The sequence below is a fragment of the Delphinapterus leucas genome, chromosome 4, assembly GCF_059928025.1.
Source record: "Delphinapterus leucas isolate spDelLeu-1000000601 "Yukka" chromosome 4, BTC_Dleu_Yukka2, whole genome shotgun sequence".
Classification (NCBI taxonomy): domain Eukaryota; kingdom Metazoa; phylum Chordata; class Mammalia; order Artiodactyla; family Monodontidae; genus Delphinapterus; species Delphinapterus leucas.
Window position 1 is genome coordinate 123,863,468 of NC_143132.1, and position 144,179 is coordinate 124,007,646.

General features: G+C 37.4%; 1 protein-coding gene across 2 annotated transcripts; it reads left to right on the forward strand.

Moving 5' to 3' along the window:
• The first annotated feature begins 9,240 nt into the window (after positions 1 to 9,240).
• PLOD2 (procollagen-lysine,2-oxoglutarate 5-dioxygenase 2) lies at positions 9,241 to 116,931 on the forward strand. 2 transcript variants are annotated; one of them, XM_022582700.3, is made up of 20 exons: positions 9,241 to 9,526; positions 50,447 to 50,538; positions 53,410 to 53,546; positions 64,532 to 64,695; positions 68,016 to 68,128; positions 69,680 to 69,743; positions 70,972 to 71,069; positions 92,663 to 92,764; positions 96,638 to 96,763; positions 98,429 to 98,550; positions 101,836 to 101,940; positions 104,321 to 104,446; positions 106,646 to 106,787; positions 107,965 to 108,027; positions 109,026 to 109,139; positions 111,692 to 111,757; positions 112,858 to 112,962; positions 114,127 to 114,273; positions 114,383 to 114,508; positions 114,673 to 116,931. In XM_022582700.3, exons 1-20 carry the CDS (start codon positions 9,412 to 9,414, stop codon positions 114,826 to 114,828), a joined length of 2,283 nt encoding a protein of 760 aa, XP_022438408.1. In that variant the 5' UTR covers positions 9,241 to 9,411; the 3' UTR covers positions 114,829 to 116,931. The 2 variants fall into 2 exon arrangements, with proteins under 2 accessions (XP_022438408.1, XP_022438409.1); XM_022582701.3 differs by lacking the exon at positions 107,965 to 108,027.
• Positions 116,932 to 144,179: the final 27,248 nt, after the last annotated feature.

The following is a 144,179-nucleotide window of genomic DNA, read 5'->3' on the forward strand; positions in this document are numbered from 1 at the left end:
GCAACGGGAGAGGCCACAACAGTGAGAGGCCCGCGCACCACAAAAAAAAAAAAAAAAAGTAAAATCAATTTTGTGACAGAGAAAGAAATGAAGGCATATGAAATTTAAGTGACATGCCCTATTGATCAAAAGTAAAAACTACATTAAAACCCTAATAACTTTCATTGCTTTATTTTTTGCAATAAAAAGGGCATTTTTTTTGGTAACTGACGTATCTAAATTAATTATTTCCTTGGTCTACATTATATCAATATTTCCCAAAAAGACTGATACTGAGAATTGACATGGCCAAAAAAAAAAAAAGACCTGAAAGTACATAATATTTCATACTTCTATTATTCAACTATATACCAAAATCAATATACCTTATCCTTAAAAACAACAAATGACAAAAATATATTATCTTTAGAGGATAATTCAAATTATTGTTTTATCTGGGACACTAAGATATACAAAATAACGTAATATCCAAAAAAAAAGATGGTTAATATTTTTTCTTTAATAAAATTTAATTTAGGTATATTATAGACTACAGAAATGCATAATATGATTTAGTTTACTATTTAGCACAATGATTTACACATGCATGAATAGCTGAACAACTGTGAACCTACTTTAAGGAAATCATGGGTAAGGAAGAAAAGGGATTTTTGCCTTTGTGATGGATTTGGGGCAATTTTTCTGTGTGGATGCTAGTTGTAACATTAATTTGTTTAAACATTAATTTGTTCATACAATAAATTATAATTACTGAAAAACTGTAGAATTCAAAAGGAAATATTAGAGTAATTAGAGTAATTGCTAATATTTCTCAATTTGAGAGATTTTTAAATGTTTAAGAAAAGAAACCAATTCTTGTTTAAAAATCAATTGATTCGATAATATTTCTCATTTTGAGAGACTTTTAAATTTTTAAGGAAAAAAACCCAATTCTTGTTTAAAAACTTGTTCTTTTTATTTTTTTGCGGTACGCGGGCGTCTCACTGTTGTGGCCTCTCCCGTTGCGGAGCACAGGCTCCGGATGCGCAGGCTCAGCGGCCATGGCTCACGGGCCTAGCTGCTCCACGGCATGTGGAATCTTCCCGGACCGGGGCATGAACCCATATCTTCTGCATCGGCAGGCGGACTCTCAACCACTGCGCCACCAGGGAAGCCCAAAACTTCTTCTTTAAATGATTATTTGCCTTTTATAGTCTATACCTAAAACTAAAAAATACCCATAATCCTGTGCACCTAAATAGTGTTTTCAATTTGGGCTAAAATTGGCCAAATAGTTATCTTTAAATTGTGATTTTTAGGAATCATATTAACTGTTGGGGAAAAAAGTAATACTAGAGCAGCAATTAAGAAAAACACTGTGATTGAAGTAAAATATAAATTAGAAGGCAGTCACCAAATGGCTACCTGCAGGGAGTTCACTGAACATTTCACATACAATATGAAGACGCTCAGAAGCAGTCAGCAAATGGGCTACATGATCATTATGGCTAGCTTCAAAAAGTATGAAGGGGCTCTGTGAATTATGATCTGTGTCTATAGTACAGAAAATTATATCTGAAGCAAACCATCCCTTTTGGAAACCTGTAATGGAAAATGCTCTAAAGAAGACAATAGTTATAACCCTGGGTGTTGCATTCAGACTGGGCACGGCATGCTCTTCCCTATTGCTACACCCTTTACAGTAAATTCTCCTTCAGTTCCATTGCCAAAATATTTCCTTAGCGTATGTCACAAAATTCATTTTCCAGATTTTAGGAATGATGGATTAAAAATAATACTAGCACTTTTATGACAGATTTCTAAATAATATCCATTTATAATAACCTTTATGATTTTCTATTATTTTTATCCTTTATGATTTTCTATTATTTTATCCTCTCTGTTCTTTTTATGATATCTAATATTAGAGTTACTTACATCTGTTTTATTGTGTGATGGATCTGTATATTTTCTTAATTAGGCTCTGCTTCATTTCAAATAAGCATTCTTGGAGTTCTCACCAAGTGACATTATAATTCAGTTATTTAACTCATAGTATTCTGTTAAATCAGACACTTGTAATCAACATATGTTAAGTTCAATTCTATCAAAATCAGCTCTGCCAGGACAGAGATGACCAGAATAAGCAGACCAGCCAGTAATGGGGCAGGGGACATAAGGAAGCATCCAATAGCAGGTGGTAAGGTAGTACCAGCAGGAGGCCTGGAGGGGGTTCAGAGGTGGGAGGCAGTTACAGAACTCTGTTCTCCAGAGATTTACGAGATGACAAGGAAAGATCTCGGTCTGAGATGAAGTAGGCTATCAGACAGTGATCCAAGATAAGGACTAAGATGCTTGAGCTAAGGTGCATAAAGGGGACTTCCCTGGTGGCACAGTGGTTAAGAATCTGCTTGCCAATGCAGGGGACACTGGTTCGAGCCCTGGTTCGGAAGATCCCCCATCCTGTGGAACAACTGAGCCTGTGCGCCACAACTACTGAAACCCGTGCGCCTAGAGCTCGTGCTCTGCAACAAGAGAAGCCACTGGAATGAGAAGCCCGAGCACTGCAACGAAGACCAAATGCAGCCAAAAATAAATAAATTAAAAAAAAAATAACAGGTGTGTAAGGAAGAGCTCAGTCACAGAGGAATAAGGTAACAATTTCATTATAGGAAACTGGGCAGAGTGTAGGATCCTAGTTGACTAAGGAAGACCCATCTCGGTGCTGAGCCCAGAAATAGTTGATTGTAGACTCCTTATATTCGCAATACTTATGGAAAGGATTGGGTCTAGATTCTAGGGATAGGACAAGGAGCGAATCAAAGTTTAATGAGGCCTAAGGTTTATATCATTTTAGGGATCGTTAAGAAAAAAAAAGACGATAGAGTTACAAATATAAAATAAGGTAAAGAAGTGAGTACTTATTTAGGATAAGAAAAGAAAATCTAACCACTTAAAAATTTATGGGATTCTTGGGCTCGAGTCTTTTTTTCCTAAGATCTCCTTGGATAGTTTCTGAGAAATGCTTTCTTAGTAATTGTTCCTGATAACAAACTGGCTTCCTTCCCAACCCAGGATACTGTACAATCCCCAGCCACTCCCAACACTCACAGAGACCTTTGCAAGTGAGGGACACTGACACTTAAACTTTATTAGCTTCATGACAAATCTGCCTCTGGACAGAGATGATTCCAGAGAAAGGAGTTCAATGGTCCTGGGAAGCAGGAGAATGAGGGACCATAAGAGCAGAGAGCCATAAAAAAACATGAGAAACTACAGCTGAACAAGAAATTTTTGACACGAGGCTATGTAATTATGTTAATCATAATTAATGTTATTCTGGAGTTACCTGTCAATAAATATGTCATAGCTTAAAACTTTGGTAAAATATGTTTGGAAGACTGAATGCAGAAGCCACAAATGTCTGCTGGTGACTCATGGCCTAGATAGTTCTATCCCAATCAGTGTGACTAGTCAGAAAACATCTGCTAGGATCATCTTCGGAACACTTGTATACTCTCTGGCTCTCTTTACTATCCTGGCCTCCTCTTCTAACTCTGAATCTGGCTGCGTATAGTTTTACATCTGACATCATTCTGCTAGTTACAAGGGTTTCACAATTCCTATCTGCAGAGGGAAGATTCTATATAATCATTTCAGATGACTAAAACATATAATGGAGGTTAAAAAAAAATGGTGCTTTGGCTAGATGTGCTGAATGAGAACCAGGGTTCATAAATAAAGGGTTCTTGAAACCAGAGGGAGGAGTAAAAACCTTCAGAAGATAACCAAGGCACATTTCCCCTGTGATAAATAATTGTTTTTGTTGGCTGAAGAAATCTATTTTGCTTACCATCTGTTAAGCAGTTGACTTTCTTTTCTCACACTCGTTTTGTTTGGATTTCCAACTCTTGAAAAAGTCACTTTGGAAATTGTTCTCTTCAAGTTGCAACTTAAAGAATTTAAAAAGAAAACAGCTGGGGCCACAAGCCTCTCATATATAGAGGGTACCTTCAGACTGATGGCAATTTTCTCACCCTACAATTAGAAAGGTGGTCCCCTGACATGGGCAGGAGAGGTCTGATTTAGTTGAAGAGTCACAGAATGAAAGCTCTGTCTCACGGGACCCTCCACTCCCTCATCTCCAGTTTGGACCTTACATTCACTGTCCTTTCTGCTTCCATCTAAAGTTTGATATGAAACTCGTGTCCCCAGTGCTAAAAATCAATGACCTTTTCTCAGGCTTCCTCTTCCCATTTCCCAAGTCTCTCTTCAGCAGATGTTTTCCTGTTTGTCTGACTTTATCAGTCTCCTTTGCTGACTTCTCTCCTCCTCTACCCCCTATTGGGTCTGGCTTCTCAGAGTTTCAGCTCTTGGCTGTCTGGTTGTTTTTCCTTCTCATCTACTGCATTTAACCCCTCCCTCCTTCTCCACCCCCAGGGCTTTTATATGTGTTTTCAAGGCTTTACCTTTCATTCATTCAACAAATATTCATTGAATAAATATCTTGACTCCTTTTTTTCCCTCTTAACACCCACAGTCAAACCATTAAGTTTTGTTGGCCCTACAATCAAAAATCTATTTCGAACCTGACTTGCTTTTACTGTTACCAACCAAGCTGAAACCACCATCATCTCCTGGACCACTGCCTTAGACTCCAAATTGGCCTCCAGACTTTGCGGTTCATTTTCCCACCCACCTCCCTTGGTTTAGTCTCACTCAGCATCTGTGATCCTTTTCAAAACCTACGTTGAATCATGTCACTGCTCAGCTTGCAACCATCCAAATGGTGCTCTCTCTCTTTTCCAATTGCAGTAAGAACACTAAACATGAAATCTACCCTCTTAACAGATTTTTTTAAGTGTACAATAGAGTAGTGTTATCTACAGGGACAATGCTGTGCAGCAGATCTTTGGAACTTATTCATTTTGAGAAACTGAAATTTCACCCCTGTTGGTTAGTAGTTCCGCTTCCCCCCTCCCCCTAGCCCCTGGCAACCACCATTCTATTCTTTGCTTCTAAGAAGTTGATTACTTTAGATATAAGTGGAATCCTGCAGTATTTGTCCTTCTGTGAGTGGCTTCTTTCACTTAGCATAATGTCCTCAGGTCAAAGTTGATATCAGGCTCCACACAATCACACTGTGATTATCTGTTTACCTTTTCCATCCCTTGCTTGTTACCACCCAGGCTTCATATCCTACTAATCTTACAGTCACTGAACTCCTTTCCAACACTTCAGACATGTTCTGGCCCCAGGGTCTTCGCACTTCCTGTTTTTCTTCCTGGACATAGTTCCCCCATAGAGAATGACTACCCCTCTCCCTCACCACTTTCAGGTCTTTGCTCAAGGATCATCTTCTCAGTGACGGCTTCTCAGGACAGCCCATTTCAAAATTTCAGCATACCCTCTCCTTCTTAGTTAGCTTTCCTAATTTATTTTCTCTCTACAACTTATCACCATTGTGTGTTTATTATCTCTTTCTTTACACAAGAGTAAAAGCTACATAAGGGAGGGACTTTGTTTTTTTCACTGATATATCTGTCTTACCAGCATCTAGAACAGTGCCTAGAACGTAGTAGGCACACAGTGGGTGCATTTTGAATGAACAATTGAATGAATGAATACACGCTATTATGTGCCAGTACTGAGTATAATGATGAAGAAAAATTGGATCCTGCCCTTGATAAACAAACTGTCTAGTAAAAGACTGTCAAAAATGAAAGAGTTTTGTTTAAACAGTTAGAAAGCATGGAGCAGGGATACTTAATCTATCTGGAGATAGGATGAGGCACTCAAGTTGGGCTTCCTGTAGGAGGTGGCACCTGAGCCTGACAGAAGTTGGCCCAATGAAAGGAAGAGGAGAGATTTGGAGAAGAGTTTTTTTGTTTTTTTTCCATGAGAACATTTACCTTTAATTCTTTTTGTTAATTAACTTTTATTGGAGTATAGTTCCTTTACAAGTTGTGTTAGTTTGTGCTGCACAGCAAAGTGAATCAGTTATACATATACATATATCTACTCCTTTTTAGATTCTTTTCCCATATAGGTCATTACAGAGTATTGAGTAGAGTTTCCTGTGCTATACAGTAGGTCCTTATTAGATATCTATTTTAGAAGAGCTTTTAAAATAGAGAGATAACATGAACAAAGGCATGGTGGCTAAGAAGATGCTGTTACTGCTTTTCTCATTTCTCCTCAAATCTCCTTACCACTTCTGAGCATGCCAATCTCACTTCTCATGGCTAAGACGTGCATCATTCTTGGGGAGCTACTATGCCTGTGAGCATAGCAGGCTGGGAATGTCTGAGAATGAATGAGTGCCCCCAGCCCTTAATCCATGACAGATGAGTGTTGGCATATATATATATATATATTCCTATTCCCCTGCCCCTTGGCTAGGATATTTCTGTGGGGCGTACTTTACATCAATTCTGTGGGATTGTGGTTACCTACTGTGGTAGATTTAATAATGTACCCATTATTGGCCAATTCCCTTTTCTGTGTCACTTCACCCTCAGCTACCCCTTTTCCTTGAAACTCCCAACAAACTGCTGGTGCTTGAAACTTGGCTCTGGGTTGGCCTCTGTAAGAACAAAGGGGAAGATGGTGATTACTTCCCAAACTTTAGAGAATAAAAATTACAGTCTTTGGTCTGCTTTGGGAGGTAATAAAGCAAACCAGATCGGCTATAGGGAGAGGTGAAGTGAAGGAACTTGAATTCTAGGTTAAGAGATCTGGTTTGCTTCCAAATTTTTTCTGAAATCTTTGAGTTTGGGGATAAAGTAATTGAAAGGATATTTGAGTATGATGAATCTAGCTGTGGTACGTGGGGTCAGGGAGGGTGTACACAGAGGGTGATCAGTTAGGACACAGTTCAAACAGCACAGTTAGGAGTACATTAGTGAGGTGGCAGTGAGAATGGAAAGGAATAGAGGAGAGGCAATGTGAGGGGGAAAAAATGACAGGATTTGGAGTCTAGCTCTGTGTTGTGGGGAGGGAGGTAGTGGGAGGAGAGAAGTAGAAAATGCCTGAGGCTCTGTGAGCTAGAGAGCAGCAGTATCATTAACAGAGATGAGGAAGCCATGAGTGGGATCTGGATTTCATGAGTTAAAGACATTTGGAGTTTGTGCCAGTGGAATGTCCAAGTAGAAATGTCCAGCAGACAGCTGGAAATATAAGAAGGGAGGAAGGATTTGGTTTCAGGATTGGGGCTCTTTCAGGCAGCGATAAATGTGGCTGGCTATTTTGAAAAGCCCAAAGAAACACTTAACTTTTTTTTTTTTAATAGATCTTTATTGGAGTATAATTACTTCACAATACCGTGTTAGTTTCTGTTGCACAACAAATCCAATCACTTAACTTTATACAAGTCTTATAAGTCCTGAACCTGTGACTCTCAGTAGAGAAGGAGGAATGTCATAGTAACCTGCAATTATTGGTGGAATTTGCAGTTGAAACACACACACCCTTGTGATGTGGAGAGGCTGTAAGTATGCATGTGGGCAAGTGGGGGATTGGAAGGGCAGAAAGCTAGGCTCTAACCATGCAAGTTCTTGAAGACACTGGACAACCAGGGAAGTGAGAAGTCAAGTTCAAGGACTTTGGCAGGATTCAGGCACAGCAGACAGATTTGGAATTCTGGAGACTGAGATTTGGCCAAAAAGACCAGCCAATCCCAGCAGAGACCTCAGATTTAGAAGACTGATGCTCTTTGTTTTCTGCCTAGTTTTATGGAGCGGCACTGGCCAGACACAGAAGGATGTTATTAAGGAATCCCTTCCTTAGCCTTTTCTTCTTCAGGCTAAACAATCCTTATTTCATTCTCACGTGTCATACTTTCCATTTCTTTATTTGTTGCTCTTCTCTGAACATTCTCCAATATCCCTCTTAAAATACGGAGACCAAACCTTACACACACCATGACAACTGGCTTAGGGCTGGGCACAGGAAATTATTCTTTTTCTAAAGTGTCACACACAGGCAACATTTCTTTACAGGTTTTCCACCTGTTTTTAACGTGACCATTTAGTACTCATCTAGACATCATGCTAATTTCAGACAAAATGTGATCATAATGGAACGTCTTTTCCAATAATTTTCTGTTTTAACTTCAAAGGCTCAGAGTTGGAAAGGGTATTGGCTCAAATCAGCTCCCCTCCCCTCCCCCGCCCCTGCATTTTAGGAAGATAGAGGTAGAACATTATCGAATATTGCCATACTAACAATATGATTTTTTTTCTCCCATAGGATAGCTTGTGTCGTGAAATATACGAGGCAGATTGTCAGGCTTTGGCCTTAATTTGTGCTTTTGCCCCTGCTCATCCCAACAGATTAAACACTGGGCTAGCTAAAATGTGCTGAGAAGTAATACATTAAAAGGAATTTTCTCAGACATGAGTCAAAACTGGAAGCAGGGTAGGACGCGCCAGGGAGCTGAGAGATCGCTCGCTCTGACAGCATCTCTGGGAGTAATTTTCCATGTAGACTGAAGGAAGATCTTGTAAGGCAAAGCCCCGGGTTACACATGCTGGACTCCGATTCCGCAGGATTTACAAGCCATTACTGGAGAGAGTCTAAGGCTCTCCTGGCACAGGCAGAGGAGGAAGAAATGTTCAATGGACAATAAAAACTTTCTGTTTATAGAGTAAACTAAAAACAGGGCCTTCCTTTTACAGGGTTTAGAAATTTGCCCCTGAGTTAACGGGGGTGCGGGATGTGTCTACATTTCCATCGTTCATTGTCGGGCGAGGTCCCATTCAACCAGGATTGCTGTGGATTTGACGTCGCTTCTGCTCTGGGGGTAGCATCTAAATGTAGAGAAGAGCAGATTCGCACCCTTAGAGGCTACCGGGAAGCTCAGGGCGCTGGGGTAGCCGAGAGGAGGGAGCGGGGAGCGCCGCCCGTCGGCCAGACTCCCGGCGTCTCCTCCCCCTGTCTCGGGCCCACTCCCAAACTTAACTGCACGCTTCCGGGTTCCAGCCAGAAGCCCTGCGTGAGCTTCCACACGTAGCGGCAGACGGCTCCTTAAATAGGTCGGAGTTGAGCAAACAATCCCAGACGTGGGGCTGGGACAGGCGCGCAGGCAGGCGAGCGCAGGCAACCGCACGGTGCACTCAGCAGCGCGGCGGGTCAGCCGGCGGCCAATAGCCGGGGCGCGGCCCGCCCCGTTGCCTCCCCCTCGGGGAGCCTATAAGTCGCCCGCGGCGCCGCAGGCGCCCGCCGCTCTGCGCCTTCCAGACCACCTGATTCCCGCCCCTCTCCACGCCGCTTGACCTGCCGGCCGCGGTTACCCTGCGCCCACTCTGCCCGGCCGCCTCCGCCCGCCTTCGTCGGCCCGGGGCGGATCAGGGGTCCCCACTCTCGCGAGAAGTGGGCCGCTGCAGGGCGTCAGGGGCGCCGGAGCCCGTGCGGGCTCTCGACGGGCCGAAGATGGGGCGGTGCGCGGTGCAGCCGCGGCTGCTGCTGCTGCTGCTGGCGCTCGTCCTCCAGCCCTGGGACCCCTGCCTGGGTGCAGACTCGGGGAAGTCCTCCAGCATCCCCACAGGTGAGCACTCCCGCGGGCCGCCCTGTCCCGCGAGGCTCGGCCGGATGGGCAGTTCATTCATCCACCGGTCCTTCGTGTGGGGTCGGCCGGGTGAGTTGGTGGAGGGGGGCGCCCGTCCCTCCGAGGTCCACAGAGGTGATTTGGTGGGAGCCTGTCTTTCCGCAGGACCACCGAGGTGAGTGGGGGTGGGCTGTCCATCCTCCTCAGGACCGCCCAGGTCTTCCCCAGAACTGCGCTCGGGCTGTGCTGATCCCCGGGGGAATGTGGGAGCATCCGCCCTCGTGGGCTCTCGGAGTTCTGCGTAACCCGAGAGCGCACGAAGTTTTCTTCAGCACGAGTTGGGGTTTCCTTTTGGTCTTGCAGGTCGGTGGGCACCAACACCTTTACTGCAACTTTGCTTTCTCCTCCTTTGCTGGAGTTGGCATGATTTATCCGTTTTGGACGAAGCAGTACTCCATCTGTGACCTAAACACTGGGCTAGTGTACTTTCTGATTGATGGTGACACATTCCTTCCAGCGCCCCAGGAAGTAGCTGGTAACACCTACCTCCTGCCAGAAGCAACGCTCAAAACCGTGGTTGTTTTCAGTAAGGCTGCTTGGCTACCCAATACCTCCAGGAGGTAGCTTTCCTCTTTGGGGATTATGGAGGGGAAGCTGTCCACAGCTTTTCCGCTTAGCCACCCTGTTCGTAAGCCTGGTGCCCTTCCTTGTTTTCAGAAGCTGGAACTGCAGCAAATAGTCAAGTTCATGTAAAATAAAACTTTCTACATTTAGCAAGATTAAAGGGAGCCTCACCACACGTTTGTCGAAACATACTTTGCTGCCATTTGCTGCACGTGCGATATCCTTGGAGTGTTCCACTTTTGTGCTCTTAACTCTGTGCTCTCTGAAATTAGATCTTGCATTTAAATGTCCTTCTGCTGTACCACTTTTGTTTAAAAATTAAAATCATTCTGTCATTTTTTGGGGGGGGCAGTAAATAGGACACTTTTCTTTTTGAACTTTACTTAAGCACAAGGACAGAAATTTCTATTTTAGGTTTACATTCAGAAGTTGACATTTGCTGTAGAACCCAGTCAGATCCATGTAAGCAATACTTTTGTTTTCATCTGAAACAAACCTTTCCTAGGGTTTGTTTCCTAGGGTTTGTTTCAGAAAACTTCAGCGGACTAAGTTGCCCATCTTTCTACATTCCTGCCAAACAGTAGTTGCTTTGTTAGTTTGAGAAACTTCAGCATTTGGATAGATTTTTGTCAGTTACAGTATACTTTTCTTTCTCTCAGATATATGTGATGGCTTCAAAATGAGTTTCTCAACCCTTTGTGGTTTCTTTAAATTTGAACTGAATTTTTTTCATTATTTTAAAATTATCTTTTACTGTAACATCTAGAAAATAGACAAGAAAATGCCTTCAGCAAACCTGGAAAAGGAGACATTAAAAAAAAATTCCCAGAAAAATGACTTTCTTTGTTGAAACACCCAAGGAAACTTACTGGGAAATAAAATAACCTCTAAGGACTTTGCCACTTTTAGAGGGACCTCTTCAGCCTTTGTATATTTTATTTCACTTCATTATCAACACCCCTTACTTTTTATAGAAGACATCTCTTTGTGGCTGCGTTTAGGTTTACATTCAAAATTATCTTTCTTTCCTAATCTGACTTTTAAGTTTTATGGAGCTGGACAGTGAAGTTTTAATGGATTATAACATCAGAGAAAGGAATTTCAGATATGAATGCTTTTCTCAGAAAATGACCACAGAAAACCCACTGCTGACAACTGAGGACTGATTTTGGTGGGTGGGCATGGGGAATTCAGATATCATCTAAATGCAGAAAAATATTGATTTGTCATAGATGGAGCCAGCAATAGTCAGTTTGATTATGAACTGTGTATAGGTAGGTGGGATAAGCTAATAAATATAGATGGTACAGTGCTTGATAACATGGGGAGAATCATGGATTATGTTCCATTTTCTCTCTAAACTATTACAACTGAAAATTACTAAATTGGAAACTTATCTGTGTAAATATCAAGCAAACTTTAGAACTCTTAAGTTGTCTAGCTTGCTTAATAGGAGGTCTTTAAGAAGAGTGCTTATCATCTCTAACCCGCTATTTTTGTCACCATGTCCCAGCTAAACATGAAGAAATAGATTAGACCAGGGTTATGTGGCTGTATTTACATTTTGAGCTAGATAATTATTTATTGTGGGAGACTATCCAGTGCATTTTACGATGTTTAGCAGCATCCTTGGCCTCTACCCATTAGATGCCAGGAGCACCCTCCTCCAGGAGTGAAAATGAAATGTGTCTCAAAATGAAAAATGGCCGTATGTCTCCTGAGGGACAAAATTGCCCAGGGTTGGAAATCACTGGATTAGACAAATCTATGTGTATTTGAGGCAATGTGGCGTTATAGTGTACTGGAATGATAATGGCTACTCTTTTTTCGAAACAAATATTTATAGTGATTTTTCCATTTTTCCACTGTAGTAGGGAATGTGTTGTTTGAATCACATTACATTAATCAATTTTTGAAATATAGTTTTTCCTAGCTTTGATGCTGTGCATTAACCAGAGTTGAGAACACTGCTTTTTGTTTTCTTTGCTGAGAGTTCTACTGTGTACTGCATTCATTCCTTTTCGGTTGCCACTTTATTCTCAGCATGGAAAGACTCTAAATAAGAATTTGGTTAAAAACAATCATTTTCTCCTAGAATCATTTATAGGAATTTTGCCTTAAACTTTTATCTCCATGGCAGCTTTCGAGGCAAAACCCTCCTAACAAGCATCAACAAATCAAGTTCATACCCTGATTTATGTTTCCTACACCTTTTTCCTTCTCAATGAGAGAAGGTGTATTCCTGCCAAGAATTTGTAACTGAGTCTCCAGACCTAGATCAACATTTGGTGTGTTTTCTAAGGTACCTTGCCTATTCCATGATCTAAATTGGGCAGAAACCAAGTTTTGTACAAAAATGGAGGAAATGGTTTCAGATGTTTCTGTCAAGACCAGTATTTTTCAACCATGTTCATTTATAAACTCTTTAATTTACCCTGGCACATTCAAGGAGGAAAGGAAAGGGCTGTCCCTATCTGCTGATGCAAACTGACAATTTACGGGGCGGAGAGGAAAAAACCAAGGTCCTGGAAAAACCTCAAGAAGAAGAGAGGGAGGCTTGTGCTTTGTGTACTTTGTGTGTCCTGGGCTCCAGCCACACAGAATAACCAGTCTCTGCCTTCTGTTCGTGTAAAAATAGACATACAAAACAATTCTAGAGAATGTGAGGACCAGAAATGAAAATTAAATTGAGATACCCTTTTCTACCCATCACATTGACTAAAGCATTAAAAAAATAAACTCTGATCATACCAACTGTTGTGAGGGTGAGAAGTCTCAGGAAGCACAACACCTTTGGAGAACAATTTAGTAATGTCTAGCGGAATTGAGAATCCGCGTATCCTGCCATCCTAGATACACATGTACAGGTCTCTCAAATTTCTACTTCTGCCTGTTCTCCTTGAAATTATATTCTTTGTTTATATGTAGCTCCTAAGAAGTTCTTCTCCATCCTACCTTTTGTTTGGCTCTCTTTCTAACTGCTTAATGCAGTTGGTTTATACGATCATATCTGCTTTGTATGATAGATGTTCATGTTTAATAAGTTAAATTTTTTGGAGTAAAGGACTGAGGCTTATTCATTTTTGTGCCCCTCACAGTACCTTCCCTGTTCTTTTAACACAAAGAAGATTCTCAGTTTATGTTTGTTGAGTTCCTGACCGCCTCGGAGAATTATGAAAAGTGGCATGCAGTCAATGAGATTTCTAGCTGCTCCTTTTCCTAGGGTTTTAACTAAGTTCACTGAGTTTCCTTTCTCTACCCGGGGACCCATGCACTACCACGATCAAGGAACTTACCCATGAAACATCAGGCAAGGCTTTGTTTCTGAACAAGTTGTTGGCAACTCTTTTTTTTTTTTTCCCTTGGCTGTGTTGGGGTCTTCGTTTCTGCGTGTGGACTTTCTCTTGTCGTGGTGAGCGGGGGTTACTGTTCGCTGCGGTGCGCGGGCTTCTCATTGCGGTGGCTTCTCTTGTTGCAGAGCACGGGCTCCAGGTGCGTGGGCTTTAGTAGTTGCAGCGTGTGGGCTCAGTAGTTGTGGCTCGCGGGCTCTAGAGCACAGGCTCAGTAGTTGTGGTGCACGGCCTTAGTTGCTCCACGGCATGTGGGATCTTCCTGGTCTAGGGATCGAACCTGCGTCCCCTGCATTGGCAGGCATATTCTCAGCCACTGTGCCACCAGGGAAGTCCAGTTGTTGGCAGTTCTTCTCCAGAAGTTATATTTTCTGCTCTACCTAGCTTTCTCAATATAAAATCATACCTTCAGAAATACTTTCATGTGGTTGGATACCATGATCCTTTTTTTATAGATGGTGAAATGGACATTTAGATGGTTTGTTACTTGAAGATCAGATAGCTGAAAGCAACACAAGAGGGACTTGTGCCCTTACTTCAGGCCATGCTCTGTGTCTTCCCTGACCCCTTTATGCTTTTGGACTTTCGGTACCGATGGGAGAGAGATAGAGACTGGGCATCAGAGATCTAAAGAAGCAAAAGGGCTGCTTTGCTAAAGAGCACGAATTTTGTAGGTTTATATAAATGGAGGGGAAAGGGATAGGCAGGGGCTGAAGGAAAGCTGGGCCCCTGGTCAGGGATGACAAACTACAGCCCATGGGCCAAATCCGGCAGACTATAAACAGCTACCTGTTTTTGTACAGCCAGTGAGCTAATGATGAGTTTTACATTTTTAAATGACTGAAAACTATAAAAAAAATATATATATATATATGTCTCGTGACATATGAAAGTTATATGAAATCCAGTATTCAGGGTCCGTAAAGTTTTATTGGCTCACAGCCACATTCGTTCGTTAACATATCATCTGTGGCTGCTTTGGTGCTACAAGGCAGAGTCAGTTAGTTGTCACAGAGCCTATATGTCCTGCAAAGTCTAAATTATTTGCTCTCTGGCCCTGTACAGAAACCCTTTGCCGACTTTGGCCTTAGGAGATGATATTCCCTCTTAATCCATGTCTCCTGCAGATTTGCTGCTCTCTTGGAAGGAGACACATTCTGGACAGTAGCAGCTGGCTCTGGGCACTTGAGAGAGCTGTTTTTCATTTTAGCCTTTGCCAGTGATTCCTGTGGCATTTTGAATTCAAACATAGAGCTTCTCTGTTACATCTTTTTAAACCTGGTGCTTGATGCTAACTAGACATGTACTTTGGTGTAAATAGTGTGCTTAGGATAAAAAATGGATTTATATATACTACCAAATGTAAAGTAGATAGCTAGTGGGAAGCAGCCACATAGCACAGGGAGATCAGCTCGGTGCTTTGTGACCACCTAGAGGGGTGGGATAGGGAGGGTGGGAGGGAGGGAGATGCAAGAGGGAAGAGATATGGGGACATATGTATATGTATAACTGATTCACTTTGTTATAAAGCAGAAACTAACATACCATTGTAAAGCAATTATACTCCAATAAAGATGTTAAAAAAAAAAAAGAATAAAACACCCTGGTGGCCAATTGGAAAGGAGATGCATATTTCTTTTTCAGAGCTTGTGTGTGTTCTAGAAATTTGGTCTAGAAACTTGACTGTGAATCTGTGGCTTGATTCCTGGGAGGAAATGATTAGCACATTTATCAATGACTATTTTTATTCTTCTTCAACCTTTGCTGTAAAACTTAAGCTAAACTGAGAAATTGGTGCTTTTAAAATGACAGATATTTTTCTTTTACATTTTACCCCTTTGCATTTGCTGCGATATGTTTGCCTCACTAAACTTAAATAACAACTAATTTTCAGAACTATTGAGATTTTAATTAGCCAAGAAATAGTTATCCAGAGTAGTAGAATTATAAACAGTGCATTATGATTTGTTGTCCTTATGCTACTTACTATCTTTTTAAAATTGAAATACACTTGATTTGCTACTTACTGTCTTATGGCCTATTATGTTGCAACCTTTGTTTGGTAATGGTGCTACTGAATTTATCACTACGCTATTAACTGTGTCACAAGAATGCTCCGTCAAAAAATACTGTTTATAATTAAAAAATACGGAAACTTTAAATACGTTTTAATGTTTCCCATTCAGGATAACTTTATTTAAAACAAAATTTAAAGAGTGAAGATATGTTATTTTTATACCCAGAGGAAAGATTTCCATTACATATTTTCTTTTGTGTGTTAAAAGAGGCACATCAACTTCTGTTAATGATTTTGATTTAGTTTTTAAATATAAATCTCTTTATTAAAAAAATAAACTAATTCAGGTTAGTGCATTTACGTACTTAGTTACTAGATTGATTCGTAAGTATTTTTCAGGCCTTGGTTGTATTAGTAGCATACTGTAGCAGTTATGGGAAAATAACAATCATTTTTTATTCCAATTGAAATGTGGGTATATCTCCCCCCTTAAATTTATTTCTTAAAAAAAGATGTGATTATATGAGAAAATGCTTGATTTGCTAGTGTGGACATATACTTTGTTTACTGTTTATATTCTGCTGTAAAAATTTTGGTTTAAAGTTTAGTTTGTATAGGGTTGGAATTGCATTTTATGTAGTTAGGGAGAAAACTTTGAATAGTGAGTAGACTGTCTTTGCTTTATAACGAAAATCTTCATTAGAAATGGAAAAAAACACTTTAATTTCATACAATTGAAAGAACATGCTTATTGCTATTAATATATTCTGTGAAATTTTTAATACAAAAAGAGTTTTTGAGGACATACAGCTAAAATGAGGGGGCTAAATGGTCAGGGAAAGTGCTTCTAAAAAACATGGTTGAGTTTCCACAATGGGCTAGGGTTATAATAAAATCTCATTTGTTATATTGATTTTAACATTGCTTTTATTATTTTGGATGTATAAGACATCCTGGTGTTATTACATTAACTGGTCATCTGCTCATTTACTTTAGGGTTACATACTAAAATTTTTAAAAGGAATTCTGTTTATTTTTCTAGTTACTGCTAATCTGTTTCAACATTTCTTCCAAAGAGAAAGAGAGAGGGGATTTTCCTCTGATTAAAATGCTGTGGTTCTGTTCTTCTAATGCTGTGGACATCATATGGTAAAGATTCTTATGGCAGGAAGGAACTTGCAAGCACATGTAATTTTTATCGCTCTCATCACCAGCCCTAGTCAGACCCAGACATTCAGTGGTACTGAGGAGACACTGAATATGCATCACGCCACCCAGCTTCACTGTCTGCAGGCACAGCAGCAAGTGGAAGAAGGACGTGAGGTCCTGGCAGTCTTGATTTCCTGATTCTTGGACACTGTCCAGGAAAAGCCCCAGAAACTCTGCATCTCAGTTCCAGTGACCACAGAGCCCCAACACAGAGCCAGTGTCCCATCAGCAAGGCTCTTTCATTGACTAGTCTGTTTTACTGGTTTGAAGCTACAACTTTTATTGGGCCTTAGGGTGCTAATTACTTTTAGGTGCTACACACCTGGCTAGGAAGGGAGCCAGTTACTTTTGGATTTTTAAAATTCATTCTCAAAACTGGTTCTTTAAATATTTGATCCTTTTCTTCCTGGGTCTAGCAGTATACTAAACACGAGCAGCTGTTTTAGCATGCCAAACAACAACAAAAAAGCAAATGTAGAATTAAATTTTTTTTTGGAAGGAAACTGGCTAACAGTTTGTAGGCAGATTAAAATGACCTCCCTAATTCAATTACCTAGGGAAGTCTTACAGAGCCATCATGCAGAGAGCAAACTGGCTCTCTGATGGGATTTTCCAGTCATGCCCAAGCCAGCTCCGAGGCCCCTTGTCTTCCGAGGGCCCCTTGCTCTCCTGCGCTAACCTTGCAGACCTCTCTCCTGGCCTCCAGCTGGCACCACAAATGTGACCAGGGCGCCTTGGTCATCCAGAGCCTCTGAAATTCCTGTCGGCCACGTCTAGAGAGGGACAATTCTCCTTTTCTTCTTAGTTGAGTTTAAACAGGGGTGGAATTTTTTAAACAGTGACTTTACTGGGTAACCAAGGGGAAAACAAAACAAAACCCCAAACTGGAAAAGCACCAAAGCAAAGCAATGAACAGACTTACAAATTAGAGACTCAGAGTTCTTACTCCACTGTGACTTTACTTAAAGACCTGCCTTACCTGCACATCCTCGGGGATTCATAGGTTCTGTGTCCGTGCGCAGCTTTTCTTTCTCCTCTCTTCCGTCCTACTTCTCTTCACCAGCTTCTTTTACACAGACAGCTCTTTCTTCTCCAGCATTGGAGTCCATGAAGTTCATAGATAGATAAGTGTTACTAGGTTGTGAAATAATAAAATATATGTTTATTTTGATCTCAACAGCCACCCCCCTCGCCCCATTCCTGCTAATATTTGGCCTTTGAGCCTTGTTCCTGACACAGAGCTCCTAAAACCCTTGTAATTTCCTGAGTGATAGGAGTGTCTGACACAGAGCTCCTCTATCCCTTGGAATTTCCTAGGTGATGGGAGCATCTTTTGTTCTAATGAGACACCTCTTGGTGGGCTCTTGGATGGAGTCTGGTCACTAGAAAGACCAAGCCGTGATTAGAAACTTGGAGCTTTCAGCCCTACCCCCCGTATTCCACGGAGGGAGAGGGATTTGAAACTAAGTTAATAATCGACCATGCCTGTGTGATGAAGCCTCTACAGAGATCCCTAAAGTTCAGGTTTTGGAGAGCTTCTGAGTCTTGGAATGCATCTACAAGCCAGGAAGGTAGTACATCCCAACTCCAGAGGGGACAGAAACTCCTGCCCTGGGGACCCTTCTAGACCTTGACCTATGTATCTCTTCATCTTGCTGTTCATTTGTATCCTTTAAAATATTTTTGTAATAAATTGGCAATAGTAAGTCAGCTGTTTTCCTTGGTTCTGTCAGCCACTCTGGAAAATTATTGAACCTGAGAAGGGGGGGTCTTGGGAACTTCTGATTTGTAGCCAAGTCACACAGAAGTTGTGGGTAACCTGGGGACCTACTACTTGCGATGGGCATCTGAAGTGGGGGCAGCCTTATGGGACTGAGCCCTTAACCTGTCGGGTCTGTGGTAATTCTGGTTAAATTGAACTGAATTGCAGGACACCCAGCTGATGTGGGAGAAGGGGTCTGTGTGGGAAAAAACCCACACATGGATGTCAGAAGTATTGTGTGTGTATATAGTAGAGGAGAATACCATAGTGTTTTCTCTAGGCATCGGTGGACGAGATATTTTTATAGTTTCGTAGGGACCTATCAGCCTAATCCTAGTCATTTATTTTCTTCAGTGGGTAAGTTTTTAATGCATTTTTGCTCACAGCTCTTTTGATAGTGCTTTTTTCTTGGTTTTGAGTAGTAATTTACATTGGCTTATATGAATCTACACTCTTCAATAAATCTACACTTATTTAAATAACTTTAAAAATTCTCCCAGAATACACTTTTTCTAGAGGTAATTAGCAGTATTGTAACTTCTTAGATACAAATGCACGCTAAGAACAATTCCTACTGTGTAATATTCTGAAGTGTCACGATTAATATTTCAAAATTTAATTCTATGAGTATTTATTGAATGGCTAGTCTGTGTTCCAAGTTGCCTTATGTGGAGGAAAAAGAGAAAAAACATGACAAACCAAAAATGTGTTAGGCTCAGTTCCTGTTCCACATTGAAATTCTAAGATTCTTACATAGAAAATAATGCATATATAAAACTGAACAAATCGAAAGAGCACTTATGATGAAGCCTGGCCTGTGGGGAAGACGATAGACATCTGGGCATCGGGAAGCTTACATCTAAGTTCTAACCCTTCCACTCACTAACCTTGAGTCAATTACCTTGCCTCACCCAACTTCTTTGTAATTTATGATCTCTCTAGCTCTGTTATTTGATGTTCCTTGAATTCTAAATGTCAGGATGTGTAGTGGAGACAAAGTGCTGCAGGAATCAGAAATGAGGTCTCAAGGAAATTTACTACTGATGATTTTTTTAGGCCAAAGAAAGCATAGATACAAAGTTGCTTTGTATTTTAATATTCTAGTTATTCTATCAGGAGCTGGACTTAGGCTTTGATTTTTTTTTTCCTAATTAACTTTTGATTTAGAGGTAAGAAAATAGGGCCAAGAATAATTAAATTTACATTTAAAAATATTTCAAGTGTTTTAATGTGAGAGGAGAAAACAATCTGGTGTTTATATGAAGCTATTTTCCATCTCCTGAGAGGAATCATATACTCTTCAGTACATTTAAATATTGTAAGTTTTTTTTTTTTTGTAAGCTGTTTTTAAAAATAACTGTATATTCCTCTGTTTCCACCCTGTTTAAGGCCTGTTGGTTAACAAAAATGATGCTGATAACTCTTTCGAAGTTAAAGAATTTTTTTAATGAAATGTGCTGTTTAAAAATTGGAAGCCCTCCTCCAGATTGTTCTGAAACACTTATCAAATCACCTAGATCTACTTTTTCGAGTCATTAAATACTTGTAAAATATGATTGCATTTAGTAAACTAGAAACATGGTAAAGAAAAAGAAAATCAGCTCATGGGAGAAAAGTTTTTGTGTGCATTGTATGTGTGTATGCATAGTGTTTGCTACCCACAGAGATAACTGTTAAGCCTTGAGAGTGGAGTAGAAATTTGGAGTGCCTTTCGATCTGGACTTTTCTTGGATATATTTTTCGTTCATTGTCACAGTAACATTTATTCTGCATGTGTTTGCACCCCTGGAGTGAAACATATGTAGTAAATGGTATAGTCTTAGACCCAGGCCTTGGAAGAGGTGGTGGTGCTTTTCTCTTCGGACTATTTTTCCTACTGCTGCAGATGGATTTTATGTAAATTGAAGGAAGCAGTTCAAAGAAAACAATGGGATGGGAAAGAGGGTGGCTTAGTTTTGAAAACATACAGTTGTTAACTTTTTCAAGTATAAGATTACCAAGAAATCACAGAACCATTTAGTCTGGGTGTTGTTTTTGGAGATTAACTGTGATTTATTGAATAAGCAAGTAAACATTAGCAGATGTTTCTCCTGTAGCGTCGGTAAGGTTGAAGAAAAATCTGTTTCAATAAAATAATTACTTTTGTATTACTATAAAATAGTTGATACGTTTATGTCCCTCAAGTGTAAGCATGGGTTGTTTTCATAGGGTATATAATCCTAAATAGTCAAGCTCCTCTTCTCCATAGCAAGTCGCTGAATGGCTTTGTTACACGAGTGACAGCAGCATCACGGGTTGCAGTTACAGCGGGTTACAGTTTATGGCTGAGTGGGATTTTTTTAGGTTGAGGTAAGAGATAAACTAAGAAGCTTATTTTAAATCGTACACGTAAACTTAAGAAATGTCCACACTTGACAGTTCTGTCTCCTTTTCTAAAACTGGATTTAAATTCTTCGTTGATGTAAGGTATGACTTTTTCTTAATAAGTGTCAGAATAGTCCACATTTGAATGAGTTTAAAGCATATCTGAATTGTAGAAGATTCTTTTGAAAAACGAGTCTTACTCAGTGTGAAGAGGTGATGGGAGGTAGAGGTGAAGTGGAGGAGAGGAGCTGAAATTGCTTGCAAGCCTGTTAGAAAATTATACAATATGTGATTCGAATGGGTTCAGGCAATTAATTCAGAAATACCTGAAAGTGCCACGGCCTCAAATGCTGGCAGAGGGCAAGTTTGCTTATGTAAAACTAGACACTCCCTAAGCAGAAATTTGGTTGGAATAGTTTCACATGAGGAATTTCTTTCCCTGTTTGTGCTAACTGATAGCGTAGCATTTTGTTTTAACCATAATAAACCGTACGTCCCGGCCATTCTTGCCATGCAGTGACTCCCAGGCTGCAGGCCCGGATGCATGGATCCTGGTGGGGCATGCAGGCTGAGACAGTATGCAGTACTGGATTTGCTTTTCGTTTGGTTATGGGGAATTAGCTGGTTGCTGTGGTAATCAGCAGAGGTTCAGAAACCTAGACACTGTGACTCTATGATGCCAACCATGGATGTGTTCCATGGTGGAAGAGGTCACGTCACATTTCTTGGTGTTTCTGATAAATTAAGGTGCGAGTCCGTTGTGCTTTGAATTATCTGGAAAGCTGTATTGTTCCTACTTTCATCCTGAATATATTATTAAGAATTTGAGCAAGATGCTACTTTGCTCTTGACACATTAGGGCAATTGCAAAGGCAGTACAGAAGGGGATGCTTGCTTTCTAGATATAGCCAGAGAGGGTTCACCATACAGGAAGGGGGCTAAACACCTCTAAGTGCGAATTAAAGGTATGTATGAGCTTGCCTGTCTTACTGTGATACATGATTTATTTTAAGGCCAGATGTTCATAAACTGCTTGTGTGCTAATTATGAAAGATGCCCCGTGGAAGACAGTATAGGATAATGCTAAGGAGATGGGATTATGGAATCAGACAGCCTGCATTTAAATCCCATCTCTGCCACTTATTTGCTGATTGTCCTGGGAACAAGTTAGTTAACCTCTTTGAATCATAGTTTCTTTATAACAGTAATTGCCTCCTGGGTTTGACTTGAGGATTAAATATGATAATGCCAGTAAAAGGCTTAGCACAGAGTCTGCAAACAGAAATTGCTCAATAAGTGCTACTAACTAAATTTATCATTTAGTTAGAGTATAATTTTAAAGAGTAGAATTCCAGTTAGCATTATTCTAAAGTGGAGCATATAAGGTATGGAATTAATTCTTGTGTTCTGATTGATAATGGAGAGGAAAGTGTGGGCTGTCAATGAATTCTAGAAAATAAGTTTTGACAAGTTAAGATATAAAGACAACTTTTTCCAGGGGAACCCAAAGGAAATAAATAAGTTTAGTGGTGCAGTCTCTTTGGTGATGTTCTTTGATTGCTTATTCGAATTCAAAATTTTGAAGTCACTTTTCCTCATTCCTCTTATTTACTCTTAATATTCAGATATGTTGAGTTTTACCCATTATTTTTTCTCTCTCCCTGTTTTTTGTTTCATCTATAGTGGAAAGCATATATATATATATATGATTACATACCACAAACAGATAAGGCCTGTCTTTTTTTAAACATAGTCTTAAGACTGTTATCACACTCAATAGTAATTCCTTCATATCATCTAATACTTATTCAAGTTCACTTTTGCCCCCTGTTCTCAAAACTGACTTTTAACAGTTAGTTTATTTGATCAAGATCCATCAGTTTCTCCTAAACACCCCTTCAAGCTGTCATCACCTTAGTCTAGGCTACTGATCTCTGGCAGCTTGAGGGTCAAATTCAGCCTGCTTATTGTTTTTCAGAAAACTTGAACTAAGTCCTGTGGTGGTGTTTTTTTTTGCGGTACGCGGGCCTCTCACTGTTGTGGCCTCTCCCGTCGCGCAGCACAGGCTCCGGAAGCGCAGGCTCAGCGGCCATGGCTCACGGGCCCAGCCGCTCCGCGGCGTGTGGGATCTTCCCAGACCAGGGCACGACCCCGTGTCCCCTGCATCGGCAGGCGGACTCTCAACCACTGCGCCACCAGGGAAAGCCCCTGTGTTTTTAAAATTAGGAAAATTTACTGAAGAGTCTGGAATTTATTTCTCTTGGGGTGGGGTGGGGAGGAGGCCTGGAGACCCTGGATTTGCCCTCCCACGTGGCAGCCACAGCCGGCTGTTGCTGAGTGGTGTTCCCCCGTAGGTGGTACTTGTGCACTCCTGTTCGCCATACTCTCCCCGCACCGCCCCACCTCTTCACTGTTTATTGTGTGTTACAACTCCTGGTCTGGGCACACATCACAGAATAAGACAGTTATACTTGCTTCTTAAATTGTTAAATTATCTTGCCTCATCTTTCCATACTAATCTTTCTCGAGTCTACTGGCTTTTAACTGGGAGTGGTTTTTTGCCCTCCATGGCATGTTTGGTAACATCTGGAGACATTTTTGATTGTCGTGAGTGGTGGGTGCTCCTGGCATCCTATGGGTAGAGAACAGGGATGCTGCTAAAACATCTGACAATGCACAGCACAAGAATTATTTGGTCCCAAACGTCAGTAGAGCTAAGATTGAGAAACTCTGCTCTTGTCTGATGGCACATTTCCAATTTCACTGCTCTGTTTAGAAACTTTCTGTGCCTTCCCTATTTTCAAATGTATTTATCACTGTTTCCCAATTTTCACTTGATAATGCATACTGGACTCCTTATCCAGCCAAGATACCACAATTTTATCTTTTTTTAGTAATATCTGTTTTTCCAGTTTCTTCTCACTGTCAAAATCCTACTTAACATTTTTTTTTAAAAAATTTTAATTTTTTGGTCTCGCTGCGTGGCATGCAGGATCTTAGTTCCCCAACCAGAGATCGAGCCCGTGCTCCCTACAGTGGAAGCATGGAGTCTTAACCACTGGACCACCGGGGAGGTCCCCCCTACTTAACATTTTTAAGTCCTCTGTTTTGCCCCTTCATGAAGCTGTTTTTTTTATGACACTTTTCCACATTATTCTCCAAAAATCATCTTATTAGAACTGGAAACTTTCTTAAAGATGATCTTTAAACTTTCTTAAAGATGATCTTTCCCTCAATACTGTTTCTGCTTCTCCAAACCAAGAAACTGCATCTGGAGGTATTACATGGTATATGCAAGGTATCTTCTAGTTCTTTGTTTTTCCCCTCCATGCTGGACTCCTGCAACATTATTTGCTAGCTTATAATCTGTTATTTAATTAGGGATTTAGTATGTTATTTTCAGACTTTTCATGTGAATTAACTTCATATTCTCTGCTGGATTTTAAACTGCAATAGGACAGAGACAGTATCTCTTATTGTTGGTACCAAGTCTGTGATTTGCTGTGCCTCAGACCTTTCTTTGCCTGTAGGCCCTACAGAGGGCTAGTCAGATAACCCATGTCACCCCAGTCACAACTAACAAGGTGAGTGGGCACCTGTGTTTCTCCATTCCATTCAGGAAAGAGAGACCATTCTAGATATCTTGAGCAGAAGGGGATTATTTAACAAAAGTAATTATGGGTTTATGCAATTGTTGGAAAGGCTGGAAGAGGAGGCTTTAGGCTGAGCCTCCAGCATTGATTCCTGGAACAGCAGAGAGAGCTAACCAGGCTCGGAGGTTACGACCTCAGTCCCAACTGGGGGGAATCAGGAAGCCTCCATTAGAACTACTGCCACACGAGTATATGATGCTGTAAATGTAATCCCGGGATCAGGAAGCTTTCTCCATTGACTTCTTCTGCACCGGAAGCTGGTGACTGGACTCTAGAGAGCAGAATTCAACCACTGCCTCTGCTGCATATCTGTCTGTTTGTCTCCCTCCTGCCCTCCATCCCTCCCTCCACAAAGTGGAAGACTGGAACACTGAGGTACCTTCCTGACCGTATTTACCAATGGAATCGGCCAGCAGTGGCGGGAAGACCACCTGTCTTCCAAATTTCATAGGAATGCATCTGAAAAGGAGGGGCATGATTTTCATCGAGAAGCTTAGCTCCAAAGGAGTTGGGGAAATGTAGCTTTAATATTTATTTTTCCCATGACTTTCTTCAGTAATTGTTCTCCTTGCAGCTTGATAAATCATTCAATAATTTTAGACATTTATAAGTCTTTTTGACAGTAGGAATGCAAGTATGGGCTCAGCATTACGTGAAACACGTGCTCTGAATGTTAACACGGACTCTGTTATAAAGTTTGAAGATTATTGAATACTTTCCCAAATTTCAACAATTACTGAAGACAGTCATGGAAAAATGAAATAAAACCATAAAATACAGGAATTTACCTCACCTTGTCCTCCAGTTTTAGGCCAGTGGATCATAACTTACGTAGTGCAGCTTATCTCTAATTACCATTTTGTACTGTTTGTTTGACTTTCAGCTATTTATTTTTCTTTTTTTTTCAGCTATTTTAAAATTTTATTTTCTAGTCCTTTCATCTTATACAACACCCTATTAATTTCAGTAAGTACTTAGCTGGCTAAAGCGACTTTTCGGAGATGAAACGACTGGGGCTTACCCAAGGCTTCTGGAATTTGAGAAGGTCAAGAGATAATGGAAAAATTCTGGCTCATTTAGGAAGGAAGGATTTTATTTGACTCCACTTCTTAAGTATTCATGGAAGCAAAAGTACAAAACAAAACAAAACTCAAAACCTTTGTGGATCACCATAACTACACTTCATAATTATACATTTATTTTTAGTGATTTTTATTTGAAAGCTTGGTTTTCAGGTAACACTTTTTTTACCTTTGTAGTTTCTCTGCTCATAGCAGAAACTATAAATAAGCTTGTGGCTGAAACTTCTGCTGAGCAAATCTACAGAAGATTATCTTGCATTAGACTTTGAATGTTGGTTTTCCTTAAAATTTCTTAGAGTTGGGACATGCAAATGTATTTCATTTTATTTGACTTTTCTAGGTTCTTCCCAACTACACATTTATTTATTTTTAAATTTCATTTGTTTTGCTTATTGTTTGTGATAATTCCAGGTGATAAATACATACACTTCAATGTTAAAATGAATAAGCAGACAGAACTAGTTTGGAAATGGATGGATTTGGTTAATAATTACCTACATAGGTTTAATATGCTGCCATGGGAATTTTAGCTTTTTGGTTTTGTGTGTGTGTGTGTGTTTAAATGAAACACCTCCAAAATTTTCGCTTTTGTTTTGATGAAGATAAAAATAAACCTTTGGTGAATCTGGATTTATTTTGATGACATGTGCCCAATACTGTAACATGTGCCCAGTATGCAGTCAGTTTAACCTTCTCTCATGTTTTTATCTATAAATCATTCTGAAAGCTTTAGTAAGAAATGACAGATCTTTTGTAAGAAATGGTGAAACACCAGTAGGAATCCCTAAGAACTAGGATATAACAAACTTCATGAAAATGGTATAACTTCACTTAAAAATTTGCATTTTTGGTTACAATGAAAATAAGTGCTTATAACTGAAAATAAAGACATTTAAGGAGATTAAATTTGTTCTTGATCTCACTATCATTAGTAAGCAATGTAAAATATTGTGATAGTATTTTTTTCCTGTTCATATATCCTCATATATTTTCTTTATAAAATCAGGACACATACACATATTGACAAACATAAAGAGATAATTTTTTATTCTGTGTTATTCACAAAACACTATATTGTAAGTATTTTCCCATGGCTTTGAATAATCTTCAAGTCATGAATTTTAAGTAACATTTTGATAACTGTCATGAGATTATACCATAATTTTTATAGCCACTATCCTGTTATTAGGTATATAACAATATTCAATATGTAACAATATTGGATATATAGTTTGCAATTTTGTGCTAATAGAAGTAATATTGTAGGGATGTTCTCAAAAATGAGTTTTGGTTTCTGTTTTTACAGGATAGGTCCAAGAAACAAGACACTGAAATCACAGGATATGAACTCTTATATCTCTTGTTCCACATCCTTGGGTCACTTTCCAGAAGGTTGTACGGATTGGCATCTCCCCTAACAGGGTACCCGATGGTCTGCAGTATGAAATTCTCAGCAGCATTACTTTTTAAAGAATCTCTTCTAATTTTTAGGGAAAAATAAGTTTTGCTTCCCTTTATCCTCCTTTTTTAATTTCTTAAATTTATGGTGACTTATTTCTTTACTTGCCAAACTAGACGCTTTCATTCAGTTTTTTAGTCACTGCTATTTCTTCTGTGAGCCGCATATTCATATCAACGGAGTGTACATCTTAGTGGAACGAGAAGGGACAATAAATAGATGTATCTAGTGGATTCAAGTACTAAGAAGAAAAGTAAAATGAGATTAGGGGCAAGAATGCTGAGGTCAGAAATGCCATTTTAGGTGCTGCTTTCAGGGCAGACTTTTCATACTGGTTACATTTGAGCACGGACCTGATGGGAGGGGATTTTACTAGGAGAAGAGTGAGACTTACAGGCAGCAGGGATCACAAGGGCAAATGCCTTGAGTGTAGAATGTGCTTGATGTGTTCCTGGAACAGCACATTTTCCCATGTGCCTGCAGTGCGACAGGAAGGGACTGGTGCTCCAAGAGGAGATCAGAATGACAGGACCAGATTGCTTAGGGACTTGGGGACTATGGTGCGGAGTTTGGATTTTATGGAGAACAAGAAGGAAACTGTTGAACTATTTTGAGTCAAAAAGACACAAGATCTGTGTGAATTAGAATAAGTTACCACCTGTGAATGGAGTGGGGCTGGATTTCAGCCCCATCTCCCCTTTGACTTCTCTGTTGGGTGGCTGGGTGCAGTGCAACTGCACAGCTGTACACTGCAGCCCTCAAGGGACAGAATTGTAGACATGTTGTCTTGGTTGGTGGCCATGTAGAGAAGATTGAAGTGGGCATGGGTGAATGAGGGGAGATCCCTTAGGAGGCCATTTCATTGTCCAGGGAGGAGATGATGGTGCCCAGTCCCAGAGGCTGGTCACAGAGAAGGTGGGTATGTGAGGCTGGATTCTCTCCTGCTGGTAGAACTTGCAGATTGATTGATTGGATGGGGAATGTGAGAGGAACAGAGGAGTTAACACTTTACATGTTAAAAGTTTAAATTTGGGAATTCCCTGGTAGTCCAGTGGTTAAGACTACTCACTTCCACTGCAGGGGGCATGGGTTCGATCCCTGGTCGGGGAGCTAAGATCCCTGCAAGCTGCGCAGCACGGCCAAAAATAAAAAAAAAAAGTTTAAATTTGCCGAAGCCTGCATCAATTAGGAATAACTCTACCAGCCATGCTTTATATTCTCCCTGTTGTTTACGTGGATTAAAACTTCCTTGGATTTTGGTGACTATTTTACAGTTATCTTAATAATCACCGTTATTAAATTTATAGTCTTTTTTGTGCCTCTGCTGTTGGTACCGAGGTGTTTATTCAGTAGAGTGTGAGTGCTGAGAAACAGGCCACCACAACAGAAACTTTGCAAGGGAAGTCCGAATGTTAAGCTCTAGGAAGAAGGCCAAAACAGCTGCTGTGATTCACTGAGCTGTGAGTTTGGAAACCAGCACTCTGCAAAATGGTAAAGTGCTGAAAAATTACAGAGCAGCTTGAAGCAGAATTTTAAGTTTACAGGAATTGTCATGTAACCAAAGCAAGTAAGATGGGAACAAATAGTGTGGGGGGAATGTAGCTTCATGACTATAGGCTTAGTACTGCTGCAGTGCACCCCCGAGTCAGCTGTGGTTTGTACCAAGGCATTGGTGCATTTGATTTGGCAGGAGAGCAGAATGTGTTGACCATGCCCTTCTCTTATACTTTGATGCAGTCTATTAATCAAAAAGCTTTATTGTGAATTTAGTGTTTATTGTTATTTTTTTATGCTTAAATTATGTTTAAAGACAAGCACTGGGAGATATATGTGACCGGAAAGTCCTCCCCTCTCCCTCTGCTTTCCTTTTAGTTCGGTGGGAAAATTAATCTTGTGAGATGAGAGGTTTGGGTTTTGTTGGATTTTCACTGATTATCCTTTGCATAAAAATGCAGCTACCCTGTACTAGGAAAAATGGTCCCTAGAGATTCTGATATGTGCCACTCTTAGTTTTCAGAAGCAGATGGAGGAAGAAACACAGGAAAAAGAGACTGAAAATGAATAGGCAAAGGGAGGATACTTAGGTTGCTTCCACGTCCTGGCTATTGTACATAGAGCTGCAATGAACATCGTGGTACATGACTCTTTTTGAATTATGGTTTTCTCAGGGTATATGCCCAGTACTGGGATTGCTGGGTCGTATGGTAGTTCTGTTTGTAGTTTTTTAAGGAACCTCCATACTGTTCTCCATAGTGGCTGTATCAATTTGCATTCCCACCAACAGTGCAAGAGTGTTCCCTTTTCTCCATACCCTCTCCAGCATTTATTGTTTCTAGATTTTTTGATGATGGCCATTCTGACTGGTGTGAGATGATATCTCATTGTAGTTTTGATTTGCGTTTCTCTAATGATTAATGATGTTGATCATTCTTTCATGTGTTTGTTGGCAATCTGTATATCTTTGGAGAAATGTCTCTTTAGGTATTCTGCCCATTTTTGGATTGGGTTGTTTGTTTTTTTGTTATTGAGCTGCATGAGCTGCTTGTAAATTTTGGAGATTAATCCTTTGTCAGTTGCTTCATTTGCAAATATTTTCTCCCATTCTGAGGGTTGTCTTTTGGTTTTATTCATGGTTTCCTTTGCTATGCAAAAGCTTTTAAGTTTCATTAGGTCCCATTTGTTTATTTTTGTTTTTATTTCCATTTCTCTAGGATGTGGGTCAAATGAATGGATAAAGAAGATGTGGCACATATATACAATGGAATATTACTCAGCCATGAAAAGAAACGAAATTGAGTTATTTGTAGTGAGGTGGATGGACCTAGAGTCTGTCATACAGAGTGAAGTAAGTCAGAAAGAGAAAAACAAATACCGTATGCTAACACATATATATGGAATCTAAGAAAAAAAAAAAAGGTCATGAAGAACCTAGGGGATAAGCTGGGAATAAAGACACAGACCTACTAGAGAATGGACTTGAGGACACGGGGAGGGGAAGGGTAAGCTGTGACGAAGTGAGAGAGTGGCATGGACATATATACACTACCAAACGTAAAATAAATAGCTAGTGGAAGCAGCCGCATAGCACAGGGAGATCAGCTCGGTGGTTTGTGACCATCTAGAGGGGTGGGGTAGGGAGGGTGGGAGGGAGGCTCAAGAGGGAGAGGATGTGGCGATATATGTATACATAGAGCTGATTCACTTTGTTGTACAACAGAAACTAACACAGTATTGTGAAGCAATTGTGCTCCAATAAAGATGTTAAAAAAATAAATAAAAAGGAAAAAAAAAGGGAGGAAAAAAAATAGTAGAGGGAAGCATCAGGAGGATGGTTTGGTACAGCTGCACAGTGAATTTGACACTAAACCTTTTGGCTAATTGAATCAAACACGGAAACCTGTTGGATTATATAATTGTCTACTTAGTGGAAAAAGAAAACACTGTACACATATTGGTTTAGGTGACAAAAATCTGTTTAGAAAAAAATGGTTTCTTTTAATGAAGAACATTAAATAACAGTAGATGGTAGCTTCAGTTGTGGTTAATTTAGAGTTACTTTCAAAGGGATAAATATTTTCTTCCTCTTTTTGAAAAGTAAGGAAGGAATGGTGTTAAATCGTAACTCGGTAATTGCTTTTCTGACAGGAACATTTGGTCAGTGACACAGTAAGGGACATTGTTACCAATCCTCTAACTCTCTAGGGGCAGTAGTGAGAGAACCCAGAATAGATGACAAAGAGGGGGCCTCTGAAATGTCGATATTGCAGGATAATAGTGAATTCCACCCTCATATTCAAATAGCACATTTCTTCACCTGGAGTCATCTTTCCTTCAGGTCTCAGCTTTAATCTAGTTCCTCAGAGTTCTTCCCTAACCTTCCAATTTAAAACAATTTCCTCTGTTAAAATCTCTCACCTCATTCCTGTTTGCATTCATTTTTAACATTTACCATAATTTCCACTTGTACTTATTTATGCAGTTATTTACTTACTGTCTGCCACCCCAGCCCTACCCCCCACTGTATTGTAAGATCCACGAAGACAGCGGTTGATTCTTTCAAAGCTATTTATTGAGTGCCTGCTACGCGTCAACTAGGAGTTGGGGATACATCTGCTCCTGGAGTTTAGATTATCCTCAATTCTAGTGTATGCTTTTTTTAATGATTGTATCTCTAACATTTAGTGCAGTGCGTGGTTCCCAGAGAATGGTTAGTAACTAGTTGTTGAAAGAATGAAGGTAGAAGTTGTTGAGGATTATTTGCAGAGCTCAGAGGTAGAGAGGAGTCAAGGCTTAAATCTGTAGTTCAGGAATATAAACTTCTTCTGAGGCTGGGGGCTCCGTTTTCCTACCACAGGCTGAAATTTCCAGCTCCCCCTGCCTCTGTGGTGCTCCTTGGATGCGCAAGAGTTTCTCTCTGACCACGGTGATCTCCCTCTCTGAAAGGGGAAATAAGAAGAACCCAGAGATTATGAATGATGAATTGGTCTGAGATGAGTTCTGGGCTCTTTAGGTGACTGTATTACACATGCAGGGTCCAAAATTACATCTTCTAAAGCATGAAGAGTATGGAGTTTTTGTCTAGAGGGTTCTCTTCTCGTCAAATACTACTTGTTTTATTTTGGCAGATGAATTTGTAGGTAGGGTGTGTGCATGTTTGCGTGTGCATTTTCTTCCCCCGAAGGAGTTTTGAATTTTTTCCGTACTGCTTGAATAAATAGCAAAGCAACACAAATTTTCAGCAAATACCATGGGAGCCTGAGATATTTTTCACTACTTCAGCTTGAGAATGTTTTAGGGCAGCCTGATTTTTCTTTCAATATAAAGTAGAACCCCCTTAGTGTTAGAACTTATTCTGTAAACTGCATCTGGGGAGTATATATAGTTTAAGCAGGCTGCAAGATAAATCTCTGAAGACTTCGTGTGGTAGTGATCATTTTATTATTGGTGAACACTTATAAAATACAGCAATTTTAATTTTAATATAGTTTGTACTTTTCTTTTTTTGGCCATGATTAATCTAAACCTCCAGCTGTTTCTTTATATTACTTATAATTAAAGATGGGAAAGCCATCTTTAATTTATTTAATATACAGTATGAACAAATGAGTTTTCTACCTCTGTGTACATAATATAGTATAAAAATTATAAGGGGGAGGCAACTGGAGAAACGTGCTGTGTTACTGGTGGAAGCAGGCATTCTGACACTCAGACATCAAAATGGAGACCAAGAAATTAAAGATCTGAAACAGCATGTGAAAAATAATGTCTGAGCCCCCTCATTATGGGGATAAATGGCTGTGGAGAATGAGATGCATTTTGGGGAATTACTGTATCACTGGAAGGTGCAGTAAGAAATGAACATGAAGCATCAGGAAGAGGTTATATTTGTTTGGAATTCTTTGCTTAATTATAGTATTTTATACAATGATTTCTATTAAAAAGTATTTAGAGAAAGATTAGACTACTGGGCATGTACCCTAAGAAAACCATAACTCAAAAAAGAGTCACGGGGATTCCCTGGTGGCGCAGTGGTTGGAAGTCCGCCTGCTGATGCAGGGGACGTGGGTTCGTGCCCTGGTCCGGGAAGATCCCACATGCCACGGAGCGGCTGGGCCCGTGAGCCATGGCGGCTGGGCCTGCGCGTCTGGAGCCTGTGCTCCGCAGCGGGAGAGGCCACAGCAGTGAGAGGCCCGCGTACCGCAAAAAAAAAAAAAAAAAAAAAAAAGAGTCACGTACCACAATGTTCATTGCAGCACTATTTACCATAGCCAGGACATGGAAGCAACCTAAGCGTCCATTGATAGATGAATGGATAAAGAAGCTGTGGTACGTATATACAATGGAATATTACTCAGCCATAAAAAGAAATGAAATTGAGTTATTTGTAGTGAGGTGGATGGACCTACAGTCTGTCATACAGAGTGAAGTAAGTCAGAAAGAGAAAAACAAATACCGTATGCTGACACATATATATGGAATCAAAAAAAAATGATTCTGAAGAACCTAGGGTCAGGACAGGAATAAAGACAGACTCAGACGTAGAGAATGGACTTGAGGACATGGGGAGGGGGAAGGGTAAGCTGGGACGAAGTGAGAGAGTGGCATGGACATACAGACACTACCAAATGTAAAACAGATAGCTAGTGGGAAGCAGCCGCATAGCACAGGGAGATCAGCTCGGTGCTTTGTGACCACCTAGAGGGGTGGGATAAGGACGGTGGGAGGGAGATGCAAGAGGGAGGGGATATGGGGATATATGTATACGTATAGCTGACTCACTTTGTTATACAGCAGAAACTAGCACATCATTGTAATTATACTCTAATAAAGATGTTAAAAAAAAAAGAGACTCCACAGCTTAAATAAGTGGAATTCTCAATGACAAAAAATGCTAACAGAGAGTAATTTGTGAATTTGAGAAATCTTCTCTATTCTTGTTTTAAGCTATGTTGTTTATTTCTGAAAAAATACACAGTGTCATTTAATCCAGATTCTTTGAGGCATATGAATATTTAACATTATACCAGTTAATGACATTATTGTGAGTTTTCTTCTACTTTGAGAAATTTTGGAATTAAGAGGGAGTGAGGAATGTTGGAGAGGTACCCCTATGCTAAGAAATACTGAATGCTTATCCCTGTTCATCAGAGCAGCTCTCTGATGAGTCATGCTAGGACCCCTTCAGCAGTGGGAATGTCTTTGATTCTGGTGTGTAGAGGCTTCTTGAGAGCTTGGACTTTTGAGGAGTCTTTGCAGCAACTGGCCCCATGTGACACTGGCCAAGCTTTCCAACTAGGGGATCTTCGTCCCTGATACACAGGGTCCCTGATTGAGCTGCTGACTCATTCAGATACACCCTGACCCAGTATACAGGAGCATCTCCCCCCAACTGGATTTATACTGCTGAGAGTAGATTGCATTCAAAAGGGAGCTATTTTATAAACATCTGCTTTAAATATGTATGTTGTTTATGACAACTTCAGGACTTGCTGTGTTTTTGTTCTTCTTTTTGAGGAACCAGTGGGTGAGGTATTAATTGACTATGATTGTTCAGGAGATGGGGAAAGAGAGAGGGAGGGATCAACGTTTTCACAGTGACCTTCCTCTAACAGTGCTCTTTGCCAGCAGCTGATATTTCTTTCCCCAGTTGCTTTTCTACGTACATGTTCTAATCCCCTACGTACATGTTCTAATCGAATCTGACACTTCTTACTAATGACTTAAAGTGATGGCATTTATACAGGAATGTGCAAGTATGCCTTGCTTATTCTACAAAAATAGATTTTAAAAAAAGAGAAAACCTCTGCATTTTGATTTCTGCCTAAAACTAGTGAGAATCTAAATAACTATTATGAAGTACAGAAAAGCTTTACATTTTAGGGTGAGCTCAGCCATGATCCTATTTTATGTATTAAAATAAACTACTTCGTTTATGTTTAGGTTGTCGATAGTTGGGGTCCATAACTGCTCCAGGAGCAAACAAGTAACAAAAGAGAAGTTATAAGGACTGTATCTCCTTCAGGACAGGGAGTGTGGCATTTAGCTTTTATATCATCTTGAAGGTCACAGTAATCGCCTTTGATTTAAACATTTTCTTACCATTTTACCCGTGCAGCAGACTAATCTTTTAAGGTTAGTCTTCTTAAATCAGTCTGGAGTCCTTCACGCCTTTCTTTCAAATCCCACATTTAATGTCAGTCAGTCTTGTTTAATCTATCAAAACATATCCAGACTGATCACTTTTTACCTTCTTTACTGCTACTCCTTGGTGCATGTCCCCGTGGCCTAGATTATTTATTTGGTTGTGCCGGGTCCCAGTTGCAGCAAGTGGGCTCCTTAGTTGTGGCATGTGGGCTTCTTAGTTGTGGCATGTGAACTCTCAGTTGCGGCAGGCATGCGGGATCCAGCTCCACGAGCAGGGATGGAACCTGGCCCCCTTGCATTGGATGTGCCAGGTCTCAACCACTGTGCCACCAGGGAAGCGCCATGGCCTAGATTATTGTTGTAAATTTCCTCCCAGTCAGGCTTCCTAATTTTACCCTTGACCTCTTTCAGTCATAGCAACCAGAATGAATAAACTTTATTCAGATTTTGTCAGATTTAAACTTTAGTCAGATTTTGGAATGCAGTATTGTAATGCAGTTATGGGCACAGACTCTGGAGCCAGGCTGTCTGGGTTCTTATCTAGGTCCTGACATTTATGGTGTGTTTAATCTTGGGCAACATATTTAAATATAAAATTGGAATAGCTGTAGTGTATGGATTAAAAGAGTTAATAGTAACTACATGGTAGACACTATTATTAGTATCAGCAGCAGCAACAGTGGTAGTTGTAATAGTAATAGTATTAGTATTTGAACAACTATTATGGCGTCCTTTGACTCAAAATCCTCTAAGAGCTTCCCATTGCATTCGGAGTAGAAGCCAGAATCTTTGCAATGACCTCCTAGGCCCTGCACAATCTAGTCACTCTGATTTCTGGATGCATCTCATTTTCTCCCTTGCTTAGTCTCCTCTGTATTCTGGTGCCTGTAGTGTACTCCCCTCTCTCCCCCAAGCATGTATGAGTCCTGAAACTAGCTCATTCAGATTCTTTGTATTTGTTCTTTCCACTTATGGGAAAGCATCCCCTCATATACCTGCAGAGCTAACTCACTTCCTTCACTTCACATCACCCTGTCCGTGAAACTTGATTATGCTATCCCAAATGCCAACAATTCAAGACTCCCTATGCCCCTTCCTCCTTTCTCTTTAGCCGTGTAAGTTAGATGAAGTTATTTTTTGTTTTGGTTTTTGCCCCCCTCCATTAGAATGTAAACTCCATGATGGCAAAGATTTATTTTTTGTCTCTTGTGTCCACTCTGGAATCCCCAAACTCTCGAACAGTGTCTGGCATATAGTAGGCCTACAATAAATATTTTTTGAAGGAGTGAATGAAATTATGGCACCTTAACAATGTTAATTCTCTGCTCAAACCCTTCTGTGGCATTCCTGTCCCTTACAGAGCTCGGTGCCCTTGGCCTTGGCCTCCATGGTCTGCCACATCTCAGCTGCCAGCTGGTCTCTCTCACTCCTAAATTATGATTTGCGATTAACCATTTCCTGTCGTTCTGGATACTGAAAACACTATTATTTCCTCCTCATTTCTGACTAGCTAAGTCTTATCCCATCTTTGAGGCCCCCTAAATTTTTTTTCTTCTATGGCACTACCCCCCCCCCCAACTACTTTTGATTTCTTTCTTCATTGTTTAACCTCTTCATTGGGCTGTTATCTAGAATTAGAGATACCGAAGTGTGTATATTCACTGGCCTACCTAGGATGTAGTTCTTAGAATGTGATCCTTGTTCAGCATTATGAGCATCTCCTGGTGTTGATGCCTGGTGCACAGAAATTATTTCTGAACCTCTCCTAAGACATAACAAATCAAAAATTCTGGGGGTGTGGTCCAGAAATGCATGTTTTAATAAGGCTTTGTGTATTTCTGATGCAAGCTGATGTTTGAGAGCTGCTGGACAAGGACATCAGCATGATGGACCAGACTGGGAGTGTCTGAATTAAGGAACCAGTTGAATCTTCAAAGTTCAGCAATCCCCAGAGACGGGAGGAAACTAAAATGGGTGTAGGAGGGCCAGAGGTAGAATGTTCCAAGAATGAAGTAAACAAAAACTTTTCTCTGAAAAAGAAACTAGGAAACATGTCTACAGGATAAAGGACAATCAGGGGAATGGAACTCTGTTAGTGAATGCTTATGTCCATGATTCAGATTTTCTTCTTGTGGAGTAAGTTTTGGACAGTAGAAGGTTAGCAGAGAACTTGGAGGTTGTGAGCATTAGCACTGGGCAAATCTTGAGAATGGTGAGCCATGCAAAGTCTGAGGCAGCACGTATGGCCTTTCCTGGTAAGCGTTTGGGGTGCCGGCTCTGAGACCGGAATATTTTGACAGGAACTAAAATTGAGGAAGAAGGTACAAAACCAGATTCTAGTCGTCTATTGAAATAATATGTCATGATAGGTATCTGATCACTGATGGGAAAAGTGAAGGACAGACAACCCAGTTATTGAGGAAAGGAACCTGTCTCTGCAGAAGAGCTTGGCATGGAAGCACCTGAGGACTGAGAAGAGGTTGGTATGAACTCTGGGATGGAGGTTAAATGGCCTCAGGGGTGGGTGTTTAGAGGCCTGGGGTGGGGGTGGGGGCGGTTATCACAGAAACCATTAAAGTCAACAAGTAAGTGTCAACTATGTGTTACATATCAAATTAAATATTTTACTTGAACACAGGTAATGTACCAGTATACATCTTTCTATCTCTTTATTGCCTGAATGATAATGGATTGAAATCAAACACTTAAAATGACTGGCTCTTTATAAGGACTTATTTTAATCATATAATTGTGTTTGCTATATGATACCAATCTTTTTGAATTTTTTTCCCCCAATTTCAAACTTGAATTAAACTGTACTTCAGGCACCGGGAGACTATAAACACATGTTCAGAAGGATCTTTGGCTTCCTGTTAAAACTGACCTATCATACACATTATAATGGGCACTGAACTTAGAAAAGTTAACATGTTCAGGGCTTTATATTGTCTTGCATGAGATAGGGTGAAAGGTCAATTGGGTAGATTTCTTCTGCTGCTGTCCTTCAAGAGTTCTGAGCCGCATGTTGAGGTGCATGCTTACCCACACACCACACCATCCCTACCCTATGGAATCAACCTAGATCTGGAAGTGTGGTGCAGGGGTTCTGATGAGCCATGACTGATGTGACTGAGGCCATTCTGGGAGGTTGGTTATCTCAAGGTCCTGAGGTTGATCAGCCACAGACTTGTTCAACAATGACTTGTCAGTGAGAATCATCCATGTATGTCTTTTAACATATGACCTGGTTCAGAATTCAAGAAAGTCACTATTGAAAGCTGAAAGAAGAAATATAAGAAGGGAGGAATATCAGGCACTTAGACAACAGGGAGCTGACTGGGTCAGAGATAATTCCATCTTAGGGGAGTTTTTGTCAGCGTGGCAGATGGGAGCAGGTAGAGAACCTTTTATGTGGGACTTTATATCCAATCAAAATAGTGTTATAAAGCCAGTTTTACTTACAGAAAAACAAATTACCGGACAGTATTATGTTCCTGTTACTTTTAGTGTTCTCAGCCTTTGTATATTTTGAGACATTTTTTTGTTTTTTTTTTTCTGTCTTTAAAAAATCATAGGTCACCTTGCGATCATAGTTGAAATAATTACTATTTCTCTGTAAAACATTGCAGGGAGCACGGGTTTGATCCCTGCTCGGGGAACTAAGATCCCGCGTGCTGAGCAGACTGAAATGAAATGAAATGAAATAAAATAAAATAAAATGAGAGGGCTATCTAGAAAAGAAATCTATCTATCTATCTACCTACCTACCTATCTATGTATCTATCTATAAAATTCAGAATGGAACCCAAGGACTTCCTTGTTTGGAATAATATGAGAGAAAGCCTCAGCAGGCTCAGCATTTCATTTATTCCACTTCAGCCACATGATAAAAGAAATAAATATGAAAAAAATATATAAAAAACCGGAAGAAAATATGGAAGAATTATTTTATAATTATAACATGTGGAAAGACTTTCTAAAGTATAACACAAACCTAGGAATGTAAGAGTTAATGGCTGATAAAAACAATATTGTAGGAAAGGAAATTTTGCCTGGCAGAAATCATATGTCAAAACAAAGTCAAGGGCTTCCCTGGTGGCGCAGTGGTTGAGAGTCCGCCTGCTGATGCAGGGGACACGGGTTTGTGCCCCGGTCCGGGAAGATCCCACATGCCGCGGAGCGGCTGGGCCCGTGAGCCATGGCCGCTGAGCCTGCGCGTCCGGAGCCTGTGCTCAGCAACGGGAGAGGCCACAACAGTAACAGGCCCACGTACGGAAAAAAAAAACAAAGTCAAATAATAATAGTGATAATGAATGGGAGGAAACCTTTGACTCAGAAATTCTATTTTGAATTTATTATACAGATACAATCTTACATGTAAGAAATTACTTATATACATCATTATCAATTGCAGATTTTTTTTTTGTACAGTATTAGGTTGCAAATAATTTAATGTCTGCCACTAGCATGGTGGTAATTAAATTATGGTTCATCCATGTAATGGAATACTGTGCTGCTGGATTCCATTTGAAGATATCTCAGAGATATGTAAATTTTTAAAAAAAGATGCAAAAAAATATTTAACTACAAAAATAGCCAGAAAATTAACAAAATGGCAATAAGCACATGGCTATCAATAATTAAATGGATTAAATTCTCCAATCCAAAGACATAAAGTGCCTGAATGAATTAAGAAAAAAGGCCAAGACTCATCTATGTGCTGCCTACAAGAGGCTCATTTAGATGTAAGGAAACACACAGACTGAAAGTGAAGGGATAGAAAAAGATATTCCATGTAAATGGAAACCAACAGAAAGCTGGAGTAGCTATACTTATATCAGACAATGTAGACTTTAAAATAAAGACTCTAATAAGAGAAAAGGTTCCCTTGTGCAGTGTTGGTGGGAATGTAAATTTGGTTCAGCCACTATGGAAAACATTATAGAAGTTCTTCAAAAAATTAAAAATAGAACTATCATATGATCCAGCAATTCCACTTCTGGTTATTTATATGAAGAAAATGAAAACACTAATTCGAAAAGCTATGTGCACAGTCATGTTCATCACAGCAGTATTTACCATAGGCAAGATATTGAAGCAGCCTAAGTTTCCATTGATAGATGAACAGATAAAGAAGCTGTGGTACATATATATACAATGAAATATTATTAGCCATAGAAAAGAATGAAATCCTCCCGTTTGTGACAACATGGATGGACCTTGAGGGCGTTGTGCTAAATGAAATAAGTTAGAGAAGGACAAATACTGTTTGCTCTCACATGTGGAATCTTAAAACATATATATATTTATACACACACTATATATATATATACACATACATATATATACACACATATGTATGTACACACATATATATATGTTCATGGACACAGAGAACAGATTCATGATTGCCAAAAGTTGGGGAGTTGAGGGGTTGAAGAAATTGGTGAACTGGTTTTTTTTTTTAAGTGTAAATAAATTGAAAAAAGGAAAAAGAAGCAAAATGGGGTATAGATTATAAAGTGTTTGGCATTGTATGCATTGACATCTCTTGACGCATCCATAAGAACAATATCATTGGTATCTCCTGAGGGAAAGTCAGCTATATGTCTGGGAGAAAGGGCTGGGAAAGAATATCACTTCCCACTTTATCACCCAGTCCAAAAATTAAATTACAAAAAGTGGCTGCAGAAGGAAAAAGCAGTCATGTGTATATACAAATATATTGTTTTAATCTCTAACTTGGCATAGTGAATACTAGAATATTTCTTTTATTTTCTGGAATATACTCCAAAAAAATAAGACATTTCTCATATAAAGATGATAGTTTATGACATTTTATGACACACAGTGAATAATGAAGCTTTCTTTTGGAATCTTGTAGTAATTCCATAGGAGAAGGTATTTATAGTTGTAGATGTCACATCGTCTACATTTAATTTTATGTCCCTGAAATGTTTAATGTGCTGATTTGGTTTTATAGTAATCTTTTATATGGCAACTTCAACTTGTTGGACATTGTGGGGAACTAGCAAGTTGTGGGGGAGGATTCTGAACTGCCAGCAAAGATGCCATAAAACTCTCAAGGCAGGTGAGGATGGGCTGCTGCTCAGATTAATTGTACTCATTTTATGCTACCTGGGTACAATAGAAAATGCCCTCTTAAAATGTATATAATTATAATGTGTTCATGGCAATGTGGAGTGGGAGAAGCAAATGTTTCCATGTACTTGAAGAGGATGAGTTACAGTTACGACTTTTCATTTGTTTCCTTTCAGCCCCTCCACACTTTGTCAGGTCTGCTTCTAATTTTGCGTCCCACATTGATTTATTTTCACTCCTTTAGGTTAAGCAGACTTCTTTAAAAAGATTTTTTTGTTTTCCATTATCGAGAAATAAAGGTCATCTTGGCTCAGGCACCTCACCCTTGCAGCTTTGTCTCACATGGACCACAAGTGCATCTCAGGATGTTCTCTGCCCTAGGACAACTGTTTTTTTGTGGGTTTTTCTTTCTTTCTTTCTTTTTCCATTTGTAGGTGAATTAGCAAGAGTGTATGATCTCAGCCCCTGCTGTTTTGTTCTGGTAATTAACTTTATTATTGATGCCCTTTGCTGATGAGTCTGGGAAATACTTTCAGTGCCTATGCAAAATATGGAATAAAGAGCAGTAGATCAGATTGTAAATCGAACACAATAATTTGTTTGAACAAACCGTACAACCTTGGGACCAAATTTCTGGCAGGCGGGTCATAACTCTCTGCTAAAGCATTTGGCCAGCAGATGGGTTATATCATCCCACTCAAAGGAGGTTCTCATTACTGGTACATCTTTCTATTTTGGAGGTTGCTGCAACCTTTTATTAAAAAAAATTAATTAATTTATTTTTGGCTGCATTGGGTCTTCACTGCATAGGGGCTTTCTTTAGTTGCCGCGAGTGGGGGCTACTCTTCGTTGCAGTGCTCAGGCTTCTCATTGCGGTGGCTTCTCTTGTTGTGGAGCATGGGCTCTAGGTGCGTGGGCTTCAGTAGTTGTGACATGCAGGCTCAGTAGCTGTGGCTCGTGGGTTCTAGAGCGCAGGCTCAGTAGTTGTGGCGCATGGGCGTAGTTGTTCCGCGGCATGTGGGATCTTCCCGGACCAGGGCTCGAACCTGTGTCCCGTCCATTGACAGGTGGATTCTTAACTACTGCACCACTAGGGAAGTCCTGCTGCAACCTTTGAGCCCTTGAAATTCAACAGATTGGAGTCAGCTCTGGCTGTGAAGAGGGCAGGTCCTTTTTCCTTTGACATTAAAATTACATTCAAGGTATGCATCTCATAACTTTTGAAGGGACCAGTTGTGCTCTCCAAGTCATAAATTCTGGAAAATGGTCCTGTGCTATTTATTTTAATACTTGTAAAGATAGGAAATGCTGCTTTTCCAAGACAGTCCGTTCAGTCTGGGTGCTTTTAACTGTACTTTGTATTTGCTATGACCTGAATGTTTGTGGCTGCCCAAAATTCGTATATTGAAATCCTAACCCACAAAGGTGATGATATTAGAAGGTGGGGTCTTTGGGAGATCCTTAAGCCATGAGGGTAGAGTCATCATGAATTGGGTTAGTGCTCTTATAAAAGAGGTTCCGAAGATACCCCATCCCCTTTCACCATGATAAAATTATGAAGGTGCTTATACTATGAAATATTCGATCCCATTTGTGAGAAGGATATTCATTAGAAGGTCTACTTAAGCAAATATCCAGAGACCAAAGCTTATTCTTATTTGCCCACTATAACAGTTCCCATGGATGAAAGTGTTTCATAAAATAGCCATATTTTTTAGTCAACAGGTTGGTAACTATAATGGTCTGAATGTTTGTGTCTCCCTAAAATTCATATGTTGAAATCCTAACATCTGAAGACGATGAAGTGGAGCCTATAGGAGACACTTAGGTCATGAGGGCAGAGCCTTCATGAATGGGATCAGTGTTCTTATAAAAGAGACCCCACAGAGTCCCTGGCCCCTTCCACCATGTGAGGACACAGGGAGAAGGTGCTGGCTATGAGCCAAGAAAAAAGCCTTCACCAGAACGTGTTCGTTCAGGTGCTGTGATCTTGGACATCCGGCCTCCAGAACTGGGAGGAATAAATTTCTGCTGTTTATAAGGTACCACGTCTGTGGTGTTTTGTTATAGCAGCCTGAACAGAGTAAGACAGTATTCATAGAAAATTTGCCTCCTCTCCATTAATTCTTCCCCTAGCTAATTATCTCTTTGAAAATAAAACAGAGGAAATCCTTTTTATTTTTTCTCTTCAAATATGGTGAGGTAGAGAGGTGGTGAATCTTTTTTATCAGGTAGAAAAATTCTCACTTCCTCAATTATTCAATATGTGAAATGATTGCCAAACCTCTAACCATGCTGGTCAAACTCCATGTTTGTCAAAATTCTCCTTAATGTAGCACACCAAACGTCCGATAATTTTTTGTACATGAACTGCACAGGTTACAGTGGGATCGTCACCTCTTTCGTTAAGATTGTGTTTTTGTTTGTTTGTTTGTTTTGGTCAGCAGTTCACACATTGACTCATTTTTGAGTTTGTATTTGAGTAATGTTATGTGAAAATGAAATGCTTCTCAATCAGCGGAGGAGCAGGGTATGATTGTCTTATCTACCAAATATTTCCTTTATGGAGTCTATTTGGAGTCTTTGCTGTATTTCTCTAGCCTGGCCTCTGAGCCCAGAATGTAAAACTCAGCCATGTATCAGACATAATCAATTAGGCCCATAGTGTCTCTTTCAGATGAAGAAATGCTGCCTGTAGCTAGAAGCATAATGGGTCAGCTATCCCCAAGACAATGTTCAGGTTCAGCAATTCAGTAGGAGGACTCAGATGATGCAGTGTATCGTCATATTGATAGCTATGACTTTTTACATTGAAAGAATACCAAGCAAAGGCAGCAAAGGGAAAAGGCACATAGGCAAAGTCCAGGGGAACCAGACACAGCTTCCAAGAGTCTTTTTCCAGCGGAGTCACAGAGGATTAGCTTAATTCCTCCAGCAACTAGTTGTGACAACACATGTGAAACGTTATTTGTTGGGAAAGCTCATTAGGGACTCAGTGCCTAAGGTTTTTATTCGGGGCTAGTCATAGAGGCAACCCCTGTACCAGAATTCCGAACTCCTAGAAGGAAAGCTGGTGTTCAGCATAAATACCTTGTTTGTACAATTCAGATACAATGAGCTGTTCTTATCTGGGAATGGTGGGAATCCTCTCCAAATCCAGCTTTCCAGATGCCAGCTGAGGATCAGTCCTGCAAACTAAGATTGAAGTTTTAGGCTTGCTATGTTATCTCTTTTCTGTACATTTAAACAGATTTTAATTTTAATTTTAAACAGATTCTAGCCTCTTGACCTCTTACCACCAAGTGAGGCCACATGAAACATTGGAAAGAAATGGACTTTGAGGAATACCCAAAGTTCCACTTCCAGCTTTGCTAGTAACTTGTTGGGTGACTTTGGCTAAGTCAACCTATTTAACCTTATTTTCTTCATCTATGAGTTGGATGTAATAATGCAAACTACATAAGGATTTTGTTGGGAACAAATTATTTTATACACCCACACAGATAAAATATAACATCCCTTGTTCCTGAATCCACTCATTCAACAAATATTTATTAAGAATCTACTATATGCTAAACACTTTGATAGGTCCTGGAGGTGTAGTGCTGAGCAAAAAACATCCTGCCTTTCTGGAATTTACAGTCTAGTCGGAGAAAGAGACTTTACTCTTGAATAATAATCATGCAAATTAATATGTAATTACAATTTGTCATAAGTGCTCCAAAAGAGAGGTAGAGAATGCAGTGAAAATGTATAATGGGCACTGACATACTTGAGTAGGTCAGGGAAGTTTCCCCCAAGGAAATGGCATATGTGTAAGAATCTCAATGAATTGAACAGGCAGTGGCTGCATCAAGAGATGAGAGGTGACATTAGATAAAGGTTTTGCATAGGCTCTTCTCCTCAGGGTGGGAGGGAGCAGGCATTGTTGGAGAACTGAAATAAAAAGAAAAACTGTGCAGTTGGAGCAGAGAGAGCAAAGGGCAGAGAGATAGTGGGTGAGATTAGAGAGGATAGAGGTAGTCAAGGGCCACATTAAGGTAAAGTAGCTTGGCCGCCGTGCTAATAGCAATGGAAAGTCATTTAAGGATGTTTGGCAATGGGGTGACATGATTAGATATCTAATTTTTTGGAAAAGATTAAGTCTGCTTTGTAGAGATATGATTGGAGTGGGTATAGTGGGATTTAGGAGGGTATTGTGGAAACCTGGGCTAGTGATGATCGTAATTTGAGTTAGCTTGCTTGGAGATGGAGAGAAATGAAAAGATTTGAGACAGTGCATCTGTAGTTACATGCTAAATTATTTTAGTGCACAGTTTAAATTGAACTCTTCTTACATAGATTTTTTTCCTGCATTACAGTTGCCTCCACCCCTTATCTGTGGCAGATAAATTCCAAGACCCCCAGTGGATGCCTGAAACTGTGGATAGTACCGAATCCTATATATACTCTGTTTTTACCTATACATGCATATCTATGATAAAGTTTAATTGATAGATCAGGCACAGTAAGAAATTAACAACAATAACTAATAATAAAATAGACAGTTATAACAATATACTGTAATGAAAGTTATGTGAATGTGGTCTCTCTCAAAATATCTTATTGTATCAAGTTAATGCCTTTTTATCTTAATTAAGCACTTACCATGCACTGTGGCCATGACTTTTACAGTTTGAGGCAAGACAGCAAATCTAGCATGAACTTCTTTTTCTTTCTTCACAGTTTCACAGACAGATTTGTTCCTAGCGTAGATCTTAGCAACCTCAGTATATGCTTTCCTTTTCCTTATTAAATCAAGAACATTCACCTTTTCATTTAAAGGAAGCGCTTTACAGCTTTCTTTGGCTTATTTGAATTACCAGCATCACTACTCTTGTGCTTTGGGGCCATTATTAAGTAAAATAAGGGTGACTTGGACACAGGCAGTGTGATACTGTGACAGTGGATCTGATAACTGAGATGGCTACTAAATGACTAATGGACGGATACACTGGACAGAGGGATGATTCACATCCCAGGCAGTACAGAACGGGATGGTAATTGATCTTACCATGCTACTCAGAATGGTGTGCCATTTAAACAACTTATAAGTTATTTATTTTTGGAATTTTCCATTTAATATTTTCAGACCATGATTGACCCTGTGGGTAACAGAAACCTTGGGTAAGGGAACAGTACTGTACTGGCATCATAAAATCTTGAGAGTTGGAAGAGATATTTGGTTCTTGAATGAACAACTCTGGTAGAGAAAAAGATTGACTTGCATAACTTGCTGAGATTTGAACACCAACTCCCTTACACATTTATCTGTTGAGTGGAAATAATAAGATACTGTCATTAGACATATGTATGGACTTAAGTGTATCACCCACTTAACATATATTAACTCATTAATTCTCACAGCAAGGCTATCAGGTGCTATTATTACACACATAGATGAGAAACAGATGAGACACAGAGTTTAAGTAACTGACCAATTTCAAACAAGTAATAAATGGTAGGTCTGAGATTGGAACCCAAGAAGTTTGTTGTCAGATCCCTATGGCCAACCACAGTGGCAAACTATGACCCTTAGGCCAAATCTGGCCCATGGCTGTTTTTGTACAGCCAGCCAGAAAACTAAGGATTATTATTATTTTTTATTTTAAAAAAGTTTTAAAGAAGAAAGAAAAAAGGAGAATCGTGACAGAGATTGTATGTAGACCACAAAGCCTAAAATATTTACTATGTGGCCTTTTACAGTGAAAGTTTGCTGGCCCCTATACTAACCATTCCTAGGAAAATGTGTTCCTTGAATAGAAAGTTGAGCACCACTGATCCTTTCAGATGAAGGACATGTCTTTCATTAAATGAGTTATTGCAGAGTAAAGTATATACTCAGAGCTCCTTCTGTGGTAGAATTATTTTTCTTGATTTTTGCAAATTTAAAATTAAGACTGGGTGTAGGGAAAGTTTCTTGGGATGTAGGGAGAATTATCCCTCTGAGTGAGATCAAAGGCAGCTGGGCTGGCGGTGAGTCACTGAATGTGATGCCTGTTATTAAGACAATGAATTTCAGCTGGATTTATGGGCTGATTTTTTTTTTTTTTTTTTTTTTTTTTTTTTTTTAGCAGTTTGGAGATAGGATATATTAGCCCAAAAACTTCCTGTTTTAAAGCCATGATTTGTTTTTGGAAAGAAAAATTATATCAGCTCTAAAAATTGATGAATTCTGGTATTGTATCAACAACTATTTGGAGAAAAAAAAAAAAAAAGACTAACAATGCCATTTTTCCTCCCCAGAGCTGTAATTTCATCAGTAAGAAAGAACATAGCGGGGTGTTTTTTGCCTTTCTAAATAAAAAAGATTTAGATTATTGGAGAAATTCTGTTATTCATGTAAATTTTCGTAGGGGGCTAAATATTAAGCTACTTAACAAATATTTATTAAACCTTACTATGGTGCTAGGTATTTTGGGGGACTTTGTAAATATGATTAGAGAAGGTTTTTTTTTTTTTTTGCTATGATGTGATTTTCATTTGATAAATGGTTGTTGTAATAGGCCACACTCTATAGATGATTTACATGTTTCTTGCTCATGCAAACTGTATTAACTGTTTTCTAACAGAGTCAGGCAGTGGCTCTAGAGTTTATGTTTGGTCACAGTTGGGCTTCCATTTGTCTTTTCTTTGACACCATCTTAGACTGGTTTTGGTAGTGGTTGATGGGTACCCATTATTCAAGCCCATTTCTTCAATCATCTCACTTGATCCTTTTGGTTGTTGTGGGTGGATTGGGTAAGGTACTAATTATAGTTGTTTAAATTATAATATTGTCTGGTTAGAAAATTTCTGCTGTCTATTCTGTTTTTCCTTTTACTTAGATGATTCAGATTGTTGAAAAGAGTTTTATATTGAATATTTTTCTGATTGGAAGATTAGGGATTGTGCATAAAGTTGAACTCTCTTTTTTTAATTTAGGGATTTCCAAACATATATAAATGGAACCCACTTTTAATAGTCATCATACGTGGGCAGTCTTATTTACTCTTTATCTTCCTCCTCCATTGTCTCCCATCTACCCCTAATAATTTTAAAACAAATCACAAACACTACTTCCTTTCATTGAGTAAATACTTTATTATTTGTCTCTAAATTTTAAGAACCCTTTAAAAAATACCAATGCCATTAGCATGCTAAAAAATTAACAATAATTCCGTAATATTGACAAATACAAGTTAGTGTTCAGATTTTCCTAATTTTCTCATAAATACCCTTTTACAGTTGACTTTTCAGATCAGAACCCAAATAAAGGCCGTGATGTATGTTTGGTTGAATCGTCTCTTAATTCTGGTGATATACTATAATAGTTTCCCTTTCCTTTTTTCTCTTTTGCCATTGATTCTGTAGATCAGTTGTCTTCTGTCCTTATATTTCTGATAAATTTGTGGTATAAATTTTAGTGGAATCTAAAGTATGTGTCAAATGTAGGTTAAATTTTTTGACACACATACTTCGTAGATGGTGAACAAGTTGGACTGTTGAACTGGTTGGCAAGAACTTGTGAGTGGTGCATGTCAGCACTTTCTTCTTTTACTTTTACTTCTTTTTACTTCCCCCAGTTGAGTAAGATTTATTTCTCATCATAGTCACGATAGTGAATAGCAGAAGAAACAGAAGTTTCTACGTAATGTTATTGAACAGGCCTGCTTTTGACAGAACTACTTATTTATTACTTGGTTTTGCTTTTTTGTAATTAGCAACAGTACTGAAGCAACAGGAGTCCTTATTTGGCATAGGCTTGCCAGACACAGTCAGACTACATATTTTTAGTTTTGCCTTCTGAGTCATTAGATTCCATAACATTTCTGTCTGCCCAAGGGTCTGGCCAACATTACTTTTTTTTTTTTTTTTAACATCTTTATTGGAGTATAATTGCTTTACAATGCTGTGTTAGTTTGTGCTGTATAACAAAGTGAATCAGCTATATGTATACATATATTCCCATTACTTTTCCTATTAAGGATGATGAAATCCTTGCTTTTAATTTTGTACTGGAAATTATAAGTATAAAAATCCATCCAGGTAAAATCTATAAACTTTCTCTGTGTAGAAAAAGTTAAGAAAGAAAGCTATCTTGTCATTTTATTATGCAGAAAAGAGACTTAAAAAGTATTCCTTTTACTCTTATGAAATAAAATCTTGTATTGCCTATTTCAAAATTTATTGTAAATGATAAATAGGTCAAGTTTTCTTAATTGTTAAGCCCTGTTTGAAACTTCACAAATGAAATTTTGTTTTTTAAAGAATAGTTAATTGAAAAAGTACTCTTAAAATATATTTGCTTCAGCCCTGACAGCTTTAATGAAAATGACTTTTATTTTTCCTTAAATATCTATTTCTCATAATGGTGAAAGTTAAAATATTTCTAGAAAAATATCTAAGAATGTTGATATTATTTTCATGAAAATGTTTTCCTTTTTTTTGGTTGACTTGTTTGAATTTCTTTCTTTATGTGTCTTACACTTATGTATATTTTGTTTAAAGTATTTTCAAAATTTGATGATTACCTTGGGTCATATGAAATTTTTTTTAATTGATTCCTATAATACATTAATGCTATATATTTCATTTTCAATGATTGTCTACTGTTTAAGGGATATTTAACACTGTCTGACGTTTTTCTTATTGATAACAATCAAGTGAGAGTCAAATGATATAACTCAGTGCCTAGAATGTTAAAAAGATGTTAATTTTGTTTTCTTAGTCCTTTGGTCCTCCTATATCCTAAGGTTAAAAAAAAATGCCCTGGCTGCTAACCTTTGGCATTTTCTGACGCACTTGTTTCTTTTATGCATTTTTCCAACATGTCTTTTCCTGATAAGCATTTTCCTTAATAGCTTCTATAGGTATTTTGAAATGACTCCTTAAATCTATCTACTTCTGCTAAGAAGAGGTGTCTTGTTAGATTGAAAATAGTAATTCATTATAAAATGGTGACTCAAAGCTGTATTTACCAGGGAAGTGCTGATTTTAGTTCCTTTTATTCTTTAAAGAAAAAACAAAGCACTGAAGATGGTGTAAATGTGGATTTTATAGACTTCCCATATACAAAAATTCATTGATAGGAGGAAAAATTAAGATTCTCTTTCTAAATATTTGTTCCCAATTCATCATAATTTATTTTAAAAAATTAGGATCAGTCTCACGATTGGATCTCTTCTTTTTGTACATGTGCTTTGAGGAATATAATGTGCTTCTGGACTCACTGATGTGTGTAATAAATCAGTGATGGTTTATAGGTGACAGTGAACCTTGTTGGTTAGATAACATTTAGGAGAGTTTGTCTTTACAGATAAAAACTTTGTGCGTTTTATGCAAGTGTTTCTCTTAGTGTTGAAATCCTCTGTTGAGGGCATGCTTTACCTTAAAAATAAATGGACTTTTTTACCATTAAAATAATTCATTATTTGGCAGTCTGTCGTTTGGCAGTAATATAACTAATTTTAATTGCCTAGTTTTTCAACAGCTCTTTGTTTAGCCTCATGTAGATGAACAAACCAGAACATTCCCATAGGTTTAATGAGGTCTCTAATCACTGCAGTGATCTGTAAAGTGTGAGGAGTTAGCCTCTTGGTAAACTGTCTTATGTTATTCCCTCTGTCTTTGCAGATAAATTATTAGTCATAACTGTAGCAACAAAAGAAAGTGATGGATTCCATCGATTTATGCAGTCAGCCAAATACTTCAATTATACTGTGAAGGTATGATATATCTTTTAATTCATGGAGATCTTAGAATATGTGCCTGAAGTACATTTTTCATAACAACAACAATAACAACCACAACATGATCTGCAATCCCCAGAAGGATGGTGAAATTGGGTTACATAATGGTGTCAGTTTACCTGTACTTGATTGTTTTAAAGATACGTTTTGGCCTTATTAATACTCTGCCACTCAGACAATAATTTCTTAATATTTGCTAATGCTTTGTGTAAACATGTTCTATAAAACAACAGAAAAATATATTTATACTTATATTTCTTTTGGGGGGTCATGTACAAGTACAACATAACTAAGATTTGACGGTAATTTTTTTCACTTACTTTGAAGAATTGTAATGGGTTTGTCTAACCTGAGAATTGGAAACATTACTGTGAAGGAGATACCTTTTCTGTTCCAGTATTGAGAGGTGCTTTTCCGGTTTTTTTGTTTGTTTCAGAGGAATTTAATAACATTATAAAAGTATAAAAGGGTTTTAGAAGACTTATCTCCAGGGAAATAGCTCACTGATAAATGATCAGAGGAAACCTGGCATATTAGGTATGACTAGTAAACTGAGCTGTGAAAGGCCTGCCTTTAAAAAAAAAAAACTTATTTATTTTCTAATAGAAATTAGGCTATGTCATCCAGGTCTTTTCCACATGCAGAGGAGAATAGGGAAATATCCCAGGTAGGAAAACAAATAAACTTAGTTCATTTACAAAACAAAACAGCAGAGCTTCCCAGGTGGCGCGGTGGTTGAGAGTCCGCTTGCCGATGCGCGGGACATGGGTTCGTGCCCCGGACTGGGAAGATCCCACATGCCGCGGAGCGGCTGGGCCCGTGAGCCATGGCCGCTGAGCCTGCGCATCCGGAGCCTGTGCTCCGCAACGGGAGAGGCCACAACAGTGAGAGGCCCGTGTACCGCAAAAAAAAAACAAAACAGCAAAGCAAAAAAAAAAAAGGGAGAGAAAAATTGCTTTTTTGCCTAGGGAAAAACTGAGCTATTTCAGAAAACTGAGCTATTTCAGAATGTAATGCACAAAAAAGGTAATATTTGCTACCTAGCCACTGGAAGACTAGGTACAGATGTTAATACAGAATAACTATTAAAGAGGCTAACTTTGCTAGAAAAGAGATGTAGACGTTTAATGTAGGATAAATGAGAAATATGTTAGAGAAGTTTGTTAGAAGGGAAATATTGTAGTATGCATTGATAGGGGGCAATACGAAAGAAAAATCAGGGTAAAATAATGCTGAAATCCAATGAGGGGCATCTCAAGGGGAGAGTGTGGAATATTTTTTACATGTGAGGCACTGTGTTAGGACCTTGATATATGGTATGCTGTTGATTCTTTGTATAAACCATGTAAGGTAGGTATTACTTTACTTATTAGTGAGGAAAACTTGCTCCAGGGTATGCACCTGTAAGGCGTCAAATGTTGGACCCCAGCCCCGTTTGACTGACTCTGGAGTTTTTGATCCTCCTGCTGTCTTTCCGTTGTGAAATGCAGTGGTTCTCAAAATGTGGACCCAGACCACCAGCATCAGCATCATCTGGGAAATAGGAATGAGGATTCTTAGGCGCAACCTCACTTACTGAATCGCATACTCTGGGAGAAGGGACCAGCAGTCTGTGTTTTAACGAACCCTCCACGTGATTCGGATGTATACCAAAGTTTGACACGTGGATGCTGTGGAAAGAAAACAGAGACTAGAGCTTAATCAACACAGTGCTGCACAGAGTAGGCGCTCAGATGCACGTAGGCCCGGTATGACTGCAATATTGGAGAAGTCCAGAAGGGTTGTAGAACAGAAGGGTAACAAATCTTAGGGCCAGAGGAGGTCACTTAGGGCAAAAACAAATAATTCTATTAGAGTAGCCCCTGTATGAATCCAGATGCCCGCCACAGTTTGAGTTAACATTTATCCCTTCGGCATAAGTAGTGATGAAGTGCTCACTAGAGATTTGAGGCTGGGAACACCACGAACTCTTGTATTTGGCTCGATGTTAAGTAAATTTGGAACTAATAATATTTATTTTCTAAATTAATTTGATCTTTTTCTTTTGTATTTATCCTTAATTTCATTCCCCCTGAGTTTCACAAATCTTTTAGTAGATCCTTATTTTGGGAACTTCAGACTTTGTTTTGGTGAAACTAAGATACAAGGTGTGTGTGTGTGGTGGCAGGGGGCGTAGACCTGCTTCCTGCTCCCTCCCAGCCTCCCAGGATTCAGGAGGCAGCTGCTGAGGCGAAGCAAACAGAGCCGAGAATGGCTGCAGGCTCAGCTCTGAGCACTTGTGCTTAGGCGATTTCTTGTATTGATAAATTATTAAACTTTTGAGGATAACCTAAACTTAAGATTTTTAAGGTAAAGAAGGTGACGTTTGACTTGATGCCCTCTGTGTTTCTCTGGACAGCCCATCTGGTTTCAGCAGGAAAATCCTTTAAGGGCCCCAGCCAGGAATCACTGAGCTTCCAGGGCTCCCAACGTTCATCAGATTTCCAGCCAGACTGAAAAGTGTTACGGAAAGTTTCTTCATTTTCTTTTTCATTTCTGTCTGAATAAAGAGAAATAGGATGTGAGAAATACTTTCTAGGGTTTCCCCCACCAACCCCCAGCTTCCTTGGATTAGACTCCACTTTTGAAATGGTAAAATTAGGAATGGCATTCCACAGGGTAAATAATATTGAAGAATTATGACCTAACCTAGGCATCAAACTTTTTTCTGTTTAGCATCATGATTTAGTGTAACATTAAAAGAGTGATACTGTGTTATACTGTACAAGTTGCTGGTGACTTCCAGTTTTTATAATACTGTCATAATCTGAGTTTTGCCCAGGGATGAAATGTTGATTTCATTTATAGGTCCTTGGTCAAGGAAAGGAGTGGAGAGGTGGTGATGGAATTAATACTATTGGAGGGGGCCAAAAAGTGAGATTGATGAAAGAAGTCATGGAACATTATGCCAGTCAAGAGGATCTGGTTGTCTTGTTTACTGAATGGTAAGAGAAAGAACCTGTGGCTTTCTAAGTCTGTATTAAATTATTTTAAAAGAGTTGAAATTCTTATTTGTAGATTATATATTAAATTATTTTATTCACATGGGATCATTGTTTTAAAAAGTAGATGTTACTCACAATGATAAAACCATGGTCTGACGTAGTTATGTAATATGATCAAATTTGATGAGTTACCATAAACACCAATGGGAAAACAGGGCATGAGCTAAAATTTTTGTGAAATTCATGTTTTAATCCTCACTTGAGATGGAATAAAGATCATATTGAATTTTTCTATTGAGAGAGCAACTCAGTGGATTCTGGTTGTCTGGGAGAAAATACATCATGTAAGTTATAAGTGAGAAATAAAAAAGCCTATGTTTAATAATAAAGAAAAACCTTTCTCATCTGTAAATATCTTTTTGTCTACTAAATTTGGAGTGTTTGCTGTGTCTCCATCTTCTCACATGTTTTTAATAATGTCAAGTTGTCATGAACCATTATTGGTTGCCGCCTTCTTTCTTCCATTTTCTCTACATTCTTTTTTTTTAAAAAACATTTTTTTTTGGCCATGCGGAGTGTGGGATCTTATTTCCCTGACCAGGGATTGAACCCACATCCCCTGCATTGGAAGCGTGGAGTCTTAACCACTGGACCACCAGGGAAGTCCCCCTTCATTCCTTTTTATTTTTATTTTTTGGTCATTGGTCATCATTTTAAATCCCTTTGCGTTTTCCTCTTTAACTTAGGAAAGTTATTTTATATCTCTCCCTCAATTTGAAAATCCAAAACCACAGATTATTACAGGTGAAAGTAAGAAAAATGCTTTTATGCAAATGTTAAATAAAGGCAGAAATTTTGAAATGAAATGGACATACTGAAGTCCTGGTGCCATCAACACTTACAGGTTTTGAAAGGGTCCATATACTTGCATCTTTAGAATTTCTCTACTGTCTCCTGGGAAAAAATAAAGTTCTGCTTATAGTTATTTATTCTTGCAACATGAGATGTGGTATAGATGGTGTTAGCTTGTGTACTGAGAATTTTTCTACAGAATCTATTATTATATATATTTTTTACCCTTAGAAAAAAGAGGAGGAAGTTGATAATAAACAGTTTAGATTAAATATTGAGTATGTTTGGGTTAAAATTACCATGGATTTTAAACAACTATTTTGGTCAGCTTGAACTTGCCACACCTATGTTTTGACTCTGACTTTGAGGCAAATTCTCCTTGTAGAAGTTACCACATATGAGCCAGTAATAGTTTTGGATTCCCAAACCTCTTTCTGCATTTTAGGAAGAACTCGTTTTCCTCTCCCTTTACTCTCCTGTCAGACTGCCCCTCCCCGCTATCCCCCATCTAAGATTTAGGCTTGGAAGAAACTGGTTTAATAAGGGGCCAGTTTGTTTCTAATAAGAAAAGGGACACTGTGAGATATCTGAAGACTGCCTGAGGTTGCATTTGTTTATTTAGATGATACTTTAAGATCCAGTGTGACAGAAAAGACAACAATAAAATTTTAATGGAAGGTCCAGTGTGTGCCAGGCACTGTTAGTATTTGGGATTTATCAGTGAACCAAAGATTAAATTTCTTGACAACTCCCTCGGTGAGAACAGCCAGCTAACCGAAAACATGCAGGCCCAACTCAGCCAAGCCCTTGTCTAGGAAGAAGCGTTAACATTTTTCTCTGTCATCCCCACCTGCCATATCTGTCCTCCTGGAGAAACCTAGGGATAATGAATAAGTAACCAAGATAAAGAAGGATGGACAACTGGTGCCACTTTAGAGCTCTTTTCTCTTCTTCTTTTTTTTTTTTTTTTTTTAAACAACACCCTTTTAAAAAAGTACTGTGTACAAGTAATCAATACAGTAGAAATTGTGGGTAATCCAAGGTCTAGGAGAAATGAATTAGACTGTAAGTTATTTGAAATAGGAAAACCATTTTGCAACAATATTGCTAATCTCCTAATTAAGCTTACCTCTGGTTAAGGCTACAGTTCAGAATTTATTGTAATTTTAATAAATCAAACAAATTCCTACTTCTTATATGATTTTTTTAAAGGACAGTTTAATTGTACTAATTAGTTTTATGGAAGCATAGGTTGCTACTATATGAAAAAAATACCAAGATTTATGTACTTAATAGTTTAAATAGTATTTTTTTTAAAAAAACAGCTTTGTTGAGGTAGAATTTATATACTGTGACACACTTATTTTAAGTGAAAAATTCAATAATTTTTATTAAATTTACAGAGTCAAGCAGTTATCTTCACTATTCAATTTTAGAACATTTCCAATAACCCACAGTGATTCCTTGTGCTCATTTAGATAGGCTTTTGTGAATTAACTTGGAAGCAATCTTATAACATCGTTTCCATGGGAATATATATTCTAAACTGACTTTTGGATGAACGTTTAAAATTAGAGACTGGGTGTTTATAAATATACTCTATAAGTTAAGATTTATCATGTTTATTTCAGATAAAAATAAATATTTTGCAAGGGTTTGGGTTCTACTTAAAACAAAATGAAAACTGAAGCTCTCCATATGAGAAAGTACCACAGAATTTTTTTCAAGTTATTTCATACTGCAATGTGTGTGTGCGCACGTGCGTGTGCATATGTGTTTTATTGCAATTAAAAAAGTTTGTAAAGTTGACAGTCTCCCTTTGATTAGAACAACCACCAGTAAATATAATGGATTTAATGACTTTCATGGACAAAGCGTGATGAGTTCTTTTGAAATAGGCTCATAAAGATTTTGGGGACAAATATTGTAACATGACAGCTGAAGATTCCCTATGGATTAAAATTATAATGATTTTATAATTCACCTGGGTCAGGGTAGCTGAACATTTTGAATTTATAATAAGGTACTTTGCATTACTTTTAGAATTACCTAGTAAAACATGTATTTCTTTTAGTCTAGTCACATTGAAGACATATGGTCAGACCTAATTATTATTACATAGTGGGCAGTTTTTTTTTTTTTAAGGATAATACGTAGGCCAATATATAACAAAAGGTGGTTAAGTTATTGTGAGTAAATTCGATACATACTGAATATTTCCACAAACTTGTTCTGTGCTGGGTACAGTAAAACATAAACCAGCAGAGTCCAGACCTTGAAGTAAGTATGTTGTAGAATACTTTTGAGTATCAGATAAATAATAAAAACCTTGGTCATTTGTTTTATTCGTTTTCTTTTAGGCTAAAGAAAATTCTTTAGAATAAAAGTAGTTAGAAATACAGTTGGTGTGACTGAGTTTGAATTTGGACGGAGCAGAAATTTATATTTTTTTGGCGGCACTGAATATAACACCATTAAACAGAATACAGATGTGCTTTGCTTTGAAAGACTCCCACTATATGAAATAATTGAAAGACGTATTTGGTGGTGGTTCTTGGCCTCACCAAAAGGAGTATTTCATCTCTGAAAATACCTACCCAAGGATTTTGCTATATAGCAACTCCCCAGTTCATTAAAGTATAGCAGCTCCCCAGTTCATTAAAGTATTTGTTTAAAGATGACTAGCTCTATGACTTTGAGGTAAGATAGGGGAATTGACTTTGTAATTTATAGGCTTTTGCTAACTAATGATAGCAGTAAGGTAGACTGAGTTTAAAAAAAACTAGAATGGTACTCAATGTCACAATATAAAAATAAAGTTAATATTGAATTAAAATGAATATAAAGTAGGGCTTCCCTGGTGGCGCAGTGGTTGAGATGCCTGCTGATGGAGGGGACACGGGTTCGTGCCCCGGTCTGGGAGGATCCCACATGCCGCGGAGCGGCTGGGCCCGTGAGCCATGGCCGCTGAGCCTGTGCGTCCGGAGCCTGTGCTCCGCAACGGGAGAGGCCACAACAGTGAGAGGCCTGCATACCACAAAAAAAATAAAATAAAATAAAATAAAAAATAAATAAATATAAAGTAAAGCTGATATTATAGTAGTTTTCTAGGTGGCTGTGTTCTGGGACATTGATCCAGCAAACACTAGTCGAAAATTGAGGGATAGTCTTAGTAACAGAAATCTTTGCTGTTAGTGTATATGCCTCATCTCACTTTGATTGTATATTGCTAGCTTTTGTACACTTTTCATGTTGACTGTAATTGTTTTTATGCTTCAGACAGTGAAGCTTAGAGCTGTACCTGATTTACATATTGTCAGGGTAAATAGCAAGGAGTCAATAAATACTAGGTAACAGTATATTGCATTAAAAGACGGAGAAACATCTTGAAAGAGGCAGAAATATGGTGGATGTTTTGAGCCTATTTTTAAAGAGTTTTTCTTTGTTCATTTGGAGAAATAAAGTGACTTAAAGGCAGGAAAGCATCCACATTTTCTAAATCTCAAAGATAGAAATTATGTTAAAAATTGATTTTTGATTAGAAACAATGAAAATGCTGCTGCTGCTTCTTTTGATCTTTCCCATGTCAACCAATGTTTGTTTCTTTTAACTTCTAATTAAATATTAGAAGTGACATCAGTGAGCATATTTTTCACTTTGCATTCAGAATACATGTCTTGAGCAGAAGCTTTGACCCAGGTATTGAACTTAACACTATAGAAAAAGAGATCGACACAGATCCCACCCTCAAGGAATTCTCGTATTATACTAATTCTGCAAACAAAACTGAACCAATCAAATTTAGAAGAAAAATGTGTGTCTTCAAAAAAAACTTGAATGTTGGCATAATCTCTTTAGAATCATTTACTTTAGAAAATTGTGAAAGATTATGTTTTATTTGATCATTTCGTTATATTAATATGAAAGAGAGCCAGAACACATCAGAGTTTTCAGTTTCTACACTGCTTTTTAATTTCTTCCCTTTTTTTTGAAGGAAAGGTTGAAATCTTTAGCTGACACTTAGACATATGCAGTGCCTTAAGGCTCCTCCATGGTAGTGTGAAGTATGATTAGGAATTATGTAGGAAATGAGTGACATTTTTTCAAATTGTTCAAATGTTCTCATCAGTGTTTACTGAGTATATTGGTGGGTATGTTGAAATAAGGAAGAAGCAGATTGTATACAAAAGAAGCACTGGTTGTTTATATATATCTAGATAAATGGTAGTAATTTGTCTACTTTTTGTGTCTGTACGTGTATATATATATATATATAATTTTCCCCCAAACCAGGATTTCCCCCAAATCCTCCTTGAATCTTGTTTTTTTTGAGTAAACATATATTAAGCATCTGTTATTGTGTAAAATATGGTGCTAGCTGCTGTGGCTGGATCAGGGAGGTGACTGGGACAGAAATTTTGCCCCCTGGATACATTTTTCTATCCATAGGTTTGTATATGTTGTATCTGGCATGCTGTAGCTACATCATAATAAATGCTGGGGATTAAAAAAATGCTTCTTGATTTCTTCATTGATTCAATGAATGTTTATTGTGCACCAAATAGTTATCAGATTTGAAAGTTCTAGTGTTGCAGAGATAAGTTTAACTATTATTTAAAATTAGAGGGAGATTTTCATTTCACCATTTATTTTACAATAAAGAGACTGATCCAGAAACACCAAGTGATAAGGACAGGTAGCTAGCAGCTTGGGCAGTTTGAGGTCTTTGCCACATTCTCTCCTTGGCTGCCCTCTCTGCTAGTGTTACTCCAGCACAAGGCTACTCTCAGGAAACTGTCTGGAGAAGATGACCCTCCACTTAGCCAGTGTCCTTATTTGACTCCTACCTCTACCCAGGCTCAGTAAAAATTCTATATTCAGAAAATGAAATTATATACCATTTGGAGGAAAACTCCCCCAAGTAATAGTTTTTAAAACCCACTTTATCCGAACTAATTCCTTCCCCGTCCTTCAAAATTTCTGCAATAAATTTAATCATTTCCATTGTGATTTCATTGTAATCTATTCTGCAAGTTCAGTTGGGTGGACATTTCCAACTGCTTTTTCCTTTAGGTGTGTGTGGGGGGAGAGTGGTTGCATAATATTGGTTTGTGGCATTAATTAGCTATGAAAATATAGATACGTGTTTAAGGTGAAGACATGAAAGACCTAGAGTCTGTCATACAGAGGGAAGTAAGTCAGAAAGAGAAAAACAAATACCGTATGCTAACACATATATATGGAATCTAAAAAAAAAAAAAAGGTTCTGAAGAACCTAGGGGCAGGACAGGAATAAAGATGCAGATGTAGAGAATGGACTTGAGGACACGGGGAGGGGAAGGGTAAGCTGGGACAAAGCGAGAGAGTGGCATGGACATATATACACTACCAAACGTAAAATAGATAGCTAGTGGGAAGCAGCCACGTAGCACAGGGAGATCATCTTGGTGCTTTGTGACCACCTAGAGGAGTGGGATGGGGAGGGTGGGAGGGAGGGAGACGCAAGAGGGAGGGGATATGGGGATATATGTATATGTATAGCTGATTCACTTTGTTATAAAGCAGAAACTAACACACCATTGAAAAGCAATTATACTCCAATAAAGATGTATAAAAAAAATAAAGACAGAATTATCAGGTGTGTTGCTACTTGCTTGCTTCAGTTTCATTAGCTTTTAAGCTTTTAAACACTAGCTGCTAATAGTTTGGGTGATTATAACTTTTGGCTTAAGTTTATATCAGTGGCGAGGAACAAATAAATACGCTTAAGGAACACTTCTGTTGCTTTCTTCTCTGGCTCCCCAGTAGGGGGAATATACAGATGAATAAAGTCGTGGATCTGAAGGAAGACCATGCATTCTAGTATAAACAGGCAATCCCAGCATAAAGAGTAGAAGATAATACATTCTGTGAAAAAGGAGAGGAAAAGAGCTGTGGAGGTTAAGAGCAAGGAAACGATCTTTTACATTTATGCTGCTCAAATAGAGGTTTGTAGAGGAGGTGACCTTCGAAATGGGTCTTGAGGGTGAGTGGTTTGGACATGATTGGGAATAGACGTGCTAAGCAGACGAAACATCATGGTTAAAGATATGGAGGACAGATCAAATAATTCAGTGTGACATCAGAACAGGTTATTTAATGGAATGTTATTAATGTGAGACTGATTCATTTAGATTTTATTTTACAGGCCAGGGTTTGGTAGACTATGGACTGGCCCAGGCTCTTTTTTGTAAATAGTTGTATTGGAGCACAGCTATGCTCAATTATTTGCATATTGCCTATGGCTGCTTTGTACCACAATGGCAGAGTTGAGTCATTCAGCAGAGACCATATTGCCCTCAAAGCCTAAGGTATTTTCTGTGAAAGGCTAGATAGTAAATATTTGCTGAGTCCTGCTTTAGACCATAGTGGAGAACCACCGATTCAGTCAGGGGACTGGCACGGAATAGTTTTCAGGAGAGTTTGTCAGACAGTCCTTGTTAGAAGTGGGGAGGAAGGTGGGTGATGTGGAGGCTTGTAGGGTGTTTGAATTAATCTAGTCCAGTGACTTCTAGTGGGAGTAGAGAGGCTTTAAATTCTAAATAGATTAAGTAGATGGAACCAATGCGATCTGGAAAAAGATTTGATGAGACAAGCCTTGGAAAGGGAGGAGGGAAGGCTGAGTGAAAGATTTTCAGCTTGGGTGACTGTATGGTTGCTGGTGCCACAGAAACAGGGAGCACAGAAGGACAAACACTTGTAAAAGTTTCAATGACCTGTTAGAGCTAGAACACTGACGTGTCTGCTAGAGGACTCAATATGACCACATGAGGTTTCTACCTTATGGTTTTTGCAGGACCCAGGAATATTTACCACAGTTAGCTGTGGAAAGTTTTATTTTATTCTTCATATTTAAATGGACCGATTTACTATGAGAATTATTTTTATGACTGTTGTGCATTTTTTAGGAAGTTTGAGCTTTTGGGTTGTTGTGGCTAAAATAATTTTAAGTAGAAAACCTTTCTTGCTCTTTGAAAAGTTAAATCGGTTCAAAGAACTTTCCTGAAGTACTTAAACACAGAAACAGCAATGCTACTAGAAGAAAACGGGAACATTTCAGCGACCTTCAATTTTTATTCAAAGTCAGATCCTCATTTGAATTACATGAAGATAATTTTTGCCTTTTACATTTTGCTTTACAGGAATTGCTTTTTGTTTGTAAAGGTAATGCCTGCTTATAAAATACTAAATTATAAGAGCACAAGTTGCTAACACTCCTTCTCAAGCTACTGACGTCTGCTAGTAGTTTGAGCTATACTGTGGAGATACTATATCCTTTGCCAGGATTACAAAGACAAAACAATCACTTTGCCAACTGTGCATTTATAGCTTTGAATACATGATGCTACCTACAAAATATCTGAATCAATTTGGTCCAAGTCTCCAATCATATGATTCTCTGACATAATGAACTCTCTTCATCCATCTCTCCAGACAATGTGTTGGTGTTCCTCTGCAACTTGCCAGGCAGTCTCTGCCTCACAGGGTTTGCTTTGCTTGCCTCACCGCTCATGGCTCACTTACACGTAAAACTGGTCTTATTTGCTAATCTTCAATATTAAAAAAAATTATATTGGTGACTAGTAGTCTTGAGGAAAATATCCCTGTTAGAAGGGATACGATTATCCTAGGAGACAAAAATCTAAAGTGATCATACTGATGAAATCAGTTGTACTTATAAGAAAAAAAGAAACTTGTTGTATTTATGTAAATATCATTTTGTGAAGTCAGATTAATTCAGTTTTGTAAATAAACAGGGAGGGAAGAGTTGGCTTGAGGTTTTAGTCAGAACAGATTTATTCTGATTTAAAATTTATCTTAAAATGTATGTGTATTTGGCTAAAAATAAAGTTGTTTAAAACTACAGACTGGTGTAAACTTAAAAGTGAGTTTTTCTCCTACCTCTTGTTTCCTCAGTCCCTTTCCTATAGTAACAATAATGTTAATTTTGTTAACTTTTTTGAGAGATTATAATGTGTCAAGTATTGTTCTTAATTTTTTATTTTTAACAATAACTTGATGAGATAGGTACTACTTTCCCCCTTATTTTATATGTAAAGAAACTAAAACATAAAGAGTTTAAATTACTAACTTGTCTGTGGTTACTCAGATAGCAAGTGACAGAGCTGGAATTAGAAACCCAACTGGCAGACTTCAAATTGTACGCACTGAGTCACTTTATGATTATGTTATTAATAGTATTAAAAATTTCCTGCCCATTGATCCTAGAAGAAAGAAAAAACTATATGCCAAAAAGTGTATCTATGTACACATATATCAATATATGTTTTAGTTTTGAAGTTATTTTTTGTAACTGAAATAAAAAGCAATGATAAAATTTAAATTCTCTAGAACAATTTAAAATGAAAAAAAATAGTCTATCTCTCTGACTCCAACTTTACGTTTACTATTTTTTAAAAAATTCGCTAGGCATAATTACTAAATTTAGTTGCACGTTAGCAACATTTTAATCCTCTTTTAAAAAAAAAAAGATTGAGAAATGGACTGTCTGGTGAGGACGTGTATACTTGTGAAGTCTGGTTCTTTAAGGGAAAAAAAGAGAGAGGAAACAGAGGGTAGGCAGCTTCCTTTTTAAAGCACAAGACCTGGAGACTGCAGGAACACACTAGTTCCACTCGCACTCCGTTGGACAGACTTGGTCATGTGGCCACATGGCTTCAGAGTAATCTTTAGCCATGTGCCCAGTTATCATGAGGGATTCCATTGTTAAAATAAAGGCATAGGAATGCCTTTGGGGGCATATGGGGGTCAGTTAGCATCTCTGCCATAAGTGTAAACTTACGCTATTCTCGCTAAGCTAATTTTTTAAAGTTTCATTGGATTTTTACTTTTATAGAGATGAGAAATAGTCTTTTATTTTGATAAAATAATTCATATATAGAAAGTTATTAAATGTTGCCTGATGCATTACTACTGTCCTAGCATATTAACAAACTCCTTGAGAGCAAGTCTGGCAAAGGCATGTGGAACAGCCTCCTTACTCCCCAATTCAGATATCACAGCAGTGCATTTGGACTAGTGGCTATTAGGAAGACCTGGTGCTGAATTAAAGAGCATTAGTGGGACTTCCCTGGTGGTGCAGTGGATAAGACTCCACACTCCCAATGCAGGGGGCCCGGGTTCGATCCCTGTTCAGGGAACTAGTTCCCACATGCATGCCGCAACTATGGAGCCTGCCTGCCGCAACTAAGACCTGGCGCAACCAAATAAATAGTAAAAATTAAAAATATAAATAAAATTTAAAAAAAAACAGAGCATTAGTTTACTCTTCTTGTTTGCCACCTGGGATGTCAAGTCATTAAATTATTATCTTTGGAAACCTTTGGTTTTGAGGTACTCTGATGTTAAAAAAAGTTGCAAAAGAATTTGTAGTTGTAGCAAGAATTATAAGAATTATTCTAAGAATTATAATAATTTCATATTATAAGTCATTGTGATTCTGTGGATGAACTATGAGGAATAAAGTCCCCAGAAAAATCAGTGAAACTATACATTTCATTTTTTACATATTTTTTTCAAGTGTATTGAGCTTTAAAAAATGCACTTGTCCATATACTTTTATTTTCGGATTTCAGGCTAAATAGTGATTCAAATATAAATTTATATTGATGACATTTAGTAGGTAAACACATTTTGTAAAAGATAAAGAAATCTTCAGAAATTGTAATGGATGGGTACAAATTAGATAGAAACATTAGGCAGTTACAATGGCAGCTTCTGTCAATGATTGTGTTTATATTATGTTATACAGCAAGTTACTGATTTTTAACATTTCAACACTGTTTTAGAATTTTGATTTTGGAGAGTAAGTGATTATTGAAAAATATTAATGCTAAATAAAAAAGCTGTCGTTTATTTGGATTTCATTTGCCAATGTAATGTAAACACTAATAATTTAATACAATCCATATAATTTAAGTTGAGGGAAGCTTGTTTGGTTTACTCTGTAAATAGTTGGTATTAATCCTGTGTTGGATTCTAAATTCTGACTTTTGTTAGAGACTGTTTCTTGGTTTATATGTCTAAATTCTGGCAACTATATTTTAAAACTTCTTTTTTCCCTCATCAAACAGCTTTAATGTTATATTTGCTGGTGGTCCAGAAGAAGTTCTAAAAAAGTTCCAAAAGTCAAACCACAAAGTGGTCTTTGCAGCAGATGGAATTCTGTGGCCGGATAAAAGACTAGCAGACAAGTATCCCATTGTGCACATTGGGAAACGCTACCTGAATTCGGGAGGTGGGTAAGGTGCTGGAAGAAAAGCGTAATGCAAGACATAGTAAATTATAAATATTGATGAAACAACCTTTTTAAAAATATGTAACTGTAAACATGAGGTTTGAAATAACCATTATCTTCTTTTCCTATGGGAAAATTATATCAGTTTAAAATCCAGGGCTTCCCTGGTGGCGCAATGGTTGAGAGTCCGCCTGCCGATGCGGGGGACGTGGGTTCGTGCCCCGGTCCGGGAGGATCCCGCATGCCGCGGAGTGGCTGGGCCTGTGGGCCATGGCCACTGGGCCTGCACGTCCGGAGCCTGTGCTCCGCGACGGGAGAGGCCGCAGCAGTGAGAGGCCCGCGTACCGCAAAAAAAAAAAAAAAAAAATCCACAGTGCATTTTAAAGTTGACAAAGCATTTTTCATCTGTTATATCATATGATACTCCTAACAACACTAGGCGGTGTAAATGTTATTATTTCTGCATTATAAGTGAGAAAACCCATGTTTCCCCGATTTAAGTGTCTTTTCTTAGAGACATTTAGTTATTAAAGGAAAAACAACAGGGATCCATGTCTTCTGACTATAATTTCATTAAGAATTTCCTGGCTCTAGAATAATGGGCTCAGTAAATTCCCTTACTTAGGAAAAAGTGCAAGTTACACTCATGTAGCTTTAAAAAATAGGCATTACTTAATTTTATCTATATTTTAAATGTATTGGAGTAAATTATTTATCTTGAAATCCCTAGTCAAAAAAAAATTCAACATTGAGTGTCTAGGTGTACTTTAAGTACTGCATTAGCTATGCCACCATAGATTAAAGGAACAAATTATCACATTTCCCTCTTTCCTTCAAAAAATAAAATAAAATTTGACTTTGGACCTTATTATAACTCCGAAATGTTTTCCTTAGATTGTGAATAATATAAACACATGGCCAGAAGACATGGCTGTAGGATGGGGGACATGTCAAAGAAACAAGTTGGGTGGAAATTGCAAGCCACACTGGGAAAACAGATTTTGGGGTAATTTATATATAATAACTGATTGTATTCAGGTCAGTTCAAATAAGTGCTGCTTGAGATATCATCATGTCTGGAATCTAGACTTTGATCAGTTACTTTTGTCAATGAAACTTTCAGCAAGTAATTCCCTTTCTCTGAGATGCCACAATTACAGCCGTACTCACCTGCATTTTACTTTAGCAACCCATTTCCATATGGTACCTTGGAACTTTGTCAACCCACATAAATATCACATTTTTGAAACCTCAAATCCCAGTGTGTACTACCTAGTTTCAGCTCACTTTTTCTCTTCATCTCCATATGTTTTTAAAAAGTTCATAGTTTGGGGGATCTCCTGACCATTTTATTTTTCTCCTAATTTATCTACCACCTTTGGATTTTACTTCAATATTCAAGACAGAACCCAGGGTTTCTCATATTGGTCACTTTGTCCTCAATATTTTAGCAGTCCTTCCTTTTAGATTTACAGTAGAGATGGCTGCCCACTCTTGACTTTTCTGAGCAATTGAATTGGGAATGAGTGCAGCTTCCATCTCCAACTGTCAGACCCTCAGTGACACATGGCTAACCTTTTAACTTATCCTAAGCCCTAGGTAGTTTAAGAGCCGCTTAGCTATGGAACTCTGAGATAAGTTTTACTTTGTATTTATTAGTTTTTCTAAACATGTAGAGTGAAATACATCATATGTAAATGTATCTAGATAACGATATATCTGCTCCAGAATGTGAATCTCAAACAGATGCACAATACTGTGGAAACAGCAAAAAACTAGCGAGTGCCTTTGTGAGCAAGTTTAGTTAAGGAGGAAGGTGTTTATATGTGGGAAAGTGATCATACAAGGACATCAAAACGTCATCCTTATGCCCTCTGTAGTCAAAATAATTAAAGAAATGCTAGAAAATCTAAGTATGTTCAATAAAAGTTTGTGTAAGTTTATGAATGATATATTGAGAGTTATTTAAGAGACATGAGTTTTGTTTGTGGGTACCTCATTTGGTTAAAAAAAATCTTTATCATGGAGAGTAAACATGTTTCCTTATGAGGAAAATTGCATAATATTAGAAACTTAATTCTTTTGAAATAATATGACAGTTTAATAGAAAAATGTAAATCATACAATATATATCATATACTATGAAAATAGATGTAATTCCTTTTCACTTTTTAGGACACTTGGGATTTATGAAACAGATAAGGAAACATAGTTTTTGAAAAACAGTCGTATAAACCATTGGAAAATATCACGTGTTGCTTCTTGAATATGTTTTTTATCACAAAAGATTGGTTATAAGAATTAAAAAATACATCTTTTTCAGTGTTTTGGGATTTTTTTATTTGGCAAAAATGACACAAAAAACTGAGCCACCAGTGATTGATTTAGTCATGTTTTCATTTTGTCTTGTTTTCTCTAGTTAGCAATAATATTCCTTGACCTATTTCTTTTAATTCTTTTATTCCTATGAGGACATTTTAATTTTGAGGGTAACAAACTAGGTTTCCTTTCGATTCACAGGAATAAAATTGGTCCTTTTAAAAAAGTACTGCATATCAATGAAGCATAGCAGTTTGGCTGCATTTCTGAAATTCAGGGGAAGACTCAAACACAGGAAAAATGATCTTGTTTTCTGTGTCTTTTACAGACAGCTGTTGTTGGCATATTTAATGCTTATGCCCTAAGGCCAAGGTGAACAATCCAATTTTAGACTTCCTTTCTCCAGACCATGACACACAAAACCCAGCCAGAAAATGGTTTAGCAAACACACTACTGACTAGCTCAGTGAAGGAAAAATTCCCCAAATGTCCTAGATATAAACTTTCTTTGGGATGTTTGCAGTCAGTGAGAGATCCAACATTCCTTTGATTGCATACTAACATTAAAACCACTGTAGTAGAGTTGTTTTTTTTTTTTTCCCAGAAACAGTGAATCCTTTACAAAGGATCTAGGAACAGCATTTTAGAAGGTCAGAAAGAAAAGTCTTCTGTCTAATTCTAATTTTTTCCTAGTAACTCTTTTTTTCCCTTATAAGCCTTCTAAAACATTAGTTCTCCCTCTTGTGTCAATTAATTTGGGGAATACGTTTATTCAAAGAGTCTTTGATTTTGCAATTGGTAGTAAAAACTTCCTCTCTTGTAGTTTATATATGGAAACAAAGGATACCCAATAACTCATATTTCTGTCATGGTGAGCTGTGAAATTCAAAATTAAGGATTAGAGCTTTACAAGTCTGTGCGACTGGTCTATAAAATTAACATAGACATGAGTTTCAGTTTTTGAATTCTGAATCTTTTATTCTTTCTCTTTTGTATTGCAGGATTTATTGGTTATGCTCCATATATCAACCGTATAGTTCAACAGTGGAATCTCCAGGATAATGATGATGATCAGTTATTTTATACTAAAATTTACATTGATCCATTGAAGAGGGTAGGTAATAGCTCTCACTTTCAGTGTAACTTCCTTGTTGAAATGGCTACTGGTGCTCCAGCCATTGCATCCATATTCTGGGCAGTTAACAGGCAGAATAGTAAATAAAGGGCCATTTCAGTTGTGTCAGTGCTCTCTAAGTAGCTTATCTAGAAGTCTTACAAAATACTCTCTCATACTTTTCTTTGACCAGAGCATATTTATTTGGTCACATAAAATATGCAAAGGAGTTTTGTTCTTTATTTCAAGTACATGTGTCCTACTAAAAATCTGAATTCTCTTATTAACGGGAGAAATGTTGGGGACAATAGCAGCCTGCCGTAAACCCTAAGGACAATATTCCTGAGACTGGTTTAAATGAAACTTTGGAGAAAAGTAAAAACAAAGTTCTCTAATTTGATAATATTTTTAGTATATTCACCTAGTGTAAGTTAATGTTTCATAAGTTTACTATGTATAACCAGTACAGTTCTAAAATTTACCGAATTGTGTATTTCTAGGTGCTGTCATTAGGAAACATGTGTTTTTTTACATATATTTTACAGTGAGTTTGTAACTGTAGCTGCTGCTTTTTCTTAGATAAATACTCCAGTTATCTATATATTTTCATTAGATACTTCTTAAGAAACTGTATTCTTTAAATGTTTGTTTTTCTTCTCTCCAGTTTTTTACTGTCTCTACGTGCCTGGCACTGCCAGCCTGAGGACTTGGTTTCTAATCCAAGAGCAGAAACCTACTCTTGGCATGAGTGCTAGCCCATGCAGCTTGATGCTTGTCTTTCTGAGTGTAATTCAACAGTGAAAGTGCTCTGAGTCTTATTTAATTGTTGTTGCTTTAGGATGCTTCCTCTGAAATATCACTGCTGGGTCTGTAATATTTTTTGTTGTGTAAATCCTATTTAAGTTTTTCTCTAAGCATAAGATTTTATCTGGTTAGCATGTGTCTTAGTCTGCTTGGTTTACCATAACAAAATATCATAGACTGGGTGGCTAAAATAACAGAACTTTATTTTCTCACCATTCTGGAGGCTAGAAGTCTGAGATCAGGGTGCCTGAATGGTTGGTTTCTGGTGAGAGCTCTCTTCCTGGCTTATAGACGGCAGCCATCTTCTTGCTGAGAGACAAGAGACGAGAGACAGAGACAGAGGGAGGGTTAGGGCTTGAACATAGGAATTTTGAGGGAACACAAAAATTCAATCCATAACAGCGTGCAAAGACAATTTTAGGAGTATTATTATGACAGAGCAATGTAGCTGAAAAACTACATTGAGAGTAAGATTAATCTTTATGATTAAAGATTAAAGCAGATTAATCTTTATGATTAGGTTTGATTAATTATAAACCTATTGTAGCAGTCAGGGAGGTTATGCTGCATAATAATAATCCCCAACCTCAACAGCTTAACATAACAGGGGTCTTTCTGAAGAAGGTTGCTATAATAATTTATGTATAGGATCTTTAAATTCCCTAAAAAAACAAACTATATTAACATGATAGTGTTGTTTGCTGTTTTTATTGTCATTTTTAATATTTTTTCTATTCTCATTTTTAGGAAGCTCTTAACATCACACTGGATCACAAATGCAAAATTTTCCAGACCTTAAATGGAGCTGTAGGTATGCTTCCTAAATACTGGGTTGCTCATGTGTGCAAATGAACACCTGTGTTTTCAACTGTCTGTCTTTTGTTATATTCATTTGGGGCTATGACTAAGATTGATGTGTAGGTATTGCAGCTTTTAAAAAACATTGTACTCAAGCTGAGCTTGATATAAATACTTTCAGTTAAAATGATTTCCTAAGAATAGTACGAAGAGATGCTTCTGCCCTTAGGTAACTTAGACTTTAGTATCTCACCATCTGGGGACTGTAGATATAGTTTTGAATTAATTACACTTTGTTATTACACGGTTTTCAGTATCAGCTCTTTACATTGTGAGTTACTCAGGAGTATTAGAGTATTTTAACCTAGGTTAAAGATAACTGGTAACGAGACATGTACACTGTGGAGTGAGTGTGTGTGCGTGTGTGCATGCCTATATGTGTTTTCCTGATAGACATGTATCTTGATAAAAATACATTAACAAATTAAATTTAATTAATTGATACATTAAAAATAAACATACATTAATGCATTAATATCTCAGAAATTAAAAATACATTGCAGTTCAGTACAGTTCTTCAAGGCAGATCATAAGTAAAGAGATTCTTAGAATGAATGGAAGGCATTTAGTTTGGAGTGCTCTGGAAATGTGAGGAAAGGAACTTGAAAACAAAAAAAAAATGTTTCTGCTCTCATGTGACTTGTATATTCCTGGAATTTACATTAGGCCTGATTTTCAAGAGCTGGAAATACTATCAGTGATGGCCAGTTTTAGAAACCTAGCTTATGCCTGGCAGTTTTCTATTTGCCATACATATATTGTTATTATCTTTATAATAACCTAGAAAAGCAGGCAAGAATCCCATTTTATAGATAAATAAATTGAGACAGTAATTTAATTCATCTGGGATTATGTCACTCTCAAAAGGCAGAGGCAGTACTGCAAAGATGCTTTCCTTCCACCAAGACCCGTTGGTGTCTTAGCACCTCAGTTTGCCAGCACCAGGTTGGAGACAGTCAGGTGCTCAGAATCCATATCTGTGTCAATGTTGTCCTTCATTTTGGATATCTGCTGACTTGGAGCAGGCCAAGTCTCCAAAAGTGTAGCACATGGAATAGCATGCATGAGAAATTTTATAACAAAAACAAGATGTATAGATATATATATATATATACATTATATGTATATATGAATACATACACACACATTTTAAATTACTAAAATCTGTCTTTTTAACCCAGATGAAGTTGTTCTGAAATTTGAAAATGGCAAAGCCAGAGCTAAGAATGTGTTTTATGAAACATTACCAGTGGCAATTAATGGAAATGGACCCACCAAGGTGAGTCACAGTGACCATTCTCTGTTTCCTTATTTCTTGGAGGTAGATTATGGAGCAATATATAGAATAACTTCTTCTCCTCCCCCTTTCACTCCTTCCCCTCCTTCTTTAATATCTTTAAGAGGCTTGGTAAACAACAAGATCCTGCTGTATAGCACAGGAATCTGTATTCAATATCCTGTGATAAACCATAATGGAAAAGAATATTTTTAAAAAAGAATGTTTATATGTGTATAACTGAGTCACTTTGCTGTACAGCAGAGATTGGTACAACATTGTAAATCAAGTACACTTCAATAAAAAGAAATTTTAAAATATCTTTAAGAGGTTTTATTTTGGTGCCGACAATTTACTAGTTTCATCTTTTACACAGTGTATTATCTGGTTTCGTTTAGATTAATCAAACTGATGATTTTTCCTCAGCAGATGGATAACTTTCTATTCTATTTGTAGCACATTTCAGTTTAGTGTTTAATGTACTAGCTTACTTGAGAGTGAGCCACATTTCCCTCATACAGAGTATCCTCTCTGAATAAGAAATGTTGAGGTTTGTAAGGGATCATTTGTTTCACCTGAGTCACCGTTGTCAAAGTTAATAGCTCTCTTAACGTTGGGGTGTAACTGTAGGTCCAGGATGCTTCCTCTTGCACTTATTCTATAACAAGGTTGATGGATTATAGTTGACAAAGATATGATTTGTCTAATGAAATGTTATGTGCTTTTGGAACATGTATAATTGAGCTTGCTGACAGTGTTACTGACTGCAAAATTTGTAATAAGATTGTATCGCCGGAACCTAATTAAAATAGAAAATGAATTGTTATATATACATATAAGTATATATACACGTATATACACACACATATATACACACAAACATACACATATATGTTTAGTAATACAGTGCTTAAAACAATGTTCTGAGATAATAAGATGATGCCTGGCTTACTCATAAATACCTAGAAAAGAGATTACCAGATAAATTTGCATTGTGGGAAGAGAGGATGGGGAGATGGGGTCTGCTGTTTCAGTGGAGTGAGTAGCCTGAATTCCAATAAAAGCTATCTGCATGGGAAGACATTCAAGGAAAAGCCCACACTGGCAGCTTTTCCACCATAAAAATGGAGGAAGTAGATTCCCCTTCTCTAGTTAATCTTTCTACCTTGCTTTTCATCCCATTCCAGCCCTCCTACAGAGCCTTCCCAGTGGGCTCCTTTTTCTGTCTGGTAGCAGTTTTCCCAGCTCTAAGTCTCATCAGCATTTTAAAGACCCTCAAGCCTTTCTTATCCTAGAAACCCAGCCAACACAAACTGCAACATCCTTTTCAATCTACCTTGCCTCCCAGCCTGCCTGCCTTTTTCCCTCCCCTTCACAGCCACACTCTTTAAAGTAGAGACGAGTCACTGCTACCACTATTCCTCTTCCCATCACCCCCAGGAATGGCTCCTGTCAAGGTCTGTTGTGACATCCTTGTTGAGTAGCAGACACTCATCAGCCCTCATTTCTCTTTCATCCAAAGATAACATTTGACGATGTTCATCCCGTTTGGTCCAATTTGAAATACTTCCCTTTGCTTCCATGATGCTCTGCTGGTTTCTCTAATAATTTTCTGGCCTTTTCAGTCTCTCTCTTTCTCTTTCTTTTTTTAATATACATTTTTAAAATTTAACACTCTGTGTGTGTAGGGGGTTTCAGGGGTTGGGTGATCCTCTTCCTGCATTTTTTTTTAACATCTTTATTGGGGTATAATTGCTTTACAATGGTGTGTTAGTTTCTGCTTTATAACAAAGTGAATCAGTTATACATATACATATGTTCCCATATCTCTTCCCTCTTGCGTCTCCCTCCCTCCCACCCTCCCTATGCCACCCCTCCAGGCAGTCACAAAGCACCGAGCTGATCTCCCTGTGCTATGCGGCTGCTTCCCACTAGCTATCTACCTTACGTTTGGTAGTGTATATATGTCCATGCCTCTCTCTCGCTTTGTCACAGCTCACCCTTCCCCCTCCGCATATCCTCAAGTCCGTTCTCTAGTAGGTCTCCTGCATTGTTTTAGTTAAGTGTTCTGCAGGTGTCTGTCTGAGACATCTTTCCTTTTCCCAGCTACACGCATTCTTAGGTAATCCGCTTCATTCCCAAGTCAGCAGTGCTGATTATTTTCAAATCCTTGCTGTAGCGTCTATCTTTCCTGAGCTGTGGGTGTGAATACCCAGTTGTTGGATTTATCTGTGTGTCATACAAGACCTGGAGGTCAGAACCTTCAGCTCTGCCTCTCCTTCCACCCACTTGATTAACCAGAACCTGGGTTTTGTTTTGACCGTATTTACCTCCCATTCCCAATCCAAAAGACATCCTTTCTAACTCCCATGCATGGTGGTTTGTCTAATTTGCTTAGAGTCAAGAGCAACCTCCTTAGTTCAAGCCACCTGCAACCTCCCACCAGTATCAATCACCCACTAGCAGTCTGGAACTCGACTATTCTGCTGAAGCAGAAACCCAGTTACATTACTCACCTGTGTTATGCCCTCTATAGACTTAGGTATGAAGTTCCACATTCTCAACTTGGTTATTTTTTTGTTTTTTTTTGTTTTTAATTTTGCTTCTGGTTTAGGGGTCCCAAGTCTACCATCCTATCTACTCCCCCACTCCTGATACTGTAGTATGTATACAGAATATCTCATTCTCAATTCTCTCCCTCAGCTCCTGCCATACTGAGTTAATTTGAACTTTGTAACTGTTTCATGTGTCCTCTGTCTGCAAGTCTTCTGTACATGCATTTCACTCATTCTGGAGTCCTCTGACCTAATTCCCACTTGCTGTACCCATCTATTAGTGCTTTTCATCTTTTAGGTGTCAACTTTGCTTTAACTCCTTAAGTCTCCTGAATGCCTTTATATCTGGAACTTTGTCCATCACAGAACATAATACCACACGTTGAACAGGGATGGAACTGAACTTTTTTTTTCTTTCGTCTCTTACTGGGTCTTTAGCCTAGGAATTACAGAAATCATATCTATCCTGTTCACTTTTTGTTTTGCCAGGGTCCAGCGCATGTGTAGCATATATTAGCCTTTCAATAAATTGTGATTGAATGTCAGAGTCTATAAATAATCTAATGACCTAGCATTATTCTTGGGAATGGTGAGGTAGATTTTCTTCTGGCAGGGCAAAATAGTCATAAAATTTCTTTGGGTTCCTGTAACTGTCCCTAGGCAGGTAAATGGACTTTTACAACTGGACATCTATAACTAAATAGTGTGCTATTTCTCCTTGGTAATGTAATATTTTAATCAAATTTAAATGTCTTTAAAGAGGGTGCTTGGTCACAATTTAGTTATTGTGAGTGATATTCAGTGATTCCATTGTTTTCACCAATTTTTTCCAAATTTCCAGGATAATGTGGATAGGAGTTTTACAAAGCGATTGAAAGACTTCTCATAAGAAAAGAAGCTCTAGTCCTCAGTCATTTAGAAAGACCTGTGTGTACTAAGAAATTTTAAGTCTTCCAAGAAACATTTTCAGTTTGGGCTATCACTGTTTCCGGCATTTCAAGCAGTATGATGATCCTATTATATTTCCTGTGACATGATTTTATGATTCTATTTGGCAATAAAAATGAAGTAATTTTTTTATTGTAAAAATTATGTTTGGTATAATATAAAATCTGAGAAAGAATTATATAAATAAGCATTCAACTAATGCTAATACTTTAGGAATATGTTAAAGTTAAATAATATCATATTTTCCTCTGTGTTCAGGATAATGAGGAAAGAAAGCAGATTACTCATTTTAGGTATACCCTTTTTATTTAACCATCATAAAAGATGAAAGGATTTTTATATGATATTTTGTAATTTAACTTATTATTTTATTTACTAAGAGATGATTATAATGTCAGTAAGTCATAACCTTCATCTGAATGTTAATATTTAAGCCATTTTCTTATTTAAAAGTATACATAGTCTGAAAAAAATATAATCTATAAATGATAAATTGTTTATAATGTGTTTATAGACAAAAGTATGTAAAGGTGAGTTTATTTCTTAGTTACTTTCTCTAAATCTCATGCTATTAGGAATAACAACTTTTAAATTATAAACAGTTTTAAAAATCACTTATAATCCCACTACCTTCTCATATTGTTTTCATTCATAGTTGCTTTCAGTATTTATGTCCTTGTGATATATAGATATGAGCATTCATATTTTTCATTTGTTTTCATAATGGTGTATAAACAATTTTGTGCTTTTTAATTAACATTTTATTTGAAATACGTTTTTAATTCTACATAATTATTTTCATACTTGTCTAGATACAATGTAATATAAATCGGCTTTTAGATAGAAACCATGACTCCTGGTTTGAAATTTTACTTTTTATTCTTGAAACTTATTTACTGTTAGTAACACATCATAAGATTTGAATATTTGAATACCTAACTTTTTCTTTTAAGTATCAGTCATTATGAGATTGGTAGTATTTTTTTAAACATCTTTATTGGAGTATAATTACTTTACAAGGGTGTGTTAGTTTCTGCTTTATAACAAAGTGAATCAGTTATACATATACACATATGTTCCCATATCTCTTCCCTCTTGCATCTCCCTCCCTCCCACGCTTCCTATCCCACCCATCTAGGTGGTAACAAACCGCCAAGCTGATCTCCCTATGCTATGCAGCTGCTTCCCACTGGCTATCTATTTTACGTTTGGTAGTGTATATATGTCCATGCCACTCTCTCATTTTGTCACAGCTCACCCTTCCCCCTCCCCATATCCTCAAGTCCATTCTCTAGTAGGTCTGTGTCTTTATTCCCGTCTTACCCTTAGGTTCTTCATGACCTTTTTTTTTTTTTCTTCTTAGATTCCATATATATATGTTAGCATATGGTATTTGTTTTTCTCTTTCTGACTTACTTCACTCTGTATGACAGACTCTAGGTCCATCCACCTCACTACAAATAACTCAATTTCGTTTCCTTTTATGGCTGAGTAATATTCCATTGTATATATGTGCCACATCTTCTTTATCTGTTCATCCGATGATGGACACTTAGGTTGATTCCATCTCCTGCTATTGTAAATAGAGATGCAATGAACATTTTGGTACATGACTCTTTTTGAATTACTGTTTTCTCAGGGTATATGCCCCGTAGTGGAATTGCTGGGTCGTATGGTAGTTCTATTTGTAGTTTTTTAATATAATTTAATATAGATTTGTAGTTTTTTTTTTTTTTCGGGTACGCGGGCCTCTCACTGCTGTGGCCTCTCCCATCGCGGAGCACAGACTCCGGATGCCCAGGCTCCAGACGCGCAGGCTCAGCGGCCATGGCTCATGGGCCCAGCTGCTCCGCGGCATGTGGGATCTTCCCAGACTGGGGCACGAACCCGTGTCCCCTGCATTGGCAGGCGGACTCTCAACCACTGCGCCACCAGGGAAGCCCTGTAGTTTTTTAATATAATTTAATATAGATCCATTGATATTTCTGTTTTTCTGCCAGTATGATACTGTCTTGATTACTGTAGCTTTGTAGTATAGTCTGAAGTCAGGGAACCTGATTCCTCCAGCTCCATTTTTCGTTCTCAAGATTGCTTTGGCTATTCGGGGTCTTTTGTGTTTCCATACAAAGTGTGAAATTTTTTGTTCTAGTTCTGTGAAAAATACCAGTGGTAGTGTGATAGGGATTGCATTGAAGCTGTAGATTGCTTTGGGTAGCAGAGCCATTTTCACAATGTTGATTCTTCCAATCCAAGAACATGGTATGTCTCTCCATCTATTTGTATCATCTTTAATTTCTTTCATCAGTGTCTTATAATTTTCTGCATACAGGTCTTTTGTCTCCTTAGGTAGGTTTATTCCTAGATATTTTATTCTTTTTGTTGCAGTGGTAAATGGGAGTGTTTTCTTGATTTCACTTTCAGATTTTTCATCATTAGTGTATAGAAATGCCAGAGATTTCTGTGCATTAATTTTGTATCCTGCTACTTTACCAAATTCATTGATTAGCTCTACTAGTTTTCTGGTAGCATCTTTGGGATTCTCTATGTATAGTATCATGTCATCTGCAAACAGTGACAGCTTTACTTCTTTTCCAAATTGGATTCCTTTTATTTCTTTTTCTTCTTGATTGCTGTGGCTAAAACTTTCACAACTATGTTGAATAAGAGTGGTGAGAGTGGGGAACCTTGTCTTGTTCCTGATCTTAGTGGAAATGCTTTCAGTTTTTCACCATTGAGGACGATGTTGGCTGTGGGTTTGTCATATATGGCCTTTATTATGTTGAGGAAAGTTCCCTCTATGCCTACTTTCTGCAGGGTTTTTATCATAAATGGGTGTTGAATTTTGTCGAAAGCTTTCTCTGCATCTATTGAGATGACCATATGGTTTTTATCCTTCAATTTGTTAATATGGTGTATCACGTTGGTTGATTTGCATATATTGAAGAATCCTTGCATTCCTGGAATAAACCCCACTTGATCATGGTGTATGATCCTTTTAATGTGCTGTTGGATTCTGTTTCCTAGTATTTTGTTGAGGATTTTTGCATCTATGTTCATCAGTGATATTGGCCTGTAGTTTTCTTTCTTTGTGACATCCTTGTCTGGTTTTGGTATCAGGATGATGGTGGCCTCGTAGAATGAGTTTCGGAGTGTTCCTCCCTCTGCTATATTTTAGAAGAGTTTGAGAAGGATGGGTGTTAGCTCTTCTCTAAATGTTTGATAGAATTTGCCTGTGAAGCCATCTGGTCCTGGGCTTTTGTTAGTTGGAAGATTTTTAATCACAGTCTCAATTTCAGTGCTTGTGATTGGTCTGTTCATATTTTCTATTTCTTCCTGGTTCAGTCTTGGCAGGTTGTGCATTTCTAAGAATTTGTCCATTTCTTCCAGGTTGTCCATTTTATTGGCATAGAGTTGCTTGTAGTACTCTCTCATGATGTTTTGTATTTCGGCAGTGTCAGTTGTTACTTCTCCTTTTTCATTTCTAATTCTGTTGATTTGAGTCTTCTCCAATTCTTTCTTGATGAGTCTGGCTAATGGTTTATCAATTTTGTTTATCTTCTCAAAGAACCAGCTTTTAGTTTTATTGATCTTTCCAATCGTTTCCTTCATTTCTTTTTCATTTATTTCTGCTCTGATGTTTATGATTTCTTTCCTTCTGCTAACTTTTGGGTTTTTTTGTTCTTTCTCTAATTGCTTTAGGTGCAAGGTTAGGTTGTTCATTTGAGCTGTTTCCTGTTTCTTAAGGTAGGATTGTATTGCTATACACTTCTCTCGTAGAACTGCTTTTGCTGCATCCTATAGGTTTTGGGTTGTGTCTCCATTGTCATTTGTTTCTCGGTATTTTTTGATTTCCTCTTTGATTTCTTCAGTGATCACTTCGTTATTAAGTAGTGTATTGTTTAGCCTCCATATGTTTGTATTCTTTGCAGATCTTTTCCTGTAATTGATACCTATTCTCATAGCGTTGTGGTCGGAAAAGATAGTTGATACAATTTCAGTTTTCTTAAATTTACCAAGGCTTGATTTGTGACTGAAGATATGATCTATCCTGGAGAATGTTCCATGAGCACTTGAGAAAAATGTGTATTCTATTGTTTTTGGATGGAATGTCCTATAAATATCAATTAAGTCCATCTTGTTTAATGTGTCATTTAAAGCTTGTGTTTCCTTATTTATTTTCATTTTGGATGATCTGTCCATTGGTGAAAGTGGGGTGTTAAAGTCCCCTACTATGTATATGTTACTGTCAATTTCCCCTTTTATGGCTGTTAGTATTTGCCTTAGGTATTGAGGTGCTCCTATGTTGGGTGCGTAAATATTTGCAATTGTTATATCTTCTTGGATTGATCCCTTGATCATTATGTAGTGTCCTTCTTTGTCTCTTGTAATAGTCTTTATTTTAAAGTCTATTTTGTCTGATATGAGAATTGCTACTCCAGCTTTCTTTTGATTTGCATTTGCATGGAATATCTTTTTCCATCCCCTCACTTTCAGTCAGTATGTGTCCCTAGGTTTTAAGTGGGTCTCTTGTAGACAGCATATATATGGGTCTTGTTTGTGTATCCATTCAGCCAGTCTGTGTCTTTTGGTGGGAGCATTTAATCCATTTACATTTAAGGTAATTATCGATATGTATGTTCCTATTCCCATTTTCTTAATTGTTTTGGGTTTGTTATCCTAAGTCTTTTCCTTCTCTTGTGTTTCCTGCCTAGAGAAGATCCTTTAGCATTTGTTGTAAAGCTGGTTTGGTGGTGCTGAACTCTCTCAGCTTTTGCTTGTCTGTAAATGTTTTAATTTCTCCATCAAATCTGAATGAGATCCTTGCTGGGTAGAGTAATCTTGGTTGTAGGTTTTTCTGTTTCATCACTTTAAATATGTCCTGACAGTCCCTTCTGGCTTGCAGAGTTTCTGCTGAAAGATCAGCTGTTAACCTTACAGGGATTCCCTTGTGTGTTATTTGTTGTTTTTGCCTTGCTGCTTTTAATATGTTTTCTTTGTATTTAATTTTTGACAGTTTGATTAATATGTGTCTTGGCGTGTTTCTCCTTGGATTTATCCTTATGGGACTCTTTGTGCTTCCTGGACTTAACTATTTCCTTTCCCTTATTAGGGAAGTTTTCAAGTATAATCTCCTCAAATATTTTCTCAGTCCCTTTCTTTTTCTCTTCTTCTTCTGGGGCCCCTATAATTCGAATGTTGATGCATTTAATGTTGTTCCAGAGGTCTCTGAGAGTGTCCTCAGTTCTTTTTATTCTTTTTTCTTTATTCTGCTCTGCAGTAGTTATTTCCACTATCTTATCTTCCAGGTCACTTATCCGTTCTTCTGCCTCACTTATTCTGCTATTGATCCCTTGTAGAGTATTTTTAATTTCATTTATTGTGCTGTTCATCATTGCTTGTTTCCTCTTTAGTTCTTCTAGGTCCTTGATAAATGTTTCTTGCATTTTCTCTATTCTATTTCCAAGATTTTGGATCATCGTTTTTATCATTATTCTGAATTCTTTTTCAGGTAGACTGCCTATTTCCTCTTCATTTGTTAGATCTGGTGGGTTTTTACCTTGCTCCTTCATCTGCTGTGTGCTTCTCTGTCTTCTCGTTTTGCTTATCTTACTGTGTTTGGGTTTTCCTTTTTGCAGGCTGCTGGTTCGTAGTTCCTGTTGTTTTTGGTGTCTGTCCCTAGTGCCTAATGTTGGTGCAGTGGGTTGTGTAGGCTTCCTGGTGGAGGGGACTAGTGCCTGTGTTCTGGTGGATGAGGCTGGATTTTGTCTTTCTGGTGGGCAGGTCCACATCTGGTGGTGTGTTTTGGGTTGTCTGTGGCCTTATTATGATTTTAGGCAGCCTCTCTGCTAATGGGTGGGGTTGTGTTCCTGTCTTGCTAGTTGTTTGGCATAGGGTGTCCAGCAGTGTAGCTTGCTGGTCATTGACTGAAGCCAGGTGTTGGTGTTGAGATGGAGATCTCTGGGACATTTTCACTGTTTGATATTACATGGAGCTGGGAGGTCTCTTGTGGACCAGTGTCCTGAACTTGGCTCTTCCACCTCAGAGGCACAGCACTGACTCCTGGCTGGAGCACCAAGAGCCTTTCATCCACACGGCTCAGAATAAAAGGGAGAAAAAGTAGAAAGAAAGAAAGAAAGAAAGAGGATAAAATAAAATAAAATAAAGTAAGATAAAATAAAATAAAGGTATTAAAATAAAAAATAATTAAGAAATAAATTTTTTTAAAGGTTAAAAAAAAAAAAAGGAACGGACGGACAGAACCCTAGGACAAATGGTTAAAGCAAAGCTACACAGACAAAATCTCACACAGAAGCAAACACCTACACACTCACAAAAAGAGGACAAGTGGAAAAAATAATATATCTTGCTCTCAAAGTCCACCCCCTCAATTTGGGATGATTCGTTGTCTATTCAGGTATTCCACAGTTGCAGGGTACATCAAGTTGATTGTGGAGCTTTAATCCGCTGCTCTTGAGGCTGCTGGGAGAGATTTCCCTTTCTCTTCTTTGTTCTCACAGCTCCCAGTGGCTCAGCTTTGGATTTGGCCCCGCCTCTGCGTGTAGGTCGCCGGAGGGCTTCTGTTCTTCGCTCAGATAGCATAGGGTTAAAGGAGTAGCTGATTCCGGGACTCTGGCTCACTCAGGCCCTAGGGAGGGAAGGGTACGGATGCGGGGCGAGCCTACGGCGGCAGAGGCCGGCGTGATGTTGCACCAGCCTGAGGCGCACTGTGCATTCTCCCAGGGGAGTCGTCCCCGGATCCCAGGACCCTGGCAGTGGCGGGCTGCACAGGCTCCTGGGAGGGGAGGTGTGTGGAGAGTGACCTGTTCTCGCACACAGGCTTCTTTGTGGCGGCAGCAGCAGCCTTAGCGTCTCATGCCCGTCTCTGGGGTCTGCGCTCTTAGCCGCGGTTCGCGCCTGTCTCTGGAGTTCCTTTAAGCAGCGCTCTTAATCCCCTCTTCTCGGGCACCAGGAAACAAAGAGGGAAGAAAAAGTCTCTTACCTCTTTGGCAGGTCCAGACTTTTTCCCCGGACTCCCTCCTGGCTAGCCGTGGTGCACTAACCCCTTCAGGCTGTGTTCTCGCTGCCAGTCCTCTATTGGTAGTATCTTTATACAAACACGTTAAATGTAAGAAGAGCACATCGCCTAATTTGCACATGAAAACAAGTCATTTCTGAAACGAATTTGATTTACAATCTAAATAGGGATCGTAATTTTGTGCATATAAACCTCAGTGCTTGGGTCACTATGACCTTGAATAATTGGATGAGTTGAAAAAGAAAAAGAAAAAAGTAAGAAAGAAAAGATTCAGTTGGAAAAGTTTCTCTGCCAATGACATGACATCACCCTTGGAACCATTTTGATATTGTGAAGAAAGGATCAGGAAAGTACTACCACCTAGTAGCTGGGGACTGCCCGTAACAGTCTAACTACATAAACAGTTTTCTGTACTTTCCAAAGCTGCCAGCATAAATGTCTGAGATTTTTAATGAAGAAAACAGATGTAAATGGAGGGTGGTGGTGATGGTAACCTCTGCCTGTGTGATGAGAGATCTAAAAGAGGGAGGTTTCCAGTCTTAATTATCTATGAAAATCAAATTTAGGTGAAAAGTAGAAAAGTTATAGTATAGTTTTAATTCTGAGAAAACTAAATGTAATGCCTTCTATGCTCTAACCTTTTAAAAAAGATATTGATCATTTTCATATTCACACAGGGATCCTATGAGACAGATCAATAATTCATGAAATAAATATTTATTTCTTATGAGATTTCTGAGATGAGGAAAGTGCCAGTGTTTATATATAGATGGGAATTCTAGATATGTCCAACTCTGTGGGGGATTTTTTTTCTTTCTTTTAAAAAAATTCTTTCCCAGGATATATAAAACACTAGCCTTTAAAAAATTTCTCACTAGCCTTTTAAAAAATTCCTGTTAGAAATAATGCTTAATAGAGAATCCATTTTCACATGGATCTTTTTTATTTTCTTGAAAACCATAATATTATATAGAACATGAATGATTAAATTAATGTTTGCACTTTAGTTTGACAACAGTAAAATTTTTGTTTTTGTTATAGAGGCATATTCAGATGACCACATTGACTCTTGAAATATCATTAATGAATGTCATAACTACATATTTCCTGCCTTGTATTGAATAATTTGTTTCCTGAATTATGTAGTTCAATAGGGATGTGAATGAGTTATCTTTTCCACATCTTATGATTGTGCTGTACAGAATAATGGAACTGTCTACAATATCTGTAAAACACAAAGGTTTTCTCATTGTAATTAATACGGTACTTGTTTCAATAGCATTTGCTTCAGTTTTAGTACAATAGAAATATTTGGATAGAATACCAGATATTTGAGAGGAATCAGATAAAATGGTACTGGACTAATTTCCTCATCTATTCTATACCATAACATCTCTTTTAGGGTCTTAGGAAGCTAGAAAAAGTCAGTTGGCACTTCTGTACATTTTTGACCATCATATTTAATGTGTAAACATTTTTTTCTTTTGAGTTCGTTTCGCATTTTCAGTGAAAAATTAATGATTGTATAAACATAGTGAGGATTTTAGGTGCTTCCTTTTAACAGTAATATAAAATTACAGCCAAAGCTAGTTTGCTTCAGCTTCATTGTGTTGAGGTGAGATAATTTATGAGAAGAAATAATTAAAAAATTAAAAACTATAACTGTTCCTACCACTTCAGATATTAAAATTGCAGTAGAATGTGTAGTAATTTTTTAAAGAAGATTGGCAGAATTTTCCCTAAAATATTTACACTCTAGATATATTCAAGATTTTTTTTTTTTGAGGGTTCAGAGCATCTCTCAGTGTGTTTACCTCTCTGTGTCATCCATCTTCCCTCACCTTCTCCTAAACCCAAAACATACACAAGGACTCAGATTTTACATATAAAATGAATGCCAAAAGATGCTTAAGGAGAAGAGGAGATAAGTCACGAAGGAGATGCTCTGAGAGATCTGAAGGGAGTAAGTGGGGGAGCAATATTGTACTTTATTTTTTTTCCTTCCAGTCTTACAATTGATATACAGCACTGTATAAGTTTAAGGTGTATAGCATAATGATTTGAGTTACATATATCATGAAATGATTACCACAATAAATTTAGTAAACATCCATTATCTCATATAGATACAAAATAAAAGAAAAAACAATTTTTCCTTGTAACGAGAACTCTTAGAATTTATTCTCTTAACAACTTTCATGTATAACCTTCAGCAGTGTTAATTATATTTATCATGTACATTACATCCCTAGTACTTATTTATCTTATAGCTGAAGTTTGTACCTTTTGATCACCTTCATCTAGTTTCTTCTCCCCTGCCTCCTGCCTCTGGGAACTGCAAATCTGATCTCTTTTTCTGTGAGATTGTTTGTTCGCTTGTTTGTTTTTGAAGTATTGCCTAAAACACCATGTTAGTTCCTGGTGCACAACATAGCAATTTGATATTTCTATACATTACAAAATGATCACCACAATAAATCTAAGTATCATTTGTCACCATAAAAGGTATTACATTATTATGGACTATATTCTCCATGCTGTTCATTTCATGCCCATGGCTCATTTATTTTGTAACTGCAAGTTTGTACCTCTTAACCTCCCTCATCTATTTCTCTCACCTCACCACTCCCATCCCCTCTGGCAACCACCTGTTCGTTCTCTGTTATGACTGTTATTTGTCATGTTTGATCATTTGTTTTGTTTTTTAGATTACACATGTAAGTGAAATTATATGGCATTTTTCTTTCACTGTCTGACTTATTTCACTTTGAATAAAACTCTCTAGGTTCATCCATGTTGTTGCAAATGGCAAGATTTCATTCTTTTTTATGGCTTAGTAATATTCCATTTTATATATGTATCACCATTTCTGTATATTAATACATTCATATATTGGTGGACATTTAGGTTGCTTCCATATCCTGGCTATTGTAAATAATTCTGTGAACATAGGGGTGCATGTATCTTTATGAGTTAGTGTTTTTGTTTACTTGGAAAAAATACCCAGAAGTGGAATTACTGGATTATTTTGAGGGACCTCCATACTATTTTCCATAGTGGATGCACCAATTTACATTCCCGTCAACATTGCACGAGGGTTCCCCTTTTTCCACATCCTCGCCAACACTTGTTATTTTTTTTTGTTAATAGCCGTTTTAATAGATGTGAGATGATATCTCATGTGTGGTTTTGATTTGCATTTCCCTGAGTGATTAATTATGTCGAGCATCTTTTCATGTGTTGGTTGGCCATTTGTGTGTCTTATTTGGTGAAATATCTATTCAGGTCCTCCGCCCATATTTCATTGGGTTGTTTGGTTTTTTGATGTTGAGTTGTATGAGTTCTTTGTATGTTTTGGATATTAACCCCTTATTGGACATATCATTTGCAAATATCTTCTCCCATTCAGTGGGTGACCTTTTTGTTTTGTTGATAGTAGTTTCCTTCACTGTGCAAAAGCGTTATAGTTTGATTTAGTCTCATTTGTTTATTTTGCTTTTGTTTCCCTTGCCTGAGGAGACATACCCAAAAAATATTGCTAAGATCAGTGTTAAAGAGTGTACTACCTATGTTTTCTTCTAGAAGTTTTGTGGTTTCAAGTCTTACATTTAGGTCTTTAATCTTTTGTGAGTTTATTGTTGTATATGGTATGAGAAAGCAGTTTGATTCTTTTGCATGTAGCTGTCCAGTTTTCCCAATACCATTTATTAAAGAGGCTGTCTTTTCTCATTGTATATTCTTGCCTTCTTTGTCATAGATTATTAACCATATAAGCATAGTTTTATTTCTGGGCTCTCTGTTTTGTTCCATTCATCTATGTATCTGTTTTTGTGCCAATTCTATACTGTTTTGATTACTGTACCTTTGTAGTATAGTTTGAAATCAGGGAGCATGATACTTCCAGTTTTGTTCTTCTTTTTTCAAGATTGCTTTGGCTATTTGGCATCTTCTGTGGTTCCATATAAATTTTAAGATTATTTGTTCTAGTTCTGTGAAAAATGTCATGGGTATTTTGGTAGGAATTGCACTGAATGGAGATTGCTTTGGGTAGTATGGACATTTTCACAATATTAATCCTTCCAATCTGTGAGCATAGTTTATCTTTTCATTTATTTATATCTTCTTCAGTTTCTTTCACCAATGTCTTATAATTTCCAGAGTACAAATCTTTTACCTCCTTGGTTAAATCTATTCCTAGGTATTTTATTCTTCTCGATGCAATTGTAAATGAAATTGTTTTTTAAATTTCTCTTTCTGATAGATCATTATTACTATATAGGAATGCAACAGATTTCTGTATATTGTTTATATCTTGCAACTTTTCTGAATTCATTTAGTAGATCTAATAGTTTTTTTGTGGAGTATTTAGGGTTTTCTATATATAGTATGATGCCATCCATCTTCAAACAGTGGCCCTTTTACTTCTTCCTTTCCAACTTGGATGACTTTTATTTCTTTCTCTTGCCTAATTTCTCTGGCAATGATTTCCAAACTGTTGAATAAAAATGGGGAGAGTGGGCATCCTTGTCTTCTCGTGATCTTAGAGGAAATGCTTTCAGCTTTTCACCATTGAGTATGACAGTAGCTGTGGGTTTGTCATATGTGGCCTTTATGTTGAGGTGTGTTTCCTCTATAACACTTTGTTGAGAGTTTTTGTTGTAAATGGATGTTGAATTTTGTCAGAATTCTTTCTGCATCTATTGAGATGATTATATGATTTTTATCCTTCTTTTTGTTAATGAGGTGTATCACATTGAGTGATTTGCATATGTTGAACCATTCTTGCATCCCTAGAGTAAATCTTACTTGATCATGATGTATGATCCTTTTAATGTATTATTGCATTTGGTTTGCTGGTATTTTGTTGAAGATTTTTGCATCTATGTTCATCAGTAATAATCACCTATAATTTTCTTTTTGGTAGTGTCTTTGTTTGGTTTTGGTATTAGGGTAATGCTGGCCACATAGAATGACTTTGAAAGCGTTCCTTCCTCTTCAGTTTTTTGAAACAGTTTGAGAAGAGTAGGTATTAAGTCTTCTCTAAATGTTTGACAGAATTCACCTGTGAAGATGTCTGGTCATGGACTTTTATGTGTTGGGATTTTTTAGATGTTTGATTCAATTTCTAGTAATGAGTCTGTTTAGAGTTTTTATAACTTTCTGATCATTCTTGGAAGATTGTATAGGCATACTTCATTTTATTGCACTTTGTTTTATTGCACTTCACACATAGTTTTTTATAAATTGAAGGTTTGTAGCAACCACGTGTTGAGTAGTCTATCAGCACCATTTTTCCAACAGCATTTGCTCATTTCGTGTGTCTGTGTCATATTTTGGTAATTCTCATAATATTTCTAACTTTTGCATTATTGTTTTGTTTGTTATGGTGATCTGTGACCAGTTAGCGGTCATGGTGATAAGTGATCTTTGATATTACTATGTAATTGTTTTGGGGTGTCGTGAACCTCACCCATACAAAATGGCAAACTTAATCGAATATTTAAATGATGACAAATCATTTAGAATATTACATAAATGTAGTTTTAAAGCAGTGGCGTGGTTTGAGAGGTTTACTCCAAATTTGAAGAGTTCTGCTGTGGGTAAAGTGCTATTAAACAGCACTGCATGCTACAGAGAAATAATTTGTGAAAGGAAGAGTCAGTTGATGTGGCCGACTTCGTTGTTGTCTTATTTTAAGACATTGCCACAGTCAGCCCACCCTCCAGCAGCCACCACTCTGATCAGTCAGCAGCATCAGCATTGAGGCAAGACCCACAACCAGCAAAAAGATTATGACTTACTGAAGGCTCAGATGATGGTTAGCAATTTTTAGAAATAAAGTATTTTTTCAGTAAGGTATGTACATTGTTTCTTTTAGACACAATGCTATTGCACACTTAATAGACTACACTATTGTGTAAAGAAACCTGATATATGCACTGGGAAGCCAAAAAATTTCTGTGACTTGCTTTATTGCGATATACGTTTTACTGTGATAGTTTGGAACTAAATCCGTAATATCTCTGAGGTATGCCTGTATGTTTCTAGGAATTTATCCATTTCTTCTAGGTTGGCCAGTTTGTTGGCATATAATTGTTTGTAGTAATTTCTTATGGTCCTTTGTATTTCTGTGGTGTCCTTTTTAACTTCTCCTCCTTCATTTCTGGTTTTATTGATTTGGGCTCTCTTTTTTTTCCTGAGTTAATCTGGCTAAAGGTTTGTTGATTTTTGTATCATTTCAAAGAACCAGCTCTTAGTTTCATTGATTTTTTTTCTTTTTTTTATTATCTATTTCATTTATTTCCACTTTCATTATTATTATTTCCTTCCTTCTACTAACTTTGGGTTTTGTTTGTTCTTTTTCTAGTTCCTGTAAGTGTAAGGTTAGATTGTTTATTGTTTTCTGGTTTCCTCAGATAGGCTGGCCTGTATCACTGTATATTTTCCTCTGAGAACTACTTTTGCTGCATCCCACAGATTTTGGATCCTTGTTTTTACATTTTCATTTGGAGATATTTTTTATTTCCTCATTGATTTTTTCAGTCACCTATTGGTTGGTTACTAGTATATTGTTTAGCCTTCACATGTTTGTATTTTTTGCATTTTTTTCCCCTTGTAGTTGGTTTCTAATCTCATGCCCTTGTGGTTGGAAAATATGCTTCATATGATTTCAGTCTTAAATTTATTGAGACTTGTTATGTGGCCTAGTGCATCATCTGTCCTGGGAAGTGTTTCATATGCACTTGAAAAGAAAGTATATTTTGCTGCTTTGGGATGGAATATTCTATACAGATCTATTAAGTCCATGTTCATTGCAGCACTATTTACAATAGCCAGGACATGGAAGCAACCTAAGTGTCCATTGACAGATGAATGGATAAAGAAGATGTGGCACATATATACAATGGAATATTACTCAGCCATAAAAGGAAGTGAAATTGAGTTGTTTGTAGTGAGGTGGATGGACCTAGAGTCTGTCATACAGAGTGAAGTAAGTCAGAAAGAGAAAAACAAATACCATATGCTAACACATATATATGGAATCTAAAAAAAAATTGGTTCTGAAGAACCTAGGGGCAGGACAGGAATAAAGACGCAGATGTAGAGAATGGACTTGAGGACATGGGTGGGGGAAGGGTAAGCTGGGACGAAGTGAGAGAGTAGCACTGATATATATACACTACCAAATGTAAAATAGATAGCTAGTGGGAAGCAGCTGCATCGCACAGGGAGATCACCTCAGTGCTTTGTGACCACTTAGAGGGGTGGGATAGGGAGGGTGGGAGGGAGCCGCAAGAGGGAGGGGATTTGGGGATATATGTATACATATAGCTGATTCACTTTGTTATACAGCAGAAACTAACACAACATTGTAAAGCAATTATACTCCAATAAAAATGTTTAAAAAGAATTGAAAACATAAAAAAAAAGAAAGGTCCATATGGTCTAATGTGTCATTTAAGGCCAGTGTTTCCTTATTGATTTTCTATCTGGATGATCTGTCCACTGATGTAAGTGAGGTGTTAAGGTCTTATCCTATTATTGTGTTACTGTCAGTTCCTCCCTTTATGTTTGTTAGTATTTGCTTTATGTGTTTAGATACTCCTATGGGTGTGTGTATGTACATGTGTGTGTTGTTCTATCTTCTTGGTGGATTGATCCCTTTATCATTATGTAATATCTTTGTCTCTTTTTACAGTCTTTGTTTTAAAGTCTATTTTGTCTGATATAAGGATTGCTATCACCAGTCTCTTTTCATGTCTGTTTGTATGGTATGGAATACCCTTTTCCATCCCCTCACTTTTAGTCTATGTGTGACATTAGATGTGAAGTGAGTCTCTGGTAGGCAGCATGTATATGGATCTTGTTGTTTTTATCCATTCAGCCACCCTATTTTCTGGATTGCAACATTTAGTCCATTCACATTTAAAGTAATTATTGATAAGTATGTACTTACTGCAATTTTGTTAGTTGTATTCTGGTTATTTTTGTTCTTCTGTGTTCCTTTCTTCTCTTGTGATTTGGTTACTTTCTTTACAGTTAATGTTTGTATTACTTCCTCTTTATTTTTGTGTATCTAATATCAATTGGTTTATGGTTACCATGAGGTTCTTATGTAACAACCTATGTATATAGCAGTCTATTTTAAGTTGATCATTGCTTAAGTTTGAGTGTATTCTAAAAACACTACAGTTTTACTCCCCTCTGCCATGTTTTATGTTTTTGATGTCATATTTTACATCTAAAAAATTTTGTGTATCCTTAAATAATTATTGTAGATATATTTGATTTTACTAGTTTTTTATTTTAATCTTCATACTAGCTATATAGTTGGTTGATCCATTACCTTTACTTTGTATTTGCCTTTACTGGTGGCATTTTTCTCTTGCATAATTTTCATATTTCTGGTTATGTTCTTGTCTCTTCTGCTTAAAGAAGTCCTTTTAACATTTCTTAAAAGGTTGGTTTAGTGGTGATGAACTCATTTACTTTTTGCTTGTCTGGTAAACTGTTTATCTTTCCTTCAATTCTGAACATTAACTTTGCCAGCTAGAGGTTCTTGGTTGTGTTTTTCCTTTAAGTTCTTTGAATGTGTCATGCCACTACCTTTTGGCCTGCAAGTTTTCTGCTGAAAAATCAGCTGATAACCTCACTGGTTTTACCTTGTATGTGTCAAGTTGTTTTTCTCTTGCTGCCCTTAATACTCTCTTTATCTTTAACTTCTGCCATTTTAATGATAGTGTATATGTGAAGATCCCCTTGGGTTGACCTTTTAGGAATTCTCTGGGATTCATGGACTCAAATGTATTTCCTTCACCAGTTTAGGGGAATTTTCATCCATTGTTTCTTCAAATAGGTTTTCTGTCCCTTTCTTTCTCCTCTTTCTGGGACCCCTATAATGCAAATGTTAGAATGCTTGTTGTTATTCCCGAGGTTCCTTAAACTATCCTCATTTTTGAAAATTCTTTTTTCTTTTTTGCTATTTTGATTGGGTGATTTCCATTACCCTGTCCTCCAAATTGCTGATCCTTTCCTCTGCATCATCTAATCTGCTGGTGGTTCCCTCTAGTTTCTAGTTTTTCTCTATTTCGTTTAGTTTTTTCTCAGGTTTTTGTCTTGTTCTTTCATTTGGAACATATTCCTTTGTCTCCTCACTTTACCTAATTCTCTGTGTTTGTTTCTATGTATTAGGTAGATCAGCTATATCTCCTGGTCTTCAAAGAATGGCTTTGTATGGAAGGTGTTCTGCGGGGCCCAGTGGTGTGGTCCTTCCTGGTCACCAGAGCCAGGTGCTCCAGGAACGTCCTCTGTGTGGGCTGTGTGCATCCTCCTGTTGTGGCTGGGCTGCAGTTGCTGTGGGTGCACTAGTGTATGGGGCTGGTCTCCAGTACAACTGGCTATAAGGCCTGGCCACAACTGTCGTGGGCACTCTGGTGTACTGGGTTGGCCAATGGGATGGGACCCTCTTTGGGGAGACATTGGTGCTGACCAAGGGCACCTGCTGGGACTGGCAGGGTGAAGGGCTGCTTTAGTGGGGCTCTGGTACTGGATGAGGGTGCTTGTGGGGACTGGCAAGGTAGGGGGCCACTTTGGAGGAATGCTGGCTGTGTCAGGTCCATGGGCAAACCAGGGTGGGGCAAATGGTACATTAAGTTTGATGGAGAGAGTCAGAAATGTCACCTGCTAGTGCCAGGTTGCTAGGTAGAAGGTGAGCCAAATAAAAACAAAACAAATAAAAACACTGGCACCTGCCAGCCCCTTTATACCCAGAGAAAGTTGCAACAGATCCCTGCCCCTCAAGCACATGCCCTAAAATTAGTAAATGAATTTCTTTCTTATATCACCCAGGCACTTTTCTAACTGCTACCTCTGCACTGGGACTTGGAAAGAGTGAATCTGTGCATGTGCCCTTTAAGAGCAGAGTCTCGGTTTCCTACGGCCCTTCTGCTCTCCTGCGCATAAACCCCAATGGTTTTAAAGCCAGATGTTATGGGGGCTCATCTTTCTGGTGCAGGTCTCCCAGGAAGGGGGGCCCAAGGTGGGGCTTGGACCCTTCGCTCCTTGGGGAAGACCTCTGGGGCTGTGATACCCCTCCCACTTGTGGGTTCCTTCACTGGATACACGGGTTCTGATTAGACTGCATCTCTGCCCTTCCTACCTGTCTCATTGTAGGTTTTTCTTTTTATCTTCAGTTGTGGAAAGTATTTTCTTCTAGTCTTCAGGTCATTCTCAGAGACGGTTCTCTATCTGTAATTGTAATTTTGGTGTATCTCTGGGAGGAGGTGAGCCCAGGGTCTTCCTTCTCTGCTATCTTGTTCTACCCCCACTTTAGTTTATTATTGATATGATCTGTGAGGTGGCTCTAATTAGGACTTGTTCTAGATCTGTTTTAATCTGCAGGCTTTCTTTTCTTCACGTTGGTGCCCTTGAATCACTGCCCAGAAGTCTGGGTTATAGTGGGTAACATAGTTTCCGAGAAGAGTTTAGTGCCTTTTGGTGATAAAGTGTATACAATATTTGTTTTGTGTGGTGATGGCTGGTAGGAGGTCACACTGGCACTGCCCCATTCACTGTACACTGTATTAGTAGAATTATTAAGGGGATATCCTAATGCAGAAAATATGCTTTGAAGTTAGAGGTTTATAGAATGGAAGCACATTGATGGGAGAGGCTTACTTTTTTTCTTTTTTTTGAGAGGGGTCTTTTAATTAATTAATTATTTAATGGCTGCGTTGGGTCCTCGTTGCTGCATGCAGGCTTCCTCTGGTTGCGGTGAGCGGGGGCTACTCTTCGTTGTGCTGCACGGGCTTCTCGTTGCGGTGACTTCTCTTGCTGTTGTTGTGGAACACGGTCTCTAGGTGTGCGGGCTCAGTAGTTGTGGCACGTGGGCTCAGTAGTTGTGGCTCGCAGGCTTAGTTGCTCTGCAGCATGTGGGATCTTCCCGGACCAGGGATCGAACCCCTGTCCCCTGCATTGGCGGGCGGATCCTTAACCACTGCACCACCAGGGAAGTCCAAGGTTTACTTTTGTTAATACAGTTTTCCTTCTTTTGCTAGATTCTCCTGAATTATTTTGGAAACTATGTACCTAATGCATGGACACAAGACAATGGCTGCACTCTTTGTGAAGTGGATACAATTGACTTGTCTGCAGTAGATGTAAGTGGAATTGACTCTATGTGAAGCATAGTAATAAAAAATAGTGAGGTGGATGGACCTACAGTCTGTCATACAGAGCGAAGTAAGTGAAAAAGAGAAAAATAAATACCATATGCTAACACATATATATGGAATCTAAAAAAAAAATGGTACTGATGAATCTAGTGGCAGGGCAGGAATAAAGACGTAGACATAGAGAATGGACTTGAGGACACAGTGGGGGTAGGGGGAAGCTGGGGCGAAGTGAGAGTAGCATCGACATATATACACTACTGAATGTAACATAGTTGGCTGGTGGGAAGCAGCAACGTAGCACAGGGCGATCAGCTTGGTGCTTTGAGATGACCTAGAGGGGTGGGATAGGGAGGGTGGGAGGGAGGCTCAAGAGGGAGGGGATATGGGGATATATATATATGCTTATGGCTTATTCACTTTGTTGTACAACAGAAACTAACACAGTATTGTGAAGCAATTATACTCTAATAAAGATCTATTACAAAAAAGTACATTGTCATGAAATACAATAATTTGTAAAAGAAAAAAAGCACATTATTTTATAGTATTAATAATATGATAGATAATGGATTTAAAAAGCTAAAACATGATGACTCCGAAAGTTGCTGGATTTGTGTATTTCCAGCAAAACCAGTTAATAATTGACCCCAGCGAAAAGGGCTTGATTGTTAATATTTACTAGCTTGCTGTGATTGGGTGCTCTTGTTTTATTTTAGTCTGGTAACTTGGTCAAAGTGTTGAGGTACAATGCTTCGTTATTTATATGGACTAATTTTATCTGTGCTTGATTTTCAAATTTGATGATTTTAAAATAATATTATATGACTAAGGACTGTTTTAATATTTTATAGATAGTAACTTATATTAATTTCACAAATTCCTTAAGTAGGTAGTGCTGTTGACTGAGTTTTACAGATGAGAAAACTGAGTTATATATACGTTCAGTAACTTGCTTAAGGCATGTGATTTTTTTTAAGTGTTGGGGGTGGGATTTAAATTTAGGCAGTCTGGCTCCAGATCCTATAATCTTGATCACTGTGCAATTTCGCCTGGATGTAATGTACATATTATATGCCAGACACAGTGCTACTTATACATGTGTTTCATAGAGAATTATACCTATAGTTTAACGTTTATACATTGAGAGTAAATGAGCAACTGAAAGTAATGATTATGTGTCCATTAAACATTTTATGTATCCTTCTCTCATCAACCAGAGCAGTTTTAGGGTATCCTATAGTAACATTTTTCTTCCAAAAAATTTCTCTTGTAACTTGGAAGACGATTATGTGTATGAACAATTGAATTCTAGGGATGATTTTGTCATTAAGGCTGATTCTTTCCTTCATTCACCATAGGTTTATTGAGTATCTACAGCATGCCAGCTAAGTATAGACAGAAATAAAATTCACCTTAATATAGTTCTGGTGACTCCTGTACCCATGCAAATACAAAAATACTCTCACCGTAAAGCGCTCAGACTCCTGAATTAAATAGTTTCTGTTCTGTTCTAAAAAGGAGGATAAAGAGTAACTTGTCCACATTTAGGACCTTCTGAATATAACCCTATTTTACTTGAAAATAAGACTTTTTGGCCAGTCTCTCAAATAACAGACTGCATGTTTCCTATCTGGAAAGAAAGCCAGAAACTTTCTGACTGAAGCTGCATCATGAAGATGTTTAAAAATTCATCCTGATCGTTTTTGCAAAGTCTTCTGGAGAGAGAGTTAAAGCTTTTATCTGTTTAGTATCCTTTTACATAAACTTTCTGGTGCAAAGATTGAAAAATATTTATATTATAGTTTTTTTATCTTTATTTTTTGCATATAGGTGAAAATCACCTAATTCTTAAGCTAAGCTTTTTTGTCTTATAGACTGTTAGAAAGGAAAACCATTTTATTATGCAAAATAAATTTCTTATGTGTTTTATATGTGTAGTAATTATGCAACAGGGATATAAAAATTAAAATTATGTGGGTAGTTAAGATCTAGGGCTACCATATACTTAGGTGTGGGCCGTAGGCAAGTTTCTCTATATGTAAAAATGATAATGGCTATCTCAGGATTGGTAGGAGGGTTAAATGAAATTATATAGATGTGTATATATAATGATATTTTATATGTATAAATTATATATATGAGGTGCTAAGCCTTGGTAATAGCTAACTGTTGTACTCTTAGTGTCATTAGTATATAAAAATGAGCTTAGATTGACAATGGAGATGTAGCATGTTGAAGCCCGGTTCTTTACCTACTAATTTATGTGTTCTGAGTTGCTTAACTCTTCTAAGTCCCATTTTCCTCATGTGTAAATTTGGGATAATAAATAACTTCTAAGGTTATTACAAAATTTAAATGAAATGCATCACATCATTTGATAAGGGAGAGTTGTCATCTAGTTTTTACTCATTTTCCCTGTTAAATTGAGAACTCCTAGAAGGTAGATATTTTGTCTTTAGTTATTTGTATTTGTTTATTGATTTAGCAATAAATATTTGGGTGACTGAATGAATTGATAAGAAGGACAACAGTGTATGACTTGTACTTCAGTGCAAACAAATAATGTTATTATCCAGATAACAGAGGAATATGTGAGGTATCATGTGTGAAAAGATGGGGGAGAGGTACCTAATTCAGCACTTAACATATATGGTACTTTAAAATATCTTGGGCTTCCCTGGTGGCGCAGTGGTTGAGAGTTCACCTGCCCATGCAGGGGACACGGGTTTGTGCCCCGGTCTGGGAAGAGCCCCCCACATGCCGCGGAGCGGCTGGGCCCGTGAGCCATGGCCGCTGAGCCTGCGCGTCCGGAGCCTGTGCTCCGCAACGGGAGAGGCCACAGCCGTGAGAGGCCCGCGTACCAAATAAATTAAAAAAAAAAAAAAAAATCTGTAATCTTTATTAAAAATTTTTTTCTTGCTCAGTAATGCACTGTATTTATTTATTTTTTACCTTTTGACTTCCTTCACCCATCTGTATGTAGTTTGTAATTTAAAAATCTATAATCTTTAAAGTCAGGCTTTAAGACACTGATTAAAAAAGGTATTATAAAGAAATCTTTCATATGGTTCTGGTAATAACACTGTTACATGGCATTTACTTATGTTTCTTTCTTCCTCAATCATTTGTAAGTTTTCCAAGCAAGGAATGTTCACTCCTTTTTTAAAATGTTTCTTATCACAAGGACGGACTAATAGTGGATATTTCAGAATTGTTCATGCAATGAATGAAAGAAACTATTCTCTGAAACATACCGAAACAGAAATTAAGAAAATGTTAAAAATCGATACAAGATAAAATATATTAATGAAAGAAAGTAACTTTCCTTATATATAATATAATGATGAAGCAAAATAAAGTACTATCAATAAAATGAGATTAAAGGTTCAAGGATAGAAATAAAGTCTCAAGTCCTCTGTGATTGTTTTCTTTGAGCTACAAATTAACCACTAAACTTCCAAACCATGGAAAAAAACATGGAAGCACAATTAGCATTCTGGCTTCATAGATTAAGCTGTCAAATAGATTTAGATCTGAAGCAAGTTTGTTTTAGGACTATCTTAAAGGAAGCATTAAATAGTAGAGCAGGTAGTAACCTTAATTACAGTATCCCTATGTTATACGATAGTGAGTTTCCTCTTCAACCTAAATCATAATGTTAAGATGTGATTCAGTAAAATCACTTTGGTGGGGTCCACAAAAATGTATTAGAGAATTGTCATGGGGCAATCAAATTTAGAAGGTTAAGTTGTACTGATATTCTAGTATGTTTTATGTTGTATTGATTAAAACTTGAATAGAATTTAAAGTAAAACCATGCTAATTCTAATTTGCTTTTATGTTTGCCACAAAACAAAGGTTCACCCAAATGTAACAATAGGTGTTTTTATTGAGCAACCAACCCCTTTCCTACCTCGATTTCTGGACATATTGTTGACACTGGATTACCCAAAAGAAGCAGTTAAACTCTTTATTCATAACAAAGTAAGTATTTGAGAAATGAATATTTTATGGGAAAACTATTTTGATCTTATTTGGAACTATTTGTTATTATTTACTCATGTCTAAAAAAATTTTTTAAATTTGAGTTAAATTCAGTGGGGGATTTTTGAAGTCATTACTACTCTACGTATTTAGGACCTAAGGATTTTAGAGTTTAGAAACTAGTATCATACTGTTGGGATGAGACACATGAAACTGTCAATTTTTTGTAGATCAAAAATGGTTGAATATCAGCCATTTTTATATGTTCAACCTTATAATGAAGAGATGTCAAAGGGCCTATAGTCCTTTGCCTTTGGGTTAGTTCTGGTACTTTCTTTTATAGAACCGATCATTAAATTGTTTGCAGCTAATGATAATACCCAACATCAGAACTTGAAATATCTTCCATATACAGTATTGTTTTGATTAATTACACAATGGCATGCTCTTCCCCTAAAGATTTTGATGCTGTCATTTCCCTCAAAAATATTCAGAACCTCCCAAATACCTCCTACGTATAGTCTAAATTTAAAGACATTTTTCCTCAATATTTTTCAATTTTGCTTGTCTCTTCCCTGTTAAAACAGTTGGCATTTATTATCACCTAGAAAAACTCAATAGCTGTGAAGTATGCTCTTTTCTCTCTTTCGTCCTAATACTTTTTGTTTAAGATTGTTCTTTCTTCCTGATGTACATATCGGCTAATCATTTGCCTTTTCCAGAGACTATTTTGTATTTGCAGAAAACCACCTCAGGTAAGTTTAAAGGGGTGAATGTATTGAGCATTGGCTTTGTAAAATGCATTGTAATACATGTACTTACATTAAAGTATTTTGTTTTTATGTATTGTGTCTTTTATTTATATTTTTCCTCCTTTCATAGGACCTAAAACCTCTTGATAGCAGGAGTTATCTTCTTTTATTTAAAATTAACTCTATGCAGCTTTTGCATGATAAGTAGTTTTAACAAGCTGTGAAAAGCTTTCAAAAATACTTAGTGAGACTTGATACATAAAGAGCTCTGAAATGCTCTAATGATGGAGATAGATAACCTTATCTAAATTTTAGCACAGTTGAATCACACTAATTTGATGACTTCTCATGTTATTTTCTCATCATATTTTCTTATCAATAAAATTTTAACTTTCCCTTCTTTTTGTAAAAAACACAACTTTTTATGTGACCATTAATTTTCTCTCTGCTTAAAATAATATTGTAATATTTATTTTATTAAAAAGATTATAACAGATTAACCTGTTAGGTTTAATAGATATTTTTTATGGATATTTTACAAAACATGTCTAAGATTCTCAGGGCACAAGCCATTTTCCCCCTCAAGTCAGAAATATTTTATAGCACTCAGGATTTAAATATTAATGCAAGGACTAGGAGTAGATGTTAAAAGAATTTTGAAGTATCTTTTTTTAAAAACAAATATGTATCTATTTTAGATTCTACATGTGATATTTAGATGATATTTCAATATAATATGCTTTATATAGTTATCACTTTGCCTGTAGTGAGTGAATATGTGAATGGTGGAATTCACAAATTTTGAATGTGAAGTCATCCCTACATATGAATACTTCAGTCATCTTATTGTCCTTTTTCTCACTACTTTTCTTCTTTTTTTAAACTAATTTTCAATTTTTAAAATATGTTACAGGAAGTTTATCATGAAAAGGACATCAAGGTGTTTTTTGATAAAGCTAAACATGAAATCACTACTATGAAAATTGTAGGACCGGAAGAAAATCTAAGTCAAGCCGAAGCCAGAAACATGGGAATGTATGTTTTAGCAAATTTAAAATCAACCAGTATCTACTAAAGAAACTTAAAAAAGAAAGACAACTTTTCTTCAAAATTAGTGTCCTAAACTTGTATGTCTCAACTGTGTGTGTGCGTCTGTGTGTGTTTGTGCCCACACATGAGCATACCTCTGCTGTTCGAACTATATCTATGTTTGTGTGTATTTATGTCTAAAGGGCCATGAAAGTTATTTACGTTTTTCTTTTAATGGCTAAGAGTCAATATATTTATTCAAACTATTAACTGAACTTCAGATCAAGATTCAAATCCCCAGACAGATGAGTAGTGTGACTGATGTAGCAGTGATTTAAATATACATTATCTGAAGCTTTTGTGTGGCAGAAATGTGTGTTTCAGATATTCTAGTTACCTATTGATCTAAATAGTACTGTCACCACAGAAGAAATATTTTAGGTCCTTTGTTTAGCCCCTTTAATACTTCAGACAGATGACTAATAAAATTCTGGTAATAGCGAAAACGATCACTTATTCAGTGAATGTGAATTGAATATGCCCATCAGTGGGTTAAGAGTTGGTAATGAAAAGGTAAGACTCAGTGATTTCTCAGCAGGAGATGTTCTTGTCTTGTGCTGTGGAAGCTTCAGGCCCAAAGTGATGGAAAGTGCCTATTATGGGGGTAAAGGGACAGGCAGGAAAACGGGCCTTAAAAAAACCAAACAGATGTTATTACTAATGGTTCATAACAAATAACTTCATCATTGGAGAGTACCTTGGGTCCACATTTAGAACTTGTTTTCTCTATTTAAAAATTTTTTGTATGTGCTCTGTTGTATCTGGCTTTGCCTGAGCACAGTGTTTTTTAATTCACTCATGTCATTACAATTATCAGCAGCTCATTCCTTTTCATTGCTGACTAGTATTTTATCATATGAATATACTGCAAGTGGTTTACACACACCCCTGGTGATAGACATTGGGCTATGTCCAGTTTGGGGCCATTATGAATAAGGCTGCTAATGAAGATTCTTTATTAGAAGTGTGAATATGTGTGTTGTGTGTGTGTGTGTGTGCGTGTGTGTACATATGCTTTAGTATAGTTTGGGAAAATACCAAGGAGTGGACTAACTAGGTCATAGGGTTAGGATAGATGTATGTTTATAAAAAACAGCTAAGTAGTCCAAAATGGTTGTACATTTTTAAAAATTAATTAATTAATTTTTATTTTTGGGTGTGTTGGGTCTTCGTTTCTGTGCGAGGGCTTTCTCCAGTTGCGGCAAGCGGGGGCCACTCTTCATCGCGGTGCGTGGGCCTCTCACTATCGCGGCCTCTCTTGTCGCGGAGCACAGGCTCCAGACGCGCAGGCTCAGTAGTTGTGGCTCACGGGCCCAGTTGCTCCGTGGCATGTGGGATCTTCCCAGGCCAGGGCTCGAACCCGTGTCCCCTGCATTAGCAGGCAGATTCTCAACCACTGCTCCACCAGGGAAGCCCTGGTTGTACATTTTACACTTGTAACAGCAAGGTAATAGACCTCCATCTGCTCCACATGTTTGTCAACATTTGATATTGCCCATCTTTTTTATTTTAGCCACCCTACTGGGTATGAAAAGGTATCTTACTGTGGTTAGGTATCTAAAGGTATCTAAATGTTTTGTGCATTTTTGTTTACATTGGGTTATCTTGTTAGTTGTGTATTTGTAGGAATTATTTATATATTTTGTATACAAAATCTATCTAAACTCTATCTCTGTCTCTATAATGTTTTGTGAATATTTGTTCCATTCTATGGCTTGATTTTTTACTTTTTAAATACTGCCTTTTAATAAGAAGAAATTTTAATTTAATAAAATTCTATTTCGTCTTTTTCTTTTATGCTTTGTGCTTTGGGGTTTATTTTCTGTTTAAGAAATCTTTCTTATTCCAGTGTCATGAAGACATTCCTTGGAATTTTTCTTTCATAAGCTTTATCATTCTAGCATTTATGTTTCAAGATGTTTCAATCTGCAATTCATCTTGAATACATTTTTGTGTTTGGAGTGAAGTAGGGGTCAACTTTTCTTCTTTGCAAATGAAATTCCAGTTGTTTCAATACTCCTTTTTAATTTAAGACTTTTCTTTTCCTACTTAATTGACTTGGCCTTGGTCAAAATTCAGATAACTGAGTATTTATGAGTGATTGTGAGCTCTCACTTCTGTTTTGTTGCTCTAAGATCAGTGCTACACTTTATTACTAGGGATTTATATTAACCTTGAAATCATGTGGTATAAATTTTTAAATTTTTTTCCAAGATAATTTGAGCTGTTTTTAAAAAATTATTTAATTTTCATTTTTATTGAGGTATAATTGACATATAATGTTAGTTTGAGGTGTACAACACAGCTTCAATATTTGTATACATTGTGAAATAATCACCACAATAAGTCTAGTTACCATCTGTCACCGTGCATAGTTACAGTATTTTTAAAAAATTTCCTCTAATTTTTTTGCACAATTTTAACAAACTTTCCTGTCTGCTGTCCTGCTTGACAGTTGCTTAGAAACAAATGTGTCATGGAGTTAAACACTGACAGTAGCAGAAAGTGATAACTCGGATCAGCAGTGAGGGAGGAGAGCTCAGGAAGAGAGAGCTCCAAATGCAGAAACCGTAATACTTGGAAGCCTATCATGTATCACAAGTAGTTCATTCCTTCGTGTTCCTGATGATAACACTCCAGGCTCTACCAAGAAAGCATACATCACAATCCGTGTCCTTGGATAAGAAGCAGGGCAGTGACCATCTTAGAAAGAATTCCACACAAATCAAGTTTTAAAAGTATTAACACCTAAAGAGTTATATATACACCTGTATTTCCAAGATTCAATTAAAACTGAGTTGTTGGATATACAGGATTTTACACTGTGAATGTGTGTGTGTGTGTGTGCAGAAAACATTTTGATTTGTGAAAAAAAGTTGTTGATAAGTACATTGGTATAAATTATGTTCCCTTTTTAGAGAGAATTAAATGCTGAATTATAAATTGCCCTTCTGACTGGATGTTTTATGCCTTGAAGTATTTAGTGGCTTGAAAATATATTTCACTTGCCCTAAAATTTTTAGTTTCACTCTACCCATGAACATCTGTGTTGATCAACTGACCATTTTGAAATTTAAGATAATATTTATCCTTTTGGGTATAGTCTTACTATTTTGATTAGAAAAGTATTTTAGAGAAACCTTATTTTGCTTATGAGCTTTATGTTAACATTTTTCAACGAGCAAATATTTATTTTATTTAATGCATATTTTATTTCTTTTTCAATGACAGGGATTTTTGCCGTCAGGATGAAAACTGTGATTATTACTTCAGTGTGGATGCAGATGTTGTTTTGACAAATCCAAGGACTTTAAAAATTTTGATTGAACAAAACAGGTACTATATATTATGCAATGTCAATTTATTTTTAAAATTATAATTATTTTCTGTATCTACGTGGACGTGCTATAATTACTTGTCTGTGTTTAGCAAATTGAGGGAACTCACAAGAAATTATTTTCTACACCTTATAAACTTTCAATTCTAAGTAATTAGTTTTCTTTTAAAGAAGTCAAATAGAAAACAACCTGATGAAAATTTCAAAATATTCAGTATTAGTTACAATCACAAATGTGATGTTTATCAATTATATTTGACCTATTTTTCTATTTAAAGCTAGATGAAATTGTGATCTATCTAAAAATAGAATTGTCTTATTTTCCACAGATATTTTCAAAGTAGAATTTCATAAAACTTCTGACCTAGAAAGTTATTACAGAGTTGGAAGTTCTTAGAATATGAAAGAAATTTCAGAGGTACATATTATTCCACAGCCTGATCGGTGATTTTGTTTAGTACTGAACTAATTATCTCTAGGCAATACCTGTTTTCATTTAACTGAATTGAAATGGGTAAAAGGCACCATCTATACCGGCTTATAATGATATTAATCTTCATTTATAACTACTACTGCTACTACTATTAATACTCTCACTAATACCCCACCTTTAGTGAGTGCTTATTAAGTGCCAGGTATTACTCTGTGTATGTTCACATATATTAACACAATTATTTCTCTTAACAAATAGAATGGTTAGCAATGAAATGTTAGAATTACTGTTTTCATTTTGCTGAATAAAATATGTAAGAAGTCTATTATACTCCACTAATCCATCGTTTGTATAATTTGTCAATTTGAGAATTCAGTTATTATTTCAAAAGCTAAAACCTCTCAGTATTAATCTTCTAATTCCGTACTGAAAACATTGAGGCACACAGAAGATGGATTTTGATTTTCAATGTCTCTTTCCCTAGCTCTGTCAGGCAGCTAAGATTATAAATTACAAGATTTTTTTCTATTAAATATTTGATCTTGTTAGTTATCGACATTGAATTATCATTCATTCCTTAGATTAACATAATATGTAGATTCTAATTTATGTTTTTATTTCCAATATTGTAGGTATTCTAAACAAAACAAAATGTAAATGTATCTGGTTAACATTTTATTCTAATAGGAAGCAGGAAAAATAAACTACAATCATTATTTTGCATGAAGTGTATTTACAGACTGTGTGTCATTTTTCCATAGGTAAGAGAAAGGGCACACCTGGTCTTCACAAGATTGGAGGGTTGTGAAATAGGTTTTTTTGTGGAAATAGTTGGTCTATAACCTTCCTCTTGGAGGAGTTGTGTGAGATTTTCTTCAAAATTGTGTGACACCATTACAATTTACTTCATTTTAAAAATAATTCTAACAGAACTTCAGATTTTGTTACCTCATTTGGAAAATGTTGACACATTATAAATTAGATTTCCTTAAAAGAAATCTGGCATGTTTTGAATTTGTAACATATACTTGTCTTAAAGGGGCTGCTTTCCTGGTAGGTAGTGAGACAGCATGGTATAGCAGTCACCTTTTATTTTGTTTTCTAAAATAGTCAAAAGACCAGAAAAATGTTTAGTGTTGCCAGGGCTAGCACAACCCATTTTAAAAGTTAAAAAAAAAAAAACGGAAACATACTTTAAAGTAATTCAAGCCTTAACTTTAGGAAAACTGGCCTACTTACAAATATCTCAGCCCATCTTCATACATTTCTTTATTCAGCAAATATTTATTGGATACCTTAATGCACCAGGGACTGTTACGTCTGCCTAATAACAATGAAAATATTTGATTTCATTTAGTATAATTTTCAAAATACTAAAATAACTAAATAATTAAGGTAGCTATACTTTTTGGATATAAGTATGATACTTTTAAAAGTTGTTTTTATACTTTAATTTGCATTTTCAATTACTTTTCCTTTCTCATTAGTCTTTTCTTTTTTTTTTTTTTTTTTTTTTTTTTTTGCGGTACGTGGGCCTCTCACTGTTGTGGCCTCTCCCGTTGCAGAGCACAGGCTCCGGACGCGCAGGCTCAGCGGCCATGGCTCACGGGCCCAGCCGCTCCGCGGCATGCGGGATCCTCCCGGGCCAGGGCACGAACCCGCGTCCCCTGCATCGGCAGGCGGACTCTCAACCACTGCGCCACCAGGGAAGCCCTCATTAGTCTTTTTTAAAAAACATCATTGAAAGTCATCAATGTACTTACTTTTAAAGAAAGTGAGGGGAGGAAATTCCTCTCTTTTATTTTACATTTAGTTTTTTGGACTAACTACATGTGTGCTAAATGAACTTTATTGTTTTCTGTGTCATGTTAAGCCCAAAACACATAATTCTGTGGCAATTAAAAAGTAAATAATTATCTGGATTTGTTTTTCTCTCTTCTCTTTAGAAAGATCATTGCTCCTCTTGTAACTCGTCATGGAAAGCTGTGGTCCAACTTCTGGGGGGCCTTGAGTCCTGATGGATACTATGCTCGATCTGAAGATTATGTGGATATTGTTCAAGGGAATAGAGTGTAAGTTACTTGATTTGATCTTTTAATGTAAAATACTTTTATCTAAAGATATGGTTTTGTTAATATTATATTGAATTTTCAAACATTTTTTATCTCTTTATGTTAAATGGAAATTTGAAGACCTGGAGACCACTTGGGATCCTGCAATACTAGTGTAAAACTAATATTTAAAAAATTGTTCTTAGAGCTGTAAATCTTCAAAGGCACAAACTCTCAGTTGTGGGAAATACTAAAAGGCAATGTATGATTACCATGGGTAGTCATCTTATGGTTGTTAGAAGAGGAATATTCTTTAAAGTTTGGAAAGGGAATTTAGTTTAGCTAATTTCTTTAGTGGCTAGAGTGAAGGTTGTTTGATAGCTTATAAAATTTTATAAATGAGCAAACAAAAACACCAACAATCAAACCTTCCAACATTTCCTTTTGCAAGAATTTTCTGTGTAATATAGCCAATATTCTGCTTTAAAGAGAAATTGCTTTGCCAGTATGATTTCCATTTCTAGAGTTTGAAAAGAATATACTTACTACAAAGTATGTGCATGACTGATATTTATTTCAGAGACAACAATTGATATTTTTTAAACTAAAAATTAATCACACCTGAAGTAGTTTTTTTGCTAAGGTAATATTAAGGAAGAATGTACCCTGTTTTTCATACAGATGGTGGACCAGAGTGACTGAGACATTAAGTGCTTTGCCTAATTTCTCAGATACATCAGCGCAATTAAAAAGGGTTAAAATGTAGGGAAAAAAAAACCCCACACTTCTTGTTGAACAGTTGAGTGGTAAAGAGATGTTTTGCTTGTGAAAATAATAATAGGTGTAAAAGCAGTAATAGTCAATTTGAATGATGTAAACGATAAAGGCTTTTGTTAGCTGCAGTTAAGAAGCATGATAACTGAGAAAATACTATTAAGATCATATTCTGTTGTTTCAAAGTACGTTAATTGATTCTGGAATGATCAGGATAGACCACATGCCTGATATTGTCTGTGGGTATAGCGGGAATAAGGCTTCACAGAAGTAGAAATAGAGAACTCATATTTCATTTGTTTTAAGCACTGGTGTTTTTCTGTCCAACCTCCTGTAATTGTTGTCTAAAGTGTAAGGAAAAGAATAAAATAGAGGTTTTTGATTTAGTTAATAGAAGAACATACCTTATGTATAAAAGCTACATGAAAGAATGACATCTTGTGACGTGTGTGTGTGTGTGTGTGTGTGTGTGTTTTCCTTTAAAATTGAAACAGTGCACACTCTACCATACCAGTGATTAATTTCTGAATTCAGCGGACACATTGTATATTTTTGATTGGCCATTTCCTTTGAGGCTCATCTAGTAAGACAAAATGATGTTACGTATATTGCTTTCAATTAACTACATTTCCTTGGTCAGGATCTTCCCTTTCTGTGCTCTAAAAGCAAAGGTATATCCCTTCAGGTGAACCTCTATTATATTGTTTTTATGAAATGAGTCATGTTCAGAATAAGGAGACAAGTGTGGGAAAGAATAAAGGACAAAATAAACTGTCTCCCAACACTCAGGTACTTCTAGCTCTGTTTCTTTATATCTTCCTTTTTCTACAGACAATTGAGATAGCTTAATGAATTTCAAAAGGCTATATTTTAGGAGAATTTTAGGCTGTATTCAGTGATATGCTGGTAAATGTCTAACAACTAGTTCTTTGAGTTGGAGGATGCCCTGATTTGTAGTGTTAGCCCAGTTCTGTGTTCTGAATAGTTCTACCACGGCTGATTTCAGGCTTCCAATGTGAAGTCAGAAGGAAAGCCAAATGCTCTGGGGAGCCAGTGTGAGCTGGCTGCAGTATGCCACTGGCTGGATGTGCTATTTTTTGCTATCAGGCTGCTTAATCTTAAATGTACAACAGAATATTATACTCCAGCTGTATCAACAGAATGAGGGATGACAGCCAAAATGCCAAACATATCAATCTTAAAATGAAGTTTATGTAGGGAGATAGTGATTTATCTCATAGTATGTAGCGTTTACCAAGTAATCTCATGTATATATATATGTGTACATATGTGTCAGATATCATTAAATGTGTTTGCATTTGTGTGTAACTTGATTCAATAGTTTATATCTGCAAAATTTAAAAACATAGAAGGCATTTATTTTAAAAACATAAAAATAAAACTTCGTATTTGTGGTACTTTGGAACGTCTTATCTTTACTTTCAGAGGGATATGGAATGTCCCATACATGGCTAACGTGTACTTAATTAAAGGAAAGACACTCCGATCAGAGATGAATGAAAGGAACTATTTTGTTCGTGATAAATTGGATCCTGATATGGCTCTTTGCCGAAATGCTAGAGAAATGGTAGGGTATACAATAATGGCTTGCTTGAATGTCTCTATAAGATGGCTTGCTTTCCCAGTTGATGTGTCATTTGTTTTGGTGCCCTTTTTCTTTCTAATTTATAGTACTAGCCAATTTTTTTGGTTCTGTATTGAAATACTGGAAGCAATTGTGGAGAATAATTTACCTGTGGAACATTTACCTATAGAAACAACTTGAAAAAAGTTAGGCTTGGTGCTTAGGTTAACTCATAAGCAACAGTAAGATTTTCAATAATAAACATAGATTTATTACAAATCAACTTTGCATTTTTAAGAATTTGCCTTTACTTTCATTTGAAATTCTATAGTTAAAACCTGACCTAATTAAAGTTAACTGTATGAAGCCTGGGTGAAATGATCAGTTACACATTTAAGAAAAACACACTTTTGTCCTGAAATCAATGTCCATATTTTCTCTATCATTATTAACCCCATACTCTCAAAAAGTAGGTTCCTTACCACTAATCTGGGAGAAGGATTGAAACATGTAGTCTATTTAATCTATGTGAAAAATTAATGATACATTGCTATTCTACAAATGTGATAAAACTTAAGTGATTGTAGAAAATAGTTTGTTTTTCAAAATGTGTTAATACGTCTTAAAACGTATTAACATTAATACCTCAGAAAACCATTTATATGGTTTTCTGTTTTAAAATGGTTGGGTTATTTTATTCAAATTTATACAAGCAAATGTGATTTTGGAAAAAATCAGGAAAGTTGGCAAGTACTTTTTTTCTGGTTTAATAAGGCATGTATTGTTTGAATATATTCGTTTTTCCTATAAACTTATGTCCATTGTTATATTGAATATACTCAGTACTTGTGATTGTAATTTGTGCTCATGTTTGGCTAATTTGACTCAACAGCTCATCCTGGAATGGCCATTCTTACACCTTTTTCCTTTCTCTTAATTTTGTATCTAATGAAAATTCTACTAAGGAATGAGCTTGGATTTATGTTTGACCAACAGAAAAAAAAAAGGGCTGGAGTTGTTTCTTTGTGTGCGCTGTAAGCTTTGCTTGTTCTGCATGTTGTCTGTGAAGGACATTTCAGAATGTCAGCTTTTGATCAAAGGCTGCTATTTTTATTTACCTAAGAATACCTGAGAGAGTGGGTGTGCAGGTCAACTTACCCAATCCTTCTCTTCATTTTAGACTTTACAAAGGGAAAAAGACTCCCCTACTCCGGAAACATTCCAAATGCTCAGGCCCCCAAAGGTGTTATTTTTATTTATTTTTACTTGTTTTGGTTTATTTAATTTTATTTATTTAATTAAAATACTAGATATTGTCTAGAAGTAAAGTTTAAGAGTCTTCTTTCCTTTTAGCTTGGTGTAAACGGTCGGTATTCATTGGTTCTGAATCTGTACATGTATGTGTGTGCTTTGCATGTTGGGGTACACATTGTGTGATACTCACTTCTTAGTTCTTTGGGCTGATTTAGATTTTATGGCTGACAAATGAGAAAGTTAAATCCAAATCACTTTAACTAGTTTTTCCAGTTTTTGTTTTTTTAAGGGAGAGAAGAAGTAGGAGTAAGTATAAAGTACATCCTGATTAAAATGAGATTTGGGTACTCTTCACCATTTTTTTTTTGTATTACTAACTATTTTACTATTAAAACAGGTACAAAAAGAAACAACCTTACCTTAATGGTGTTTGCCACGTTTATTTGGTTTGGGGCAAGGACAGGAGACTGATTTTCTTTAGCTGCCTCATAATGCAGGAGTAATTTCTGTGTTCAGTCTCTAAATATCAGGACAATAAAAGTATGAAATAGACTGACAAAATAAAATTGACCTTTGAATTCTTGTTTAAAAATGTGATATCTTCTTTGAAAGGGAAAGAAGCCGAAAGAGGTACAATTAATTGCACTTTGGTGTCTCAAAAATATTTCTGCTTTCAAACAGGAATTCTTTTTCCTTGATGTCTACATTTAGGACCAATGAGAAAGGGACAAAAACAGTTATTCTTCTTTTTTTCAGTTGAGTGTCAGTGCTATCAATTAGTTTTGTGTGGTGTCTGAATTCATAATTAATGAAAATTTTATTTTTTATTTTAAATCATGCATGTTTTATATGAAAAATAAAAATGCATGTTCCTGAATGAGATATAAAAGTTGAAATTAATATCTTCTGTATATTTTTCCTATGGTTAAATTTATGTTCTTGTACTTTCCTCCAAGATGATTAATACTATTATTTTTTGGCATATAGGGTGTGTTTATGTACATTTCTAATAGACATGAATTTGGAAGACTATTATCAACTGCTAATTATAATATTTCCCATTATAACAATGACCTCTGGCAGATTTTTGAAAATCCTGTGGTATGTATTTCATGCTCAACTTCATTTATTACTTATTTTCCTATAACTCTAAATGGATGTAAATCAGTTAGGTTAATAATATGAAAATATGGTAAGAGGCTTTAAAAAGGTATCTTTAATTATATTTTTTAAGGCATAATTATATTTCTTGACTAAGAACTTTCTTTTTAAAGACATGAGGTTTGGGGAAGGGAATTATCAGTTTCTTTGGTTTCTCCCAATATCTCTGTTTATATATTCAAAAACTCCAACAAATTTTTAATCACAATTTCAGAGGAAAATGTTTACAAGTAGCTCACGTATGACAATATTACATTTTGACTTTCAGGAAAAGAATTCAAAAAGTTAGTTTGTGAAAATGGATTTTATTTTATCATTTTGTTTGTTTTTTATAACAATTTTGTGAATGTACACCAAAGATAGCTAGAGAAAATTGCAGAGTAAGTGGATTCAGCATATAAAGTCTTAAGTTGAGGAAATGATTTCCTTTTGAAGTCCAAAATTATTTCTTTTCTGAAAGATTTGAATCATGTAGACATTAATTCCTTTTTTGTCTTACTGGGTTGGTTTTCTTTAGTCAAGTTGGCACAATTATTCAAGGGAAAATACTCTCTCTAATCTCTGTAATACTACTATTTATGGTTTTCTCCTTCCCAACAGTGAAAGTTTTAAATTACAAAGACTCAATCTACCTGATGAGAATTGTCTTTTATTTTGTAGTAGTTGACTTTTGGGAATAGTAAATTTAATGGTCTCTGGAACTCTGTTGAAGGAAAAAGAATATCTTTTGACTTTTTTGGGGTATTTTAAAAATACTTTTGTTTCATTTTAGCTGCGTATCTCCATCTTTCACAGGAGTAGAATTGAAAAGAGGCATTTTTTAAATGGTGAGGGTGGAATTACATATTTTACTTTGGCACTGAATCTCTTGGTATTTTGAGAGACAGAATTATTTGATTTCTTGGGTAATAATTAGTTTCCTGAAAAAAATTTCCCAAGTTATATTCTGTAGATATTTGTGTGAGAATTCAAATCTTTAGAGAGTATGCAATGAATATATCAGAAATAATAGGAACTGCTTTTCTTTCCATGCTTTGTTTTTGGTAAATTAGCCTGACTGACATGCCTCATGAGGGGTATCCCATAGCAAAATATTTAATGATTATCCCATTATCAGAACTTCTAAGAAATTAGTAAAGTCAGTTTGTTCCATGACATTTGAAAAGCAGTCTAAAATGAAAAGTTAATATTAATGCTTTAATGTAAAATCTTAGGAGCTTGTTTCTTTAACTTCAAAAAATCTATAATGATGCCAGGAAAGGATACCTAAAAATATTTAAAGGTTCTGAAATGTTATGTATGATTATTTACTGCTAATTTTCCCCCATGTTTTGGAATCAGAGAACCAATTAATATTAAAGGGAATAATGAGATAATACAGTAATTTCATCCTTATAATGATATACTATGTATAAATTAAATTTGTTAAAGAATTTGAAGATAACTTTTATTCTTCCATATCAAAAATTTCTGAGTTACACATAAGCAGAGATATGCAAAACTAAGAATGGCAAATAAATTATCAGAGCCCTTCTGAATTGTGGCCTCAAAAGATATATTTCAGACAAATATTTTTGAAACGTATTTTGATTGGAATTATTTTGAGTCTGTATCTCAGTTCTTTCCTGTTTGCTCACTTAATTTGTACTTTGCAAAGAGAAAATTAAGAATTTTGTTAGATGGTCTAAATATATTTAAGAAAAGATCATTTTGGATATTGACTCATATTTTAATACACACCCTTTAAATATTGGGCTTTTAAATAAAACACTTGACCCAGGAAAAGGATTCCTTAGCTGATATTGACAAAAATTGATGTATCTTAGTGTGTGGCTTACATGTCAGTGATTGGACTAAGAGAAGATTCAGGTTCATGAATTAGTATGAAGAGGAGCTATTTTTCAATATATGGTCTTATACCTTAATTTCAGTAACTAAAAGATATGAAATAGTAACCCCATGATCATTCTTTGATACACATCTAAAACTGAAGGCAGAAATTTTAAATACATTTAAAAAAATCAAAATTATTTTAGAGTAATTCACTATAAAATTATAAGTAAGGCCAAGTTGATTAATATTTTTATGAATTTTAGTAATTTTTACTAATTAAGTTTTACGAATATTTGTTGGTAGGATTATGTTCCTTATCTTTCACTTTTAAAACACACATATTTACCTACACCTATTTATATGCATAGAATATAGTATACAAATATAGTGACTATAAGATTACTCAAATTTTAAAATCCTGAGTTATAAAAGTCCGTAAATAAAAATTTTGCATTTCATAAAATGATGTGAACATACATAGAATCAGGCAAAGTTTAAAAAACATAAACTGTGGTTTCTGAAAATTCCTACTTTGTCCACTACATGTAGTCATTTATAAATTGCTTGAGCAATTTCTAAAGTGCATGTACTTTATATTTTCTATTAAAGTATTTATGAAAAGGTTTTTGCTTTAATCTGTGCAATTGATTTTTTTGTAGGACTGGAAGGAAAAGTATATAAACCGAGATTATTCGAAGATTTTCACTGAAAATATAGTTGAACAGGTTTGTATTAATAATTACTATGATATGTAGAGCATTTTTGCTGTATTTTCCAGCAGGGAATATTATTAATGCAATACTGCTTTAGCAGCAGATGTTGTGAAAGTGGAGAAACTTTTATCCTTTAGGTAAAATTCATATGACTTAATTACCAGTTTTACAGCCTTAAGGGTCATACAGTTGTAAACATGTAGAAAAATGAGAATTAACAATAATTTTAAGATCATGCCATTGTTTTAGCATACTCCCAAATGTTATAGCTATCTCAAAAATAAGGAATTCTTGGCAGATCTCTGGTGTAGGCCTCTTTCAATGAAAGTTTATCTTTGAAAGAAATTGAGCTCCAAGCGTCTCTTCTCAGAGAGGTCTTTTAAAAAATGAACTCTGTTTGAGGTTAGTGTTCCAAACTATTGCTAATACCTTATTTCAGAGAATGTAACGTGTCTAAAATGTCTTTAATTCTGAGATGCTCTGTTATTTTGTGTACCATGAGAAAGGAAAAAAATACTGCCAATTAAACTATGATGCAATGTTTTCTAGTCACTTAGAATTTTTAATTTTATGCATATTGAAAGAGCTATTTTAGACTTATTAAGGCATATATGTTATATGTTATAGAGCACTGTATACATAATAGCATTTCATTTCAATGAGTGGTAGTATAAATCATTTAAAAAGATGTTTCAAAAGGCAAGTCAACAAGTGCCGTGCCAACTAAATGTGTGCATGTGCACACACACAGATACACACAAAGTGAGGACAGAATGAATGCCTGACCAAGTGTACATGCCCTGTGGCATTAACAACATCCCTATGGCTGCCTGGCCAACTGTGTCTCTAAGACACGTCTTGATTGCACAGATGTTAAAATGCAAACAAAATAAGTAAATAAATGAAAATAGAAGTCTTAGAAATGTTTAAAAAAAACCAAAACCCAAACTAGTATTGTTTGTAACAGTACTGTCAGTAATGTTGGGCAAACTTCTTAAAAAGACATCTAAGTGAGATAAATATTGAATATTCTGTACTTTTGAAATGCCATTTCTTAGTAAAAAGACACAAAATGTTATTCTCTTAATGGTGATATCATGTTTTATATATAGCCTTGTCCAGATGTTTTTTGGTTTCCTATATTTTCTGAAAAAGCCTGCGATGAATTGGTGGAAGAAATGGAGCATTATGGCCAGTGGTCTGGGGGAAAACATCATGTAAGTTGTCATTTCACACAAAGAACTAAAATGTGTATGTGGGGCAAGGAGGAGTGTAGATATTTAGAGAAGGTAGAGGAGGTTTGTCCTTTTTGTCTTACATCTCTGAGTCTTAGACCTAAATGAAGGGGCTACCCAAGGCTGTCAAGAGAACTTGTTTTTAGCCTAATTCTGGTACTAATTGTTTAACATTTAATCTATCCGGGCCTCAGTTTCATCTCCAATTACACTGGATAGGCCTTAAGGGTCAGTGTCTCCTGGCTGGGGATGGTAAGGTAATGCCTATTGTGTGACACTGCTCTTCTCCAAGGTCACTTTTTATTCTCTGCATTTTTGCAGTGAGCTGTAGTGAAAATACCAAGACAAAGTTTCTCTGGTTGACTGCCAAAGCTATTTTTTTGTGTGTAGACATAGGAAGGGGGAATCTGTTTGAATGCCTTTGGTGTAATTCAGTTTTGCATTTACATTCAGAGTCAAAGACTTGGCTGAAAGCATTACTGTAGGTGGTTCAAGGTATTTCTTTTCCTCTGAGAACCCACAGATGCCAGCTCCTTCACAGTACTGAGGAATTTTCGTGGAATGTTCTGGAATATCACTGCCTCTGCTCAATTATATATTCCCCAGCTAGTTAGCTGATCAGGAAGACAGAAGTTCAAAGTATGAGGAAGAGCTTGAAGTCAGCAGGTTGTAGGATAATGAAAAGCAATCATGGAAGGACTTTGGGTGCCACAAAATAAAAGTGAGGAACTTGGCAGGGAAAGTTTATTTTCAGTGACAGGTAATCCAAGTGGCAGACAGACAGAATCTATGCCCATCACCAGCTAAGACTGCCTGAAGGTTCACTGTAAAAACACTCATTTTTTAGGGGACACGGGAAGGCTTTGGCAATCAATTTTATTACTTTCTCATCAGACCTCACATATCTATTAAATAAGTAGGAAAGCAGTCTTACTCTGTAATACTTTGCTTCATCATTGATACATTTGCAAAGCCATGTTATCTAAGTTATTTTGATAGTTTCGCAATTAAAGCAGATGGTACACCATAATTGAACTGTTATTTTTATTGTCTGTTATGATCTTGTGGTTGAAAAAAATTCCAAGATAATGTAAGTGTGAATTGCACACAGACCACAGTTTATGATGTCATGAATACTCTTTTTAGGATAGCCGTATATCTGGTGGTTATGAAAATGTCCCAACTGATGATATCCACATGAAGCAAATTGGTCTGGAGAATGTATGGCTTCATTTTATCCGGGAATTTATTGCGCCTGTTACGCTGAAGGTCTTCGCAGGCTATTATACTAAGGTAATTATCCTCCCATTCCTGCTGCCTACCTCCTACCAGTTTTTACACAAATGTGCTATTTTATATTGTCATTGATAAGCAAATCCATTGATTTACTTTGCTCTTTTAGGGGTTTGCACTGTTGAATTTCGTAGTAAAATACTCCCCTGAAAGACAACGCTCTCTTCGCCCTCATCATGACGCTTCTACATTTACCATCAACATTGCACTCAATAATGTGGGAGAAGATTTTCAGGTAATTATGGCTTTTTTTTTTACATTTTTCAAAAGAAATACGTCATTATGAAAGGGCTTTGCCTTATTTTTTTTTAGATTCTGCTTAGATATCATCATTTGAATTTTATCACTCATTAAAAATGAAACAACAAGTTGATACATTTATTGGTCTATCTTTTTTAGGGAGGTGGATGCAAATTTCTAAGGTACAATTGCTCTATTGAGTCACCAAGAAAAGGCTGGAGTTTCATGCATCCAGGGAGACTCACGCATTTGCATGAAGGACTTCCTGTTAAAAATGGAACGAGATACATCGCTGTGTCATTTATAGATCCCTAAGTTATTTACTTTTCATTGAATTCAGTTTTCTTTTGGAATGGATGCCTGGCATGAACATGTCTTTGAAGTTGTGCTTGAGACGATGAGAAGAATATTTAAATAACTTCCACAGAACAACTTCACTTTGGGCCAAACATTTGAAAAACTATTTATAAAAAATTGTTATTTCTTAATATCTGCTCTGAGCCTTAAAACACAGATTGAAGAAGAAGAAAAAGGAAAAAAAAAGTAAAAGCAAATATTTATTTCTATGCCTTATTGTCTCTGAGAATAATAACAATTTTCTGAATTTGTGTTTCAGTTGATAAAGTATTCAGGTACAGATGAACAAGTGACAAATGAGACTAATAATTTCTTATTAAAAGGCTGGGAAGAGTTTTATTTATCAACATGTAGACAAAATGGATATAAATGAATATTTCAAAAATTTTAATTTTTGAAATGCTGAAAAACTGGAGTTCTAACTGAATTTGTGTGCAACTAATTGTGTAAGTGCTTTTTTGACTGCCTATATAGGTACCTTTTACAGTAGTTACTGAAGGAATACAAAGAACAATATTACACAGTGTTTTTCCTCAAGAAACTTAGTACAAAGTATAACTGAGGTACATATCCAGTGGAAAACATTTCTGTTTAGATTGTTAGACAGATTTTTTTACATTTGCAGTAGAAATCAAGCCTTATGTTCCTTCAGATGAATTTTCCAAGGTAGATTATATTAAGTAGATGTTAGATTTAGGACAGCTTTTGAGCCTTTCGATTTCTTAAAGTACATCAGGTATCAACTTAAGATCAGCAAGTGTCCTTAACTCAAAACAGGGTTGTTGTTTTTTTTTTTATTCTAGAAAATAATGAGGAAAAAGAAAATTTCATTGAGATTAGTAGTAACACTTTATGACTTTTTTTAAAAAAACTCTTTTTACGTTTTTAAGTACTTGAATTTTATATCAGGAAGATAAAGTTGGTGAGCCTTTGTTCTTCCCTTTTGCCTTTTGTCTTCCTCCTAATTCTTTTCTTCAGGAGGGTGATTCACATTTTTGTCTTCCCAGCATAGTCTCCATTTTGTCATTCTTACTCTTTTTTTTTTTTTTTTTTTTTTTTGCGGTACGCGGGCCTCTCACTGTTGTGGCCTCTCCCGTTAAGGAGCACAGGCTCCGGATGCGCAGGCTCCGGACGCGCAGGCTCGGCGGCCATGGCTCACGGGACCAGCCGCTCCGCGGCATGTGGGATCCTACTGGACCAGGGCACGAACCCGTGTCCCCTGCATCAGCAGGCAGACTCTCAACCACTGCGCCACCAGGGAAGCCTCTATCCTTCTTACTCTTTTTATTACTTTCCTTTTATCCCACTTTAAGAAATTCCCCAACACCAAAAAATTTGTGACTTGAGTTTTTACCATTACTCTGAGTGAGGTTTAAATATTCTTATTGTAGCTACTGTTTTTAATTTAAAGGTTAAACTTGAAAAAAAGTTTTAAGTCATGGTGCCAAATTTCATTTTTCTAACACCATGTGTTAGAAAATTATGAAAAATAAAATAATTTAAAATAAGTTTCTGTTGTTCTCTTTATTATTGGTGATTTATCTTTAGAAGAGAATATATGGTGGAGTATACTGAAAGAATATCTGGATGCAATAGGCCGTGATTTTTAAATTTTGCTTGGTACATTTACTGATATCAGAACTTAATAAACATTCTAGTTATTGAATTCCAAATTGAATTGTAATATCTTCCATTTCAGACTGACTAGAGATTTCATCTAACTTATTTTACAAGTGAGAAAACAGAGACAAAAATATTTATTTGGTATATATTGATTTACTCAATGGTGTTTTTCAAGTCCTTACTGTGGGCCAGGCACTGGTCCAAGCACTGAAGGTATGGTGATGAGTAAGATGTTATATTACTGGGAGATGGATTTAGGAAATAAGGAGTTGGGTTCTATCGCCTTTTTGTTCTTTATTGGCACTTAATATCCAAAGTAAACTCCTACTATCCATCAACTTGATTGAAGAGATATTTTAATAATTATTTGTGAATTATATTACTATACTTCAGGATGGTATTCTAAATATAAATACTGGTATGTCATGGATACCAACCATTCAGAACAGACTTTGGTTATAAAAAACAGTTCTACCAGTGCAAGCCAGCTTAATGTCCCTTGTGGTACACTTCAGAGGAAGGACATAACCAGATACTAGTTCTTTCCAGTAGTAGGTGGTGACTTATAGTAGCTATTTTAATCTCATGCTATGTTGCCAGAAATTGGATCAAGGCAATCAGCTGAGCACATTTTCTACCTTTCCTCTTTTTCTAGACTTCATGAAATGATATGAAATGTACTTTTAAATAGAACAATTTATCCTGAAGATTAAATCTAGTCCTACTGTTACCCTATCAACTATCATCATTATCTTATTACTCATCAAGTATTACTAAGTGCTGATCATAACATGGGCTGGGCACCGTATTAGAATAATTGGGGCCGTTTATTGAGTCCCTACTGTAGGCCAGCTACTTTATGTAGGTTATCTATAATTGTCGCAACAATCTCACAGTGCAAGTTTTATTATCCTCATTTTATGGAAGAAAACGAAATCTCAAGAAGATAAAATGACTTTCCTAAGGCCACACAATGGGCAAATTGCAGAAGCAGAGGTTGTCTGTAAACACAGATCTGTCTGGCTCCCAAAGGTCTGTCTTTTTCCACTAACTCCCAGTCTTTTTTTTTTTTTTTTTTTTTTTGCGGTACGCGGGCCTCTCACTGCTGTGGCCTCTCCCGTTGCGGAGCCCAGGCTCCAGACTCGCAGGCTCAGTGGCCATGGCTCACGGGCCCAGCCGCTCCGCGGCATGTGGGATCTTCCCGGGCCGGGGCACGAACCCATGTCCGCTGCATCGGCAGGCGGACTCTCAACCACTGCGCCACCAGGGAAGCCCAACTCGCAGTCTTTTGAAAACAAAACTGAATTGTAAGAATGGTCCCTGACTCTAATAGGATTATATCTGTGTAGGAGAAAGAGTTAAATTAATAAAGACGTTATCAGATAAGGAAATACTATATAAAACATGAACAATGAAAATGCGTGCATTTTGCAAGCAATGATTGCTATAAATGAACAGGAAGGAGGAGGGAGGACATCGGTGTTGATTGAAGTTCCCGGGGAGGTTTCATCAAACAAACAAAAAAAAAGAACAATTCATAATTAATGAGCGAAAGTGCGACAAATTCCCTAAGTAGGTCAAAAATTTGAAAGCTGGAAATCAGGCAGGATTAGGTGGATAGGGAAAGCTATAGCTTGAAACATGTTCAGCTCTGGCAATCACTAATCTATTCTCTGTTTCTGTAAGTTCGGTTTTTTAAAATTCCACATATATGTGAGATCATACAGTATTTGTCTTTCTCTGTCCTATTTCACTTAGCACAATGCCCTTAAGCCTCATCCATGTTGTCACAAATGGCAATATTTCCTTCTACTTCATGGTTGAATAATATTCTAGTGTGTGTGCATGTGCGTGTGTGTGTGTGTGTATTTATATATATCATTTTTTCTTTACGCATTCATCTGTTGATAGACACTTAGGTTGTTTCCACGTCTTGGCTGTTGTAAATAATGGTCCAGTGAACATGGGAATGTGAACAGCTTTTGGGGATAATGATTTAGTTTCCTTCAGATATATTCTCAGAAGTGGAATTGCTAGATCATATCATCACAATTTTTAAGTTTTTGAGGAACCAAAATCTTTTACTATGGAAATACATCTGTGTATTAATTGTAAAGAAAAAAAAAGTAGAAAGAAAAGAGAATGTAATTTAATTACAATAAATTGAAGTGTATTGATGTCAATAGTAACTATTGGTGTCTGCGGGTACATGTATGTGAGTGTGTGTGTATACATATATTACCAAAGGGCTCTAAATGCTAATGGTGGCATTTTTTCTCATCCTTAATGTGCATAGGAATCAATGTGAATATCTTCCCTTAATATGGATACTTTAGTAGTAGTCCAGTATATTAATTTTTTTCACTCTGCTTTATTTTTGAAAAACACTAGTAATTTACCTGTATTGGTAACTTACCTAAGAAATCAAGTACCCTTCTACAGAATAAACATATGGAAAACAGTTAACATACAATCTGAGTGGTCCATCCTAATGACAGAATCTCTTTATATTTTCCTTCACTCCTACTTTCCTGTCTGTCATATGCACTTCTTAATCTCCCTGCTTGCTAAGCCCTAAAGCCCATCTTGTATGACATTTTTGGGGCATGTCATTCATTTGGAATATGGAGTGGTCTATACAACAGATCTCTTCAAGTTGCAGGAAAGCCAAACAAAATTTTCTGTCACAGTTGAGAGTCAGTCTCAGTAAATACCTCACTTTGACTAGATGTTGACTATTTCAGAAAATTAAAGTCTTTAAACTTGACGAAAGCAGCTTTTGTCAAACTGCACTGTTTATCTGTGTCTTTCAGAATAGCAAGCTACAGACTTCTTTTAGTGTAACTCTTTATTAAGAAAAAGCCATTGGGGAGAAACTGGGGAAATGTATAAAGCTCTTCAATGAAAGCAATGAATTTTGGATTAAATTTGAAGAGAAATACACTAAGAAATAAGTAATGAAAAGAGAAGAAAACTGTACACACAGACATGCTTTTAAAATGCAGAGTACTATATTGCTAAATTATTCTAATAAAAAGAATTAGAAAATTGGAAAGATGGATATATATGCAAGGGATGTGTGGACTTTATAAATTTCAAATCTTCCAGGCAGTTTCTTTTTAATTTTAAAGATAAACTTTAAATTATATTTTTGTTTTATTCTTAATATATTGAAATAAATTAGAAAATATTAATTTGGAAAAGTAGTTTCTTTGCTGATTCTTGAGGTACTGTAATTTTTTTGTGATAAATCAAGTAACAATGATTATTTTAGCATGCTATTCTATCTTTACTGAAAAATGGTTGACTTAAAAAAATCTGATTAAACTCTTGAAAATTAGAAAAGAATTTCTGCCTATTTAACAAGATAAACAAGTAATCAACTTAAAGAATGGTTTTAACAAAAGAAATGGAAAACATCATGCATGCTATCAACAATTTAAGGAAAATCTTGTTCCTTTCAAATTATCTTCATCCCAAAGTAACTATTAGATTGCAAAAAGAGAATTCAGGGATGTAGAAGGAGAAAAACAAAATTCATGTAGATTTGTAATAAGTAATGAACTTCTCTGTGCTTAATTATAAAATAATTTTAAAAGACATTTTTCTTAACACTGATTTAAGTTCAGTTACTTTTCCTTTAGGAATGTAATCTGAAATGGCAGAAAAAATCCTTAAGGAAAGCACATAATGATATAAAATCCTGCACCTACTCAGGAGACTTTTAAAATTTGACAGAGCTTAACTTCCAGGTGAGAAATGGACAAATTAAAGCATAACTTTCTTCTGCTGATCATAAATGATTAGATAATTGATTAATTGAAAATGTGCATATTTAAAAAATGAGATTATTATATTAAATTTTTTATTATTTTCATTTGTGATTACATAAATATACATTTTACAAATCTTGCCAAATTGTGACATCAGAGCCCCACCTTGTGGCCAGTGTAGATAACTAATAGAGTCTAAATTTTAAGCAAAAAGCAAGAGCCTTAAACTTTTTTTTAGGTTCATGCTTTCAAAATGTTTCTTAAAGGCTAACATAAATAAAAATGATATAAATTTGGGTGATTTTTTTCAGGAATTCCTTTTTTTATTTTTGTAGATACAACACAGTGTTTTAAAAGGAGGAATTGGGATACCTTATTCTGAAATAAGGGGTAGCTAGCATATTCCCAGTTAGTACTGATGAAGTTGTTTTCTTTATGTACTTTATGTACTTTGGAAACTGCTAATCTGTTTTCACTAGGTAATATGGGCCAATGATAAAATCAGTTTAGAAATGGTCAGACTCAGTTAAAACTGATACAGTAATTGGTTTTGAGTAAACAAAATAACTTACATGACTTTAGAAAACTTCCAAAGGGTTTGATTATAAAGAACAAATATATTTTTAAAAATTCCTTTGTGGCAGGGAAAGGTAAATCACAATTTTTTTTTTCTCATAATCAGCACAGGGCTAGTAAAGTGCAGCAATGAAGACAGGTTCTCTGTTTTGGTTTTTTGAGGATTAAGAGAATTTGTTCCTGCTGAAGTTATTGAAGGGAGGTGTACTAGAGTAGTTCTAAATTACTGTAGCTCTCACGTATTCAGATGTTGCCCCACATCCTTCTTGATCATCTTTCCCTCCTTTGAGTTGCCTTGCACCCTGGCTGCTTCACTGAATTCAGGTGCTGCTCATCTAAGTCTAGAGCAATTTCGTTGATTTTCATATTGTCCTAAGGTGGCTTTCCTTTTGATCTTCTGTGAGCCAAGAGGAGAGGAAATTTTAAAATATACCTATGATCAAAACCTCAATGGTTTGGGGTCTGTGATAGCAAGTCTCCAAAGATGGTCCTCAATGACCCATGCCTCCCAGGATTCGTATCTCTGCACACTTCGCTCTCACCTTGAACCTGGGTGGGCCTTCTGTAACCAGTGGAGTGCAGTAGAAGTTACTCTGCATAACTTCCAAGTTGAGTCAGGAGAGACCCAGTGGCTTTGATCACCTAGAACATTCACTCATAGGCACTTCTGGAGTCTTTTTCTGTGAAAAGCCCATGCCACATAAAAGCACTCCAGCCAACAGTGGAAGCTCAGGTACTACATCATCTGGCACCATGTGAGTGAATTATTTGGACATCAAGCTCCGTCGAACCTTCAGATGACTATTGTCCCCATGGTTGACTTCTGCCTGCAACCACATGTGAGTCCCCAAGCGAGAACCACCCAGCTGAGCCCAGTCAGCCCACAGAGCCGTGAGAGAGGAAGATTACATTGTTTTGAGTCACTAAGTTCTGCATAGTTTATTACGCAGCAATAGATACCAAAACAGGGGTAATTGCCCATACTTCCTCTCTAATTGGGCCTGCTTTCCTGAGCACTTAACGTACTGGATTGTTTATCTACCTTTCATTTTCCTCAATAAAGCCATGTTTCTTGAAGGAAGGGACTGGTCCTTATTCAGTCTTTTCAGTTTTAGAGAGAGCCTGGCATACAGTAGGCACTCATATGTGTGAATGAGTAATTGGGAGTTGATTTTATGTCTGAGATTTTGTTGTATGTGAATCAAAATGATCCCTGAGGGAAATAGGAGTTTTGAATTTAACAGACCAAAAATAAAAATAAATCTATGTGTTCTTTGGCTGTGCTGTGTGAGGTAAAGACTTGAGAAAGACTGTACAATCTGTTCCTGAATAAAAGAATATGTAGGCAGCCCCAAGTTGGATAGAGTGATGTACTAAGATGTTATAAAAAGACACCCATATCACTGTTATCCTCAATATCCTGTGAGAAAGGACCGAGACAGGGAATGGTCAGTTTATGAGTAAACTGCTTGGCGGCCATATGTGTACTAGACTTTAAATAAATATTTTGAATTGAATGAATTTGGCTTTACACATCTTAAAACAGTTTTTAGTAAAATGCAAAAGCATTATATCCATATACTGACTAAAAAATCTATATTTTATCATCCCACTTTAAACTAAGAAATAGTTCTAAAGTAGAAACATGTGAAAACGGTGGATTTCTAAATGCCAAGGAGAGTGTGTCCTTGAGGTGTATTTTCACAGGAACTACTGTTGTTACCATAGTTACAGATTACACTGCTCATTGGGTGTGGCTTGTTGATTTTAACCAAACAGCATTTTAACATCTATTCAGTATGGTGCTAGAAATGTGATCAATAATGGAATTAAAACTTTATAATTTCAAAAGTATGGACCTGTATGAATTTGTTCAAAAAATGAATTGTTTAGGAGAGCTGTAATGTGGATGATGTCAGAAAGAAAAAACAGAATTTAGAAACTTCTTGACTGCATGTCAGTAATAGTTTGAATAAAACAGACTAGGGAAAAAGTATTTTTATACAAATACAGAGGAGATATCTTTAACTGTTTAAAATTGGTAAAGGATTTGACAGATCTGAGACGTTAAAAGGGTAACAAACAGTGAATTCAAGTGTGTAAAGTGACAGACATGGGAGAGAACAATGAAATCAAGGAGTTATAATCAATCTAATTATAGTCCAAAGTGAGGATGTGAAAAATGGACATAAACCCCACCTAACTTGCCAATGATTAGAAAGGTTTCATCTCCTAATTTGGGGCGTTTGTTTTGGCCTTAAGATTTCAGATTCTATTTTGGGGGGGAAGCATGTTGTGTGCACTGTTTTTCACACAGTTTCATCCTTCAGCAGACTTTCTTGCAAATATTTATTCCAATGTTTCCTTATTTTTTAAAGTCTAAAATGAGGACAGAAGGAGATGTGCAGAATGTGTACTTGTCCATGTCGCATGATTAATTGGAGAGCTCAGATGTTTGTAGCCCAGAATGTAAAGCCTCAATGATGGTTTACATTTGTAACAGTTACATGTAATTTTCCCTGAACATCCCTGTGCTTCCCAGATTTTCCACCCACTCATAGTTAAGTGGGGCCGTGTGACTGTTTTTTGGCCACTGGCCTGTGACCAGAAATAATGTGGATCACTCCCAAGGCCAAACATTTAAAAGCCCATTATAGCAACCCTTGAAGCATATATATACTGAGATGTCTGGATCCTGAGTCACTATTTGGAAGGGAGTTTCCGTTAAGGGGTATCAGACCCACAACAGCTATATGTGGGAAAGAAGTAAGTTTTACATGTTAAGCCACTGAGGTTTCCAGGCTTGCAAGATGGCTTATTTTTACCTAATATACCAATCACATGTTTGAGAAAAAGATACATATTTTAATTGAAGAAGATAGATTTAGGTATCTGTTGGTTTTAAAATAATGAAAACCTAGAGTTAATTTAGGTTTTAGTGATTTAATTTGTATCATCTGACAATAGAATCTCAAGATTGGAGTGGTCTTAAAAGCTAGGTAGTCCAATCTCTGTCCTGCTTTCACCCTGAACAAATCCCTTTCAGGTTTCCCTGGTTGATGATCATCCAGACTGTACTTGAAAACTTTATTTAGTGAATGTTTATTAGGCGTCTCTTAACATGCCTATCATTGTGCCTGACATTAAAGATTTGATTTAGATTAATAGATAGGATTTATCATCTTTGCATTACAATCCAGTGATGATCAAGTCATTGAATCCTGACGTAGACACAGCAGAGCATTTTCTTAACTGTGCTAGAATCTGTCTTTTGTAACTTCGACTTAAAGTTTATACATGTACATTTGAAAACGATATGAAAAAAATTAATACCTTTTAACATGGGTGTCTCTTTCATATATTTAACTGCAGTAATCACAACTGTTTCCTCTCTCCCCCCAACCCCCTATGCCTCCTCCTTTCATCTTTTCCACACTTAAAATATCAGACTCTTCCCTAGTCTTTTATATTGAAAGACAAAAATAACCAATTTCTCCCGAGGGTATACTATGTCCAGAGACTTGACCCATGGTAAGATGGCCAAGTAAGATTTGGTGCAATCGCGCAAAGAAGAGAGAGCTCGTGATTGTAGACAGCCTTGGTTCCAGCCAATAGCCTGAGTTCCCTCAGTCTTTTGTTTCTTCAGCTGCAAAAGCACAGACACAATTTGAGAAATTTCATGGAGCTGCAAGATGTTCTCTCAGGTTATTTGTACAATGGGAAAGAAAGGTCACAGAGTCCAGCTTCCTTCCCATGTCAGTGACAGATAACTAGACCTCTGCTTGAGGGTTTGCAGATTGCTCATCTGTGGTTGAAAAGCTCTTGTTAGCAGAATGCTTTTCCTTATATTGAGCTGATATCAGCTGCCCTTGCAACTTCTTCCTGTCGCCTCTTGTTCTGCCTTCTAAAGGAGCACAGACTAAGTTGAACGCCCTTTCTATGTGTTAGCAATGCAAATGGATTGTGGTTTTCCTAAATCTGCCCTCCAAGACAAACATTTCAGGATTCACAGCCATCTCATCATCCTGTCCTCTGTGGCTCTCTGCTTCTCTCTGCATTGTCAACATCACACTTGACAGTGTGTCACCTAGAAACCTGGCTCCTGCAGTGATTCTGATTGCATCCTTTGGTCTGGTCACTCTATTTCTAGATGTAAAGCCTAAGATTTTACCATCTTGTATAGGGGGTTATACCACAATGATTTAAAAGAAAACACCAGATTAGTGGTTTTCAAACCAGGCTGCACATTAAAATCACCTGGGGGAGCAGTTAAAAAATGCTGATGCTCACATCCTAGCCCTGACCAAAGAAACCAGGATCTCCAGGAGTAAGGCCCCAATACAGCTATTTTTGAAAGTGCTTCAGTGATTTTAATGTGCAGTAGTGAGTTTTGCTCTTAAATGAGGCTTCTCTCAACCTGTATGCAAATGCAATTTTTTATTTGAATGTAAAATATCGGACTTTTGCTCTGTTCCAGTTTAATTCTCTCTGATAATAGGGGTCCCATAATTTCCAAATGCAATTTTGTGAGGTCAATCTTCAACAATCTTCAACAAAGCTAGAACACTGAAACTACTAAAATGTCCATTAGATGTTTAGAAAAGTTTGGAAAGGAATTTTAATAAGTATAAGGATGAATTCATTTCAATTTAATATTTCTTATATTGTTGGGTTTATGCATAATTTGTACTGTATGTAAGAGCATCCTACGTCATACTATGAATAAACTTGGATGATCATTGTTAGCAGATGACAGAGACCAGTATTTACGGGATACAAGAATGTTTTTCCAAATTCCAGGTCCTTCCAAACAAAACAAGCATTAATCCTGTTAGTTAGCTCTTTTCTATTGAAACACTAGGTTTCAAGGCATATCCAAATAAAACTACTTTTTTTTTTTTTTTTACAATGGTGTGTTAGTTTCTGCTTCATAACAAAGTGAATCAGTTATACATATACATATGTTCCCATATCTCTTCCCTCTTACGTCTCCCTCCCTCCCACCCTCCCTATCCCACCCCTCTAGGTGGTCACAAACCACGGAGCTGATCTCCCTGTGCTATACGGCAGCTTCCCGCTAGCTATCTATTTTACGTTTGGTATAAACTACTCTTTATTCCTTTAACTTTCGATATCTTTCAGCTGTTAAAAGGAATGTCGTTTTAGAAAGTTTGGCAGCAGAAAACGAATCCGGCACATCTGAAATTAATCAGTGTTGAGTAAGAGTTAAGAGGAACAACTGCAGTTATTTAAATTTGCATCTCTGGGTCAAGATTGCCCAAGCATTGCAGTAAAATGAATTAGAATTTCTTAAAAATCCATGTTATAGGCCCTTTATTTAAAAGGCCAGGAGCAGCCCTCACGTTGCATCCCCCATTGTTCTTGGTATATTGAGTACATTGTTGATAATGATCATGATGTACAGTTTTGAAAGCACTAGTTCTTAGGCTAAGGCATCATGCATTGATGTTCATAGTATTTTTCACATCCACTTAAAATGAGTTAGGGATAGTCCAGAGGAATAATGTTAATACCAACAAAATGAAGATACAAGAGGTCAGAAAACATTTAGAGGAAGTGGTGAGATATTTATTGTAATTGCACACACAACTTATTTCTCTCTGTATAGCCAAGACAAAAGAAGAAACACAATAGGTTACTCTACAGAGGTCTCTTGATGTTGCCCAAAGACATTTTTCACTGCCCAGTTACTCACCTTTTTTTTTTTTTCTATATCTGTATATATTAGACCTTCATCTAGAGATTCAGTCTTGCTTGCCCTCACCTCAGTTCTAATCCTGTCTGTGCTCAAGGGCCCCAAGTAGGTCAAGTAACAAGTTAACACTGATGCCTGTTTGGCTTTGACTTTTTCCTGTCAGATTTGTTAACCAAGTTTTATTTTGAGCCTGTGGAGAAATCATACTCTTCATTTATTAGAACTGGATTTGTCTTGTTCTTTTTTTTTTTTTTTTTTTTTTTTGCGGTACGCGGGCCTCTCACTGCTGTGGCCTCTCCCATTGTGGAGCACAGGCTCCGGACGCGCAGGCTCAGTGGCCATGGCTCACGGGCCAAGCCGCTTGCGGCATGTGGGATCTTCCCGGACACGGCACGAACCTGCGTCCCCTGCATCAGCAGGCAGACTCTCAACCGCTGCGCCACCAGGGAAGCCCCTGTCTTGTTCGTTTTGTCTGAACACCTTCCTGGATACCTTGATTCTCATTGCTGTTACCCTGAGACTGGGATCCTGTCAAGGACTAGAGGTCAGTTTGTGCTTTACAAACATGCCAGTTAGCTTTTGCCAAACAAAAGACTTCATAACAAACCACTCCTACAGCACAGTGCCTTACAATTACAATAATTTAATTTCATGGATCTGTGAGTTGCCTGGGCTCAGCTTAATGGGGTTTTCCCTGCTGTAAATCTCTCATTTCCCTTCTAGGCCCAATGGTCTCACCCCAGCATATTTCCCCCATGGCAATGATAGAGGGAAAGGCAAGTGGAAACATAGACGGACTCTTGGAACTGGCACATCACCACTTCCATATTATTCTTTTGCTAAAGCAAGTCATATTGCTGAACCTAATCTGAAGGATAAAGAAATATACTTGGAACCCTTAGGAAGAGAAACATGGCAGAGAATGTGGAAGCAGGAAGGACTGTTGAAAGGTATGAAGTGTTATTTAAAACATTAAAAATTATTATCCCAATTAAAAATTAATTAATGTAAAGTTGACCCCTTGAACAACACAGGAATTAGGGGCACCAACCCTCATGCAGTTGAAAATCCAAGTAAGACTTTATAGTCAGCCCTCTGTATCCCCTGTTTTGCATCCACAGATTCAACCAACCACAGATCATGTACTGCACTAGTACATATTGAAAAAAAAATTCAGGAATAAGTGGACCCATGCAGTTCACACCCGTGTTGTTCAAGGGTCCACTGTATTACGAAATAACTATTATGCCATATGCTAGTAGGATGCTGTTTCATTTATCAATTCATTTCTTTCAATAAATATTTGAAGGCCCAGGGCAAAAGCGTCTAACCTGCCTTCTCTTCTGATTCATCACATAATGTCACATAATCTCTGGCAACTCACTTAAGGTTTTTTTTTTAAACTTTTCTTTTTCTTGATGTACAGTTCTATAAGATTGAACATGGGTGTAAATTCTTGTAGCAACCACCATAATCAGGATATAGAACAGAACATCACAGCAAAGCAATGGGTTTTTTTTGCTCCTTTGTAGTTAAAACCTCCCCCTGCTCCTAACTGCTGACATCAGCTAATCTGTTCTTCCAAATAGTTTTGCCTTTTTTAGGTTGTCATATTATTGGACTCATACAGCATGATACCTTTGGCCACTGGCTTCTTTCACTCAGCATAATGTCTTTGGGATTCATCAATACTATTGCATGTTCCTTTTTATTGTGTACAATAGTATGGTAATAGTAATAGTAATTGCAATAGTAATCCATGATATGGAAGAATTATAGCTTTTTAATCCATTGACTTATCAAAGGACATTTGAGTTATTTCTAGTTTAGGTGATTATGAATAAAATGTCCATAGACACTCATGTACATGTTTTGTATAACCATAAGTTTATATCTCATTAGAGTAAATAGCTAAGAGTGGGATTGCTGGGCCATATGGTAAGTGTATGATGTTTATGGTCAGAGTACATGATTGTGTGATTACCATTCTTTTAAACTTGTTAAGGTTTGTACTATGACTCATGATGTAGTCTATGAAGGCGAATGTTCTACGTGCACATGAGAAGAATCAGTATTCTGCTATTGTTGAATGACGTCTTCCAAAAATGTCAATTGGTCCAGTTGTTTGATGGTGGTGTTCAGTTCTTCTGTATCTTTATGATTCCTGAGAAAGGAGTGTTGAAATCCCCAAGTACAGTGATTGATATGTTTCTCTTGTCATGTCTATTCACTTTTGCTTTAATATTTTGAAGCTCTGTTGTTAGTTACATATATTTAGCATTGTTATATCTTATTAATGTATTGACTCTTTTATCATTATGCAATGTCCCTCTTTATTTCTGGTAATTTTCTTGGCTCTGAGGTTTATTCTGTCTGATAATATATTCCAGTTTTTCTCTGACTAGTGTTTATATATTACCGTTGTTTTCCTTTTTAATCTACCTAAATTATTATATTTAAAGTGGAATTCTAATAGACCATATATATTTGTTACCCTCTTCCTAATCTGAAAACTGTGTCTTTTAATTGCCATGTTTAACTCATTTATCTTTAAATTAATTATTTACATGTTTAGAGTTAGGTCTACCATTTTATTTTTTGTTTTCTGTTTGTCCCTTCTATTTTTCATTCCACTGCTTCTGCCTTCTTTTGGGTTATTTGAATATTTTAAGTATTACTTTTAAATTTATCAATTATATTTTTAATATGTCTTTTTGTATCTTTTCCAGTGGTATTACAATATGCATACTTAAGTTTTCACAGTCTACTTAGAGTTAATATTTTACCATTTCTAGTCAAATGTAGAAACCTTACCACCATATCTTCCTTTATATTTTAGTTGTGATATTTATTAAATCTATGTTCATTGAACAATCCACCAATGTTATAATTTTTACTTTCAACCATTTAAAAAATTTAAAGAACCATTTAAAATAACTTCAATGAAAAATAGTCTGTTTATTTATGCAATGTTTACCATTTGTGTTGCTCTTCCTTTATTCCCAAAGTTCCATGTTTCTCTCTGGTATATTTTCCCTTTCACCTGAAACACTTCCTTTTGCACTTCTTGTATATTAGGTTTTCTGGTGATAAGTTATCTTAGTTTTTATTCATTTGAGAATGTCTTCATTTCATCTTAATTTATGAGTGAAAGTTATTTTTACTGGATAGGGAATTATAGGTTGACAGTCTTTTCTTACAGTGCAATATTGGTTTTGCTTCACTGCCGCCTTCTTTTTTTTTTTTTTTTTTTTTTTTTTGCGGTACGCGGGCCTCTCACTGTTGTGGCCTCTCCCGTTGCGGAGCACAGGCTCAGCGGCCATGGCTCACGGGCCTAGCCACTCTGCGGCATGTGGGATCTTCCTGGACCAGGGCACAAACCCGTGTCCCCTGCATCAGCAGGCGGACTCTCAACCCCTGCGCCACCAGGGAAGCCCCACTGCCTTCTTTTTGATGACAAACTTACAATCACTTGAATAGTTATTCTCCTACATGTAATGCTTTATTTTTCTCTAATGGCTTTCAAGATTTTTTCTCTGTGATTTTCATCAATTTGATCATATGTATTGGCACGGAATTCTTTGAGTTTATCCTGTTAGGGGTTTGCTGAACTTCTTGAATCTGCAAGCTTATGTCTTTACCCAAAGTTGGAAAGTTTTCAGGCATTATTTCTTCAAGTACATTTTTTCCTGTACAATAATTTTTCTCTTTTCTTTCTGAAACTTCAAAAACACAAACATTAGACCTTCTGATATTTTCTTCAGGTTCTCAAGACTGTTCATTTTTTCTTTCAAATTTTTTTCTCTCTAATGTTCAAATTGGATAATTTCTACTAATCTACCTCCAAGTACATTAACTCTTCTCTTGTCTTCATTGAGCCCATCTAGTAAAGTTTTTTTTTATTTTGGTGATGGTATTTTCCAGTTCTAAAATTTCCATTTGGTTCTCCTTTATATCCTCTATTTATCTGATGAAATTTTTATCTTTCCATTTGTTTTAAGAATGTTTTTTGTTACTTCTTTAAACATTTCATAATAGCTTCTTTAAAGTCTTTGTCTGATAATTCAACATCTGATTCATATTAGGTTGATGTCTGTTGATTTCCTTTCCTTTGGCAATTTGTGAGACCTTTCTGATTCTTTCATATATTGAATAATTTGGGGCTGGATATTTTGAATATTAAGTTACAGTGTTCTTGGTCTAGATTAGATCCCACGGAGAATGTTTTCTTGTTGTTATTGTTTTGTTTTAGTAAGCAATTGACTCAGGTGCTGCCTGCAATTTCTGATATGACTTATGTGGACTGTTGTTCAAATGTCAGTATACTTTTCAAAGTCTTCCCAATGTTATTCAGCTCTCTCCTGCATGTGTGCTTCATGGGGGCCAGTCTGAAGCCTGAGTGCAGTCTACCTCATGCATCAGTTCTCAAAGCTTATTGGTATAATGTTTAGGGTCATATCTACCACTCAGCTCAGGGGTGAGCCAAAGGGTTCATATAAAATGTTTTGAAATCCTTTTCTTGAGCTCCTTTTTCTCTATAGTGTCTCCCCAAACTATCTTGTTCCCCAGGTTCCTTCTTCCTGGTCCTCTGCTAGTCTTTTTAACCTGCATGCATGTCCTGAGCTTGCTTCTGCTTCTAGATGCAAGTGGCAGGAGGATAGAGAGAAAAAATGGAGATATTCCTTTATGCTCTTTGGATCACATCGTTTCTCTGGTTGGAGAGCAGGATTATCCTCTTTTCAGGTACTCACCTAACTGCCACTGCCACCACCACCACAGGGTTGCAGCTTCAGGAGTGGGGCTTGCTGGCAGCAAAGCTGAGAAAGAAAGAAGAAAAGGTTAGGAATTTACCCCTACTCTCTCTGTCTTCTAGAGGCTGCACTTCCCAATCCTAAGAACAAAAGAAGATGCATTTCTCTTGGAACTCTTTTTGTCCATGCCTGGTACACTATTCTGGGATTTGTGCCGACTCAAAGACAAGGAGATATGTATGAAAAAGGAATAAAACAAGGAAACTTCCCACTGATTGCTTGTACTTTGAGTTCTGCTTTTCTTCCCAAGCCACCTTCTACCATTTACTTAGAGTTCCGGTGTGGCCCACTCCATGCATTCTGCCAAGGGCTTTGGCTGTATGTGGTTGGAGAGACAGAGTGGAGCTGCTTACTTCATCTTAACAGGAACTTGAACCCTCACTTAAGTTTTGTAAACTTCAGTTACTTCATCTTCAAAGGGAGTGTTATTAATACTTGCCCTTTCTAATTCCTAAGATATTTATAAGAATAAAATGAAATGGCATATATGAAAGTGTTTTGTAAACTGTAAAGTACCTTATTTATTTATTTTTTTTAAACATCTTTATTGGGGTATAATTGCTTTACAATGGTGTGTTAGTTTCTGCTTTATAACAAAGTGAATCAGTTATACATATACATATGTTCCCATATGTCTTCCCTCTTGCGTCTCCCTCCCTCCCACTCTCCCTATCCCACCCCTCCAGGCTGTCACAAAGCACCGAGCTAATATCCCTGTGCCTTGCGGCTGCTTCCCCCTAGCTATCTACCTTACTACGTTTGTTAGTGTGTATATGTCCATGACTCTCTCTCGCCCTGTCAAAGCTCACCCTTCCCCCTCCCCATATCCTCAAGTCCGTTCTCCAGTAGGTCTGCGTCTTTATTCCTGTCTTACCCCTAGGTTCTTCATGACATTTTTTTTCCCCTTAAATTCCATATATATGTGTTAGCATACGGTATTTGTCTTTTTCTTTCTGACTTACTTCACTCTGTATGACAGACTCTAGGTCTATCCATCTCATTACAAATAGCTCAATTTCATTTCTTTTTAAGGCTGAGTAATATTCCATTGTATATATGTGCCACATCTTCTTTATCCATTCATCCGATGATGGGCGCTTAGGTTGTTTCCATCTCCGGGCTATTGTAAATAGAGCTGCAATGAACATTTTGGTACATGACTCTTTTTGAATTTTGGTTTTCTCAGGGTATATGCCCAGTAGTGGGATTGCTGAGTCATATGGTAATTCTATTTGTAGTTTTTTAAGGAACCTCCATACTGTTCTCCATAGTGGCTGAACCAATTCACATTCCCACCAGCAGTGCAAGAGTGTTCCCTTTTCTCCACACCCTCTCCAGCATTTATTGTTTCTAGATTTTTTGATGATGGCCATTCTGACTGGTGTGAGATGATATCTCATTGTAGTTTTGATTTGCATTTCTCTAATGATTAATGATGTTGAGCATTCTTTCATGTGTTTGTTGGCATTCTGTATATCTTCTTTGGAGAAATGTCTATTTAGGTCTTCTGCCCATTTTTGGATTGGGTTGTTTGTTTTTTTGTTATTGAGCTGCATGAGCTGCTTGTAAATTTTGGAGATTAATCCTTTGTCAGTTGCTTCATTTGCAAATATTTTCTCCCATTCTGAGGGTTGTCTTTTGGTCTTGATTATGGTTTCCTTTGCTGTGCAAAAGCTTTGAAGTTTCTTTAGGTCCCATTTGTTTATTTTTGTTTTTATTTCCATTACTCTAGGAGGTGGGTCAGAAAGGATCTTGCTGTGATTTATGTCAAAGAGTGTTCTGCCTATGTTTTCCTCTAAGAGTTTGATAGTTTCTGGCCTTACATTTAGGTCTTTAATCCATTTTGAGCTTATTTTTGTGTATGGTGTTAGGGAGTGATCTAATCTCATACTTTTACATGTACCTGTCCAGTTTTCCCAGCACCATTTATTGAAGAGGCTGTCCTTTCTCTGTACATTCCTGCCACCTTTATCAAAGATAAGGTGTCCATATGTGCGTGGGTTTATCTCTGGGCTTTCTATCCTGTTCCATTGATCTATCTTTCTGTTTTTGTGCCAGTACCATACTGTCTTGATTACTGTAGCTTTGTAGTATAGTCTGAAGTCAGGGAGCCTGATTCCTCCAGCTCCTTTTTTCGTTCTCAAGATTGCTTTGGCTATTCGGGGTCTTTTGTGTTTCCATACAAATTGCGAAATTTTTTGTTCTAGTTCTGTGAAAAATGCCAGTGGTAGTTTGATAGGGATTGCATTGAATCTGTAGATTGCTTTGGGTAGTAGAGTCATTTTCACAATGTTGATTCTTCCCATCCAAGAACATGGTATATCTCTCCATCTATTTCTATCATCTTTAATTTCTTTCATCAGTGTCTTATAATTTTCTGCATACAGGTCTTTCGTCTCCTTAGGTAGGTTTATTCCTAGAAATTTTATTCTTTTTGTTGCAATGGTAAATGGGAGTGTTTTCTTGATTTCACTTTCAGATTTTTCATCATTAGTATATAGGAATGCCAGAGATTTCTGTGCATTAACTTTGTATCCTGCTACTTTACCAAATTCATTGATTAGCTCTAGTAGTTTTCTGGTAGCATCTTTAGGATTCTCTATGTATATTATCATGTCATCTGCAAACAGTGACAGCTTTACTTCTTCTTTTCCGATTTGGATTCCTTTTATTTCCTTTTCTTCTCTAATTGCTGTGGCTAAAACTTCCAAAACTATGTTGAATAAGAGTGGTGAGAGTGGGCAACCTTGTCTTGTTCCTGATCTTAGTGGAAATGCTTTCAGTTTTTCACCATTGAGGATGATGTTTGCTGTGGGCTTGTCATATATGGCCTTTATTATGTTGAGGAAAGTTCCCTCTATGCCTACTTTCTGCAGGGTTTTTATCATAAATGGGTGTTGAATTTTGTCGAAAGCTTTCTCTGCATCTATTGAGATGATCATATGGTTTTTCTCCTTCAATTTGTTAATATGGTGTATCACGTTGATTGATTTACGTATATTGAAGAATCCTTGCATTCCTGGAATAAACCCCACTTGATCATGGTGTATGATCCTTTTAATGTGCTGTTGGATTCTGTTTGCTAGTATTTTGTTGAGGATTTTTGCATCTATGTTCATCAGTGATATTGGCCTGTAGTTTTCTTTCTTTGTGACATCCTTGTCTGGTTTTGGTATCAAGGTGATGGTGGCCTCGTAGAAGGAATTTGGGAGTGTTCCTCCCTCTGCTATATTTTGGAAGAGTTTGAGAAGGATAGGTGTTAGCTCTTCTCTAAACGTTTGATAGAATTCACCTGTGAAGCCATCTGGTCCTGGGCTTTTGTTTGTTGGAAGATTTTTAATCACAGTTTCAATTTCAGTGCTTGTGATTGGTCTGTTCATATTTTCTATTTCTTCCTGATTCAGTCTTGGCATGTTGTGCATTTCTAAGAATTTGTCCATTTCTTCCAGATTGTCCATTTTATTGGCATAGAGTTGCTTGTAGTAATCTCTCATGATTTTTTGTATTTCTGCAGTGTCAGTTGTTACTTCTCCTTTTTCATTTCTAATTCTATTGATTTGAGTTTTCTCCCTTTTTTTCTTGATGAGTCTGGCTAGTGGTTTATCTATTTTGTTTATCTTCTCAAAGAACCAGCTTTTAGTTTTATTGATCTTTGCTATCGTTTCCTTCATTTCTTTTTCATTTATTTCTGATCTGATTTTTATGATTTCTTTCCTTCTGCTAGCTTTGGGGGTTTTTTGTTCTTCTTTCTCTAATTGCTTGAGGTGCAAGGTTAGGTTGTTTATTCGAGATGTTTCCTGCTTCTTAAGGTGGGCTCGTATTGCTATAAACTTCCCCCTTAGAACTGCTTTTGCTGCATCCCATAGGTTTTGGGTCGTCGTGTCTCCATTGTCATTTGTTTCTAGGTATTTTTTAATTTCCTCTTTGATTTCTTCAGTGATCACTTCATTATTAAGTAGTGTATTGTTTAGCCTCCATGTGTTTGTATTTTTTACAGATCTTTTCCTGTAATTGATATCTAGTCTCATGGCGTTGTGGTCAGAAAAGATACTTGATACAATTTCAATTTTCTTAAATTTACCAAGGCTTGATTTGTGACCCAATATATGATCTATCCTGGAGAATGTTCCATGAGCACTTGAGAAAAATGTGTATTCTGTTGTTTTTGGATGGAGTGTCCTATAAATATCAATTAAGTCCATCTTGTTTAATGTATCATTTAAAGCTTGTGTTTCCTTATTTATTTTCATTTTGGATGATCTGTCCATGGGTGAAAGTGGGGTGTTAAAGTCCCCTACTATGAATGTGTTACTGTCGATCTCCCCTTTTATGGCTGTTAGTATTTGCCTTATGTATTGAGGTGCTCTTATGTTGGGTGCATAAATATTTACAATTGTTATATCTTCTTCTTGGATCGATCCCTTGATCATTATGTAGTGTCCTTCTTTGTCTCTTGTAATAGTCCTTATTTTAAAGTCTATTTTGTCTGATATGAGAATTGCTACTCCAGCTTTCTTTTGGTTTCCATTTGCATGGAATATCTTTTTCCATCCCCTTATTTTCAGTCTGTATGTGTCTCTAGGTCTGAAGTGGGTCTCTTGTAGACAGCATATATAAGGATCTTGTTTTTGTATCCATTCAGCCAATCTGTGTCTTTTGGTGGGAGCATTTAGTCCATTTACATTTAAGGTAATTATCGATATGTATGTTCCTATTCCCATTTTCTATATTGTTTTGGGTTCGTTATTATAGGTCTTTTCCTTCTCTTGTGTTCCTTGTTTAGAGAAGTTCCTTTAGCATTTGTTGTAAAGCTGGTTTGGTGGTGCTGAACTCTCTCAGCTTTTGCTTGTCTGTAAAGGTTTTAATTTCTCCATCAAATCTGAATGAGATCCTTGCTGGGTAGAGTAGTCTTGGTTGCAGGTTTTTCTCCTTCATCACTTTCAGTATGTCCTGCCACTCCCTTCTGGCTTGTAGGGTTTCTGCTCAGAGATCAGCTGTTAACCTTATGGGGATTCCCTTGTGTGTTATTTGTTGTTTTTCCCTTGCTGCTTTTAATATGCTTTCTTTGTATTTAATTTTTGACAGTTTGATTAATATGTGTCTTGGTGTATTTCTCCTTGTATTTATCCTGTATGGGACTCTCTGTGCTTCCTGGACTTGATTAACTATTTCCTTTCCCATATTAGGGAAGTTTTCAACTATAATCTCTTCAAATATTTTCTCAGTCCCTTTCTTTTTCTCTTCTTCTTCTGGAACCCCTATAATTCAAATGTTGGTGCGTTTAATGTTGTCCCAGAGGTCTCTGAGACTGTCCTCAGTTCTTTTCATTCTTTTTTCTTTATTCTGCTCTGCAGTAGTTATTTCCACTATTTTATCTTCCAGGTCACTTATCCGTTCTTCTGCCTCAGTTATTCTGTTATTGATCCCATCTAGAGTACTTTTAATTTCATTTATTGCGTTGTTCATCATTGCTTGTTTCATCTTTATTTCTTCTAGGTCCTTGTTAACTGTTTCTTGCATTTTGTCCATTCTACTTCCAAGATTTCGGATCATCCTTACTATCATTATCCTGAATTCTTTTTCAGGTAGGCTGCCTATTTCCTCTTCATTTGTTAGGTCTGGTGCATTTTTATCTTGCTCCTTCATCTGCTGTGTGTTTTTCTGTCTTCTCATTTTGCTTATCTTACTGTGTTTGGGGTCTCCTTTTTGCAGGCTGCACGTTCGTAGTTCCCATTGTTTTTGATGTCTGTCTCCAGTGGCTAAGGTTGTTTCAGTGGGTTGTGTAGGCTTCCTGGTGGAGGGGACTAGTGCCTGTGTTGTGGTGGATGAGGCTGGATCTTGTCTCTTTAGTGGGCAGGTTCACGTCTGGTGGTGTGTTTTGGGGTGTCTGTGGCCTTATTATGATTTTAGGCAGCCTCTCTGCTAATGGGTGGGGTTGTGTTCCTGTTTTGCTAGTTGTTTGGCATAGGTTGTCTAGCACTGTGGCTTGCTGGTCGTTGAGTGAAGCTGGGTGCTTGTGTTAAGATGGAGGTCACTGGGAGATTTCCGCCGTTTAATATTATGTGGAGCTGGGAGGTCTCTTTTTGACCAGTGTCCTGAAGTTGGCTCTCCTACCTCAGAGGCAGAGCCCTGACTCCTGGCTGGAGCACCAAGAGCCTTTCATCCACACGGCTCAGAATAAAAGGGAGAAAAAGTAGAGAGAATTAGTAGAAGTATGAGGAAAGAAAGAAGGAAAGGAGGAAAGGAAGGAAGGAAGAAAGAAGCAAAGAAGGAAAGAAAGGAGGGAGGGAGGAAGGAAGGAAGGAAGGAGGGAAAGAAGGAAAAAAGACAGAAAGAAAGAGGATACAGTAAAAATAAAATAAAGTATAATATAGTTATTGAATTAAAAAATATTTAGAAAAAAAAAAAGGGACGGATAGAACCTTAGGACAAATGTTGGAAGCAAAGCTATACAGAGAAAATCTTACACAGAAGCATACACATACACCTTCACAAAAAGAGGTAAAGGGGGAAAAATCATAAATCTTGCTCTCAGAGACCACCTCCTTAATTTGGGGTGATTCGTTGTCTAAAGGAGGGAAGGAAGGAAGGAAAGAAAGAAAGAACGAAGGTAAAGTATAATAAAGTTATTACAATTAAAATTAATTATTGAGAAAAAAAATTTTTTTAAAAAACCATGGACGGATAGAGCCCTAGGACAAATGGTGGAAGCAAGAGTATACAGACAAGATCTCACACAGAAGCATACACGTACACATTCACAAAAAGAGGAAAAGGGAAAAAAATCATAGATCTCGCTCCTAAATTCCACCTCTTCAATTTGGGATCATTCCTTGTCTATTCAGGTATTCCACAGATGCAGGGTACATCAAGTTGATTGTGGAGCTTTAATCCGCTGCTTCTGAGGCTGCTGGGAGAGATTTCCCTTTCTCTTCTTTGTTCTCACAGCTCACAGGAGCTCAGCTTTGGATTTGGCCCTGCCTCTGCGTGTAGGTCGCTGGAGGGCGTCTGTTTATTGCTCAGACAGGACAGGGTTAAAGGAGCCACTGATTCGGGGGCTCTGGCTCACTCAGGCCGGGGGTGGGGGTGGGGGGGAAGGAGGGGCACTGCGTGTGGGGCGGGCCTGCGGCGTCAGAGGCGGCCTGACGTTGCGGCAGAGGCCGGCGTGACGTTGCACCAGCCTGAGGCCCGCAGTGCGTTCTCCCGGGGAAGTTGTCCCTGGTTCCCGGGAACCTGGCAGTCGCGGGCTGCTCAGGCTCCGCGGAAGAGGGGTGTGGAGAGTGACCTGTGCTCGCACACAGGCCCCTTGGTGGCGGCAGCAGCAGCCTTAGCGTCTCCCGCCCGTCTCTGGGGTCCGCGCTTTTAGCCGCGGCTCGCGCCCGTCTCTGGAGTCCGCGCTTTTAGCCGCGGCTCGCGCCCGTCTCTGGGGTTCGCGCTTTTAGCCGCGGCTCGCGCCCGTCTCTGGGGTTTGCGCTTTTAGCCGCGGCTCGCGCCCGTCTCTGGAGTTCCTTTAAGCAGCGCTCTTAAACCCCTCTCCTCGCGCACCAGGAAACAAAGAGGGAAGAAAAAGTCTCTTGCCTCTTCGGCAGGTGCAGGCTTTTCCCCGAACTAACCTCCCGGCTAGTCGTGGTGCCCTAACCCCTTCAGGCTATGTTCAAGCCGCCAACCCCAGTCCTCTCCCTGCGCTCCGTCCAAAACCGAAACCCGAGCCTCAGCTCGCAGCCCCACCCGCCCCTGCGGGTGAGCAGACAAGCCTCTCGGGCTGGTGAGTGCCGGTCGGCACCGATCCTCTGTGCGGGAATCTCTCCGCTTTGCCCTCCGCACCCGTCGCTGTGCACTACTCCGCGGTCCCGAAGCTACCGCCTCCGCCTCCCGCAGTCTCCGCCCGCGGAGGGGCTTCCTAGTGTGTGGAAACTTTTCCTCCTTCACAGCTCCCTCCCACTGGTGCAGGTTCCGTCCTTATTCTTTTGTCTCTGTTTTTTCTTTTGCCCTACCCAGGTACGTGGGGAGTTTCTTGCCTTTTGGGAGGTCTGAGGTCTTCTGCCAGCCTTCAGTAGGTGTTCTGTAGGAGTTGTTCCACGTGTAGATGTATTTCTGGTGTATCCGTGGGGAGGAAGGCGATCTCCGCGTCTTACTCTTCCGCCATCTTCAAGGTCCCCCCTAAAGTACCTTATGATTGTGATCCTGGTAAGATATTGACCTTTGAATACTTCTACATAATTTGAAAATAATTTTTCCCATTTCAACTTTATTATTCTTGGCAATTTCCTCAATATATAGTGCCACATTAATAAATATTACAGTGTTTGGAAAGGTGAGACACCCCCCCCCCATGTTAAACAAAGCCAAACAGATTTCCCCACTGTGGGACTTCTTGAAGCCTCAGATAGGTTAATGTACATTTTGAACTCTCAAGAGATAAAGGAATAGATTTAGGTACTTGTCTGTGAGCTGTTTTCTTTGCTATGGATCTTTTAAATATAGTTAAATGCAGAACTATATATTGTAAGCACATTCTACAAAACTCTTCTCTATGGCATCTTTAAAATGAATGAGTCTTTTAAGCTTTGGCAAAACCTCTATTCCCCCTCTTAATCACCTGTCAAGCTGAGAGCCTTGCTCACAGATAGACATGTGGCTGTAGGAAGAAAGGTATTTTGAGGGAATTTGAGGCTTTAAAGAAACACAGAGATGCAAAACAAAACAATGTATATTTGGTATCTTTCTGAAGTTCCATTCAAGTAAAAGTGTTCTGTGGCTTCAGTTCTCAAACTATGGTCTATTAGTGTGAGAGCAGTTAGAAGATGCTCTTAGAATCTGGTATTACCATGAAAATCCAGGCTATGTACTTGTACTATTTCTTATACTAGAGACAAAACCCAGTTCTTTAGAAAAGTGTTATTGATTGTGATGTATTTACACCTCCTGCTTCTTTCAGTTAAAAATAATTATTATTAAAATATTGTTTTCAATTTTTATTAAATCATTATTATTATTATTTAAATTACTTTTAAAAATTAAAAATAATTTTTAGAACTTAGGAACACAACACAGTAAGAAGTTTTATGTATGTAACCTCATTGTCCTTGCTGGGCTCCTAATTGTTTCCTATCTGTAATGGTCAAAATTGGACATAATTCAAAATTATTTTTCTCTTCCACTTTACATTTTTGTGTGAATAAGTTTATATAAACAAAAAGTACAAGCAGAAGCTATATTCATTAAAAGAGAAAATGAAGACAATATAACTTTAGACAATGAGGAGTTTGACATCTTGAAGGTAATGTATGGATGTTAACTTATAAATCAGTTTAGAATCTCAAATTCACTACTAAGAAAAATAATTCTAGAATAGGTCATTGATTTGTTAACCTTTTTATCTGTACATGAACTTTAAAAGATCATAAGTAGAGGGATTTGCATTCACAAATGTCCTGAACTTTGATCAAGAATTTACTTTTTGAAAGATAATCATTACGTATTTTATCACATTATAATTCAATTCTAATTATGGCCCTAGTTCATCACTACTTCTCACTGGAGAAATTTATCAGCCCCATATGCTTGTAGTCTGTACCACGCAGACAGCCCTGGGGTCTCCCATTCATGCAATTTGAGAGCACAGACTACCATTACGTGCAAGCTTAAAGCCTAAGTTAAATAAAGCATAGAGAGCAGTAATTCGAGCTTACCCACAGAAAGAGCAAAGTTACATTTGGGATCAAGTCTGGATATATCTAGCATCTGACCAACATCTGGCTAACTTAAAGCACTCTGTAAATACTCTAGCTTATTTTTATTTAAACAATTTACATAGTTCATCTTTTTTTTTTTAAGCAGGGGTTAAAACCTTTGTGAAAAGCTGCAGTACAAAAGGCTAATACACTCCATATTTGTGCAGAAGAATTTCATCTGTAGAGAGTAAGTTTGGGTGCCTTATTTGTTTCATCATCAAGTCATCCAGAATGTCAGTTTATGGGCAGATGTGAACTTAGGCTGCCTAAAAGCCATTCAAATTTCTCATCTCCTTCCACTATCAAAGCTAGAAAGTGGAAATATTCAATTTCTCAACTTTCCCTGGCTGGAACACCACATGATCCCTAGACTACTGGCCCCTGGATTAAAAAAAAAAAAAAATCTATGTTTTAGAAAAAAGGAATTTTAAAAGTTTGTGGAGGGCTTCCCTAGTGGTGCAGTGGTTCAGAGTCCGCCTGCCGATGCAGGGGACACGGGTTCGTGCCCCGGTCCGGGAAGATCCCACATGCCACGGAGCGGCCGGGCCCATGAGCCATGGCCACTGAGCCTGCGCGTCCGGAGCCTGTGCTCCGCAACGGGAGAGGCCACAACAGTGAGAGGCCCGCGTATCGCAAAAAAAAAAAAAGATTGTGGAGATGCCTTGGATTCCAATAAAATTGTACCTCCATGCATTATAGAACAAAATACATGGGGTTTTAGACTCTCAGGATTAAAGGAATCAAGAAGAGATTGTATTTTCTTTGGATAGTCAAGATAGCAATTCTTTTTTTTACAAAACCTCTTTACATCTGTTTTTAGAGGTCTCATTCAGTTTTAATTTGAAACTGTTTTTCAAAAGCTAATCATCTGTGATAAGAGATCCAAGCTGTTTTAGAAAGTGCCTGCATCAAAAAGCAAGCCAAATCTGCTGGCAGCCTGATCCTGGACTTCCCAGCCTTCCCAACTGTGAGAAGTACATTTTTTATTGCTTATAAGCCACCCAGTCAATAGTATTTTGTTATAGCAGCCAAATGGACTAAGACACAGGGGAATTTACTTTGTGTGTGTGTGTGTGTGTGTGTGTGTTTTACATAGCGGGTCAGTGAGTGTTCCTAATTATCTTCTGTCAGCTTCTGAAGGAAGGAAAGGTAGCGTGAGGTGGGGTGAAGATTAGAAATGCTAATGGAAGCAGAACTTCTGATGTTTAGCAATAGCATGTGCTATCACTTGCTCCTTGGGGCCTCTGTTGCTGAAGGAAGAACTGTACTGGGGCCTCTGTGAAGCCATGTATAGTTGCAGTAACCCCTGGACCTGTCAGAGTACAGCTAAGATGTACACAGTATAAGCTCATTAAAACAACATAAAAGTTTAATCAAAATTCACCAAGGTTTATTTGTTGAAATGAATTGGTAACTGAGGCAGTGATAATAAATGAAAAAAGCTACTGCACTTTTTTCTTGAAACATTTGTCCATGGGCTTGTATCCAAGAGGTATATGGTAGGGACAGTCACATTGACCATGTAGGTTTTGGACTTTACCTTAAGAGCATAGGGAACTATTGAAGTGTTTTAGCAAATGAGCATGGTCAGCATTACCTTTTTTAAAGGTCAATCTGCTTACAGAAATGAATTATTGGTTTAAAAATTATTGGTTTAAAAAACTGGAGTAGAGATTCCCAGGTAAGAAGATATAGCAATGATCCAGGAAACATATCATGGTGTCCTTCAATGTGAGTATGAAGAAAATTTGGCAAGTTACAGGCACATGGAATGTTGAATAAAACATAACGCATAGGGGAGTTCCGGGAAGATGGCGGAAGAGTAAGACGCGGAGATCACCTTCCTCCCCACAGATACACCAGAAATACATCTACACGTGGAACAGCTCCTACAGAACACCTACTGAACGCTGGCAGAAGACCTCAGACCTCCCAAAAGGCAAGAAACCCCCCACGTACCTGGGTAGGGCTAAAGAAAAAAGAATAAACACAGACAAAAGAATGGGGACGGGACCTGCACCAGTGGGAGGGAGCTGTGAAGAAGGAAAGCTTTCCACACACTAGGAAGCCCCTTCGCAGGCGGAGACTGCGGGTGGCGGAGGGGGGAAGCTTCGGAGACGCGGAGGAGAGCACAGCAACAGGGGTGCGGAGGGCAAAGCAGAGAGTTTCCCACACAGAGGATCAGGGCTGACCAGCCCGAGAGGCTTGTCTGCTCACCCGCCGGGGCGGGCGGGGCTGGGAGCTGAGGCTCGGGCTTCGGTCGGAGCGCCAGGAGAGCACTGGGGTTGGCGGCGTGAACACAGCCTGCAGGGGGTTAGTGCACCACGGCTAGCCGGGAGGGAGTCCGGGGAAAACTCTGGACCTGCCGAAGAGGCAAGAGACTTTTTCTTCCCTCTTTGTTTCCTGGTGCGCGAGGAGAGGGGATTAAAAGCACTGCTTAAAGGAGCTCCAGAGACAGGTGCGAGCCGCGGCTAAAAGCGCGGACCCCAGAGACAGGCATGAGACGCTAAGGCTGCTGCCGCCGCCACCAAGAAGCCTGTGTGCGAGCACAGGTTACTATCCACACCCCGCTTCCGGGGAGCCTGTGCTGCCCGCCACTGCCGGGGTCCCGGGATCCAGGGACAACTCCCGCGGGGGAACAAACGGCACGCCTCAGGCTGGTGCAACGTCATGCTGGCCTCTGCCGCCGCAGGCCCGCCCCGCACTCCGTGCCCCTCCCTCCTCCCGGCCTGAGTGAGCCAGAGCCCCCGAATGAGTGGCTCCTTTAACCCCGTAGCGTCTGAGCGAAAAATAGACGCCTTCCAGCGACCTACACGCAGAGGCGGGGCCAAATCCAAAGCTGAGCCCCTGGGAGCTGTGAGAACAAAGAAGAGAAAGGGAAATCTCTCCCAGCAGCCTCAGGAGCAGCGGATTAAAGCCCCACAATCAACTAGATGTACCCTGCATCTGTGGAATACCTGAACAGACAACTAATCATCCCAAATTGAGGAGGTGGACTTTGAGAGCAAGATTTATGATTTTTTCCCCTTTTCCTCTTTTTGTGAGTGTGTATGTGTATGCTTCTGTGTGAGATTTT

Coding starts and splice junctions, on each gene's coding strand:
- PLOD2 (XM_022582700.3), top strand. CDS start 9,412: ATGGGGCGGTGCGCGGTGCAGCCGCGGCTGCTGCTGCTGCTGCTGGCG. Junction 69,744..70,971: donor GACCTTAAATGGAGCTGTAG/GTATGCTTCCTA, acceptor TTTTTAACCCAG/ATGAAGTTGTTCTGAAATTT. Junction 104,447..106,645: donor ATTGTTCAAGGGAATAGAGT/GTAAGTTACTTG, acceptor CTTTACTTTCAG/AGGGATATGGAATGTCCCAT.